At 36.8% G+C, this 140000-nt stretch overlaps 2 protein-coding genes across 2 annotated transcripts; one reads left to right on the plus strand and one right to left on the minus strand.

The window, feature by feature from the left end:
- Positions 1–15796: 15796 nt before the first annotated feature.
- Positions 15797–101412, plus strand: ATG4C (autophagy related 4C cysteine peptidase). Its single transcript, XM_007164341.2, has 11 exons — positions 15797–15902; positions 44109–44247; positions 51080–51163; positions 71659–71892; positions 74417–74747; positions 76601–76671; positions 82570–82706; positions 87244–87322; positions 87982–88058; positions 92968–93087; positions 100261–101412. The coding sequence occupies exons 2-11, from the start codon at positions 44172–44174 to the stop codon at positions 100426–100428; spliced, it is 1377 nt and encodes a 458-aa protein (XP_007164403.2). The 5' UTR covers positions 15797–15902; positions 44109–44171; the 3' UTR covers positions 100429–101412.
- Positions 101413–106369: 4957 nt separating this feature from the next.
- LOC102999109 (protein lin-9 homolog) lies at positions 106370–107499 on the minus strand. Its single transcript, XM_057547340.1, has one exon. It carries the CDS (start codon positions 107393–107395, stop codon positions 106370–106372), a length of 1026 nt encoding a protein of 341 aa, XP_057403323.1. The 5' UTR covers positions 107396–107499.
- Between the last annotated feature and the right edge of the window lie 32501 nt (positions 107500–140000).

The following is a 140000-nucleotide window of genomic DNA, read 5'->3' on the forward strand; positions in this document are numbered from 1 at the left end:
TGTAAATAGTGCTGTTATGAACATTGGGGTGCATTATCTTTTTGAATTATAGTTTTCTCCAGATATATGCCCAAGAGTGGGATTGCTGGATCATATGGTAACTCTATTTTAGTTTTTTGAGGAACCTCCATATTGTTCTCCATAGTGGTTGTACCAATTTACATTCCCATCAACAGTGTAGGAGAGGGTTCTCTTTTCTCCACACCCTCTCCAGCATTTATTATTTGTAGACTTTTGATGATGGCCATTCTGATCAATGTGAGGTGATACCTCATGGCAGTTTTGATTTGCATTTCTCTAATAATTAGTGATGTTGAGCATCTTTTCATGTACCTCTTGGTCATCTATATGTCTTCTTTGGAGAAATGTCTGTTTAGGTCTTCTGTCCATTTTTTTTGGCCACGAGGTGCGGCATGTGGGATCTTAGTTCTCTGACCAAGGATCAAACCGTGCCCTCTGCACTGGAAGCACGGAGTCTTAAACACTGGACTGCCAGGGAAGTCCCCTTCTGCCCATTTTTTGATTGGGTTGTTATTGTTGTTTTTGATATTGAGGTGTATGAGCTGTTTGTAAACACTTGCTATTGTCTGTGTTTTAGATTATAACCAAAACTAGTGGGTGTAAAATGGCATCTTTGTGGTTTTTGTTTGCATTTCTTTGATGCTAATGATGTAGAACATCTTTCTCCTTTGGAGAAATGTCTATTCAAATCCTTTGCCCATTTTTAAATTGGTTTGTCTTTTTATGGTTGAGTTGTAGTGTTCTTTATATACTCTGGAGACAAGTCTTTTATCAGCAACATGATATGCTTATTTTTTCACTTTCTTAATGAAAATGAAAACCTTTTGAAGCAAAATACATTTAATTTTGATAAAGTTAAATTTGTAATGTTTTTGTTTAATCATTTATGCTTCTGGTACTGTATCTAAGAAATCTTTGCCTAACCTACAATCATGAAGATTTACTCCTATGTTTTCTTCTAATAAATTTATTGTTTTAGCTCTTACATTTAGGTCTATGATATATTTTGGGTTGATATTTGTGTAAGGCATGAGGTACAGGTCTAAACTGATTGCTTTGCATTTGGTAATACAATTTTCCCAGTACCATTGAAAAGACTATCCTTTCCCTATTGAATTGCCTTAGCACCTTTGTTGAAAATCAATTGATCATAGATGTAAGCACTTATTTCTAGATTTTCAATTCTTCCATTGATATATAGGTCTACCTTTATGCCAATACCATGTAGTCTTGATTACTGTAGTAAATTTTGAAATTGGGAAGACAAATCCTCTAAAATTTGATACTGGGAAGGATAAATCCTCCAACTTTGTTCTGTTTTCAAGATTGTTTTGGCTATTCTGGTTTCCTTGCATTTCTATATTAATGTTAGAACAGTTTGTCATATGCCCATGCTTGAATTGATTGACTTAGGGGATGAAGAATTATGGGCCAGCCTAGGTCTATGGTCATAGAGGGGTGGGGTCTGAAGAAGGGGAGGTGTGCCTAGTGAAAAAAGCTAAGACTAGAATAGAGTTGCTGTGTCTTTCTTTAATCTTTATTCCTGGAGAGAACAAAAGGTTGTGTAATGGAGGAGGGAGGTAAAGAGGAAATTTGAACTTCCTTGCTAAAGATCAACAGGTGTGGATAAGAAATGCCTGATTTAGGATTTTTTGAGGTAGAACCAGTGGAACCTGGAGGCTGAATAGATATTGGAGGCAAGGGAGAGGGCGAAGTAGATTTCTCCAGGGATTCTCATTTATTCAATTATATAAGATCATTAATACAGGTGAACGTAATCAGTATATATGTATATCATATTCATAGAATGAACAACAAAAGCAACGTGATCATCAATCATACATTTGAAAAAAATCTAATGCCCTTTCATGATAAAAAAACACTCAACAAACTAGGAATACAAGAGAACTTCCTCAAACTGATAACAGACATCTATGGAAAATCCATAATGAACATCATACTCATTGGTGAAAGACTATGGTCACTAGTTGCCTGATACCTGGCCCTGGGATCATTTAGAGCAGGGGAAATAGTGGCTTAGTGTGTGAGAGTTAGATAAGGAGATGGTTGAGTGTATAGACTCAGTATTGGTTGGTTTACATATTAAACACATGCTCATTGGCAAATTGTTATTATCTTTAGGAATTAGCCAGCCCTTGGAGGGGTATTCTCTCTCTGGGTCTGTAAGGCCCCCAAATGCCAGAGCATCAAGAATACAGAAAATAGGGACTTCCCTGGTGGTGCAGTGGTTAAGAATCTGCCTGCCAATGCAGGGGACACAGGTTCAAGCCCTGGTCCAGGAAGATCCCACATGCTGTGGAACAACTAAGCCCACATGCCACAACTACTGAGCCTGCATGCCACAACTACTGAAGCCCATGCGCCTAGAACCCATGCTCTGCAACAAGAAAAGCCACAGCAATGCAAAGCCTGTGCACCGCAACGAACAGTAGCCCCCGCTCACTGCAACTAGAGAAAGCCGGCGTGCAGCAACGAAGACCCAATGAAGCCAAAAATAAATAAAGAAAGAAAGAAAGAAGGAAAGAAAGAATACAGATAATAAGAAAATATAAGTAATATAATATTTGCCCTGTGATGAATGGATGCCAAATAGACAAACAGAATCTAAGAAAATACAGTTAGAACAACTTCACACCTACTAAGATGCTATAATCAAAAAGTGAAAAATAGGGACTTCCCTGGTGGCGCAGTGGATAAGACTCCACGCTCCCAATGCAGGGGGCCCAGGTTCAATCCCTGGTCAAGGAACTAGATCCCACATGCATGCCACAACTAAGAGTTGCATGCCACAGCTATGGAGCCAGGGTGCCACAACTAAGGAGCCTGCCTGCTGCAACTAAGACCCAGCACAACCAAATAAATAAATATTTTTTTAAAAAATGAAAAAATGATGTGTCATAATAAGTGTTGGAAAAGATGTAGAGAAGTGGGAACCTTCACACATTTGCTGATGGGAATACAAATTGGTACAGTTGCTGTGAAAAAGAGTTTGGCAGTTCCTCAAAAAGTGAAACATAGAGTTACCATATGATCTGGAGTGGAGTTACCAATTCCACTCCCACATATACACCCAACATAATTGAAAACAGGGATGTAAACAGATACTTGTATGCCAATGTTCCCTACAGCATTATTCATGTATCCAAAAAGTGTAAATAATCCACATGCCCATCAAGAGATGAATGAATAAGCAAAATGTGGTATATCCATACAACAGAATATTTTCCAGCCATAAAAAGGGATGAAGTACTGATATATGCTACATCATGAATGAACCTTTAAAGCTATATGCTAAGTGAAAGAAGCCAGACACAGAAGACCACGTGTTGTATGATTCCATTTATATGAACTAACCAGAATAAACAAATCCATAGAAACAGAAAGTATACTAGTAGTTTCCAGGGGTCAGGGGAAGGGACAAATAGAGAATGACTGCTTAATCAGTATGAAGTTTCTTTTTAGGGTGATGAGAACATTCTGGAACTAGATAGTAGTGATGGCTCTACAACATTGTGAATTTACTAAATGGAACTGAACTATATATTTTGAAATGGTTGAAATGGTGAATTTCATGCTATCTGTATTTTACCACAACAACAAAAAAAGCAGCACCAAAAAAAAGTCCATCTTCTGCTGGGTACTTTAGGTCTGAATGTGATAGCTACAACTTTAAGAGTTACTAAAAGGACAGAATGAGATAATATATGTAAAAGCTCCAGTCACAATAACAGGCACCCAATACATAGTAGCAATTATTATTCTGAAATAAATGAATATTAATATGTAGATATTTGGGTTTATGACACAATAGAATAACTGTCTCTCTACTAGGAGCCATTGTGTTACCCGCTATCATGAACTTGAAGTAAAAATGCCACTTTAATTTATAATTGTCATTGATGAAGCAGTAGAAATGACTAATTTCATTGAATCTTAACTCTTTTTAAAATAATTAATTAATTAATTTTTGGCTGCGTTGGGTCTTCATTGTTGCGCCACAGACTTTCTCTAGTTGCGGCGAGCAGGGGCTACTCTTCGTTTTAGTGCGCGGGATCCTCATTGCGGTGGCTTCTCTTGTTGCAGAGCACAGACTCTAGGCACACGGGCTTCAGTAGTTGTGGCGCACGGGCTTAGTTGCTCTGCGACATGTGCGATCTTCCTGGACCAGGACTCAAACCCGTGTCGCCTGAATTGGCAGGCAGATTCTTAACCACTGTGCCACCACGGAAGTCCCTGAATCTTAACTCTTAAGTGCAAACCTTTTGGGTGATAAAATAGGCAGTATGACTAAAGCACTTCTGCTGCATACCAAAGTGGGATGGTTGTCTTGAGGAGAAGCATATGTGTGATTATTTGAGTTGCCAGCTAAACTAGACAATTTTTCTTGGAATGCCATTTTTTTCATGAAAGAGTAACTGACAAACCACATTTATTTAGATTTGGCATCTGACAGAAAATTTTTTAAAAATGAGTGAAACGAACTTGTTACTTCAAGGAAAACCACACTAATTTTAAGTGAAAATTAGAATGTTGGAAAACTAGTATCAGCCACAGCAAGCTTGTCAGCTTCCATATACTTAAAAGATCTTTTCTGACTAGAAAAGTGCACAGGTAAGGCACATGCCCACCTTAGGACTTTTGTACTGCCTGCCCCCTCTACCTGAATGCTCTTCCCTCATATCTGCTTGCCTCATTCCCTTATCTCCTTTAAATTTTCATTCACATGTCGCCTTCTAAATGAGATCTACCCTGACCACCATTTTAAAATTGTAATCCATCCTTCAGGACTCTTGGTCCTTCTTTTCATCCTCTATTATTTCTTCCTCTCTCCACCTCCCTATAGGACTTATCACCTTCTAACATTCTACATAATTTACTTGTTTTATTTTTTGTTTATTCTCTGTCTCAATCCACTAAAATGTAAGCTCCTTGAACAGAAATCCCTGTTTTTGTTCAGCTATAACCCCAACATCTAAAACAATGCCTAGCTCATTGTATACAGTCCAGACATACTCATTAACATTAACAAATGTTTGTAATAATAATATTTCATGTTAGCATAGTCATAAAAAGTTAAGATTATACATCAAGTTATTATGGGTCATTATTTTGGTTGTGTTATATATTCTTTAATGTCTGAATTTTTATCAAACACCTGGGTTATTTTAAAAATCAGAATATATATTTTCTGAAGTATACACATACTTCTATGCCACAATAAGACTTTGTATCTTTATTAAGTCCTGTTCACATTCTGCTTTGATTTATAATTTAATATGTACATACTTGTCTTCCTCAGTAGATTTCTAGCTCCTCAAGGGCGAGATAATATCATGTTCTCCTAGGCACCTGACCAACTGAGTGCGTGACTGGCCATGCCTCAAAGTCTAACCATTTTCAAAACTAGAGTAGATTCATTTAAAAACTGGCTTTTGGCATTCAGAGGTACAAACTTTGTGAATTATCAAGTAAATAATATCCTTTAACTAAGTACTGAGACTTAATAAACAAGATCCTTGCCAGCTTTCGTGTTTCTGTAGAGAAGTCAAAAAGAATTACAAGAGGTCGCTTCTGGCTGTCTTTTTACTTTAAAATATATAAATTGAAGCTTTTTATAATTTTATTTAAAAACTAAAGTTTTTGTGATATCAATATTTAATATTAAGTTAGTAGTTCCTTTCTGAACATTCCCCCAATTCAGTTTGAGTTCTGGTTTTTGGTTCAAGTGACAAACTGCCGGTATTAGACTCTTTCCTCTTCCTCCAAGCTCACTGAATTCCTTAGTTTCCAAACACCCAAAATAGTTTTCTATCAAAAGAAAGAGAGAGAGAGAGAGAGAGAGAGAGAGAGAGATTATTTTAGATTCAGAAGAATCTGAAATTGGGTCAGGCTGAAATTTAGATTTAACAGAAGTAATGTTTATGAGCAGTATTTAGCTTGCTGTTTTTCCCTGGCAAGCAGTGTAAGGTGGAAAAAAGAGCACAGGTTTAAAAAATTAATGTTGAAAAATAGTTCATAATAACATGGAAAAGTGCTTTATGTTTTAATGGTAAGGGAAAAGAGCTGAATAAAAAATTGTTTGTAAAGTAATCACAACTCTGTCAAACAAACACATGAAAAACTACATTTAGAAGAAAAGATACCAAGAAATACAGATCAAAATGTCAACAATGGTCACCTTCAGATAACAAAAATAATTTATTTATTTATTTTTACAGTAGGTCCTTTTGGGTTATCTATTTTAAATAAAGCAGTGTGTACATGTCAGTCCCAAACTCCCAATCTATCCTTCCCCCCCATCCATCCCCCCTGGTAACCATAAGTTCATTCTCTTAAGTCTGTGAGTCTGTTTCTATTTTGTAAATAAGGTCATTCGTAACTTTATTTTGTTTTTTTTAGATTCCACATATAAGTGATATCATATGATATTTGTCTTTGTCTGATTTACTTTACTTAGTATGATAATTTCCAGGTCCATCCATGTTGCTGAAAATGGCATTATTTCATTCTTTTTAATGGCTGAGTAATATTCCACTGTATATATATATACACACCACATCTTCTTTATCCATTCATCTGTCGATGGGCATTTAGGTTGCTTCCATGTCTTGGCTATTGTAAACAGTGCTTCAATGAACATTGGGGTGTATGTATCCTTTTGAACCATGTCTTTCTATGGATATATACCCAGGAGTGGGATTGCTGGATCATATGGTAGCTCTAGTTTTAGTTTTTTTGCGGAACCTCCATACTATTCTCCATAGAGGCTGTACCAATTTACATTCCCACCAACAGTGTAGGAGGGTTCCCTTTTCTCCACACCTTCTCCAGCATTTATTGTTTGTAGATTTTTTGATGATGGTCATTCTGTGTGGTGTGAGGTGATATCTCATGTAGTTTTGATTTGCATTTCTCTAATAATTAGCGATGTTGAGCATCTTTTCTTGTGCCTCTTGGCCACCTGTATGTCTTCTTTGGAGAAACATCTATTTAGGTCTTCTGCCCATTTTTTAATTGGGTTGTTTGTTTTTATGGTATTGAGCTGAATGAGCTGTTCATAAATTTTGGAGACTAATCCCTTGTTGGTCGCATCATTTGCAAATATTTTCTCCTACTTTGTGGGTTGTCTTTTCATTTTGTTTGTGGTTTCCTTTGCTGTGCAAAAGCTTTTGAGTTTAATTAGGTCCCATAGACAACGAAATTTTGAGTGATTCTTTTTTCTTACTGCTTTTTGGCAGTTTACAATGATTTACAATCTATATATATTTTATTTTATAATTGGAAAAAATAGTAACTTTCAAAAGAATGGAAGGAATAAAGAGAAGCAAAGAGAGAAAAATGTGAATTTTGAATTCATGCTTATCTGAGTTCAAATCATCTGAAAATTGAGACATGTTAGACAAGCCAAAGCATATGACTTTTATTACCCACTGGGTTTCAGGTGCCTTAAATACATCAGTTCTGCCACTAGTCCCAAGCAAGAGGAACCATGCCTTAGAGCAGCAGTCCCCAACTTTTTGGCACAAGGAACTGGTTTCATGGAAGACAATTTTTCCACAGATGGGGGTGGAGGATGGGGGGTGGGGTGGGGAATTGTTCAGACGGTAATGTGAGCAGTGGGGAGCGGCAGATGAAGCTTCGATTGCTCACCCACTGCTCGCCTCCTGCTCTGTGGCCCGGTTCCTAACAAGCTGCGGACCTGTACTGGTCTGCGGCCCAGGGGTTGGGGACCCCTGCCTTAGAGGGCTCTACATGTAATATGATCACAAAAATCATACTGAAAACACAAGAGTATGTTTATCATTCTCTAACTGGCTCTCAGCACTAACCTGGTGCCACCCCTCACCCTAAACAGCTGTTCCTGTGACTAACATTGTTCAGGTCCCAGGAAAATGCTTCTCCACATCTTTTGCCCTACAAAAGACAGCTATATGCAAATGCTGTAAAGTTCTGGGATTTGCTGGTAGCAACATCAAATATAAATACTGCTTCAGAGTATGGAGAGGATTTGAGTTGCAAAATACTTAGGTAAGAAAAAAGACAACTTGTCAAATCTTATGTTTCAAAAAGCATGAATGCCATAGATTCCTGTATAACAGAGACTCATTTCACAATAGAGCCAGGCATTCATTTTCTTGCTTCTGTTCCTATTCCAATGTGTGGTTCCAAGTTAATTATGAATTAGCATGGTATTTGCAACAGTTGTGTATGGTGACTGTGGTGAATATTTCTAAAATGGCCTACTGTGATCCCCACCTCCTTGCACGTATGCCTTTGTGTAATAATCTCCCCTTGCGTGTGGGCTCAGCCTAGCAGATTGTTTCTAATAAGTAGAACACAGCAAAAGTGATGGGGTGTCACTTCCATGATTGGCTTTTAAAAGCGTGTGACTTCTATCTTGCTAGCAGACTCTCTCTATTGCCTTCTTGGCTCACATGCTTTGATGAAACAAGCTGCTTTTTCAAGAGGCTCATGTGGCAAAGAACTGAGAGAGGCGATGACCAATAGCCAGTGAGAAACGAAGGCCCTCAGTCCAACAACCTGCAAAGAACTGAATCCTGTCAACAACCACTGAATGAACTTGGAAGCACATTTTTTCCCAGTCATATTTTCAGATGGGATCACAGACCTTGGCTGACCTTGATTGCAGCCTTGGCAGAGACCAGGAAGCAGAGGACCCAGCTAAGTCATGACCAGATTCCTAACCCACAAAAATTGTGATAATAAATATTGTTTTTTAAAACCACTAAGACATGGATAATTTGTTATACAAAATACATGATTAATACAGTGGCTGAGAAACATTTTGCAATTTCAAGCATTATATATTACTCTTTAAATGTATGTATATGCATGTTTAAACATAAAATACACTTTTCCATAAAAATATGATTAACAATGTTGAACACCTTTTCATGTGCTTTTTGGCCATCTGTGCATATCCTTTGGAGAATGTCTATTCAAGTCTTTTGCCCATCTTTTAATTGGATTATTGTCTTTTTGTTGTCTATCTTTAAGTTCTTTTTATATTCTGGATACCAGACCCTTATCAGATATATGATTTGCAAATATTTTTTTCCCCATTCTGTGGATTGTCTTGTCATTTTCCTCATAGTGTCCTTTGATGCATGAAAGTTTTAAATTTTGATGAAGTATGATTTCTCTATTTTTTCTTTCTTGCTTGTGATTTTGGTGTCATCTAAGAAGCTGTTGTCAAATCCCAGTCATGAAGATATACCTGTATGTTTTATTCTAGGGGTTTTAACATTTAAACGTTTATATTTAGATCTTTGATCTATTTTGAGTTAATTTTTGAACATGGTATGAAGAAAAGATCCAACTTTATTCTTTTGCATGTGGAAACCCAGTTGTTCCACCACTATTTATTTGTTGAAGAGACTATCCTTTGGCAATTGAATGGTCTTGGCATTCACTGCTTTTTTTCTCTTCAATTATTTTTATTGTGGTAAAATACACATAACATAAAATTAACTATTTTAACCATTTTAAGTGTACAGTTCAGTAACACTAAGTACATACACATTGTTGTGCAACCATCACCACATCTCTAACACCATTCATTCACAGAGTCGAAGTTCTGGTCCACAAACCCTTCCCTGTAAGAGGTTCAATGCTTGCGAAAGAATTTGTAATAAACCAGGCCTCCCAGGATGGCTAGCTCCAGAAAAAAAAAAAAAAGAATCCATTTTATTTTACAGAATCCATTTTACCTTACAAAACTGAAACTCTATATCCGTTAAATAATGACTCCATTCATCCCTCCCCCTAGCCCCTGGTAATCACATTCTACTTTCTATCTCTATGAATGTGACTACTCTAGGTACCTCAGGTAAGTGAAATCCTACAGTACAGTTGACCCCTAAACAACATGGGTCTAAACTGAATGGGTCCACTTATACTCAGGTGTTTTTCAATAGTAAATACTACAGTGCTACAGAATCCATGGCTGACTGACTCTGTGGATGCAGAACTGTGGTTATGTAGGGCTGACTATGAGTTACACGTGCAGATTTTCAAAAGCGCGGGGATGGGTGCCCTAACTCCCTCATTGTTCCAGGGTCAACTGTATTTGTCTTTTTGTGATTGGCTTATTTCACTCAGTATAATGTCCTCAAGTTTCATCCATATTGTAGCATGTGTCAGAACTTCCTACTTTTTTAAGGAGTAATAGTTCATTATGTCCATACACCACATTTTGCTTATCCATTTATCTGTTGATGGACACTTGGGCTGCATCCACCTTTTAGCAGTTGTGCATAATGATGCTATGATGTGGGTACACAGCATGTGCTGCTTTTTGTTAGAGAGAAAAACTTTTCCCAGAAGCCACCCATAGCAGATTTTCCCTCACACCTCATTGCCAAGAATTATCTCACATGTTCATGCTTAAACCAAGAGAAATGGGCCACAGTGTTTGATTTAGGGTTCCATTGTAAAAGAAGGTTGTGAGTATAAGTCAGTAAGTTACACACTCTGCTGTCAAGACTAGTGAAGTCTACCTGCACTGGGTGAGCCTCAGATTTATATAGGATTTCTGTTTTGAGACCTTGAGGCTAGTGAATACTTCCTCATATTCCTGGCATCCTTGGTCATCATCTTTCTTGTGTGTTCTCACATGTGCTTCCTTTCTTTTTTTTTTTTTTTTATTTTTTTATTTATGGCTGTGTTGGGTCTTCGTTTCTGTGCGAGGGCTTTCTCTAGTTGTGGCAAGCGGGGGCCACTCTTCATCGCGGTGCACAGGCCTCTCACTATTGCGGCCTCTCTTGTTGTGGAGCACAGGTTCCAGATGCGCAGGCTCAGTAATTGTGGCTCACGGGCCCAGCCGCTCTGCGGCATGTGGGATCTTCCCAGACCAGGGCTCGAACCCGTGTCCTCTGCATTGGCAGGCGGATTCTCAACCACTGCGCCACCAGGGAAGCCCTGTGCTTCCTTTCTTATGACCCAATCTCCCGCTACTTTCCTCCATTCAAAATCTTTCCATTGCTTCTCTAATGCTCTAATTCGCTACCTCTGGATTCTCCTCACAGAATTTTTGCCTCACCTTCTGGTCTTAACAAATGCTGACACTTCTCTGAAGATTCTGTCCCCCTGCAACTTTCTTGAAAGTATGTCCTTTTGTCTTTTTGGTCTCATTTATTCATGAACACTGGGTCCAGAGGTGAGTTCAGCTCTCTCCTTATTCTTCAATGTTACATCTAAACCAGTAACCCTCTGTTTTTATGTAAAAATCCCGTTCCTTGAAAAATTTCATGATATTTACATATATTGTTCTCCACCCTCCCTCATTTCTGTCACCTTTCGGCTTCCTGGTTACTAGCTCAGATGCCCATCCACCTGGCTAGTAATCTTATCCATGTCCATGGTTTCAACTCTCACCTAAAGCTAATGAGTCCCAAAGCTATATATTCAGCTCAAATCTTCCTCTTAAGCTCCATATCTAATTGCCTCCTGGGCATAGCCCTCTGATGATGCTTAAGCATTCCTAACTAACTCAACACGTGGAAAAGTGAAAAAACAGAAACCTGGGAGTCTCCTTTGATTTCTTCCCTCCTTCACCACTCCTCTTGGTTCTATTGTCCTAATATCTCCGACCAGTTTTTGCTCTTCCCTTATTACTATTTATTTCAGATCTTCCTTTTTTTAAAACCTGAATTATGAAAACAATCTCCTAACTGTTCTTTCCAGCCCAAGCCATTCTCCATAATCCTGCAAGCAGCAGCCTAAAATGCAATTTAATTATGTCATTCCTTAAATGGTTTCCTTTATAACCAGATTAAAGTTCAACACTCTTATCTTAGTATACAAGTACCACTCCCCAACTCTCATGTTCCAGCTATAATAAATTTCTGGGTTATCCTAAACTGGTCGAATCTCCCTCTTCTGAAGCTAGTTATTTTTGTCATTTAAGTTATCTCAGGACTTCCTCCTTCAGGATCCCTCAATTTGAGAATAACTGACACTCCTTGTTCTCTTAATACCCTGTTCATACCTCTATCATAATGTTTATCACACTGTGAGCCGTAAGTTACTTCTCTGAATTCTTTTCATATTTCCATGACTTAGCACAGTGCTGGGTGTTCAGTAAATATTAGCTGTGAATAGATTTTGTGCTGCATTTCAAGGTTAAAGTTTACTTTGTAGCACTTGCTGAAGTCTGGTTATGAAAGGAAAAGGAAGATGGAATAATATTGCATCTAGGAGGGAAACTGAGTCCACTGAAGTTGCTTTCAGAATTGTGGGGATTCAGTACATGTTTGTAGGCTGAGGCAAAGGGGGCAGTGGAGAGAGTGAGCTTGAGGATGTAGGAAAGGGGATAGAAATAAGGTCACTTGGAAAGGAGAAAACGTTTTCACCAAGTTTTCCTTAAAATAATTTTATAATTTCCACAAGGTATTCATCTCATCAAGGCTGAGTTCAATTTATCTCAAAATAACGTTCCTGATCAGTCATACATGGTACCTGTTTACTTATTAAACAGGACCTTCATCTTTCTCTGGGTCCTGGAGGGAGATGAATAAGAAGTATACTTGGTAGAAGTTAAGAATTAAAAGTTTACTAGCAAAAATCTGGAGCTGTATCACAATCAATGCTACTAGAATGGCTTCTATGTTTTCAAAGTACACACCTGGGATATGATGAATTTTGGAAAGGGCTTGACGCTTAAGATGAATGTTTTATATATATATACACACTAAGCAGTGAATTGCTGTTTTTCATGATTTTTAAATGTAGCATTCTATTAGTCAAATATTCTGGTTTTAATAGCTATTTAATTATACAATCTGATTTATTAATTAAAATAATAGGGACTTCCCTGGTGGTCCAGTGGTTAAGACTCTACGCTCCCAATGCAGGGGGCCTGGGTTCGATCCCTGGTCAGGGAACTAGATCCCGCATGCCACAGTGAAAAGATCCCGCACGTGGCAATGAAGATCCCGTGTACCGCAACTAAGACCCGGTGCAGCCAAATAAATAAATAAATATTAAAAAAATAATAAAGCACGGGTGTTAAAAACAGCTTATGTATGAATGAGAAGGGAGTTTTCAGGGCCTCAGTCATCACCATGAACTCCCACAAGCACTGATGGAGAACTAATTATTCTGTACAAAGTACGGTGCTTACAGCTGAACGGGACACAGATGTTTAAGATGTAGCTCCTGTCTTTTAGAAAGTATATTCACTACTAAAGAGTTCCAGTTAACCAAATGCATAAGTGATTATTGAAAGTTGATGTTGAAGATAGTTTCTAAATACTTAGAACGCTATCTGGTTCAAATATAGTAGCATATTTTTCACTAATTGTATGATTGATATTATTTAGGTACTTTCTGAAAATAGGGTTATAGTTTATTTTTAAAACTTTCAACACCCTGACTAAAATTTTACCTTCAAAAAATATTTTATGTCCCAAGCCCTGTTCTAAATACTTTATGGTGGCTTTTATTATCATCCTATTGTACAGTTGAGGAAACTGAAACACAGAGAGAAGAGTAATTTGCCCAAGTGTAGAGCTGTGACCCTTACACAGGTATTCCACTGCAACGGCCTTTTAATTTTTAATTAAAAATTTTTTTGACTAGGTAAGACATTCACATGGTTTAAAAATAAAAGTGTGTATAATAAAAAAAGTTGATGTTACACATATTTTACTTTCTGTTTTCCATTCAGATAAAGCTCTCTTCTTTTCACTTACTTTTAATTCTTTCTTAATTATCAAAACTGTATGTGCTTCAAAAAAAGACTATAGTGCCTAGGCAGAGTGCTTTGCCCCTAGCAGCACTTATCATGTATTTGTTGAACCGAAATGAACATCTTGTCCAGTTTTGACTCTGTGTGGTTGGCAATTGGCTGAATTGCAAAGTCAAAGACACATTTAGAGGAGAGAATATTGCTGAGCACTGCAGCTGCAAGAATCTCTTTTAAAAACCTAAAGTCTGTTACATAAATTATGTACTCTTTAGACTCTTTCCCACATTCATTTATACAATTGATCATTGAAACCACTTTAGAAATATGTGTATCAAACATTTAGCATATTTTAAAGCTTCCTTAATAACAACCCTAATAAGTGGATCCAATTACATGTTTATTTACTACAAACACCTATGAATAACAGATAACCTAATTATAGTTTATTATTACCTCTGAATCATTCCGATGAAAATGTTTTCTCTCACAGAGTTCATATTGCTTTGGTGTATGAGTATCAAAAGCAGCAGATTGTTTTCCATGATCGTAGGTTTTAAATATTTACCTGCTTGTGCTGCATAATTTAGCACACTGGAGTTGGAAAGCAGTTTGTATGGTAGCTGATGCCATGCCAGTGTTAGAGAATATAACTTCCCTGTGTGACTTCTACGTGAAGTTGTAAAAATGGAAAGTATTCTACTCTTTTACTAACCAATTAAAATTTGTTTTTGCTGTAAATCCACAGACTACCAATGTTTGTGGTATACACACAGTTTTATTTTGTATAATTACCATGTAGTTTATTTAAAGAAAGCATTGCTTCTCGCCTCCTGTTAATGTATGATATTAAAAATGAAATACATTCATTCTTGTAATCCGAGTCTTTATGAAAGTAACAAAAAAGCATCCAGACAGCTTGTTAAATGCATGTTATCTGTCCTAAGAAATCAAAACAGAGTTCCGTATTTTAAAATGTGGAACCACTGGCTATCCAATCAGGCAAGAAAACAGTTATTTTGTTTGCTCACTCTAAAAAATGTTACATCTTGCTATATCCTTTGTATGATAGGTTACTTGGTGGCCCTACTGCATAACAGAAAATAAAAAGTTGCATTACCTGTTTTTGTGAGACTAATAATAAAAATAAGATAATTCAAACCATTAAACACACAAAAAAATTGAAAACCCTTTTCAAATCTACTTTTGAACTTTTCAACTCTGCATTCTGAAAGATTTTCTTTCCCTCGTGGTTTCATAGTCTGGTAGTACAGACTGTTAATTTTTCACTTCTCGCTCTTATTGTAATTTCCTATGCAATTCGGGAGCACGTTTGGTAACCCTTGTTACAGCACAACCTTGCAGTACTGCAAAAACGACACAGGATTACACTTTGCAATAATTTAGTATTTCTCTCAACACCCCTTATGAATGAGGATAAAAATTTCCATTTCATAAAAAGCCTTTGCAGACTGTCCTGTTTCAATTCTGGAAAATAATCTGAACGTCGAAAATGAACGCACATATTCCTTGATATTTAATACCTTCACAAAAGGAAAGGAGGGAATACTGGTATTTTTACCAAAGTGGGGCTTGCTAGAAAGGTCTACATTAATCTAAAGGATTTAATGAATCCTCTGAAATCGCCTTTGAGGTCTGCAGGTGTCAGGGGCAGAGTGAAGAATAAGGGGCGCAGTGCATGCTGGATCTTGTAGTTCCCGCGCTGGAAGCGAGGGAGTGTTGCATGGCAAGCTGGGAGTTGAAGTCCAATTGTTCAGCAGGAAGTCATGGCAGGAATAATGTAGTTTGTCTATCGGAGACACCGCTTATAGATGGATACTTTCTCTTGATTCTGCGCTTGCTATATTGGTGACTTACAGTCTGAGGCGGCAAACAGGACGAAAAAAGGAAAAAAGGATGAAGTAAACGGACCGGGGGCCTGTAGGCCGCTGCTATTGCTGCTGCCAATCAATAGGCGTTAGTGCCCCGGAAGTGGCTGACCTACTGGGTTTGAAGCGGGGGGTGGGGCGTTTCTCTTACTACGGTGGCCGGGGAGCTCGAGGTGCCTGTAGCTGCGGCGCTGAGGTCGGGGTGTCTGCGTGTGTGTCGGCTGCTTTTGTGGCGGCTGCTGGTGGAGCTGGAACATTTCCCGGTTGGTGGCTCCTGCACATTGTTTACATTTCTCCAGTTCTGTTTTCGGTTTTTCGGTGAGGGGTCGACTTGAGGTTCCTCTGACTCCGCTAGCCTCAGAGAAGGTTGGGACTTAGTGTCTCCGGTCCTTCCAAATGACCGGGTTTCTTGGGGGGCCCTGCCCTCAGTGGAGACCCAGTAGCCAACCGTTTAGGCTCTCTGAGGGTTTTGGCGCCTCCCTCATCTCTGTTTCTGGGGTAATTTGTTTTCTGACTCCTTGCCCTTCCTGGGCTCCAGGGCTAACGAACCGTAAGCCTTCCTGTGGGCAGCTGTTCCCCCTCTCCTAGAGGCTTTTCTTACGTGTTTCAGGCACGATCTCTCGTCCTCTAAGCTATTGCATCCATTTAACTCCTTCCCTGTTTCTCTCCATTAAAAAAAGAACAGAAAAGAGAAAAAAAAAATCCCCCCAAATGAGATTCTCAAGATCTCAATCTTCTCATTCCTAACTCCTTTATCCCTTTTTAGGCCTTTGTGACTGCTTCAGACCTTTAACACATTTGCCTGAATATCTTAATGCTTTTCCATTCAGACATTAACGTTTAATCATTTTATTTGATTTCTTACTCATCCTCAACTCTTCGACTTCCATCCACATGTCAGGGCTTTTTAGGTTGGATGTTCAAACACATTGTTATGATGACTGGTGAATACGAGAGACGTCAACGAACAGCCAAGCCTGACTCTGCTTATGAAGTTTATACTTAAGATCTATTTGGCTTACATTTTTGTTTTGTATTGATTATTTTCCCACAAGGGGTTCACTGCTACCCTATGGTTAGAGGATAATACCTCGTCCTACAGCTCTTTGTATCTGAATTACTTAGATGGGATTTTTTTTCCCTTTCCTACTCGAAACATATGTCCCCAGTAGAATTTTTGCGATGATTTTGTGTCAATTAATAGCAGATAGACACAAGGGAATGCTCTTTCCTCCTTGGTTGTTTATGATTTGTAATTAGATTGTGAGTCATTGAAAGTACACAGAGGGATTAGAAAAGCTTTGAAAGGTAAAGTCTGTGTGTGTACCAATTTACAAGTAAATAAAGTGTCTTCCCTGAACAAGGGAGCGTTTCTAATTAGTCGAATAATCTGATGCTATATTGAATTAATTATCAGTTCTTTCACTGTAAAATTTTGGGAAGTGTTTAAAGTTAAAAAGTAGCCAATATGAGAACTTTTATAGTTTAGTAAAAAGAGTTTAAAAACCATTTAACTGATGCTCCTTTTTCTGTAAAATGGAATACAAATATATTGAAAAGTTTATTTGTTGTGATTGTTTATGAGATATTTCTATATATATATATATATTTTAAATTTATTTAATTTATTTAGTTTTGGCTGTGTTGGGTGGTCGTTTCTGTGCGCCAGTTTTCTCTAGTTGCGGTGAGCAGGGGCTACTCTGTTGCAGTGCGCGGGCTTCTCATTGTGTTGGCTTCTTGTTGCAGAGCACGGGCTCTAGGCACGCGGGCTTCCATAGTTGTGGCTTGGGGGCTCTAGAGCTCAGGCTCAGTAGTTGTGGCGCACGGGCTTATTTGCTCCGCGGCATGTGGGATCTTCCCAGACCAGGGCTCGAACCCGTGTCCCCTGCATTGGCAGGCGGATTCTTAACCACTGCGCCACCAGGGCAGGGAAGCCCCTTCTACATAATTCGATAGATCTGGTAAAACAGCATTGTTTACTATTCAGTAATGTTTTGTAGACAGGAATTTTTGTACTTCTTGTCTTTCTGGGGACCATGTAACTTAAATAACTTTGCAGCTTTCTTCTATTCTGAGTATTTTACTATTCTAATAGTAAAATTATTGTTTTTCTTTAGGAGTCAAATATAATCTCTATGTCAATAAAATATAAATATTAATACTTGTACCCAGTCTAAATGAGGTTATTCCTAATTAATCAGAAATGGTTTTAGCCATGCTTAAGAGTGGGGCTAAATGTATAATATTTCAGAATTAATTCACTCATGAAATTCTTATTGGATAAATGATATGAGGCTAGACATTACTCAAATTTGAGATTTTATTCATTTAGTAGGCATTTATTAAATGCTTCTTACTATTTAACTTTTGTCACAATATCATCAAAACATTTATTGAGAACATTCTCTTGTCCTCAGCTCTGTACCAGATGCTTTAAAGCAAGAGTCCCTAACCCCCGGGCCACGGACTGGTACTGGTCTGTGGCCTGTTAGGAACGGGGCTGCCCCGCAGGAGGTGAGTGGTGGGCGAGTGAAGCTTCATCTGCTGCTCCCCATCACTTGCATTACCACCTGAACCATATTCCCCTCCCCACGAAACTGGTTCCTGGTGCCAAAAAGTTTGGGGACCGCTGCTTTAAAGCATTATTGCATTAAATCATTATACCAACTCATTGAGCTATTGAGTATTATTTACATTTAGCAGATGAAGAAACTGAAGCTCAAAGAATTCAAGTAATTTAGTCCGGTTCCTTTTGACTCTTCCCACTTACTACAGTTGCAAAGATTTGTTCACTACTCTGGACTATATAAAGAGCATTAATTCAATAAATACTTGCTAAGCAGCTATTACGTACCAGATACTCTTCTAGGTGCTGGGAATATAACAGTGAACAAGAGACAAAAGTCCCTGCTCTTAGGGAGCTTACACTCTATCAGAATGTTTGACATGTAAACCTTGCCTTCAAGAAACAAAATATAGCCAGTATGCATTTGGTTTTATGTGTTTTAGAATGTTAAGGTTGAAAAGAGAGATTAACCAAGGAATATTTCATGAAGAAGATGAGATTTGATCTAGAACTAAAATAGTGAGTATAAATTTGATAGGTAGAAATTGGGAGGAAAGTAATTCCAGTTTGAGGCATAAAATGAGCAAAATTCTAAATTGTAGGAGAGAGAGATTAGTGGGAGGGACAGTTAACTGGACTGCTTTGTATCTTCATTTCTTTGCATATAAGTGCGCAGTGTTGGCTGAATTTGAAACAAATGTTTAAATGAATGAAGCTGTGGCAAGAGCTCAGATACCAGGCAATGAGGAATTAGATAGATCTAGTGTTATCATTGTGGGATTTAAAGAAAAGAATTAATTGGATAACTGTTGGTGAAAGAACCAGTAAGCACTGTTAATTACTGAATGTTGGGAGTGGCATGGTGGCCAAAGGAGAAGGGAGGCTAGCCTACCAGGTTTGAACTGAGTGGGTCAGGTGTATTGTAGATTTACCTGGGATGAGGGTTTTTTATTTGTTTGTTTATTTTATTCCAAGATGCACCATTATTTTATGAACTGCCGTGAAAGAAAAAAAATATTGCCCATTAAACATAAAAAGATTGTCAACTGTAAGATGTATTCAGTTTCAGAGTTTAAAATGTAAAAATGTGTGATCTAGAAATGATGAAATAAGGTACTCCTTATGATGGTTCGTGAGCCTTGTAACTACTTAATTTTTTTGGACTGTTTATAAATGTTTGTAATCTTTGACGTGCATTCAATCATTTAACACTTATTTATCTACTAGGCACGCTTCTAGGCCACAGTGATATAGTGATGAGTAAATGCAGTCTCTACCTCATAGAACTTATGAGGGGAGGCAGACATAAATCAAATATTCCATCAAAGAAATGTAAAGTTGCAACTATTGTAAGTTCTATGAAAAAGGACTTGATGTTATACAGAAGAAAAATTGTTTACAGAGGAGATAAGAGTGTGGATGAGGAGAGGCCAGATGAGAGATGGTAATATCTTAGACAAGGTGGTGGTGAAGACAGGTAAAAGTGGATGGGTTTTAGAGATGTTTAGGAGGTGGAACTGGTTGATGAATTGGATATGAGGAATGAGGGAGAGAAAGGTGCCATCGGCCACCACTAGCATGTTGGCTTTTGTAACTGGATGGATTGTGGTACAGTTCATTGAGGTTGAGAACATTGTAAGATGACTGGGTTTGGGGGGACATGCTTTGTTCGTTAATATTTTTTCACCGTGGCATCAGTGTTCAAGGTTTATGTCTTAATTATTCTTTTTTTTCCTTTTATGTCATTGTTTAAGTTAAGTATGTTTGAGGAATGCTGTACCTGAAATAAGTTTTTTCAGTATTTTTTCCCTTGAGTGGGCAGGGATAAGGTTCTAGATGAAGGCTTTTGGAAATATGTTGGTATTTGTTTTGAATTTATATGTAACATATTCAACCATATATATGAATAGGTAACTGAGTAATACAGCTCTATATCATTTTTAATTGCACTTGGGATTTGGCAATAAATTGGGCATCTGGTTAAATTCTAACTTCATTCATTGGTGTATGTGTAAATATAAATGTGTATTAGGGAAAAAAGACATGCTTATGATTTTCTTTGAAATAACTCCATTGTGTAGTTTTTGGTAGATATTGAATTAATACAGTCAGTTATTATTTAAATTTTACATTTCATAGTAAAGCAGTAGAGGGTACAGAGCAAAAAGCTTGGGCTTGGAGTCAAATTGCCTGGATTCAAGGTGTGTTTTGCTATTTAGTAGCAGTAGGATCTTGCAAAAGTTATTTAGCCTTTGTTATTTTTTAAATCTATAAAATGAGGATAATAATAGTACCTGCCTTATAGAGTTGTTGTGAGGATTAAATGAGATGTTATGTGTGCATAGGTTTACAAAATTCCTGTACAGAGTTTGTTTATTATTATTGTTATCATTATTATTATTATAGTGATGTGGTGTCTGGGATCATCTGTACTTCTGTAACAACATTTTAATTTAGAGTTCCTTTTTTTTTTTTTTAAGTTATTATTCGGGGGTGGGTTTTTTTTTGTTTGTTTTTTATTATTTATTATTTATTTATTTTTGGCTGTGTTGGGTCTTCGTTTCTGTGCGAGGGCTTTCTCTAGTTGCAGCGAGTGGGGGCCACTCTTCATCGTGGTGCGCGGGCCTCTCATTGTCGCGGCCTCTCTTGTTACGGTGCACAAGCTGCAGACGCGCAGGCTCAGTAGTTGTGGCTCACGGGCCCAGTTGCTCCACGACATGTGGGATCTTCCCAGACCAGGGCTCGAACCCGTGTCCCCTGCATTGGCAGGCAGATTCTCAACCACTGCGCCACCAGGGAAGCCCCTAGAGTTCCTTTTAACTAATAGATCTTAATTGGGGAAAAAATCGTTTGGTAGTCATATTTGGATTTGGAGAAAATATTATACAAGACAGCTTTTGTTTATTCACAGTTGTCCTAGGTGAGTCAGCACATGTCATCTTTCACAGAATTCTCATCAGAGATTATGGTTAGTCTACAGCTATAATTGGAAGTTAATGATGGATTGGCTTATAATTACTTATATTTGTTAGGATTATTACTTTTATTTTTAGTCCAACCTGTCTGAACTTTGTACTGGCTTTTAGGTCTTATGGATAGGGTGAAGACATAGTTAAACGTTATAAAGTCTGATCAGCTGCTCTAAAGTCGATTTAATTTCCATCATACTTTTTTCCCCAACTTTTTTTCTTTTGAAAGTTTCAAACCTATACAAAAAAGTTTAAAGAGTAGTACGACAAATACCTGTATATCCTTTACCTGGACCCACTAGTTGTTAACATTATGCTTCTTTTGATTTTTCGCTTTTTCTGTAACACACACACACACACACAAATGCACACCTTTTTTTTTCCTTGCTGAAGCATTTGAAAGTAAGGTGGAAACATCATGATACTTTACTTCTAAATACTTCACCATGCATCGCCTAAGAACTAGGACATCCTCCTACATAACTATAATGCCATTAGCATACCCAAATAATTTAATTTTGATATGATAAAATTATCTAAGGTGTAGGCCATATGAAAAAATTCAGATTTACCCAGATGTTCCAGTAATGTCTCTTATAGCTTTTTAGGAAAAAAACACTGAATTGAATAAGAGATTTCATTGAATTGTATTTGGTTGTCGTGTCTCTCTGTTTTCTTTTATCTAGAACAATCCTCACCTTTTCTTTTTCCTCCTATCTTCCTTCCTTTTTTTTTTTTTTTTGGTGTTTCAAGACACTGACATTTTTGGAAAGTCTAGGCCAATTGTTTTGTAGAATGCCTCACAAAATGAATTTGATTGTTTCTTCACAGTTTCAGGCTAAATAGTTTTTTTTCAAGACTGTTACATGGTAGTTATTGTAAACTTTCCATTTGATCACATCAAGAGTAATGTAATGATAATTTGTCCATTTATTGGTGATGTTAAGGTTGATCACTTAGGTTAACCAGATTCCTACATTTTAAAGGTGTCTTTTCCCTTTTATACTTAACAATTAATCTGTGGAGGTGATACTTTATCATTAGATATTCTGTTTTCCAGCAATTTTTTTTCTATATGGTGGCTTTAGTAGCCATTGATGAACCTTGCCTGAATCAATCATTGCATTGGTTGTTGCCAAATAATGGTTTTCCAGTTCTCTCAATCCTTCTACATATGTTTGCTGGCTATTTTCTTTAAAGAAGAGTTATTCCTCCTCTCTCTTTTTATTTTATTTTAAAGGAAGATACAAAAAAATATATATTTATTTATTTATTTATTTGGCTGCATTGGGTCTTAGTTGCGGTGAGTGGGCTCTTTGTTGAGGCATGTGCGCTTCTCTCTAGTTGTGGCATGTGGGCTCCAGAGCGCACGGGCTTAGCTGCCCGGCGGCCTGTGGGATCTTAGTTCCCTGACCAGGGATCGAACCCTCGTCCCCTGCACTGGAAGGCGGATTCTTAACCACTGGAACACCAAGGAAGTCCCTCTCCTTTTATTTTAGTACTTCTATGTACCCAAGTATTCCTTTTTAAAAAACGTATCCAATGTGATGATCTGTTACCATTATGCTTTTTGATGACTGAATTATCTCAGATTTGTTTAGTCCCTTCAAACTAGTTCCTGTGGCCTGTGCATATGTCCACATTGGTATTTGGGCACCTTCTTACTTCTTTGTACAATAAGGTGTTCCAGGCTCACCTTGTATATTCTACTTGGAATCAACTATTTTACAGTGGAGCCCTCGTTCATTTTAGTGGAAAATGGTACTTAGAAACCAAAATTTGGGCATTGAATATACTCACTACTATTACGGTTGTTGCTTCTGGGCCCTTTAAATGGTTACACACATACACACACATTTTTTAAAAGAAATCATGATTTTATAGGATACCTTCAATTCAAGTTCAGAACCACAGAGTTCAACTTTACCTTTCCTCAGTTCATATTTGTATCTCCCTTTTCCTACAGGGAGAATTCTGATTCTCAACCATATCAATATATTTACTCATTTAATCTGCCCTACACACACATATGATAGTTTTGGAATTGCTGTACTGATACTCTCTCCTGCAACAGATTTACCAAGTAAAGATTTCTTTGCCACTTTATGTCCTTATAATATATCCCACTAAATATATATAGTCAAAGAAAGCAGGTGTTCAAAGGTATTTGAATGATTTCTTCTGTGATTATGTTATCAATTTAAAATATAGTTAAGTTCCTACTAAACCACTTTTTAATAGACTCTTTTTGTAAAATCGGTTATCTGTAAAACTACTAAAGTAGACATAATAATTTAAAACTTTATCATAATATATAGTAATAGGGAGCTCTAGGATAGTTATATCAGATAGAGAATATGCAGTTTTTATCTTTATAAGGCTTTAAATTTGTAGCTCTTTTTTCAAATTGATGTAATTTTTTATTATTTAAAATTAGAAATGATGAGAAAAATGACATCAGGCAATTCCATTTGTAAGCCAAAACAATTACGTTTGTGAACATTTTAAACAGTGCTCTTCTTTTGACTGATGATACAATTCAAGCATTAATCTTTAACAATAGACATAATTGTTCAGGGTACTTTAACTCATTCCTAAAAAATATGGCTAGTGTTTTCCTGTATTGACACCCAGAATAGAAAGATTTATGTTATTTGTATGTCCTTGTTCTTTGTATTTGAAGAATGCCAGTTATGACTGTGTGTTACCCTGTGATTTTTTTTCATGTGTGAATGTTCTCATTGGAAATGGAAAAATATTTCTCTTAATTATTATAGCATTTTATATTTTTGTTGTGAGACATAACCACATTCAATCTTGAGTTCTGGTTAGTTATAAACATGTTGCTTATTAGAATGCAAGGTTAATGGGGACAGGAACTGGGTTTCGTGGCTTATTATATTTCCCATAGTGCCTTATAGAAGTAAGTACTCCAGTACTTGATGAATGAATAAATGTGATACTTTGTGTTTAAATGACATATAGTACTAGTCTCAATAATATGGATGCACCTTTTTCTTGACAAAAGTATCTAATGGAATGGGACTTGGAAAAGATCTTATTGGTATTTACTTGTTACAAATCTCAAAGTCACTGTGTCTCACACTGAATTCCCCATCTTCCCTTAGCCTTTTCCTCTTGGGTTCCCTTTTTCTGTTAAAGGTATCATTATTCTCTGAGACATCAGACCTGAAATTTCAGTCATTTTATTCTCTCTCCTGAATGTGGGCATATAAACATTCATATATTTATATGATGTTGCTAGTTCTACCGTCTCAGCTTGTTACTTGTATCTCCTTATTCCTTATCCCCTTACCAGCACTCTGATTGAGGCACTCATTACCACTCATAACAATCTTCTGACTAATTGAAGGAATTAAGAATATTTAATGTGGAAAAGAGATGGTGGGGTGAAGAGCAGGAAATATGTCTTTGAATATCTGATGGACTATCAAATGGAAGAGGGATTGATTTCAGAGAGCACAGCCAGGACCAGTTACTAGAAATTAGAAGGACATAGACTTTTGGTTCCGTATGTCTTTCAAGCAAGTGTAGGTGTTAAAAATTAGCTGATATCATGCAGTTGTATGGATACTCTAGAGCAGTTATGTTAGTAGAAAAAAAATAGTTTAAAATATTATCAGGCTTTTAAACTTGCAGCTGTATATTCAGCTCAATACAAAGCTCATTATATACTGAGCTCCCTGTTTTAGGAGTGTTCACTCAGAGGCTGGGTAAATGCACTTGGCAAAGATGTTGTAAAGGAAATCTTGCTGCCATATGGGTGGATGAACTGATTAGCGATTAGTGAGCCCGAACCAGAGAGCAGATCAGATTCCTAGGGATAGGAGCGATTTTTTGTTTTTTGTTTTTTGCTTTTTAAACTTACACATTTTCTTTCACTGCTCCTCCCCATCCAAGCAGTGCAAGTTAGGAGAGATTACTGGTAGATTGGAGTGTATTGTGTAGGAAAATGGTCAAGAACTATTAATAGTGCTACTTAATAGTTACTAGATGCTTTTAAGTTCCCTTTTAATCATAAGATTCTGACATCCTTCAGTTCTTAGAGAGGTTAAGTTCATTTTATTGATTAAATGATTTGACTCACTATGTTATTTCTTATATGTAGACTGTGTACTTAATACCTTGCAAAGTTGCACTTTAAAGTATGGAGGCTGCAAACATTCATATTTATCGTGGACTCATCAGAGGTTACTAAAGTACTGACAGAGTTCTAGAGTATCCATACAACTACATGATTAAAATTTATTTATCAAACTATAGTCAATATTATGTTCTTCTTAGAGATAAGATCAAGGAATGTTTAAGACAGCCCAGATAACATTAATAGTTCCTATTGTAGCCTTCAGCCATTTAGGTTGGTTATGGTGATGACTTTACAGTCTGTGAACATGTAATAGTGCTGCATAGGTGGAGATTTTTGCCTACAGGAACTTGATACAAGTCATATGTCAGGGTAAGTGTCTATTCAGTACTTAGGTTTTTCCATATAAGTTTCATTTTAGATTTAAGAGAAGAACACCTAAGTAGTACCTTTTATTTGTGTCATCATTATGAAGTAGCTGTACATTGATTTAGTGTCTTTAACTGGAGGATGCAATCCTAAAGAGTTCTAAGAATGTTTACAAGATGTATCCTTTCGGCAAAACTACCAAGCCAGTTTCTGGATGTGCATGTCTTACCCTTATTATGTTGCTTGTCCCTTTTCTCAATCTTTTTATCTTTATCTCTTACTGCCATCTACGTTGCCTAACTGTTAGCTCTGAAAGAGGGCAATCCAAGTAAATATTTCTAGTGCTCTCCCTATCTTCATATTTGCTACTTGAAAAAAAAGCATGCTGGGTTTACAAACAACATTTTTAGGCAATTTCAGGGCATGAAGATAGAAGACTGGCAAGTGTAGGAAAAGCAAAGGAATAGAAATGGATACAATAGTTGACGTTTCTGTAAACAAAGAACTGAGATGGAGAAAAGAAATGAGAGCAGAAATGACAGACCAACATATTGAGAGACATTCAAGGTCAGACAAGGGATTGATATTTGTTACTAAAAATGCAAGCAGGTAGAAAAGGTTACAGTAGATGAAAAACTTCCTCACAGTTCAATTTATTTGATGGCATAGCTAAAAGCACATCAAAAATTCTAAATCAATATCTATATTTCTTTTGCTGCAGAATACCATTTGGGGAAGATGCCCAACCATACACAAATCCTGGAATCCTGCAGTGTTTTTATTGGTTGTGCTGCGTGACTGAGATATATTCTGTAGAATTAGTCCCCTAAAGTTCTGTCAGGAGTTTTTACTGGCTTTAAATCCTCAGTGGATAAAATATTCTATTTATTGCCATATGGGGGAGGCTGATTATCCTTATCTACTCTTCAAGGACATTGATTTGAGTACCTTTTACATTTATCAGTTTATAATTTATCGACTATCTTAATGTGTGGTTGTGGTTAGAAAAGTGACTCTCTAAAAATGACATTTGGGTCTCAATCGATGATTTTCATATCACATGTTGTAGTTCTGTCTTCCAAAACAGCTCTGTTTAGTCTTCACTCTGCACTTCAAATCATTAACAATAAAGTTGAGGAATGATCCTCATCTAGTGGCTTTATCTATGTTTACTGAGGTAAAGAGTTTTCTCTTCTTTAATGCTATTATTTTTAAATTAAAAATGGAATCGTCAGAATGTAAACAGCAAACAAATATGGAAATGGTGGATGATAAAATTTGTTGTAGTATGCATTAGTGAAGAATGTCTACTTGAAAAAAGTGTTGCCAATTTCTCTAAAGTTTTAAGAAATAAACCATAAATCCCTTCTAAAAAGTATTTGGAAATTGTGGAGAATGTTATTTGGATGGTTTTTTAGACTGAGGCTCTGACAACACTACATAAAATAACCAAGAGTTTTGGCGTATCATTTTTTTTTTTCCTGGAGCAGTCAGTCAAACCATGTATTTTAGGTATCACAGGAGATTGAAATATACTGGATAATGGGTAAATCATCTCTTCACTTTATAATTGATAGACTAGTGAATTTTAATTCATTTTTAACTTTTTTTTTAAATCAGGAAAGCTTTGGGAAAGGGAATTTGTAGGTGAGGATAGTTTAGAATTGCGGTTTCTTCATTTGTATGTTTTTTTTTTCTTTTATAGTTAAACTAAAAGTACTGTTTGTCTTGCCTTTCCCTGGCTTTTCTCACACAAACAAAAGGAAAAAATTTTTTTCTTCATTGATTTTTTTAGATTATTATATACATTTTCTTCCAGCTTTATTGAGATATAATTGACATACAGCACTGTATAAGTTTAAGATGTACAGCATAAAGATTTGACTTCCATACATCATGAAGTGATTATCACAATAAGTTGAGTGATCATCTGTCATCTCATATAGATACAAAATTAAAGAAATAGAAAAAAAAAATTTTTTCTTGTGAAGAGAACTCAGGATTTACTCTCTTAAGTTTCATATATAACATACAGCAGTGCTAATTATATTTATCATGTTAATTACATCCCTAGTACTTATTTATCTTACAACTGGAAGTTTGTAACTTTTCTTTTTTTTTAAATAACTGGAAGTTTGTACCTTTTGACTACCTTCATCCAACTCCTCCTCTGTCATCCCCTCCTCTGGTAACCAGAAATCTGATGTCTTTTTCTATGAGTTTGTTTGTTTTTGAAGTATAATTAACCTAAACACTATGTTAGTTCCTATTAACATAGTGATTTGGTATTTTTATACATTTTAAAATGATCACCACAATTAGTCTAGTTACAGTATGTCACCATCCAAAGATATTATGTAATTATTAACTATATTCCCTATTCATACCTGAGACTCATTTAAAGAAAATATTTTAGTAGACTGGATGCAAGTATTAATTTATGCGTTTTCCTCTTTCCAGATCTCACCACATTTATTTTTAGGAGAAAAAAAATTATGAGTTAACAAGGGGTAGCCTCCAAGTCATTTTACTCAGCTAAAGCTGTTCTGGGGAATTACATTGAGGAAGTTAAGTTTTGTAAATGACTAAATAGCTGAATCTGATGTCTTTGAGAAACACAAGAATAATGTTGTTTATCTTAAAAAGGAAAAAAGCACTTTGTCTCAGCATTTTTATCTTTCTCATAGGCTTTTTAGGAATTTTGTAATAGAATGTCTTCTCTGTAGATTTCTTAGTTTGTCGGAGTCCAGCTCCAACAGGATCCAGGATACCCCAAAAGGATGGACAGCGTCGGCGATGAACAACAGGAAGGAGACTGAGACTCGTGGACTCAGCCAACTAAAAATAGCACCATCTCGTGCTTTCTTTATTTCATATACTCATATATAGATTACAGTAGAATTACATAAATCATTAACATACATTGTAATACTATTGTTTTGAGTCGAAAGAATGAATCATTTTGAACCCACAAAGATTTCCTTAAAAGATTATGTAAACCATACCTTTTAGTTTCTAGATTTTCTCATAAGATAAATTCCAAGGTTACCATTACATACAGTACATGTTCTAAGAATTATTCTTGGTGGTTAACCAACCTTAACACCTAAGTCTAAATATATCCTTATATTCTGTATATCCCTAGCCCCCACATAGCTTTTCCGACATGGACATTCCTTTTTTATAATGCCATTAAAATATCTAAAATATATTTTACAATTTCTATTTTGAATATTGCTACTCAAAGGCAATTTAATATAGCAACAAACAATATTAGGATCCCAATAATCTATTAAAGAATAACTTTCCAAATCATTTCTATTTGTCCCTAATCTAGAGCATATCTGTTCACCAGTTAATTGATCAAATATCATTAAACTACCATTAATATTGAACCACAAATTATTATTACCATCATAAACACCCTCATATGGCCATATCTCTAGGGAAGATGGTGTTTTCCAAAGAAACATTTCCCTATGTCCAGATTTAGTCACTGTTTCCCAATGTCCCTCTTTAGGCACCGGGCCTTGCCAAACAGTACTCAAAGGGGAAGTCAGGAAATCTAAGATTTTTCCTTGGGGCAAATCCTGCCACACTTAAATTTACATATATAGAAATTATAAGTATTGCTTTTACGAGGAATGTAGTCCACCTTCCACGTGCGGTTCCGCCTTGCAGTTCCGCACTGGAGCGCCCCATGACCTTGTCATGGCGTTGCAGCGTCTGGATGGCTTCCAACATTAGTTGAGCAGTTTAAGTTGTTTTTGTTAGAATTTAACATAACCTGTACACACTTGTAATTTCCTGTGTTAAGTTTTTCATTTGAGCGATTTATTTTTGAATAATTCTGTTATTATTTTAAAAGAGGCTCAACGTAAACACTTTAATAAAGAGAAGTACAAAAAAGAAAGTAGAAATGACATTGCATAATGTCAGCATAGAGTCTCAACATAAATCATACCTTGTTAAATAAAGCTTCTCCTAATGTTAAAAAAAATGATATTGCATCTCTTAGAGATTTCCACTTTTAACATTATGGACTTCTTTTTTTTTTTTAATATTTATTGGAGTATAATTGCTATATATTGCTGTGTTAGTTTCTGCTGTATAACAAAGTGAATCAGCTATACGTATACTTATATCCCCATATACCCTCCCTCTTGTGTCTCCCTCCCAGCCTCCCTATCCCACCCCTCTAGGTGGTCACAAAGCACTGAGCTGATCTCCCTGTGCTATGTGGCTGCTTCTCACTAGCTATCTGTTTTACATTTGGTAGTGTATATATGTCCATGCCACTCTCTCACTTTGTCCCAGCTTACCCTTCCCCCTCCCCATATCCTCAAGTCCATTCTCTACAACTGCGTCTTTATTCCTGTCCTGCCCCTAGGTTCTTCAGAACCATTTTTTTTTAGATTCCATATATATGTGTTAGCATACGGTGTTTGTTTTTCTCTTTCTGACTTACTTCACTCTGTATGACAGACTTTAGGTCCATCCACCTCACTACAAATAAGTCAATTTTGTTTCTTTTTATGGCTGAGTAATATTCCATTGTATATATGTGTCACATCTTCTTTATCCGTTCATCTGTTAATGGACACTTAGGTTGCTTCCATGTCCTGGTTATTGTAAATAGTGCTGCAGTGAACATTGTGGTGCATGACTCTTTTTGAATTATGGTTTTCTCAGGGTATATGCCCAGTAGTGGGATTGCTGGGTTATGTGATAGTTTTATTTTTAGTTTTTTAGGGAACCTCCATGCTGTTCTCCATAGTGGCTGTATCAATTTACATTCCCACCAACAGTGCAAGAGGGTTCCCTTTTCTCCACACCTCTCCAGCATTTATTGTTTGTAGATTTTTTGATGATCCCATTCTTCTGACTGGTGTGAGGTGATACCTCATTGTGGTTTTGATTTGCATTTGTCTAATGATTAGTGATGTTGAGCATCCTTACATGTGTTTGTTGGCAATCTGTATATCTTGTTTGGAGAAATGTCTATTTAGGTCTTCTGCCCATTTTTGGATTGGGTTGTTTGTTTTTTTGATATTGAGCTGCATGAGCTGCTTGTGTATTTTGGATATTAGTCCTTTGTCCATTGCTTCGCTTGCAAATATTTTCTCCCATTCTGAGGGTTGTCTTTTCGTCTTGTTTATGGTTTCCTATGCTGTGCAAAAGCTTCTAAGTTTCATTAGGTCCCATTTGTTTATTTTTGTCTTTATTGTCCTATAGATTTTGGATTGTCGTGTTTTTGTTTCCATTTGTCTCCAGGTATTTTTTGATTTTTTCAGTGACTTCAAAATCATGCTAGTAAGCATTGGTTGTTTACTAGCATATTGCTTAGCTTCCATGTGTTTGTGCCTTTTTTTTTTTTTTTTATAAGTTTGTCCTGACCACTTTAACTAGGGTCTGGCTTTTTTTTTTTTTTAACTTATTTTTGGCTGTGTTGGGTCTTCGTTGCTCTGCATGGGCTTTCTCTAGTTGCGGCAAGTGGGGGCCACTCCTCATTGCGGTGCACGGGCCTCTCACTGTTGCGGCCTCTCTTGTTGTGGAGCACAGACTCCAGATGCGCAGGCTCAGTAGTTGTGGCTCACGGGCCTAGTTGCTCTGCGGCATGTGGGATCCCCCAGACCAGGGCTTGAACCCGTGTCCCCTGCATTGGCAGGCAGATTCTCAACCACTGCGCCACCAGGGAAGCCCTGTTTGTGCTCTTTTGCAGTATTTTTCTTGTAGTTGATTTCTAGTCTCATAGCATTATGGTCAGAAAAGATTCATGATATAATTTGGATTTTATTAAATTTACTGAGAGTTGTTTTGTGGCCTAGCGTTTGATCTATCCTGGAGAAAGTTCCATGTGCATTTGTAAAGAATGTGTATTTGGCTGTTTTTGAATGGTATGTTCTCTATATATCTTTGAAATGCATTTTATCTAATGTGTCATTTAAACCCCTTTTTCCGAATTGATTTTCTATCTGGATGTTTTCAGTTCATGTAAGTAGGCTGTAAAGTTCCCTACTATTGATGTTATTGTGTTACTGTCAGTTTCTTCATGTCTGTTAATATTTGCTTTATGTATTTAGGTGCTCATATGTTGTGTGCTTATATATTTACAACAGTTATATCTACTTCTTGGACTGATTCCTTGATCATTATGCAAGCTTCTTCTTTGCCTCTTGTTATAGTCTTTGTTAAAGTCTATTTTGTTTGATATAAGTGTTGCTATCCTGGCTTTCATGTCCATTTGCATAGAATACCTTTTTCCATCCCCTCACTTTCAGTCTGTGTCTTTAGACCTGAAGTGAGTTTCATGTAGGGTGCGTATGTAGGGGTCTTGTTTTTGTATCCATTCAGCCACTCTCTGCCCTTGTTTGGAGTATTTAGTCCATTTACATTTAAAGTAATTATTGATAGCTGTGTAATTTTTGCAATTTGTTAATTGTTTTGGGTTGTTTGTGTAGTTCTTTTTGTTCCTTTCTTCTTCTTTTGCTCTTTTCCCTTGTAATTTGATGACTAGCTTTAGTGTTGTATTTGGATACCTTTTTTCTTTTTTTTTTTTTTTCTGTGTATCTATTGTAGTTTTTTGCTTGGTTATTACCATGAGGTTTATATATAGCAATCTCTATATATTTATATGATTGTTTTAAGTTGCTGATTTCTTAAGTTCAAACACATTTTAACAACCCTGCATTTTTTCTCCCCCCACCACGTTTACTGTTTTTGACATCATATTTTACATCTTTTTGTTTTGTATATCCCTAACTAGTTATTGTGGATGTAGGTGGTTTTACTACTTCTGTCTTTTTAACCTTCCTACTAACTTTGTACTTCGTTGGTTTACTACCTTTATTGTATACTTGCCTTTACCAGTGAGGTTTTCCTTTTGTAATTTTTATGTTTCTAGTTGTGGCCTTTCTTTTTCATTTAGAGAAGTCCCTTTAACAATTCCTGTAAAGCTGGTTTGGTTGAGCTGAGCTCTTTTGGCTTTTGCTCGTCTGTGAATCTTGATCTCACCATCAAATCTGAGTGAAAGCCTTGCTGAGTAGGTAGAGTCTTCTTGGTTGTAGGTTTTTCCTTTTCATTACTTTAAATGTATTATGCCACTCCCTTTTGGCCTGCTGAGTTTCTGCTGAAAAGTCAGCTGATAGCCTAATGGGAGTTCCTTTGTAGCTTGTTGCTTCTTCCTTGGCTGTTTTTAATGTTCTCTTTATCTTTAATTTTTGCCGATTTAATTACTATGTGTCTTGTTGTAGTCTTTTTTGGGTTGGTCTCATTTGGGACTCTCTATGCTTCCTGGACCTGGACGTCTGTGTCTGTTTCATTTCCCAGTTTAGGCAAGTTTTCAACTATTATGTCTTTCATACATTCTCTGCTTTTTTTCTGTCTCTTCTTCTTCTGGGACCCCTGTAATGTGAATGTGAGTCATTGTGCAGAGGTCTCTTAAACTGTCTTTGTTTCTTTTTATTACTTTTTCTTTTTCCATCCAGGTTTAGTGATTTTCACTACTTTGTCTTCCAGCTCACTGATCCATTGCTTATATCATGCAGTCTTCTGTTGATTTCTTGTGTTGTATTTTTTATTTCAGTTACTGTATTTACCTCTGTTGTTCTTCTTTGTATTTTCTAACTCTTTGTTACAAACTTCTAACTTCTCTCTCTGTTCATCCAATCTTCTTCTGAGTTCTTTGAACATCTTTATGATCATTACCTTGACCACTTTATTGGTTAGATTGCTTATCTCTGCTTCCTTTAGTTCTTCTAAATTTTATCTTGTTACTTTATTTGCAAAATATTTTTCTGTTTTCTCATTTTGCCTAATTTGCTATTTTTATTTTTATGTATTTGTTAGGTTGGTTATGTTTCCAGCCTTGGAGAAGTGACCTTGTGTAGGACACATCCTATGCGTCCCAGCAGTGCACTCCCTTGTAGTTACCGGAGCTATATGGTCTAAGGGTGCCCGCTTTGTGGGCTGCATGGGTTCTTCTGTTGTGGTGAGCTGGCTACTGTGGTTGGTCTGGTAGGCATGACTGGTCCCCAGTCTATTTCTTTGTCAGGCCCTGTCTTGTGCAGAGGCTGTTGGCTGCTGTTGGCTGCTGGTTGGTGGGGCTGGGTCATGAGGCACCTGACTGCAGAGCCCCAGAGGGTCCTGGGGCTAGTGCTGTCCCACTGGTGGGTGGGAACTGGGTTCTGGTGTGGGGCTGGGGGGTCCTGGATCTATTGTCAGCCTGCTGGTGGTCAGGTCCATTTTCTGGCATGGCTGGCTGCAGGGTCTGGGGTGTCCCAAAGCTGATTTTTTACCCACCCGTGTGTTGGGCTAGATCCTGGGGAGGCTGGCTGAGGGGCCCAGGGTATCCTAGAGCTGGTGTTGGCTTGCTGGTTGGCAGGGCCAGGACCCAGTGTGTCCTGTGGGTGGTGCTTTTCTGCTGGTTGGTGGGCTGTGTCCTGACATGACAGGCTGTGGGGCTGTGGTGGTCCTGGGTCTGGTGTCTGCCCTCTGATGGGTGGGTCCGTAGCCCATGGGATTCTGGTGCTGGTGGCCACCCACTAGTGTCTGAGGTCCTGGGGCTAGTGCCAGCCCACTGGTTGGTAGAGCTGAATCCTGGAATCTCTGGCTGTAGAGCCTGGGGATTACAGAGCTGGTAGCAGCCTATTGGTGTGGGGGGCGGGGTGAGGCCCAGGTGGTCCTGGGGCTAGTGCCTGCTCATTGGTGGGTGAAGCTGGGTCCCAGGGTCTTTGGTTGTAGGGCCCTGGGGGTCCTGGAGTTGAGGTGTTGGCACACTTGTGGGTAAGGCCTGGGCCCAGGGAGTTCTGGGGCTGGTGACTGCCCACTAGTGGGTGGGGCCAGGCCCTGGGTTCTCTGGCTGCAAGGCCTGGCGGTTCCAAGGCTAGTGCCGGTGCACTGGTATGTGGGGCCAGGTCCTGGGCCCTCTTCTGTACAGCGCGGGTCCTGCGGCAGCTGTGGGCTTGGGGGAGGGGGGCGTCTTAAGGTAGCTGGCCTGCTGGTGTGTGAGGCTGTGTCTCTGCCTGACTAGTTGCATGGCCTTAGGAACCCCATTACAGGTGGTGACATGTTGGTGGGAAGGGCTTGGTTCCAGAGATAATAAGCGAGAGAGAGGAGTCCAAAATGGTACTTGACAGCACCGGGGTCCTTGCGGTAGAACAAGCTCCCCAAAATGGCGGCCGCCAGTGTGTATGTCCCCAGGGTGAGCTCCAGTTGCCTCCTGCCTCTCTGCCAAGATCAGCAGGTAGGTCTGACCCAGACGCCTTTTAAATTACTGCTTTTGTTCTGGGTCCCAGAGAGTGTGAGGTTTTGAGTGCATCCTTTAAGAGTGGAATCTCTATTTTGCCCAGTCCTCTTCCTCTCCCGAAAGTAAGCCCCACTGGCTTTCCAAGCCAAATCTTTTGGGGGGCTTGGGACCCCAGTGTGGGGCTTGGACCCCCTTTCTCCTTGGGGAGAAACCTCTACAACTGTAATTATCATTTTGTTCCTGGGTCAGCCACCTTGGGGAATGGTTTTTTTTTTTTTTTAATTAATTAATTAATTTATTTTTGGCTGTGTTGGGTCTTCGTTTCTGTGCGAGGGCTTTTTCTAGTTGTGGCAAGCAGGGGCCACTCTTCATCGCGGTGCGCGGGCCTCTCACTATCGCGGCCTCTCTTGTTGCAGAGCACAGGCTCCAGACGCGCAGGCTCAGTAGTTGTGGCTCACGGGCCTAGTTGCTCCGCGGCATGTGGGATCTTCCCAGACCAGGGCTCGAACCCGTGTCCCCTGCATTGGCGGCAGGCAGATTCTCAACCACTGCGCCACCAGGGAAGCCCTGGGGAATGGGTCTTTACTATACTAAGTCTCTGCCCCTCCTATCCATCTTGTATGTTTACTTCTTTATACCTTTAGTTGTAGAAGATCTTTTCTGTTGGTCTTCCGGTCTATAATCAATAGTTGCTCTGTAAATATTTGTAATTTTGGTATGCCTGTGGGAGGAGGTGAGCTCAGGGTCTTCCTACTCCACTAAAGAGGCCACCCAGATGCATCTCCTATGCATTGCTGAATTTGATTTCCTAATATTTAGTTGAGGATTTTGCAGCTATGTTCATGAGAAATACTGGTCAGTAGTTTTCTTTTCTTGTAATGTCTTTGGTTTTGGTATTAGGGTAATGCTGACTTCATAGAATGAGTTTGGAAGTATTCCCTCCCTCCCTATCCTCCGATAGATGCTTCTATCTTCTGGAAGAAATTGTAGAGAATGGACATAACTTCTTTCTTAAATGTATGGTAGAACTCAGTGACGCCATCTGGGCTTGATGCTTTGTGTTTTAAAGGTTATGAATTATTGATTCACTTTTAAAAATAGATATAGCCCTATTCAGATTGTCTGTGTTTTCTTCTGTGACTTTTGGCAGACTATCTTTCAAGGATTTGGTCCATTTCATCTGGGTTATCAAATTTGTGAGCATAGAGTTGTTCATAATATTTCTTATTATTATTTTAATTTCCGTGGGAGCTGTGCTGATGCCTTCTCTTTATTTCTGGTATTAGTAATTTGTGTCTTCTCTCTTTTTTCTTAGTTAGCCTGGCTAGAGGCTTATAGGTTTTATTGATCTTTTCAAAGAAGCCCCTTTTGGTTTCATTGACTGGTTTCATTCAATCTCTATTGATTTTTTTTTCTGCCCTAATTTTTATTATTTCCTTTTTTCTGCTTACTTTAGATTTAATTTGCTCTTATTTTTCTGGTTTTCTAAGGTGGAAGCTTATGTTATTAATTTTATCTTTCTTTTCTAATATATGCATTCAGTGCTATAAATTTCCCTGTAGCCATGCATTTGTTGCATCCCACAAATTTAGATACTACTTTTTCATTTTCATTTAATTCAAAATACTTTTCAGTTTCCCTTCTTTGACCCATGAGATTTGAGATTTCTTCTTTGACCCATGAGAGATATGTTGTTTAAGCTCCAAGTATTTTGGGATTTTTAGGCTATCTTTTCATTTTTGATTTCCAGTTCAACTCCACCATGGTAAGAGCAAACACTGTATGATTTTGATCCTTTTAAATTTGTTAAGGGGTGTTTTATGGCCCAGAATGTGGTCTATTTTGGTGAATATTCTGTGTGAACCTGAGAAGAATGTGTAATCTGCTGTTGTTAGGTGAAGTAGTCTGTAGCTGTCTAGTCTGTAGCTTTTTTTTTTTCCCCCCTACAGAGGCCCCTTGGAGGGGTAGTCTGTAGCTGTTGATTGATGCTGCTTTTGAGCTCAGTTATGTCTTTACTGATTTTCTGCCTGCTTAATGTGTTCATTTCTGATAGAGAGGTGTTCAAGTCTCCAATTATAACAGTGGATTAGTCTATTTCTTCTTACAGTTTTGCCTCACATATTTTGATGCTCTCTGGATACCTTTTTTTAAAAACTTTTTATTGGATATCTCTTTATGGTGATAAATATAGGTCATAATATGTATCATCAACAGATATTTGTGTCTACTAGCACTCCTGTGTGCTAGGTGTGAGGATATAGTAGTGAACAAGACACATTCTCTGCCCTCAAGGAGTTTGTTATCTGAGAAATAATTTTGTAAAATGCTTGTTACCTCAGGCTTGCTAATATCTCTTGTGAATATGAAAAAAATATTAAATTTCTTTAATGTGCATTACTTTGATCTAGTAAGGTTGAAAATATTTTCATATGTTTATTGGTCCTTTTCTTTCAGAATGCTTGTTTTTTTTTCCATTTAGTTTTTTTTTTCTGATTGATTTTTAAGAGCTCTTTGTATATTATGGACATTAATGCTTTGTCTATACAATATGAATTGGATTTTTTTCTTAATTTATGAATTGCAAGTCAACCTTGTTAATGCTTTCTTTTTCTTCTTCCTGGCAGAAGTTTTCTTTTTTATGTGATTACATTTTCCTTTCTGATTTCTAGTATTGCATACCATGCTTAGAAAGGTCTTTTCTACAAGACTGTTAAAAACATTTAAATCAATACTTCCCTGTAGTATGTGCAAACATGCCATGTGTTTGCATTTTCATTTAATTCTGTAATTGGTCTAGAATTTATAATGTGTGAGGTAGCTTTATTTTTAAACTGGCTAGTTTATTATTCCAGTACTATTTACTAAATCAGCTATCTTTTCTCACTGATATGAAATATCTCTTGTATCAGTCACTAAATTCTCAAATATATTTGGATTTATTTCTCTACTCCCTGTTATGTTTTACTCAGTGTCATCCTTTGCTAATAAGATCAATAAATTTAAGTATTACTAAACTTAATTACTGTAGTTTTATAATGTGTTTTAATATGCAGTAAGGAAAATGCTTTCCTCATTAGGAATTTTTGGTTCCTTTTTAAAGTGTTTTAGTTTATAGTACTTTCTAATATGGTTCGAGGGATCACCTTTCAAAATCATCTCTGCTCTAAAAAGTTAGGATTTTTAGAAACAGCCATTTAAATTTTTGTTATGGAAATAAAGTGGGTTTCTGTCTTTATAGAAGATTGGAATTCAATTTTAGTTATATGGAAAGTAACTATGCTGAATTGTTAAACTAATAACAGCTTAGTTAATTTGACCTTATGATAATAATTTTATTCTTTCCATGTACTCTATATTAAACAATGGCAATAAATGCATTCTTATAAAATAGTTGAGATGTTCCAAAAACATTTCAAATGTTTCAAGTTTGGGGTAAAATTACTCTGAGTAAATAGTCTATAAGTAGCAGGAGTTTGAAGTAAAAATAACAGTAAAAGAATAATTTAACAATTTATTCCACTCTAAGTTCCTTGAGGTTAGTATATTTGTCTCATTAATTTCTGTATCTGTCACAGCATCTTACCTTGGTTATTTATTTATTTATTTATTTAGGAGTCTTTATCTAATATACAGACTTTCCTCATAGAAAATGTCTCATTTTGTCTTGATTTTCCCCCAGCACACTTGAAAGTCATGTTGACTTTCACACTGTTGCTAAGGACTGTCCAGAGTGTTCCTGGTAGCTGGTATTGGGAACTCTTTGAACCAAGGTCCTCCCTGTGGCCTACTTTCTTTCTAACTTAGAAAGAAAATACATGCATGTACATTCTCTTATTTTATTTTTATTTTTTAATTTATTCATTTTTATTGAAGTATAGTTGATTTACAATGTTGTGTTATTTCAAGTTTACAGCAAAGTGATTCAGTTATACATACATACATAGGTCTATTTTTTTCAGATTCTTTTCCCTTATAGGTTATTACAAAATATTGAGTATAGTTCTCTGTGCTACATAGTAGGTCCTTGTTGGTTATTTATTTTTAATAGAGTGGTGTGTATATGTTAATCCCAAACTCCTAATTTATCCCTCCCCCGCCCCTTTCCTCTTTGGTAACCATAAGGTTGTTTTCTTTGTCTGTGGGTCTGTTTCTGTTCTTTATGTAAGTTCATTTGTATCATTTTTGTTTAAATTGCACATATAAGCGATATCATATGATGTTTGTCTTTGGCTTGCTTTACTTCATATGATAATCTCTAGGTCCATCTATGTTGCTGCAAATGGCATTATTTCATTCTTTTTTATGGCTGAGTAATAGTCCATTGTATATATATATCACATCTTCTTTATCCATTTATCTATCGATGGACATTTAGGTTGCTTCCATGTCTTGGCTATTGTAAATAGTGCTGCAGTGAACATTAGGGTGAATGGATCTTTTGAATTAGTTTTGTCCCTATATATGCCCAGGAGTGGTATTGCAGAATCATATGGTAGTTCTATTTTTGGTTTTTTAAAGAACCTCCAGTCTCTTCAGTAAGTGGTGCTGGGAAAACTGGACAGCTACATGTAAAAGAATGAAATTAGAACACTCTCTAACACCACACACAAAAATAAACTCAAAATGGATTAAAGACCTAAATGTAAGACCGGATGCTATAAAACTCCTAGAGGAAAACATAGGCAGAGGGACTTGCCTGGTGGCGCAGCGGTTAAGAATCTGCCTGCCAATGCAGGGGACACAGGTTTGATCTTTCCAGGTTTGGGAAGATCCCACATGCCATGGAGCAGCTAAACCCGTGTGCCACAACTACTGAGCCTGCGCTCTAGAGCCCATGAGGCACAACTACTGAGCCCGCATGCCACAACTACTGAAGTCTGCGTGCTCTAGGGCCTGCGTGCTGCAACTACTGAAACCCGTGTGCCTAGAGCCCGTGTTCTGCAACAAGAGAAGCCACTACAATGAGAAGCCCGCACACCACAAGGAAGAGTAGCCCCCACTTGCCCAACTAGAGAAAGCCCATGTGCAGCAACAAAGACCCAATGCAGCCAAAAAATAAAACAAAACAAAAACCCCCCAAAAAACATTGGCAGAACACTTTTTGACATAAATCACAGCAATATCTTTTTGGCTTTGTCTCCTAGAGTAATGGAGATAAAAACAAAAAGAAACAAATGGGACCTAATTAAATCAAAGTATTTGCACGGCAAAGGAAACCATAAACAAAATGAAAAAACAACCTACAGATTGGGAGAAAATATTTGCAAATGATGTGACCGACAAGGGATTAATCTCTAAAATATACAAATAGCTCACACAACTCAATATAAAAAAAACAAATAACCCAATCAAAAAATGGGCAGAAAACCTAAATAGATATTTCTGTAAAGAAGACATACAGATAGCCAAAAGGCACATGAAAAGATGTTAGACATTGCTAATTATTAGAGAAATGCAAATCAAAACTACAATGAGGTATCACCTCGCACTGGTCAGAATGGCCATCGTCCAAAAGTCTACAAACAATAAACGCTGGAGAGGGTGTGGAGAAGAATGGACCCTCCTACACTGTTGGTGGGAATGTAAATGGGTGCAGCCACAATGGAGAACAGTATGGAAGTTCCTTACATTCTCTTATTTTAAATATTTTGTATTTAGAAGATTCATGGTTGGTGGCTTTTTAAAAATAAACTTTATATATATTTTTTAACATTTATTCATTTGGCTGTGCCGCATCTTAGTTGTGGCACATGGGATCTTCGTTGCGGCATTCGGGATCTTTTTATTTGTGGCATGTGGGATCTTTAGTTGCGTCATGTGGGCTCTTAGTTGTGGCATGCGGGATCTAGTTCCCTGACCAGGGATAGAACCAGGGCCCCCTGCATTGGGAGCTCGGAGTCTTAACTACTGGACCACCAGGGAAGTCCCTAAAAATAAACTTTTTAAATTCTAAAAATTACGTGTGTTTTTTGTATAAGATTTGGAAAAGGTGAGCGATAGTGATAAAAAAAAATAGCCATACGCAATTTGTCAGGGAAACTATTGTCAGCAATTTGGTATACTTTTTTTTACTCCTTCACCTCCCCCTCAGCCCCCAGGCAGTATTGTGTGATACATAAAGTTTTAGATTTTGCATAGTGTTTCCCCATTTTCACAGACTCTTTGTAAGCATTTTTAATGGATATATAACCCATCATGTGGATGCACTATATATAATCACGCATTTTATAAACTTTTCTCCTTCTTGCTTTTCCAAATTTTGTTAAATAATGCACTTTTGGGAGGAAATTTTTTTCTTTATTCTAGTTGTCAGTTAAAGAATTCTAATTACAGCAGGTAAGACTACTGCTTATGTTTCATAATTTTTCAGTTCACTGATTCATTTAATAAACATTTTGAGAAACAATTGTGTGCCAGGCAGAATTTAAGGACATTTGAAAAGTTTACTGTCTGGTGTAAGAGGCAGGTAAGAAGCAAGTTATTACAATACAGTGTGATGAGTGCTGTGATAGAGGAAGACATAGGCTCCTAAGGAGCTAAGAAGAGGGGCTTCTGTCTTAGTTTGAGGTTGGGAGGAGGGTAAAAATCTTACTAATCTTACCAGAGGAGGAGAAACTTAAGCTGGGTCGTAGGGACTCATGATAATAAGACAGTCAAAAAATGAGGGTGAGCAGGAAGGCATTGTAGGTGGAGGGAAGAGCACATGCAAAGGCATGGAGGTATTAGCATGTCAAGTTTAGGAAGCTTTAATATTAATATTAAAAATGGCTTTAGTATATAGTGCATGTGTGGGAGTGGCAAGAGAGAAAGGTGAGTAAGTGGGCAGATGTAATTTCATGAAGGGCTTTGAATATCATCCTCAAGGCTGGGGTACCATCATGGATGAGGCAGAATCCTTGAGAAACATGTTTATAGCTCTTAACTCTTCATTTGTACCTCAGCAATTCTCAAATTAATAGCTCTCACCCAAACCTCACCTTTGAGCTCCAGAGCTATATATCCAACTGCCTTGTTGGCCTCTCTAGAACGTCTAGAATGTAAGCGTCATGAAAGCAAGTATTTTACTCCCTTTGCCCTAAGCTATATCTGCACTACCTAGAACAGTGCCTGGCAATAATTTATCGAGTGATTAAATAAAAATGAATGATTCCCTACTATATCTCAGAGCCATCTCAAACTCCACATAAATCCAATTCATGACCTTCTCCCTCTAACCTGCCCTTCTCCTAATGTTCCCTATTTTTAAAAATAATTAACAAAAATTTTATTTAGTTTTGGCTGTGTTGGGTCTTCTTTGCCGCACGCGGGCTTTCTCTAGTTGCGGTGAGCGGGGGCTACTGTTCGTTGCAGTGTGCAGGCTTCTCATTGCCGTGGCTTCTCTTGTAGTGGAGCACAGGCTCTAGGTACGTGGGCTTCAGTAGTTGTGGCACATGGGCCCAGTAGTTGTGGCTTGTGGGCTCTAGAGTGCTGGCTCAGTAGTTGTGGCGCATGGGCTTAGTTGCTCCGCAGCATGTGGGATCTTCCTGGACCAGGGATCGAACCATATCCCCTGCTTTGGCAGGCGGATTCTTAACCACTGAGCCACCAGGGAAGTCCCCCTAATTTAATGTTCCCTATTTAAGTGATTGGCATCAACTATTTAATTTCACAAGCCAGAAACCTGGGTGTATCTTTGACATATTCCTCTTTCTCACCTTTCACATCCATTTTATCACTGAGACCTAATGAATTCTTGACGTTTCTTCATATGTCCATTTCTGTCCTTCTCCACTGCTCTAGTCCAAGCTACCATCTCTCTCATCCTATACAGTAGTAGTAAACTCTCACCCTTTACTCTTGTCCCTTTTCAATCTGTTCTCTGTGTTGGAGTCAAAAAAACCCCAAACAAACCCACAGAATCTGATTCTGATATTCCTGTTTGGAACCAGTTGCTCTTTGGATAAAGAACAAAACCCTTAACATGGTCTACAAGGCCCTGTGTGCTTCGGCCACTGTCTAACCCGATAGCCACATCTCATGCCACTTTTTTGGATTCTGTGCTTAGTCGCATTGGCTTTTTAAATTCTTCCGGTGGACCATGCTTTCTTCTGTCACAGTTATAATGTATAATTAGTAGCTTCTAATACATATTATAAAACGGAATGCCTATTGTCAGAGAAACAAATGTATCGATACCTTTGAGTTGATATTTATAACCCTGAAAGGATAATGTTCTGTGTGGCATTCTTTTCTTGAAAAGAAAACTGTCTGTGAATTATTTCAAATAAGCTCAAACATTTTCAGTTATAATTTGTTCCTCTTTCAGATTACATATCACGTATATCAATTTTCCCTCAAGTAAGTTAAATACTTATAAGCTACATTTATTCTTATTTTAAAGTAAGAAAACATTGTCTTGTAAATTTAAGCCATTCGATTTTTTTTAAAATGCTGGGCTTCCCTGGTGGTGCAGTGGTTGAGAATCTGCCTGCCAATGCAGGGAACACGGGTTCGAGCCCTGGTCTGGGAAGATCCCACGTGCCGCGGAGCAACTGAGCCCGTGAGCCACGATTACTGAGCCTGCGCGTCTGGAGCCTGTGCTCCGCAACAAGAGAGGCCGCGATAGTGAGAGGCCTGCGCACCGCGACGAAGAGTGGCCCCCACTTGCCACAACTAGAGAAAGCCCTCGCACAGAAACGAAGACCCAACACAGCCATTAAAAAAAAAAAAAAAATGCTGCAGTAGGAAGCAAGGATGTATTGGAAATATAGGAAATGCCTTAATTAAAAAAAACAACTAGGCTTTATATGAAACTAGTGACTTAATCAATAGAAGTGGAAGCCTCCATTCTGAAGATAGCCGCCATTTCTTATACGATTTCAAATCACCCTCTCTGATTACAAATGAAACAAGTCTTGAATAATCTCACGAAGACTGACTTGTGTTACTAAGTTATTGTTCTTAATTGTGAGTGTCTGGGGGATTTTGTTTGGTTTTGTGTGATAATTTTTATTGTACATAAAATATACAACAATAAAATATATTTTGTAATTAAAATATTTTTAGAGTATATTGTATTCTATTCTGTAAAATGAAAAATTGATTTGCTCATTTCCAGTTCAAGTTGTATTTAATCACTTAAGTAACTTTAGCAGATAGTGCACCATATAGATAGTGCACCATATAATATGTACTCATTACTTATTTTTCTTTAACTTCTTTTCTTTATGTCAGAACAAAAGTCTAAACTTACAGAAGAATGCAATCAAGTGATGGCTTTTTCTTTAGAATCTGAATATGGAGGCCACAGGAACAGATGAAGTTGACAAGCTAAAAACTAAATTTATATCTGCTTGGAACAATATGAAATATAGTAAGTATCAAGATTTGAAAACTGTATAAATCCAAAGAAATATTTGAAGACATGTATTATCTCCCTTATTAAATCACTGACAATTGCTGAGATTCTCTTTGAATGAAATATTTCTGTAAGGAATGTAGATAAGAATACTACCTGAAGAGAGAGCCAAATACCATCATAAACATTGCTTAGAAACTCAGGCATATCATGTGGTCCTTTAAAAAAGAAAATTCCAAAGAAGATAGAATTTATTCAGGTGATGATAATACCTCAGATTTTCAGACTCAGCATCAGGCAACCTCATGTATGAACCAGGAAGCAAGCAAAATAGACCGCTGAACACACAAAGCAGACCATTTAAAGTTCACATGCTGATACATATGACTTTCTTCTAGGAACACACTCAGATTCTTATTTTTAACTTAGTTACTCTTGGTTTGCATACAAATCCAATAAGGATCATATGGTGGTTTTGAAGCCCACTTAAGACTAGAAACAAATTGGAGATGAAAAATCCTTCAAAGATGGAGAAATACTCAGCAGAACCAGTTTCAACTGGAAGAAGTTCATATCCATAAGATAGGAATGATAAAATTTAGTAAAACCCCTTGACAGTGCAAATTCAGGTAAAACACAATTGGCTGTTGGCTCCTGGTTCACTGGAAGTCATGGCCAGCTAGCTATTTAGACAGTTAAAACTTGATAATAACTTGACATTGTATTTTGAAGATTATAGACATTAATTTTTTGAAAATTGAGATTTAAATCATATACTACTAAAATTCACCTTTTTAAAGTGTATGATTCAGTGGTTTTTAGTACACTCACAGGAATGTACAACCATCATCACTATCTAATTCCAGAACATTTTCATCACCACCAAAAGCTACCTTGTACCCATTAGCAACTACTCCCTATTCCTCCCCACCTCTCCAATCCCTGGCATCCACCAGTCTACTTTTTGCCTCTCTGGATTTGCCTATTCTGGACATTTCATATAAATGGTATCGTATAACTTGTGGCCTTTTGTTTTTGACTCCTTTCACTTGACATAACGTTTTGAAAGTTAATTCATGTTGTAGCATGTATATATCAATACTTCATTCTCTTGTACGGCTGAATAATATTTCATTGTATGGATATATCACATTTTCTTTACCCACTCATTAGTTGATAGATGTTTGGGTTGTTTCCACTTTTTGGCTATATGAATAATGCTGCTATGAATATTGTATACAAGTTTTTGTGTAAACATATGTTTTCAGTTCTCTTGGTTATATACCTAGGAGTAGAATTGCTGGATCATATGTTTACCCTAAGTTTAACTTTTTAAGGAACTACCAAACTGTTTTCCAAACTGTTTTCACCATTATACATTCCTACCAGAAATGTTTGAGGGTTTGAATTTCTCCACATCCTCAGCAATACTTGTTAATGTCTATCTTTTTAATTAGACCCATTCTAGTGAGTGTGAAGTATCTCACTGTGAGTTTGATTGTATTTCCCTGATGAACATATGAAGTTAATCCTCTTTTTATGTATTTATTGCCAATTTGTATATATTCTTTCAAGAAATGTCCATTCAAATCTTTTGCATGTTTTAAAATTGGGTTGTCTTTTTATTATTGAGTTGTAAGAGTTCTTTATATATTCTAGATAAAAATCCCTCAGCAAATATATGATTTGCAAATATTTTCTCCCATTCTTGGATTGTCTTTTCACTTTCTTCATAGTGTCCATTGAAGCATAAAACTTTTACTTTTTTTTTTTTTAATTTTTATTTATTTATTTTATTTATTTATGGCTGTGTTGGGTCTTCGTTTCTGTGCGCAGGTTTCCTCTAGTTGTGGCAAGCGGGGGCCACTCTTCATCGCGGTGCGCGGGCCTCTCACTATCGCGGCCTCTCTTGTTGCGGAGCACAGGCTCCAGACGCGCAGGCTCAGTAATTGTGGCTCATGGGCCCAGCCGCTCCGCGGCATGTGGGATCTTCCCAGACCAGGGCTCGAACCCGTGTCCCCTGCATTAGCAGGCAGACTCTCAACCACTGCGCCACCAGGGAAGCCCAAAACTTTTACTTTTTGATGAGGTCCAATTTACCTATTTTTTTCCCTTTTGTTGCTTGTGCTTTTGATGTTGTATTTAAGAAACTGTTGCTTAAATCAAGGTCATGAAGATTTGCACGTATTCTTTAAAGAGTTTTTATCTTTTTAGCTCTTGTATTTAGGTCTTTGATCCATTTCTAGTTAATTTTTGCATATGATGTGAGGTAGAGGTTCCACTTTATTCTTTGTATGTGGCTATCTGGTCCCAGCATCATTTGTTTAAAAGAATATTCTTTCTCCATTGACTGGTCTTGCCACACTTATCTAAAATCAGTTGACCATAGATGTAAAGGTTTATTTCTGGACTCTCAATTCTATTCCATTAATCTGTATGTTTGTTCTTATGCCAGTAGAACATTCTTTTGATTACTTTAGCTTTTTGTAAAATTTGAAATTGGAAAGTATGATTCCTCCAACTTTGTTCTTCTTTTCCAAGATTGTTTTGACTGTTCTGGATTCCATGCATTTTCCATATGAATTTTTGATCCTCTTATCAATTTCTGCAAGAAATCCAGCTGGGATTTTTATATAGATTTTAGTGAATCTGTAGATCAATTTTCAGAGTATTGGCATATTAACAGAATATTGCCATATTAAGTCTTCCAATCCATGGGCATGGGATGTCTTTCCATTTATTTAGGTCTTTAATTTCTTTCAATGATGTTTTGTAGTTTTCTGTGTGCAAGTCTTGGCACTTCTTTTGTTAAAGTTATTCCTAAGTATTTTATTCTTTTCAATGCTATTTTAAAATGAATTTTCTTCATTTCATTTAGACTCTTCATTGCTAGTATATAGAAATACAGTTGATTTTTATGATTTGATCTTGTATCTTGTAAACTTGATAATCTCTTTTATTCTAATAATTTTTTGTGGATTCATTCTGTGTGTAAATCATGTCATCTGCAAACAGAGGCTTATGTTCTTTTTCAACCATTTAATCTGATGGATAGGTTATATGATGAAGATTTCATTTATAAGGTCTGAACATTGTCATACAGGTACTCAACACATTTCAGCAGTGACCTAGGAATTGTTATTTAACCTATTATTTACATATGTGTAGCTTTCCCTATCTAGATATTTAAGTGGGCATCATAAGATTATGGTAATCCCTAATCTCTGAAGAACAGATTGTTCAGGGTAGCTACATGTTCTAGATAGTTTTAAGTTAGTTTTATTTTTATTGGTGAAAATTATTCTAAAATGTTGAATGTATTTTCATTGTTTAGAGTTTGTGTAGTATGGATGGTTTAAGAAGGATTAAAATCGATTGAGCACCCACTAGTATGTTGTAGTTTATGTACCTTCTCATTTAAATTTCATATCTTTCTGAGTTAGATATCTTTCTGAGATTTAAACCTAATATGTTTCTAAGGTATTCTTTTTGTGCAAATTAGAAAACTGAGATTAGGTGACATATTCAAGGTTGTATATCTAGGTAAGTCTTGAAACTTGTATTCAAACCCAGCCTCCCTTGCTCCCTATTCTTGCTGTTCTCTGAATACACTGAACATAATTTAGGATTATTTTTTATCAATGTCAATATTATATAAAGATGGAACTAGAAATGGCATAGCACTTAAAATTTAAAAGAACTGGACCTTACTTTCTTTTTTTTTATTTTTTTTTATTTTTTTTTATTTTTTTTTATTTTTGGCTGCGTTGGGTCTTCGTTTCTTTTTTTTTTTTTTTTTAATTTTATAGCTACTTTATTTATTTATTTATTTATTTTTGGCTGTGTTGGGTCTTCGGTTCGTGCGAGGGCTTTCTCTGGTTACGGCAAGTGGGGGCCACTCTTCATCGCGGTGCGGGGACCGCTCTTCATCGCGGTGCGCGGGCCTTTCACTATTGCGGCCCCTCCCGTTGCGGGGCACAGGCTCCAGACGCGCAGGCTCAGTAGTTGTGGCTCACGGGCCCAGCTGCTCCGTGGCATGTGGGATCTTCCCAGACCAGGGCTCGAACCCGTGTCCCCTGCATTAGCAGGCAGATTCTCAACCACTGCGCCACCAGGGAAGCCCTGGACCTTACTTTCTTGAAAAAGTGTTTCATTTTTGCTCCCCCCCCATATTTACATGACTTTATGAGGTATGTAAACTTGATTTCCTTTTTAAAATATTAAGAAGTAAATCATCCTTCTGGGTGTTTCTGTTCCTCCAGAAAATCATTATCATCTCTACTATTTCTGTGCTCTTTGGCTTGTTTGCATCTTTTAAAGCCTGGCTTGTGATTTTCAAATTGCTGACTTAATGGACTATCGGTTTTTTGGTAACATTTTGTTTATGGTAGCTAGTCTCCAAAGACAGTCCTCAGTGAATCACGTTTTGTGTTGTCTCTTTTCTCATATGAATCTGGGCTGGCTTGTGTCTCATATCAAGCAATAGAATGAGTTAGAAATGAAGCTATGTCAATTCCAGGCCTAGCCATTAAGAGACAACTTCTGCCTGGTGTGTGCACTATAACTCATTGCTCGTGTAAAATGTAGATCGTTGCAAAGCCTCAGGCTCTGACTTGTCAGATTCACCTTTCTTTTCTTTCGGAAGGACTGGTGACTGGTAAGAGGGTATACAGGTAGAGGGTAAAGCATAGGGAGAAAGAGAGAAGTTCCTCCGTAAAGGTTTTTTGTCTGTTAGTTTTTGAGGTTGTTTTTATGAAGTTCTTAGGATTTGCTTTGAAGTATTGCCTTTTGGGGAGAGGGGATTGTTATCATTTTGGGGATTAGAATCATTCTAGTATGGTGCTAATAATACTCCTATGAAACAATGTCTATAAAGCACCTAGCTTAGTTCCTAGTATAAAATAGATGGTCAGTAAATACTATTTTCCCATTGGAGTTCAGAGAAGAGAATGAGAGATAGGTGGGAACAGGAAAAGATGTCTTAGAAGTGCATGTTTGAGTCAGAAGAAGAAGATTTAAATGGATTTAAATGGGCTGATATTGGGGAGGATATTTTTGTTATGGAATAGTATGAACCAAATAGTAAAGCCCACTTTGAGTATAGATGAGAAGTAGTGGAAAAGATGACTGTAAAGGTGATTTGTATCATATTGTGGAAAGTCTTTAGTATCACAGAGAAGTTCATTATAAATCTGTTAGGTAATGAATCATTGAGGATGGTTTTTGAGCAGACAAGTTACCTAATCAAAGCTGAGCCACAGGGAGATTAATTTGGCAGGGATATGTGGCATATGCTAGAGTGGGGAAAAACTGATTACAGATAAGCCATTTTGGGGGAGTGTTGCAATAATCCAAAGCCTGATTACTGTATTTGACTTTCCATTCTTTCTTTCTTTTTTTTTTTTGGCTGCGTTGGGTCTTCATTGCGGTGCTTGGGCTTCTCACTTGCAGTGGCTTCTCTTGGTGCGGAGCACGGGCTCTAGGCTTCAGTAGTTGCAGCATGCAGGCTCAGTAGTTGTGGCACGCGAGCCCTAGAGCATGCAGGCTTCAGTAGTTGCGGCACGTGGGCTCAGTAGTTGCGGCACGCAGGCTCTAGGGTGCGCGGGCTTCAGTAGTTGTGGCACGCGGGCTCAGTGTTGTGGCTCGCAGGCTTTGGAGCACAGGCTCAGTAGTTGTGGTGCACGTGCTTAGTTGCTTCACAGCATGTGGAATCTTCCTGGACCAGGGATCAAACTCATGTCCCCTGCATTGGCAGGCAGATTCTTAACCACTGCAGTACCGGGGAAGTTCCTCCATTCTTTCTTTTTCACTACCAAACTCAGATACTTGCATGATTTTTATTATAAATACATATTTTAATTTACTTGTTCTTTATGCTTATTTGTATTATAGTACTTAAGGGAGCACTTTCATAAAAATCGCTCATTTAAAATTTTGTAACAACTCTGTTAAATATAAATGTTAGTCTGCTTAAGACTAGACCTAAGTCTCTTAACTCCCAATTTCAGATTCTTTTTATTTATATGTTCTTGCATTTTAGGAGCTGCTTTTAAGTCTGCCATTAGCACTCAGGAATTTCATACACTTAGGAATATTCAGGAATGTAATGGGCAAGTGCTTTTCTCAGGAAATTGAGAACTATTAATGGCAACATAAAAAACCAAAAGGAGAGTTCCTTTTAGATATAGACAGTTTAGTAGGAAGAAAATTGGAAGAATTAGAGTTTGCAACTAAGAGTTGAGGATTGGGGATTGGGAGGTGGAAAATTGAGATGAAAATGTCTGAAAGCTTTATACATCACTTTCAGAAATCCTCATTTGGCTGAAATGATGGGGTAAAAACAGATTTCCCTAGGAAACTTCAGAGATCCACTTTTATCATAAGCATTAGTGTACTGTGTGATTTTTTCCCTAAATTACTTCACTGGAATTTTCAAATACTTTAAACCTTTAAAATATCTAAAATGGAAGAAAATATAAGAAATTGGTAACATGTGTTGCCTTTGGGAAAAGAGGTTGGTGTCAGGGAAACTGGAGTAGAATTTGTACCTTTTAAGTTTTATACCATAAGAACATTGTGACCTGTTTGAAAATAAATTAAAACAGATTTTTTCTCTGCCATGTTCTTTAAGTGGGCAGAATGTGGTTAAAATACTTTGCTTTATTTGAAAGTAGCATAAGTAGTCTGTATTTTCAGTTCATTGTCAAAATACTTTTGCTACACTTGTAAAAAATGCACATCCATAATTGAGAATTGGTGATTTGAAATTAAATAAAAGAAAATGCTGCTGAACTTTTAGTCTGAAATCCTTTAATTGCAAAACTGTTTTTCTCTTTTTCTCATTTAGGTTGGGTGTTGAAAACAAAGACATATTTTAGTAGAAATTCCCCTGTATTATTGCTTGGAAAGTGTTACCATTTTAAATATGAAGGTAAGTGCTAAATTTGTGATCCATTTAAAAATCTTTGTAGAAATTCATTGTGTAATTGTTTTCATTATTTTATTTCCAGATTAACCTACTTTTGACATATTTCTTTTTGTTTTTTACTTCCAGTTATTTTTATTGTGGTAAAATACACATATCAAAATTTACCATCTTAGTCATTTTTAAGTGTACGGTTCAGTGGTATTAAATACATTCATAATGTTGTGCTACCATCATCACCATTCATCTGTAGAACTCTTCATCTTGTAACACTGAAATTCTGTACCCATTAAACAATAACTCCTCATTCCTCCCTTCCCTTCAGCCCCTGGCAACTGCCATTCTACTTTTTATGCCTATGTTTTGGCATTTATCTTTTAAAAACCTGTATTTTATGTAACACATAAAATACTGCCATATGGTTTGGGTTTCTTGTGAATTCCTTGAAAATAAAGTTCATACCGTCATACACCATTTGTTATATCCCTCATAATTTTGGACTTACCGTATGAGTGCTAAGTAAATATTATTTGAGTCAATATCTTAATATTCTTTATCAAGTTCTCTGATGATAATTTTAAAATATATGATAATAATTAAAAGTATCACGTTAGTTAACGTAAAAAATGGTAAGTTTTCCAATTCTTAAGGATGCTCCAATTTCTGAAATTATTTACTGTATTTGATGTTTCTGAATTTTCATATATCCTCATCCTTTCTGTAATTATCCTATATTTTCTTTTAATAATTTATGTCCCCTATTGAGTGCCTATTATGTGTCAAACATCATGCTAAACTCTTTGGGAAATGTCTTTAATTCTCACAACAAGCCTACAAGGTAGATTTAAGTGTCCCTATCCTATACGTTTGAAAGCCGGAGTTTAGAGAAGTTAAATAATTTGTCCAAAATCACACAGGTATTAGATGACAGAGCTGAATTTTAAACCAAGACTATGTTTCATTTTAATACTGGCATTCTTTGTACTATATGTCTTTGCTTGGTATTTTGTATGTATGAGTGTGTGTGTTTTTTGTGTGTTTGTGTGTGTGTGAGAGAGAGAGAGAGAGGAGAGGGGAAGAATGTATGTGACAGTATGTGATTATCAAGGCTTTTATTCATTTTTTTGATTGATCTTTTTTGGTCACATCAGCAGTTGTCTAAAGCCTAAATGGTTTGTAATAGTAACAGCTGACATTTATTGAGTATTTATAATACGCCAGACAGGATTTTAAAGTAATTTACATGTATTAACTCATTGAGTCCTCACAGTATTCTTGAAAGATGAGTAGGAAGTTGATGGATAAAGAAGGCATGCATTTTAGGTAAATAGAATGGCATGATGAAAGCAATAGCACTGAGATGTTAGACAGTATATTTAGGAAACAGAAGTGTCCAGTGTAACTATGGTGGGAGAGAATTATGAAAAGGATCAAATTATGGAGGAGCATCTTGAATGCTGTGCTAAAGAGTTAGGTCATTTGTTTACAGGCAGAGGAGAGTACGGGCTTTAGGGTGAGACATATGTGGGTTTGAATTTTGGCTCTTTTTGCTGATTAGTTGTTATTTTTGGCAAGTTATGTAATTTCCCTAAGTATTAATGATACCTATTTCGTAGGCGTTTAGTGATATGCCTTGTACATGTAAGCATTCTAAATGATATTATTATTCATGATAAAAGGAATGTGAGAAAAAGTTATTAGAATTGTTTTTAAGGATAGCATTATATATTTTTTGGAAGAAATACTTTGAGCAGTAAGTGGATTCTTGGGGGTCCTCAACTCGAGATGAAAAGTAAATGATATAGGAGATACAAATGAGACAAATAGAAGACTGTTTTGTTTTGGGCTAGGATTAGGGATACAGGGAAAGAAAGACAAGGGTATGGGGCTTGGGAGGGAGAAAGGAGAGCGAGCCAGAAGGGTGGTTGGATTCTGCATGTTCACTGAGAGGTTTCCTTGTTGACGTGCTCTGGTCTTCAGCAAAGTCAGGTAAGTTTATGAAATGCTTGATGCAGGAAAAGTTCTTTTGGAAAGGGAATGGATTTGGCATCTGGAATGAAAAAGACAACTCATATCATTGTAGGAGTTAGAAGCGGGAGGGGAGGAACCAAGAGAGTTTAAGCTGTGTAGAATTAACAGAAATCTGCAGGGCTAGCTTTGAACTTCTACATGTCACAGAATTTTTGGTTCAAGCAAGTTTTCTAAGTTATCAGAGAGATAGGGGGTGGTGTACCCAGCTTCTTAACTACAATGGTTATTATTATCCTAGGTTTTTGAACAACAAAATACCAGATTTCATTTAATTATTTTCGGTGATCATGTATTGAGAACATGCTAGCTAGGACATTGATCTTGCCCAGAAGGAGCATATGATAATCATAACTAAATACATGCTTTAGAAAAATAACTGATAGCAATGTAGAAGAACCATTGGAAGTCAGTTATCAGGCAAGATACGATGACTCTGATATAGGGCAGTGGAAATGGAGAGGATTGACTTGAGATATTTTAAGGTAGACTTGATAGCATCTGACAAATGATTGGATTTGAGGTCATAAGAGAGAGAAGATAAAGAATACTTAAAGCCTACTGTCTTGGATTATAGGTAGTGTTAGTAACCAAATGTGATATACTAGAGGAAGTGTGGATTTTGCGGGGACATGTAGTGTTTGAAGTAGGCCATTTAGAAGTAAACAGTCTGAATGAAGTAGGTGGTTTAGAATTGATTTGTTAGTTATTTTCAAAGAGGTAGCATTTGAGGCTAATGAATAAGGTCACATTGATGGAAAGTATAGGTGGAGAATATTCATCTCTAAGGATCTACTGATGAAGAAGAATCAGTGAATGAAATTGAGAAGGAGTAGGCAATATATAGGACAAAACCCATGACAGTATTTTATCATAGAGACTGAAGGAAAGAGATTTTCAGGAGAAAAGTTGGGACAAAGTGCCTAATGCTCAAAAGAGGTTAAGCAGGAAAAAAACCTGAGTAGAGGCTGTAGGATTTGTCAGCGAGAAATTGCTGATGACTTTTGAGAGATCAGTTTCACTGGAGTGGTAAGGATAGAAAAGTAAAAGCGGTAAAATTAACAGCAGCTAACCTGCATTTACTGAGTGTGGCTCTTTGTTATGCACGAAAGCCAAAGTGTATTCTATTTATTTATTTATTTGGCTGCATTGGGTCTTCATTGCGATGCGTGGGGTTTCTTGAGTTGCGGCGAGCGGGGGCTACTCTGTTGCGGCGTGCGGGCTTCTCATTGTGGTGGCTTCTCTTGTGGAGCACGGGCTCTAGGCACACAGGCTTCAGTAGTTGCAGCATGCGGGCTCAGTAGTTGCGGCATGCAGACCCTATCGCACACGGGCTTCAGTAGTTGCAGTGTGTGGGCTTGGTAGTTGTGGCGCGTGAGCTCTAGGGCACGCGGGTTTCAGTAGTTGTGGCACGCCATTGTGGCTTGCGGGCTCTAGAGCACAGGCTCAGTTGTTGTGGCACATGGACTTAGTTGCTCCGCGGCATGTGGGAACTTCCCAGACCAGGGATTGAACCTGTGTCCCCTACATTAGCAGGCAGATTCTTAACCACTGCGCCACCAGGGAATTCCCCAAAGCGTATTCTTTTAAAGATTTATTGGTTATGATATCGGGGTAGAGAACTGCTTTTATAAAACATAAAAACACAGCCTGTATAGGAAAATATTGATGTATTTGACCAAATAAAAATTTAAAAATCTGCATCACAAAAGACACCATAAACAAAGTTTAGAAGCAAGACAGAGAGAGAAGATATTTGTATACGCACTCTCATTCTCTTTTTCTCTCTCTCTGTATTGGTATATGTGTGTGTGTGTGTGTGTGTGTGTGTGTGTGTGTGTACATTGAAGATCTATCTGTCCATCTGTTATCTCTTCATCTATATCTTAGACAAAGGATTAGTCTACAAAATAATATGAAAAACATGGACAATTCAAAAAAAATGAGCCAAGGAAATGAACAGGTGCTTTTAAAGTAGAAACTTAAGTGGCCAAACATAAGAAAATGTTCACCACAGTAATAAAGGGAGTGCAAATTAAAATGAGATACTGTTTCTTAGTTATCAAATTTGCAAAAATTTGAAAGCTTCATGATATCAAATTTTAGCAAGGTTGTGAAGAAATAGGAACTCAAACACTGCTGATGGGAGGCAACTTGGTACAACCTCTTCATGAATTTGAAAGTACTTAGAAAAATTGATAATACATACAACTTAGGATCTAACAATTCTACCTTTAAGTATTTACCCCAGAGAAGTTCTCTGTATATGTGTAGAACACTTGTACAAGGATGTTTATTGTAGCTTTGTTGAAATAACAAAAAATATTGAAAACAAGTATGCGCTACTAGTGGATTAGATGAATAAGGTTATTCATTCATTCCAAAAGTATTTATTAAGAGCCTGTTATGTGCCAGGCACTGGGGTTACTGCTGAAAGTATTGCAGGCACAGTACTTACACTCAAGGAGCTTACAGTCCAGTAGATGAGAGACATTAAACAAATAATTACAAAATTATTAATTTCATTATGATAGTCATGATAAAACAGAAGTACAGGTTCTTATAAACAGAGACCAAATTAGAAAGGATGTGATTGGATCAAATAAGCAGAAAGTCCATTTCAAAATAGCTTAAAAGCAGTAAGGGTATTTATTATCATTCACAAGCGGAAGTCCTGACGTAGGGATGGCTCTAGGTTGGTTAATCAGTGCCTCTGTGACATCATCAAGGACCCATGTTCTGTCCATCTTCCTACTCTGCTAATCTCAGCGTATTGGTCTTATCTTCATCTACCTCTCCCATAGTAACAAGTGCCTATCTTAGTACCATTATAAGACATATGGCAGATATGACAGAATCCAGTGGAAGTAGGACTTTTTCTTCTTTGTTTTCTTTATTATAAATATGAATTTTTATTATTTTAATAATTTTATATTATTTAAAATCTTTACATTTAAAAAATTATGAATTACTCATACACAGAGAAGACAAAAGCCTTGTGTATACACTTTCAAGAATAGTAATGAAATTTTATTAGACAAGAGAAGTACAACATTATGAATAAGTTTTAATCTCCTTGTGCTTCTACCCAACTGTAGTCCTTCCCATGCCAAAAAACTCTACTATCCTAAAGTGGTGGAATTTAGTGTTTCCTATTTTTGACCTTTTTGAAAATGAAATCGAACTATGTTTTGCTTCTGTGACTTGCTTATGGCTTTTAAGGTTGTGTTTTTAAGATTTGTCCATGTTATGTGTAGGTTCTAGTTTATTTTTACTGCTGTATAATATTCCATTGTATGAATTACCACAAATTATTCATTCTACTATTGTTAGACATTTAGTTTGCTTTGGTTTTGCCATTTTAAATAGCGTATAATAGTACATTCTTGTATTTTTGTAGAAATAAGACTGTAGTCTCAGAAGTTTTTGAAATACGACATTTGCTGTTTAAAAATGTCTACATGCAGAATGAAGGGAATGAATCATTAGCCAGAAGAATATCATATTTCTGTTCTTATCATCCACTTTATAGATTCTCTTTTCTAATGAGTTAACCCCAAACCACCTTCTTACACCTTTCTAGGAATTTTTTGGTATCCTCAGAGAGGAGGAGGCCCTTGTACTTAAAAGCATACAAATTTAAGTGAGTCAAGTATAATTCTGAAAACAGGAGGAATAACACTGAATAAGATCAAATACACATTTGAAAAGAGATTTCAATATACATTTTGAAAATAAGAGGGGTCACAATAATCAAGGTAAGGTAAAAGGGAATTAGAATATTTGTTCAGAAAAACAAAGGGATTATGACATGGTGGAAGTAACATATTAAGGATTTTTTTTGTTGTTAATGAAGTTTTAAAACTTTTGAAATATGTGACATAAAGGTCTGTTGATTATGGGGGACTAATTTTCTTTATTATTTCTCCTGTTGTGGGTATACAAACCCATATTATGTAAAGGTTTATTAATCCTATAATTATGGTATTACTTTGGTGAATTTCTAGTTCATAACAGTTGTCCTAAGGTTATTGTTCTGTTTTGTCATGACTTTCTTTATAGCTTCAACAGAAATATAATATTCTGTTTATCGCATTCGAAATATTTTAATGCTAACCTTTTCTCTCTGTGTGTCATTATGTACTCATAGCTTTTTAGATTTACTGTGCATTGGTCAATCTCCACCAGATTTTCTCTTAGATGGTTCAGGACATGATGGGCCCAGAGACCATTAAGGAAAAACTGTATCTGTGGTTATCTCTAGTATACCAGTTCTATCTTAGGGACCCAAATGATTTAACATGAATAACAGAGATAAGGCTCTCTCCTTCCTAATTTTGGGGCTGAGGAGCATCTATAGACAATGATTCTAACCTACGGACAAAAAAAACCCAAAATAGTGCATGGAAAAAAGGAAAAAAAAATAAGTAGAGAGGGTAGCACAGAGGCTAGAAAATAATAAAAGTTTTTTCTGCACTGAAACCAGCCCAGGGTGGAGCTTTGCCTAGGGATCTCTTTATAGGACATAAAGGGCATGAAAGTAAGGTATCAAGGGGTCTTCCTTTGTGTGCTCTTGGTTCTTGTACTATCTCTACTATTTTCAGGGATCTGTGTTATTCCACATGTTGCCAAGATTATGCCCAAATGTTGTGGAAATAAGATCCCACAATTTGGAATTTTTTGAAACATGACTTTTGCCATTTAGTAAGAAAGGGTGTGCAGGATGAAATCAATTGTTTATAGGTATATTACTTGATTTGGAAAATTTCCAGATCTTGTTCTGTTATTGATTTTTAATTTAATTCCATCATGGTCATAGAAAATATTTTTATGACTCTAATCTCTTTGAAGTTATTGAGACTTGCTTTATGGTCTAAATATGGTATAACTTGGTAAATGTTCTTTGTGTGCTTGAGAAGAATATGTATTCTGTTACTGGAATGTTCTATAAGGACAGTTAGGTCAAGTTGGTTAAGTTCAAGTCTTCTCTCTTCTTGCTCTGTCCTACTTGTTCTACCAATTTTTATGAGAGGGATATTGAAATCTCTGACTATAATTGTGGATTTGTTTGTTTCTCCTTGCAATTCTATCAGTTTTTGCTTCTTCAATTTTGAAGCTTTGTTATTGGGTACATTAACATTTAGAGTTGTTATGGTCAGTTAATGAATTGACCCCTTTATAATTATAAAACCCTTCTTTATTCCTGGTGATATTTTTTTGGTCTGAAATCTACTTTGTCTGATATTAAGCTTTCTTTTGCTTAGGGTTATATGGTATATCTTTTTATGTTCTTTTACACTTAATCTATTTTTCTTTATATTTAAAGTTCGTTTCCTGTAGGAAGTAAATTGTTGGGTCTTGCTTTTTTATCCAATCTGATAATCTCTGCCTTTTAATTAAGTTGTTTAGACTACAGGCATACCTCGGAGATATTGTGGGTTTGGTTCCAGACCACTGCAATAAAGCAAATATTTCAATAAAGTAAGTTGCACAAATTTTTTGGTTTCCCAGTGCATATGAAAGTTATGTTTATACTGTATTATAGTCTATTAAGTATACAATAGCATTATGTCTAAAAAAATAATATATGTACCTTAATTAAAAAATACTTTATGGCTAAAAAATGCTAATCATCATCTGACAACACAGGGTTACCACAAACCTTCAATTTGTAAAAAACGCAGTATTTGCAAAGCACAATAAAGTGAAGAACAAAAACAAGGTATGCCTGTATTCACATTCTATATGATTATTGATATAGTTAGGTTTGTCTGTTATCTCACTATTTGGTTTCTATTTGTTAAATCTGCTCTTTGTTCCCTTTTCCTCTTTTTCTACCTTCTTTCAGATTGAATATTTTTTGATTTCTATTTTATCTCTTTATTGGCTGGTTAGCTGTAACTTTTTATTGTGTTATTTTACTGGGTTACTTTAAGGTTTTAGGGTATATCTTTAACTTATCACAGTCTACCTTCTAATGATATTATACCAACTCACATATAGTATAAGAACCTTAGAGTAGTGTACTTCACTTCCCTCCTCCTGGTCTTTATGCTACTGGTGTCATACATTTTATTTATTTGTATCTTATACATGCCATAATACATTGTTATTATTTTTGTTTAAACAGTCAATATCTTTAAAGAGATATAAGTAATAAGAAAAATAATATATTTGCTCATATAGTTATCATTTTTGGTGTTCATTCCTTTGTGTGAATCCATATTTCCTTCTGCTAAAATCCATTATTTTCCTGCTTGAAAGACTTATTTTAACATTTCTTATAGTGCAGGGTGTGCTGGTGATACATTCCTTCAGCTTTTGTGTCTCTGAAAAAGGGTTTTGCTTTCATTTTTGAAAGATACTTTTGCTGGGTATAGAATTTTGGGTTGATGATTTTTTTTTCTTTCAGTAGCTTTAAAGATGTTGCCCTGCTATCTTCTTGTTTATTTTGTTTCCAGGGAGAAATCTGATGTCATCCTTATCTTTCTGTGTACATAATGTGTCTTTTTTTTCTTGACTACTTTAAAGATTTTTTTTTTATCACTAGTTTGGAACAATTTGATTATGATGTGAAGTATAGTTTTCTTCATGTTTCTTGTGCTTGGGTTTTGTTGAATTTCTTGAACCTGTTGTTTCATAGTTTTCACCAATTTTGAATTTTTTCAGCCATTTTGTCTTCAAATATTTTTTCTGTCTTCCCCTCTCTTCCCTCTCCTGGGTCTCCAGTTGAACATATATTAGCATGAATGAAATTGTGCCACATCTCACAGATGTGCTTTTATTTTTTAAAAAATTCTTTTTCCTCTCTGTGTTTTAATTTGGATAGTTCCTATTGCTGTGTCTTCAAGTTCACTAATCTTTTGATCTTTTCCTCAGCAATGTCTAATCTGCCATAAATCCTAGTCAGTATATTTTTCATCTTGGTCATTGTAGTTTATATATCTAAAAGTTCCATTAAAAAAAATCTTCCTTCCTTATCTTCCTTCCTTACTTAATCTTCTTCTACTTATCTTTTTGAACATATGTAATACTGTAATAACTGTTTCAATGTACTTGTTTGCTAATTCTAGCATTTGTGTTAGGTTGGGTTCAGTTTTGATTGGTTGAGTATTCTCATTTTGGCTTGTGTTTTCCTGCCTATTTGCATGCTTGATTGATTGCCAGACGTTGTGTTATTTACCTTGTTGGGAGCTGGATATTTTTGTATTCTGAGTATTGCATTGTGTGAATGTGCCACACTTCATCCATTTTACTCTTGGTGGGCATTTGGATAGTTTTCAATTTTTGGCATTCGTTAAGAGCCCTGCTGTGAATATTCTAGTACATGTGCTTTGGTGAATGAACATGTGTATGGATTTTCATTCAGTATGTATACCTGGGAATGTAATTGCTGGGTCATAGGGTATTCATATGTTCAGCCTCAGTATATACTACCAAATAGTTTTATAAAACAGTTGTGCCAGTTTGTATTTCTACCAGGTGTGTATGCAAATTCTGCTTGCTCTCAGCTCACCAATACTTGGTATTTTTCCATGTTTATTAGAGCCACATTTTATTTTAATTTGCATTTGTCTAACTTATGAAATTGAGCATATTTTCATGAATATTTTTCCATTTAAATATGTCTTCTATTAGATTATCTCTCTAGGTTTTCTTAATATATAATGGATATGAATCCTTTTTTGGATATGTCTATAGGAAATGTTGTCTCCTACTCCGTTACTTTTTCACTCAGTTTATCTTTTGAAGAGCACAGTTCTTAATTTTAATATAGTCTGGTTAACTTTTTTATCTTCTTAAATGGTTAGTACTTTTTGTGTTCTGTTTAGTAAATCTTTGCTCACTTTAGGACAAGATAGTCTGTCTAGTGTTTTGAAGCTGTCATTTCTATGTTTTTTCTCTCTGGTTGCTTTTAAGATCAACTCTGTCTTTCATGTGGATTTCACTGTATTCTACTCAGAATCATATATTTCTTAAAATCTGAAGAAATTTCAGCCACTTTTAATTATAGTTTTTCTCCATTCTTCTTGTTCTGTCCTTTTGCATCTCTGATAAGTCTTTCTGTTAGACTGTTTTTCATGTCTCTGAAATTCTTGTTTTTTGTATTTTCTGTTATTTTTTCTCTCTGTGCTGTGTTCTGAGTAATTTCTTTAGTTTTTCTGGTTCCTTGATTATCTTCTGAGCTTTGTATAATTTTCTATTTAACCTATACCAAATTTCTATTTTCATTTATTATATTTTTCATTTCTAGTAGTTTTATTTGGTTTTCTTTTACATGTACCTGGTCAACTTTAATTGTTTTCTGTTATTTGTCCACCTTTCAGTACCCTTCTACTTTTTAAACATATGCATACTTATTTTATCCCATACCTGATAATTACAATAGTTGTACTCTTTCGGAGTTTATTTCTGCAGTTTGTTGTACTTCTGATTATTTCTCATATTAGCTTGTTTAATTGTGATTTTTTAAAAAAATTATTTATTTATTTTTGGCTGCGTTGGGTCTTTGTTGCTGTGCACGGGCTTTCTCTAGTTGCGGTGTAATTGTGATTTTTGATTGCGATAAGCACCCTTGACTGAGCCCTCAATATTACTAGCAGGTCTCTTCTATTTCCTTTATCAGCTTTCTTTCTCATCCTTTGTAGTGGTTCTTTCAGGCATTCTCACTCTTCATAAACCTCTGCTCAGAAGTCTTTTCCATCATAGAAAACAAAAGCAAAGCAAAACAAATATTTATTGTGTACCTACTATGGACTGAACTCTGTTAGGTGCTGAACATTCAGAGGTCTAGAAGATAAACATATTTCTTCTCCTCTAGAATAGTTGAAATCTGGAGGGGGAGCAGATGTAGATAAAAAGCATTCTAGATATAATTAGTTAATACTGTGAAAAGGAAAGTCAGTCAAAAAGTGGAATAGCAGGAGTAGTAGTATAGTGGAAAGTCAACAAGACAACAAAGTTCATTTAGCATGAACAGTTTCACAATAATACTTAGAGTAAATATTAAGAGGAGACTAGATCTTAAAAGGATAAGGAATTAATCACTTTGTCAAGATAGGAGATTAGAACTATGTGTTTGGCAAGCCTCAGGATGAGCTGTGAGAGTTATGTGTTATTATATCCAATTTCAAACAAATTTAAATGTCTCCAAAGTGGAAATTTTGGCCTTATTTGTAGTGCCATATTCAGTTTTCAGGTATTTTTATTTTTATTTGGAATTAAATTCAAACTCTAATCTTGAGAGAAATTCATTGATAATAGAGATTTGCCATGTATTCGGGTTTTTTTCCCTTAACATCTTTATTGGAGCATAATTGCTTTACAATGTTGTGTTAGTTTCTGCTGTATAACAAAGTGAATCAGCTATATGTATACATATATCCCCATATCCCCTCCCTCTGCGCCTCCCTCCCACCTTCCCTATCCCACCCCTCTAGGTGGTCACAAAGTACCAAGTTGATCTCCCTGTGCTATGCAGCTGCTTCCCACTAGCTATCTGTTTTACATTTGGTAGTGTATATATGTCCATGCCACTCTCTCACTTCGTCCCAGCTTACCCTCCTCACCCGCCATTTCCTCAAGTACATTCTCTTAGTCTGCGTCTTTATTCCTGTCCTGCCACTAGGTTCATCCGAACCATTTCTTTAGATTCCATACATATGTGTTAGCATATGGTATTTGTTTTTCTCTTTCTGACTTACTTCACTCTGTATGACACACTTTAGGCCCATCCACCTCACTACAGATAACTCAATTTCATTTCTTTTTATGGCTGAGTAATATTCCACTGTATATATGTGCCACATCTTTTTTTATTTAATTAAAAAAATTTTTTTTCACATCTATATCGGAGTATAATTGCTTTACATTGTGTTAGTTTCTGCTATATAGCAAAGTGAATCAGCTATACATATACATATATCCCCATATCTCCTCCCTCTTACGTCTGCCTCCCACCTTCCCTATCCCACCCCTCTAGGTGGTCACAGAGCACCAAGCTGATCTCCTTGTGCTATGTGGTTGCTTCCCACTAGATATCTGTTTTACATTTGGTAGTATATATAAGTCCATGCCACTCTCTCACTTCGTCCCAGCTTACCCTTCCCCCTCCCTGTGTCCTCAAGTCCATTCTCTACATCTGCGTCTTTATTCCTGTCTACCCCAGGTTCTTCATAACCTTTTTTTTTTTTTTTTTAGATTCCATATATATGTGTTAGCATATGGTATTTGTTTTTCTCTTTCTGACTTACTTCACTCTGTATGACAGACTCTAGGTCCATCGACCTCACTACAAATAACTCAATTTCTTTTCTTTTTATGGCTGAGTAATATTCCATCGTATATATGTGCCGCATCTTCTTTATCCATTCATCTGTTGATGGACACTTAGGTTGCTTCCATGTCCTGGCTATCGTAAATAGAGCTGCAATGAACATTGTGGTACATGACTCTTTTTGAGTTATGGTTTTCTCAGGGTATATTCCCAGTAGTGGGATTGCTGGGTCATAAGGAAGTTCTATTCTTAGTTTTTTAAGGAACCTCCAGGGCTTCCCTGGTGGCGCAGTGGTTGAGAATCTGCCTGCCAATGCAGGGGACACGGGTTCGAGCCCTGGTCTGGGAAGATCCCACATGCCACGGAGCAACTAAGCCCGTGAGCCACAACTACTGAGCCTGCGCGTCTGAAGCCTGTGCTCCTCAACGAGAGGCCGTGACAGTGAGAGGCCCGCGCACCGCGATGAAGAGTGGCCCCCGCTTGCCACAACTAGAGAAAGCCCTTGCACAGAAACGAAGACCCAACACAGCCAAAAATAAATAAATAAATTTATTAAAAAAAAAAAAAAAGGAACCTCCATACTGTTCTCCATAGTGGCTGTATCAATTTACATTCCCACCAACAGTGTAGGAGGGTTCCCTTTTCTCCACACCCTCTCCAGCATTTGTTGTTTGTAGATTTTTTTGATGATGGCCATTCTGACCGGTGTGAAGTGATACCACATAGTCGTTTTGATTTGCATTTCTCTAATGATTAGTGATGTTGAGCATCCTTACATGTGTTTGTTGGCAATCTGTATATCTTCTTTGGAGAAATGTCTATTTAGGTCTTCTGCCCATTTTTGGATTGGGTTGTTTGTTGTTTTGATATTGAGCTGCATGAACTGCTTGTGAATTTTGGATATTAATCCTTTGTCTGTTGCTTCGTTTGTAAATATTTTCTCCCATTCTGAGGGTGGTCTTTTCGTCTTGTTTATGATTTCCTTTGCTGTGCAAAAGCTTTTAAGTTTCATTAGGTCCCATTTGTTTATTTTTGTTTTTATTTCCGTTTCTCTAGGAGGTGGATCAAAAAGGCTCTTACTGTGATTTATGTCATAGAGTGTTCTGCCTATGTATTCTTCTAAGAGTTTGATGGTGTCTGGCCTTACATTTAGGTCTTTAATCCATTTTGAGTTTATTTTTGTGTATGGTGTTAGGGAGTGTTCTAATTTCATTCTTTTACATGTAGCTGTCCAGTTTTCCCAGCACCACTTATTGAAGAGGCTGTCTTTTCTCCATTGTGTACTCTTGCCTCCTTTATCAAAGATAAGGTGACCATATGTGCGTGTGTTTATCTATGGGCTTTCTATCCTGTTCCATTGATGTATATATCTGTTTTTGTGCCAGTACCATATTAATTTGATTACTGTAGCTTAGTAGTATAGTCTGAAGTCCGGGAGCCTGATTCCTCCAGCTCCGTTTTTCTTTCTCAAGATTGCTTTGACTATTCGGAGTCTTTGTGTTTCCATACAAATTGTAAAATTTTTTGTTCTAATCCTGTGAAAAATGCCATTGGCAGTTTGATAGGGATTGCAATGAATCTGTAGATTGCTTTGGGTAGTATAGCCTTTTTCACAATGTTGATTCTTCCAATCCAAGAACAAGGTATATCTCTCCATCTGTTTGTATCATCTTTAATTTCTTTCATCAGTGTCTTATAGTTTTCTGCATACAGGTCTTTTGTCTTCTTAGGTTTATTCCCAGGTATTTTATTCTTTTTGCTGCAATGGTAAATGGGAGTGTTTCCTTAATTTCTGTTTCAGATTTTTCATCATTACTGTATAGGAATGCAAGCGATTTCTGTGCATTAATTTTGTATCCTACAACTTTACCAAATTCATTGATTAGCTCTAGTAGTTTTCTGGTAGCATCTTTAGGATTCTCTATGTATAGTATCATGTCATCTGCAAACAATGACAGCTTTACTTCTTCTTTTCCGATTTGGATTCCATTTATTTCTTTTTCTTCTCTGATTGCCATGGCTAAGACTTCCAAAACTATGTTGAATAATAGCAATGAGAATGGGCAACCTTGTCTTCTTCCTGATCTAAGAGGAAATGCTTTCAGTTTTTCACCACTGAGAATGATGTTGGCTGTGGGCTTGTCACATATGGCCTTTATTATGTTGAGGTAGGTTCCCTCTATGCCCACTTTCTGGAGAGTTTTTATCTTAAATGGGTGTTGAATTTTGTCAGAAGCTTTTTCTGTATCTATTGAGATGATCATATGGTTTTTATCCTTCAATTTGTTAATATGGTGTATCACATTGATTGGTTTGCGTATATTGAAGAATCCTTGCATTCCTGGGATAAACCCCACTTGATCATGGTGTATGATCCTTTTAATGTGCTGTTGGATTCTGTTTGCTAGAATTTTGTTGAAGATTTTTGCATCTATGTTCATTAGTGATATTGGTCTGTAGTTTTCTTTTTTTGTGACATCTTTGTCTGGTTTTGGTATCAGGGTGATGGTGGCATAGTAGAATGAATTTGGAGTGTTCCTCCCTCTGCTATATTTTGGAAGAGTTTGAGAGGGATAGGTGTTAGCTCTTCTCTAAGTGTTTGATAGATTTCACCTGTGAAGCCATCTGGTCCTGGGCTTTTGTTTGTTGGAACATTTTTAATCACAGTTTCAATTTCAGTGCTTGTGGTTGGTCTGTTTATATTTTCTATTTCTTCCTGGTTCAGGAAGTGCTTTTCTAAGAATTTGTCCATTTCTTCCAGCTTGTCCATTTTATTGGCATGTAGTTGCTTGTAGTAATCTCTCATGATCGTTTGTGTTTCTGCAGTGTCAATTGTTACTTCTCCTTTTTCATTTCTAATTCAATTGATTTGGGTCTTCTCCCTTTTTTTCTTGATGAGTCTGGCTGATGGTTTATCAATTTCGTTTATCTTCTCAAAGAACCAGCTTTTAGTTTTATTGATCTTTGCTATTGTTTCCTTCATTTCTTTTTCATTTATTTCTGATCTGATCTTTATGATTCCTTTCCTTCTGGTAACTTTGGGGTTTTTTTGTTCTTCTTTCTCTAATTGCTTTAGGTGTAAGGTTAGGTTGTTTATTTGAGATGTTTCTTGTTTCTTAAGGTAAGATTGTATTGCTATAAACTTCACTCTTACAACTGCTTTTGCTGCATCCCATAGGTTTTGGGTCATCATGTTTTCATTGTCATTTGTTTCTAGGTATTTTTTGATTTCCCCTTTGATTTCTTCAGTGATCACTTCGTTATTAAGTAGTGTATTGTGTAGCCTCCATGTATTTGTATATTTTACAGATTTTTTTTCTGTAATTGATATCTAGTCTCATAGCGTTGTGGTTGGAAAAGATACTTGATACGATTTCAATTTTCTTAAATTTACCAAGGCTTGATTTGTGACCCAAGATATGATCTATCCTGGAGAATGTTCCATGAGACCTTGAGAAGAAAGTGTATTCTGTTGTTTTTGGATGGACTGTTCTATAAATATCAATTAAGTCCATCTTGTTTAATGTATCATTTAAAGCTTGTGTTTCCATATTTATTTTCATTTTGGATGATCTGTCCATTGGTGAAAGTGGGGTGTTAAAGTCCCCTACTATGACTGTGTTACTGTCGATTTCCCCTTTTATGGCTGTTAGTATTTGCCTTATGTATTGAGGTGCTCCTATGTTGGTTGCATAAATATTTACAATTGTTATACCTTCTTCTTGGATCGATCCCTTGATCGTTATATAGTGTCCTTCTTTGTCTCTTGTAACAGTCTTTATTTTAAAGTCTATTTCGTCTGATATGAGAATGCTACTCCAGCTTTCTTTTGATTTCCATTTGCATGGAATATCTTTTTACATCTCCTTACTTTCTGTCTGCATGTGTCCCTAGGTCTGAAGTGGGTCTCTTGTAGACAACATATATATGGGTCTTGTTTTTGTATCCTTTCAGCCAGTCTGTGCCTTTTGGTTGGAGCATTTAGCCCATTTACATTTAAGGTACATTTACATTTACATTTATCAATATGTATGTTCCTGTTACCATTTTCTTAATTGTTTTCAGGTTGTTTTTGTAAGTCTTTTCCTTCTCTTGTGCTTCCTGCCTAGAGAAGTTCCTTTACCGTTTGTTGTCCAGCTGGTTTGGTGGTGCTGAATTCTCTTAGCTTTTGCTTGTCTGTAAAGGTTGTAATTTCTCCATCAAATCTGAATGAGATCCTTGTGGGGTAGAGTAATCTTGGTTGTAAGTTTTTCCCTTTCATCACTTTAAATATGTCCTGCCACTCCCTTCTGCTTGCAGAGTTTCTGGTGAAAGATCAGCTGTTAACCTTATGTGGATTCCCTTGTATGTTATTTGTTGCTTTCCCTTGCTGCTTTTAATAGTTTTTCTTTGTATTTAGTTTTTGATAGTTTGATTAATATATGTCTTGCTGTGTTTTTCCTTGTATTTATCCTGTGTGGGACTCTCTGCGCTTCCTGGACTTGGGTGGCTATTTCCATTCCCATGTTAGGGAAGCTTTCAACTGTAATCTCTTCAAATATTTTCTCAGACCCTTTCTTTTTCTCTTCGTCTTCTGGGAGCTCTATAATTCGAATGTTGGTGTGTTTATTGTTGTCCCAGGGGTCTCTGAGACTGTCCTCAATTCTTTTCATTTGTTTTTCTTTATTCTGCTCTGTGGCAGTCATTTCCATTATTTTATCTTCCAGGTCACTTATCTGTTCTTCTGCCTCAGTTATTCTGCTATTGATTCCTTCTAGAGAATTTTTAATTTCATTTACTGTGTTGTTCATCACTGTTTGCTTGCTCTTTAGGTCTTCTAGGTCCTTGTTAAACGTTTCTTATATTTTCTCCATTCTATTTCCAAGGTTTTGGATCATCTTTACTATCATTATTCTGAATTCTTTTTCAGTTAGACTGCCTGTTTCCTCTTCATTTGTTTGGTCTGGTGGGTTTTTACCTTGCTCCTTCATCTGCTGTGTATTTCTGTCTTCTCATTTTGTTTAACTTACTGTGTTTGGGGTCTCCTCTTCACAGGCTGTAGGTTCTTTGTTCCTGTTGGTTTTGGTGTCTGCCCCCAATGGGTGAGGTTGGTTCAGTGTGTTGTGTAGGCTTCCTGGTGGAGGGGACTGGTGCCTGTGTTCTGGTAGGTGGGCCTGGATCTTCTGGTGGGCAGGGCTGTGTCTGGTGGTGTGTTTTGGCATGTCTGTGAGCTTAGTATGAGTTTAGGCAGCCCTTATGCTAATGCGTGTGGTTGTTTTTTTGTCTTGCTAGTTGTTTGGCATGGGGAGTCCAGCACTGGAGCTTGCTGGCCATTGGGTGGATCTGGGTCTTAGCGTTGAGGTGGAGATCTCTGGGAGAGCTCTCACCAATTGATATTACGTGGGGCTGGGAGGTCTCTGGTGGTCCAATGTCCTGGACTTGGCTCTCCCACCTTGGAGGCTCAGGCCTGACATCCGGCTGTAGCACCAAGACCCTGCCAGCCCCACGGCTTGAAAGAAAAGGAAGAAAAAAAAGGGGAAAAGAAAAAAAAAAAACCAGTTAGAACCCCAAACCGAATGGTAAAAGCAAAACTGACAAAATCACACAAAGTAACGTACACACACACACTCATAAAAAGAAATAATAATAAAAAAAAGAACAGTCAGAACCCTAGGACAAATGGTAAAAGCAAACCTAAACAGACAAAACCACACAAAGAAACATATGCATACACAGTCACAAAAAGAGAAACAAGGGGGAAAAAATAAATAAAAAAGAAATTAAAAAAAGAAGAGAACAACCAAACCAATAAACAAATTCACCAGTGATAACAAGCACTAAAAACTAAACTGAGAGAAACATAAAAACCAGAAACAAATCAGATGCAGAAAGCAAACCCCAAGTCTACAGTTGCTCCCAAAGTCCACTGCCTCAATTTTGGGAACATTCGTTGTCTATTCAGGTATTTCACAGATGCAGGGTTCATCAGCTTGATTGTGGGGATTTAATCTGCTGTTCCTGAGGCTGCACAGAGAAATTTCCCTTTCTCTTCTTTGTTCGCACAGCTCCTGGGGTTCAGCTGTGGTTTTGGCCCCGCCTCTGCATGTAGGTCACCCTCAGGCATCTGTTCCCTGCCCAGACAGGAGGGAGTTGAAGCAGCGACTGATTAGGGGTCTCTTGCTCACTCAGGCCAGGGAGAAAGAGGGTACAATAGTCATAATTGGAATGCGGGGCAAGCCTGTGGCGGCACAGGCTGGCATGACATTGCAACAGCCTGAGGCGCACCGTGTGTTCTCCCGGGGAGGTTGTCCTTAGATCTTGGGACCCAGGCAGTGGCCGGCTGCACAGGCTCCCGGGGGGGTGTGGGTAGTAACCTGTGCTTGCACACAGGATTTTTGGTGGCAGCGGTGGCAGCATAGCATTCCGTGCCCATCTCTGGGGTCCAAGCTGATAGCCGCAGCTTGTGCCCGTCTCTGGAGCTTGCTTAGGTGGTACTCTGCCTTCTGTGGGCACATGGGGAAGGAGTCCTCTCTCCTCATGCACCCTGAAACAATGGTCTCTTGTCTCTTCAGCAGGTCCAAAGTTTTTCCTGGACTCCCTCCTGGCTAGCTGTGGCACAATGGCCTCCTTCTGGCTGTCTTCTCGCAGCCAACCCCAGTCCTCTCCCTGGGGTCTGTGCTCTGAGCCCGAGCCTCAGCTCCCAGCCCCCACCTGCCCTGGCGGGTGAGCAGACAAGCCTCTTGGGCTGGTGAGTGCTGGTCGGCAGTGATCCTCTGTGAGGGAATCTCTCCACTTTGCCCTCTGCACCCCTATTGCTGCGCTCTCCTCCGTGGCTCTGAAGCTTCCCCCAGCGTAACTCCCCCGTCTCCGCCAGTGAAGGGGCTTCCTAGTGTGTGGAGACTTTTCCTCCTTCACAGCTCCCTCCCAGAGGGGCAGGTCCTGTCCCTATTCTTTTGTCTCTGTGTTTTCTTTCTTCTTTTGCCCTTCCCAGGTACGTGGGGATATTCTTGCCTTTTGGGAAATCTGAGGTCTTCTGCCAGCGTTCAGTAGGTGTTCTGTAGGAGTTGTTCCACATGTAGATGTATTTTTGATGTATTTGTGGGGAGGAAGGTGATCTCCACGTCTTACTCCTCTGCCATCTTGAAGGTCTCCCCGGCATGTATTCTTTTCATTACCACTGACACTATATGCTACAACTTAGCTCCATTAAGCTGAATATTATGAAGTTTGGGTGATTGTAATTTTTTTCAGAATGAGCTTGAAAAGGGATAGGTGCAGGAAAGATGAGGAATAAAAGCATGATAACACTGCTTTAACATCCTTTAGAAGGGCATTGGAAATTAAACTCCTTGGAATTGAGAGTTACGGGCAGATTTATCTACCTATGCATCCACCCACCCAAGCCAGCCAACATTTATTAGGATCTATTTGTGCTAGGCACTGTGCTTCATTCTGAGGTTGAAAAGATGACTAAGACTTTCTGTCTGGAAGAATCAAGAAATGTTAGTTCATTTTGAGCACTAGTGTTTTGTAAATTATTGGGCAAATAGTGACCATAGTTTTCACATAGAAATTGCATAAGAGATAATCAATTTGGAAAAGCCTTTAAAAATGATATATGTGGGTCACAACAATTTAAAAATATATATACTTCAACATGAAAGGATACAAATATATTTAAGAATTTTATATTCTTACTGTTTAGCTTGTTAGTTTTGATTTTATAATTTGAGTATAAATATTCATGACAATAAATACAATGTGCACATTTTATTTGATTTTAAGAACTAGTTATGTGATTACATACATTTTTACATATTGATAAATCATGATATTTTATTTGCAAATCTCATTTTAGAGAGCACTAATATCTATATCCTGAGCCAAATGAGGCAATAAGAAAATATATTTTTATATTATGTCCTCATAAGAGAGTTGATTATATTCAGAATATAGGATATTATTATTAATAACAGTAGTACTGATAATACCTTATATTAGTTAGCACCAGAGTGTACAGAACATTTCAGCATTCATTCTCATTTGATTTTCATAACAGCCTGAATAGGAGGAATATGAGACTTATCTTCATTTAAATTGAAAAAAAAGAATTAGAAAGATTGTGCTGTGCTCTATATGGAGAGTAATGGGATTATAGTACCATTATTGACATTTCTTTGCATTTATTTAGAGTATAGTTTATATTTTTATTTTGTAGATGAAAACGAACTGTTACCTGTAAGCTCAGGATGTACAGTAGAAGATCATGTGATTGCGGGAAGTGTAGAAGAATTTCGTAAAGACTTCATTTCAAGAATATGGCTTACCTACAGGGAAGAGTTTCCTCCAATAGAAGGCTCAGCTTTGACAACAGACTGTGGTTGGGGCTGTACACTAAGAACTGGCCAGATGCTGTTGGCTCAAGGACTCGTACTACACTTCCTTGGTAGAGGTAAATCAAATCTCTGGTTTTGGGGGGTTTTGTTATTGTTACTGTTTTTTAAATTTGAACTCTAGCTTGCAAACTGAATAAAATTCCCTGATGTTAATTTCCTGAGTCCCATATGTCTTCTAAAGTTGTAACTAATCTAGCATGTAACATCTTTGTTGGGCTGGGCCATTCACCTTTCAAACATACAGGTTAAACGTAAGTATTATTCATGACTACGACTATGAGTTAATTAAGTTCAAATTTTAGTAGTCTTTGGATTTTTTGTTGCTGTTATCATTTAGTTCTTTTTGATTGAACTCTGGATTATCTCCAGTTCAGTAAATTCTGGGCAGGTCAACAGCAGTGACTTTGAGCAGAAAATTATTGAGCAGTTAATGTTTTTACATTATTTAAATCTTAAGAAATTTTACAGTTTTATGCTTTAAAATTATTTTTATCTTTATAAATGTGATTATAATCAGTTAAATTGATTAGGGCATTTTCTTAATAAGGTCATCATGCTTAGACTTTTAGACTCTCAGAAATGTCATTGATACTAACTTACATATATCTATTTTTTCCAATGTGCCACCTTTCTTACCATTTCTATTAGTTCATTTTTATATAATGTGTACATTTGTTGGAGGATTTTAGTTTACCATTATAGGCTATCATATCTGGTTATTAGTAAGTGTTGCTTTATTTTTTTAAGTGTCAGACAATTTTCTGCAGTGCATGGCAAATATTTAATAACCTTTCTGTAGAGATTATTATTTTTTTTAATATTTATTTATTTATTTATTTATTTATGGCTGTGTTGGGTTTTTGTTTCTGTGCGAGGGCTTTCTCTAGCTGCGGCGAGCGGGGGCCACTCTTCATTGTGGTGCACGGGCCTCTCACTGTCGCAGCCTCTCCCGTTGCGGAGCACAGGCTCCAGACGTGCAGGCTCAGTAGTTGTGGCTCACAGGCCTAGTTGCTCCGCGGCATGTGGGATCTTCCCGGACTGGGGCACGAACCCGTGTCTCCTGCATTGGCAGGCGGATTCTTAACCACTGCGCCACCAGGGAAGCCCTGTAGGGATTATTGATGAGATCATTTGGAGAGAATGTTTATTCAAGAGCAGTGTGGATATTGCAAGGAAAAGGAATTTTTCAGCTTTTTCTGGGATGATTTATTTATAGTCTCATGCAATCATGGACAAGAATTGGAATACTTTTCACACTCCTGACTAGGTCTCTGAATCTGTGACTCATTTTGTTAGCTTGAAATTACATGAATGTTTGGGGACTGTTGCGTTATTGAAAACAGTGAGGTAGTGATATAATTGATTTGGGGGGGAATCTTTGATCTCTAATGACTTCATTTATTAACTTCATTTACTAGAGAATTGATGTTATTCCCTAAATAATAAAGTTATTTTGAAAGGACTGTATGAGAAAAAAAAACACCTTGCAAAGAACTATTAAACTTCCATGGTCAAACTTCTATTTTAACATATAACCAAAACAAAATCCACTTTCTGAAGTTAAACTCTCATAAATACTATGATTGTTAGTGAATATGTTTATTGTGCCTTTGGGTAGTCAAGACTGGATGTCTGGTGAGCGGTACTGGTAATGGAATACAAAAGTCTTTATGCCACCTTAGCACTGTCAAAAAAAAAGAAAAGAAAGAAAAACATATTCCAGAATTGTCCATTTGTACCTAAGTTTACTATTTTTTCTCTTTCATTTCGGTAATTTTTTCCTGATTATATGTAATATATCCCCATTTAAAAAACCTTAGAGGGGGCTTCCCTGGTGGCACAGTGGTTGAGAGTCTGCCTCTCAATGCAGGGGACACGGGTTTGAGCCCTGGTCTGGGAAGATCCCACATGCCGCGGAGCAGCTGGGCCCGTGAGCCACAACTACTGAGCCTGCGCGTCTGGAGCCTGTGCCCTGCAACAAGAGAGGCCGCGATAGTGAGAGGCCCACGCACCGCAATGAAGAGTGGCCCCCACTTGCCGCAACTAGAGAAAGCCCTCGCACAGAAACGAAGACCCAACACAGCCATAAATAAATAAAATTAAAAAAAAAAAAAAACCTTAGAAACTACAGAAAAGTCCGGAGAATAATATTTCAACTCAAAAGTAAACATCATTGGTATATTGGCATGTTTCCTCTGCTTGTACCTTTATTTGTTTTTTTACACAGCTTTATTTAGATATAATCAACATACCATAATTTCACTCATTTAAAGTGAACAACAATTCAGTGGTGTTTAGTATATTTACAGAGTTCTACAATTATCCCCATAATCTAATTTTAGGACATTTTCATCTTCCCCCAAAGAAACCTCATACCCATTAGCAGTCATTCCCAATACCCCTCCTTCCCTATAGGCAGCCATTAATCTACTTTCTGTCACTATAAATTTGCCTATTTCTGACTTTGCTATTTTAGTTTAGTAACCCATATGACTTTAAATGCTACATACTTATTTTAGTAGAATTGTTAAAGTCTAACTATTTAAAAGATCTGAATACCTTGCTTTGGAACTGCTATAGCTTGGACCTGGCCTGATGCTTTGAACATTGAAAATTCAGACTCTGAATCATGGACTTCCAACACTGTAAAAAAATTTACTGCATCATTCGAAGCATCGCTTTCAGTGGAAAGAGAACTCAAAACCCCAACAATTTCTCTGAAGGAAACAATCGGGAGATATTCTGATGATCGTGAAATGCAAAATGAAATTTATCACAGGAAAATCATCTCTTGGTTTGGTGATTCCCGCTTGGCTCTCTTTGGTTTACATCAACTAATAGAATATGGAAAGAAGTCTGGGAAAAAAGCTGGAGATTGGTATGGACCAGCTGTGGTTGCTCACATTTTAAGGTAAAATTGTTTTAAAATCTTTCATCTTGTGACAGAGGTCCTCAGGCTCAGAGGTAGTGATTTTTGCAGTGCATATGTATTATTGGAACTTTTAAAGTCTAACTGTATGAGAATATTCATAAAGTAGCTTTCATTTACTGTTAGGGAAAAAACAAGACATGTTGTGACTCTAGTTACATTTAATTTATCTACTGACAAATTTTTCTTCTTTTGCTCATAGGTATAGATACCCAAGGTCTCCTTCTAACCAGGTTTTCATTAGACTACCTTATTGAAATGTTCTAAAAACTAACAACTCTTTCAACCTTGGAACATGCATAACATTATAGTTTTTTTTTTTAATAGTGTAACCTGCGGGCTGTAATGTACTGATAGTGTAATGAAATGTCAAGAGCTAAAATTGATGTTTTCAGCATTTCTTTGCACACATCAAATTCTTGTGAATTGTAAATGTATGGGACTATTAATATTATAATTATATCATAGTAAAATAAAGTGTCTGTGACATTCAGAGTAGTTAGAAAAAAGTCGAAAGTCAAATTTCACTATACCTCAGCTTTTTATGTGCCAATTATTTGGATGCTACTTAAGTTTTAAAAAAAATTGTCTTATTTATTGTGTCCCACTATTATTATTAACTGAATCATTAATATTGTCATCCAAGTACAGCATGTTATAGTAAATCTAGTCTATTTAGAATAATATACAAAATCCAAATTAGTACAAAGGTTTTTTTTGCTTATTAACAGGCTTTTATATTTTATAGGTCAGATGCTTATAGTTGAAAAAGTAGTTGCCTAATATTATTAAATGGATTGTTAATAATGTCAAGTCCAGCTTGGTATGACATGTATAAAAACATAATCATAAAAGCATGGTTTCTACTCTTCAAAATGTTATGTTCTGTACCCCAGGGATCAGAACACTTTTTCTATAAAAGGCCTAATGGTAAATAGTTTAGGCTTTGCAGGCTATATAAGGGCTCTATTGCTCATTTTGCTCTTTTTTTTCTTTTTTTGTTTTACAGTCGTTGAAAACTGTAAAAACCATTCTTAGCTTGCAGGCTGTACAAAAACAGGCCACAGGTCATGCTTGGACTATGGGCCATGGTTTTCCCATCCCTCTTTTATATTAACACATACAAACATGCATAATAAGGCATGTTAAGTTAAAAAATTATAAAGATACAGTTAAATAAAAGTATTTTTCCACAATTTGTGTAATTTCCTTTTACATATATTATTGTGATTTTTTTTCTCACTTCATGTGCACCATTGAGAATATTGTACTCACTTGGAAATATTTTTCAATTTGTAGTTTTACTTATAGAATTCTAAGACTTGAAAGTAGAAAATTCATTTGTTCAGGTCATATAGGTTTTTGAATGAAGGAAAAAGGTCATGCTATTGTTTAAAGAAAAGAAAAAATCTTTCATAAATGTACCAGAGGACAATCATACTTTGCTAGTCAGTAATGTCAGTTAATACGAAGCAAACCTTGAAGCATATTGTAATACCACTGGGTAGAAAACATTAAATATAGCCAGGTGAGTTTGAGAGAAATTCTTTTTTGGGGGGCAGGGTGGGGTTCACACCTTTGTACCCAAGAATTTTAAAATATGTTTTTTAAACTTATGTTTTAATGTTTTTTGAGTAATTTTATGTAATATTCTACTTTGAAAAAATTGACTTGATTTTTGATACCATTCAGATGATAGTTTTGGAAGCAGATGCTATAGGGTAAATAGGAAAGTCAAGAAAATGATGGCTTTCTTTTCCCTTAAATTTAATCTTTGGTTATTAACTGGAAATGTTAGTTAGGATTTTAAAGGATAATGCTTGTTATTTTCTCAGAAAAGCAGTTGAAGAAGCAAGACACCCAGATTTACAAGGAATAACTATTTATGTTGCTCAAGATTGTACAGGTGAGGAATGTATTATATAATTCTACTTTTTATCCATTTATTTGGTCAAACCTTTTTAAAAATTTAGGTATAATTGATATATAACATTATATTAGTTTCAGATGTATAACATAATGATTCAATATTTGTATATATTGTGAATGATCACCATAATTAGTCTACTTAGCATCCGTCACCATACATAGTTAGAAAATTTTTTTTCTTGTGATGAGAACTTTCAAATATACAATACAGTATTATTAACTATAGTGCCCATCCCCATGCTGTACATTATATCCTTATGACTTATTTATCTTATAGCTGGCAGTTGTACCTTTTAGCGCCCTTCACCCATTGTGTCCCCCCATCCCACTTCTGCCAGCCATCAGTCTGTTCTGTGTATCTGTGAGCTTGGTGTTTTGTTTATTCATTTTGTTTTGCTTTTTAGAGTCCACGTATAAGTGAGATCATACAGTATGTGTCTTTCTCTGTCTGACTTATTTCACTTAGCATAACACCCTCAAGGTCTGTGCATGTTGTCACAAATGGCAAGGCTTCATTCTTTTTTATGGCTAAATAATATTCTACTGTATATACGTACCACATTTTCTTTATCCATTATCCATTGATGGACACTTAGGTTGTTTCCATATTTTGGCTATTGTAAATAATGCTGCAGTGATTAAAGGGGGTGCATTTATCTTTTTGAGATAGTGGTTTCGTTTCTTCAGGTAAATACCCAGAAGTTGAATTGCTGGATCACATTGTAGTTCTATTTTTAATTTTTTTGAGGAACCACTGTACTGTTTTCCATAGTGGCTGCACCAACTTACATTCTCAGCAACAGTGCACAAGGGTTCCCTTTGCTCCACATCTTCAACAACATTTGTTGTTTCTTGTCTTTTTGATAATAACCATTCTAACAGGTGTGAGATGATATCTTGTGGTTTGATTTGCATTTCTCTGATTAGTGATGTTGAGCACCTTTTCATGTACCTGTTGGCCATTTGTATGGCTTCTTCGGAAAAATGTCTCTTCAGATCTTCTGCCCATTTTTTTAATTGGATTATTTATTTTTTTGATGTTGAATTATGTGAGTTCTTTGTATATTTTGAATATTAACCCCTTATCAGATTTATGATTGCAAATATTTTCTTCTGTTTGGTAAGTTACCTTTCCATTTTGTTGATGGTTTCCTTTGCTGTACAGAAGCTTTTTAGTCTGATGTATTCTCATTTGTTTATTTTTGCTTTTGTTGTGGTGTCAAATTAAAAAAATTATCACCAAGACCAATGTCAAGGAGCTTTCTACCTGTTTTCTTCTAGGAGTTTGTGGTTTCAGGTCTTGTGTTCAAATCTTTGATGGTCGATTTTGATTTAATTATTGTGTATGGTATAAGATAGTGGTCCAATTTTATTCTTTTGCATGTGGCTGTCCAGTTTTCCCAATACCATTTATAATTAGATTTTTCATAAGTATTTAGCTTATCCCAATTATACTGTAAATGATGAAAGTAGGGACCATGTTTTACACATTTTTGTTCCTACATTGCACTCTGTATAGGCACTGATTAAATATTTCTTGATTGAATATATACTATGAATTATTAGTTGCAATATTAAAATAAGTTCTTAAGGAAAATTTCAATATTTAAAATGACTACTTAAAAAAGATAGTTGGGAAAATTTAACATAGGTATATACTTGGGGTGCATGTCTGCCAAGTCTCATCTCATTGGGGATGTGTTTCAAGGAAGGAAAATTCTCTGTTTGATTTGTTTCTCACTCGTCCTTCAGTAAATCATCTGATCATGATGCAGCTATTGTCCAGAATGTTGCTTTGTTTTATTGTTATGGGTATTCTGTTTAATGACCAGTATCTATAGTAATTTTGAAACTCTATTGGGGATAAAATAGAGACCTTAATTTCCTAATAAAATAAAAGTGCCTTCAAAATAAAACACCTCATGTTGTTTATTTTTTACCGAAATGCTGTTAAGAGGATAAAATATGTTAATGTTTGGGGAAAGTTAAATATACTTCAATTATGTTTAATATAAGGGTATTTACAAAATGCTTGCGATTACCCTGGTAACTGACTAGTGTTTATAGTGTGGATATGATCGTTACCAAATACACATGCATTTTGTTCGGCCTTTTGTTAAGGTTAATTGGATTTTTAAGAAAGACTGATAAGCCATGATTATAGCCATATGCACATGAAAGTTTTAAGTTTTCAGATGAGTGTGTGAATTTTGCAGGTACTGTATTTGCTTTTCAGGTAGGAAATCTTGCAAGTAAAATGTACTGTGTTAAGAGTTCTAATTAAGCCAGAGGATGTGCTTAAACAATTAGTCATTAAATAATTTATGAATTTGCCTTTTGTGCTTTTATTGATATCAGTCAGCCTTGGTCTTATGCGTTACATATTGTTAGTTAATTAAAGAACACAAAGCTACTCAATATCTAAGTGGTTTGTGTAATTTGAAGTAGATCTTAAAATTTTGAACACTGGTGTTTAAAATTCTAAAGGGAGAGTTTATATTACTGTAGTGCATTTTGATAGATTGTGAGGTTAGGAACTAGGTGAAGCCAGAGTCTATTAATAATTCCCCTCCACACCCCCATCTTCATTAGTGTTTTTAAAAGCTCCACTTTCTATTCATTTTCTCTTCCTCTCATTCTGTATTCTCTTCCTTTGTAATTGCATATTTTTCCATGCCTTTAAGTAGTTAGGACTGTGCTCTATATACTAGGACTTCTAAAACTGTATTTCTAGTGCTACTTGTGTTAATATGAGGTAACTCGTATTTTCTGCTGTCCTTCAAATATTTCCATCTGGATGTTCTACAAACACTTAAAATTCAGCGTGTTTAAGATTAAACCTGTCATTCCCCTCTACACCACTCCTTTCTTGCTTTCTATTTTCTCTTCACTAATAGTATCATGTCCACATGCGTGCGTACTTATTCTTGACTCTTTTCGTTGCTTATATCTAGTTAGTCAACCAAAGCTTAACAAATTATACTTAAAAAAATGCATCTGAAATCTGTTCTCTCTTCTTCACTCTCATTGATTTAGATAAGACCCTTATCTCTAACTTGGACTTTAACTTGATTTCCCTATCTTTCTTTTCTTTTTCTCATTCATCTGATCAAAAGAAATTGATCATGTCCCTTAATTTAAAACCAATGACTGTCTATTTAGTCTCAAGTTATTGTAGCATGTAAAGCACATGAAGTTCTTTACCATTTGTCTTGACCTACATTTCCAGCATCACCTCTCAACACTATCTTCCATGCTGATACACCAAAGTACCATCAACCTGCAAGCCATTCCTTGGGCATACTATCATTATCTTTTTTCCGTGTCTTTGCTGGTATTATTGCCTCTGCTTAGAATGCCCCTTATTATTAAAATGCCTTTTGTTAACTCTTACTCATTCTTTATGAACATGCTCTAAGGTACACCTTTGGTGAAGGCTTTACCAGCTCCCATCAGGTAGAATTAGTTTATTATTCTTTGTTCTGTAACATTTTGGAAATACCTCTATTAAATATTGTGCTTGTAATTCACTTTTGATATCACTTTGTGCTTATCTGTATCTCCTTGTAGATCAATGATTATCAAGGTAGCAGGGGTAGGGGAAAGGTACCAGAACCATTTGGTTGACAATCACTGCTGTAGTGAGCCTGTGTTATGGAATTGGATTATTTCATAGCCCTTACATATGTTGAAAGTGAAGGAAAAATACCAAAACAATTGAGCCAGACACTATGAAGTAAGGATCTTATTTACTTTTATATTTCTCTGGCATAGAAAACTTCAAGGAATAGTTGGCCATCAATCAATGTGTGTTGAATTAGACTGAAGGGTAAGAAGCATTTGATAAGGAAGAACTTGTATATGCTAGTGGAAATACTATTACTAGTGGAAAGTGGAAGATAGGGATGGTCATGTGTGCACTGCCTCAGAAAAGTGAGAGAATTTAAAGGTTTATAATTAGAAGGCTTTACTGAGTAGTTTAGCAAAAATAAAATGACAGAATTGAAACATGGAAAGAACTGTTTTTCCATTTTTGTGGCTTCGGTTTAGACTGACTATGGGGGATAGGGAAGCAGGTGAACAGGAGACTATGATAGCTCATAATCTAAATTTGGAATTTAGGGAAGAACTGGAACAGCAGTGGCAGAATTTGTTAATCAGCTAACTGTGGAAGAGTAAAAGAGTTTGCTGACAGGGAGTATGGGTGTAAAGTAAGTTTTGAATAAAACTATTTTTTTTGTTGAACAAAACAAAATAAAGTTTTGTCTGTATTTGCTTCCACCAAATCCACCCATTTTCTCTTGAACTATCCACTTAGGCTCTCATACCCATCACTCTACCAAAACTACTCTTGTCAATAATTTAATCTCACTAAATCCAGTTGTCACTTCTCAGTCTTTACCTCACAATCTGTCAGCAGCATTTGACACTGTTGACTTCTCCCCCACTCCTTGTAATGTTTTATTTACTTAGTTTCCAGAACACTACTCTTCAGGTTTTCCTTTTACCATTGTGTCTGCTCCTTCACGGGCTCCTGTGCGGATTCTTCCTTATCCCCCTATCTCTAAAGTACTTGGTGTGTTGTGCTACGTCTTTAGATCTCAACTTTTTTTTCTGTGTATACAGATTTGGATTTACCCAGTCTCATAGCTTTACAGTACCGTCTGGGTCCTGTCAATTCCCAAATTTATAGCTCCATCCCAGACCTGTCCCCAAACGCAGGCCTTTATGTCCTTACCTGCCTACTCATCCTCCCTGCTTGCATGTCTAATAGATATCTCAAACTTAGCATGTCTGAAACTGAATTCCCACTCCTCCTTTCTATATTTTCCCTTCCTACAGTCTTCTATGTCTTTGTAAATGGCAGCCCGCCTACTCTGTTTGCTTATATGAAAACCACTCAAATCATCTATGACTCCTTTTTTCCTCTCACATCTTATGTTTAATGTATTAGGGAGTTCTTCATTTTCAACTGATCAGTTTTCACCACCTCCACATGATCATCCCATGACCGTTCCATATCTTGACAATTACTGCCTTTGTTCAAGCCGCCATCATCTCTTGCTGGGTTCCTGCTGTGGCTTTCTAACTTCTCTATGCTTCAGCCATTGCCCTCTGCAGTCTGTTAACACAGGAACCAGACTGGTAAAGTATAAATCAGAGCAGGACATTCCTTTCCTAAAAATCTCTTCAGCGGCTTCCCATCTCACTCAAAGTAAAGACTGAAGTCTTTATTAATGGCTTTTAAGATTTCCCACAATCTGTCTTCGTTCTCTCCCCATCTGTAACTTTATCTCCTAACCTCATTTTGTACTATTGTACCCCTTGCTCACTTCCCTGCAGAGGCACTGCTCTCTTGTTCCTGGAACAAGCTGGCAATGCTTCTGCTTTAAGACATTTGCACTTGCTGATCTTTCTATGTGGAATCTCTTCCCCCCAGGTATCTGCATTTCTTGATTTCTTTCTTTCTTTAAGTCTTGACTTCCCTACCACCTTATTTTAAATTGCATCCCTTCTCTACATTTCTTATCCATCTTTTTCTCCCTTGTTTTTCTTGAAAGCACCTATCATCATCTGACATATCTTATATTTTACTTATTTATTGTCTACTTCCCTATGTGTTAGATGGTATGCCTTATGAGGGAGGGGTTTTTCTCCATTTTGCTCACTGCTGAGGACCCAGTGCCATATAGTAGTTATTTGATAAATATCTATTGAATGCATAAATGAGGTAGGTATTTTTTAACTCATTGAGACCTTGTTAGTGATGTCAGAGATCATATGACTGGCCATTGTGGGGGGGAAAATTAGGGTACAAATGTTTCTGAAAATCATTTTTATAAAATTTAATACATATTAATTGTGTTTTTCTCAGTTTACAGTTCTGATGTAATTGATAAACAGTGCACTTCCATGGCCTCTGATAATACAGATGACAAAGCTGTTATTATTCTAGTTCCTGTTAGACTTGGTGGAGAAAGAACCAATGCCGACTATTTAGATTTTGTAAAGGTATGAAATAAGAGCTAAAAGTTTTTGAAGACAATGCTGGCTGATATGAAAAATAGAGAAGGTTTGCAATCTTTTTTCTATGAAATGGGTAGTGATGATTTTATAGTTGTAGATTGTAAAGTTTGACATTAGAGACCTTAAATTTCAGTATTACAAGATCAGATGTGATTTGAAGAGTAAGGTGTTCTATGACAAAATAAAAAGGCTTTTAATCTTTGCAGCTAATTAAGGGGATTCAGTGCAGCAATAATCATAGTCTGAAATATGTCTACAGTTCCCATCATCCTTATTTGTGATTTTTAAAAGTATGTACCTTTGTTTATTCATAAAACCCACATTAAACTATATCTAGGTAATTATTGAAACAAAATGAGTTTTTTTTTATTGCTGCTGCATTATCTCTTAGTTTGTTTCCTGTGCTACCATAAGGTCCATCAATAGGTAGAATACTTATTTATATAGACCGAAATGATGAAGATAGTATGGGGAGCTTCCAACTTTGTTTTCTTCATATTAACCAGTTAAAAATCTGTTCTATTTCAGAACACATAATTCTTTTTTCCAGAAGAACCTGTCTAATTAGGTTATCTTGTCACAAAACTTTAACTTTTGAATTACTTAGTTTCTAGTTGAGAGTATAGTATTTATGTTATTTTCATAGTTTTAATAAAATCAAGACCAGAGATAGAATTCCTCTTTGAATGGAGTGTTATGGCATATAGTAATCTTGAAATAAAATTTAGATTTGTTCCCCACATGAAGCATTAACCCCATATTGTGGTCCCTATGTATATAGGTAGAACATATATCCTCACTCTAGATTGTACCAATTCTAAAAACCTAGAGCATTTATTTTCCATATGTGGTATATGGAAGTCTTCTAGCTGGTATATTGGCTTTTCCTAATCGTTACTAAACTGTTGCAGGCATACTTGTTACTAATAATACCAGTACGATAACCAATAACATATACATACCCTAGATAAAAGTGGGGTTTTGATTTCTAACATGTGGACTCTTTAGTAGAATTATTGGTGGAATGTGGGAAGATATGAACCATTTCATCTAGTGGATCCACTGAGGGTTTCGAGACTTCTCACATGTTGTCATGTCTCTGTTTGTTGTAACCAAATCTGAAATGAATTCCCCTGCCTTCTCTACTACCATGAGAAGATCAGAAATTGAGGCAGTCTCAGAACTGACTCTTTTGCCACCCCCACTCCTGGTGAAATGGACTGCAGATAGCTTTGAGGCATACTTCATCTGGCTGAGGGCTTTGCTGTTTGGTGGTGTTGATAACAGTTATCAGATGGCAGGACTGCTTAACGCTGTTGAGTGATTCATTGGAGTGCATTGTAGTGAAACAAACCATGGTTAGCTGTTAAAGTGATCCTTAGTGCCTAGCGTATAGGAGCTGCTCAGCAAATATTTGTTAACTCTCATATTTGTATAACACTTTTAATACAGATTTATCTCATTTTACCCTCATACTAGCTAGGAACTGGATTGTCTTTATAAAACAGAAATGACAGAAGTTAAGTGATATGTTCAAATTCGGATAACAAACTGGTGACAGAGACCAGAACTTTTATTGTTTTTTCATATTTTCCCCTAAAATATGGACTCTCTAAAATGTAACATTTCTTTGAGCTTCTACTAATTTAATTTATGTTACAGTCCCCTTTTAGAGTAGTGACTATTAATACATTAAAAATTTTCGGGCTTCCCTGGTGGCGCAGTGGTTGAGAGTCTGCCTGCCAATGCAGGGGGCACAGGTTCGAGCCCTGGTCTGGGAAGATCCCACATGCCACGGAGCAACTGGGCCCGTGAGCCACAACTACTGAGCCTGCGCGTCTGGAGCCTGTGCCCCGCAACGGGAGGGGCCGCGATAGTGAAAGGCCCGCACACCGCGATGAAGAGCGGTCCCCGCACCGCGATGAAGAGTGGCCCCCACTTGCCGCAACTAGAGAAAGCCCTCGCACGAACCGAAGACCCGACACAGCCAAAAAAAAAAAAAAAAAAAAAAAAGTAAAAGTTTAAAAGCACTAAAATCCATCAGTACCTTCCATTTAAAAAAAAAAAAAATTTTTCAACTCTCAGGTAAAAATGGCTGAAACGGCTGAGTGAAGTAGTGTTATGTTTTGCTTGGTCAGGGCGTGGTTGGGTCAGAAGCCAAAAGGAGAGCATGTAAAGAGTCATTCAGTTAGCAGTGAAAACATAGTGTGTCTAATAGCCCTAAAAGAAAAGTAATCTTTCTCTTCCATTTCCGCTCCCTTTTCTTCTCCTCCTTCTCCACCTCCTCCTGTACCTCCATCACTGCCCCACCCACTGCCCACCACTACACTTCTTCCTCCTCCTCCTTTGTCAGCAGCTGTATTTTTTCCTGCCAAACTATTGTGCATTATACTCTCTAAAATTCACCGTTCAATTCTAGTTTTAAAATTTATTGATTGAGGTAATTCCACAGTATTTCAGAGATGGTTACCATCTCCTGCTGCATTCTGTGAGGAGAAAGAAATTTGGTGTGGTGCTTTATCAGCTCTTAACCACAGGAAGTTTACTTATTTATTTATTTTTAAAAGGACCTGGAATGAGGAAAATCCAATATGTTCTCTTTCTTCAGCAAGACAAATTAGGACTTTCCTTTTTGACTGATTACTTCAGTCTTATTTATTGCTTCATGGATACAGCTCAATCAATTCTCACCACTAGATAACTGTGAAAAAGCTTCTTTAGAAACTGAAAAGTGTTTCAAGTTTCCAAAGATACATCTTCTTATATGTAATGGCATTTTAGCTCTTAATCTACTTATAAATGTTTATTGCTAAATCTGCTCTATTCTGTTGAAAAGGAAATACAGGTGTCAAGAACCAAAGTCTTTCTTCCATTACCTGAAATCATTCTTTTTCTAAAGAGAGTCTGTGATGATTCTTGCTACATATATATGTATTTTTTCTTTTTTTTCTTGGCTGTGAGGGACTTGGAACTTTCACTTCCTCATGGGTTCCTATATCAGAAACATTGTATTTCAGCTGATCAGATTGCTTCAGATTAAAGTAAGGCACTCTCTAATTGAGTTAAGGATTTTTATTTAGGGGGAAAGCAATAGAATAATAGAACTGTTAATAGAATGATAATAACAATAGAATAATAATAACTATTATTATCAAGTTTTTTGGTATAATTTCATCTTAATTTATTTTTTAGTTAGCTCTAAAATTTTAACTTTATATGCCTTCTCTGTTTCTGTAATTTCTTCAGTGCAGTTCTCCTTTCCAAAAAAACCTCTATGATATTTTCACAAGACTGAAAATATACAAAATTTACAGCCATTAAATATTATAATATAGATCTATATTTACTGATAGGAAAAGATGTTTATGAGATAATGAGTGACAAAAGTTACAATGGCATATGTTGTATGATGCCATATACATAAAATTGTATTTATAAACTGTATGTGAATATATGTAATACAGACAGATGTCAAGAAGGTATTCTCCTAAATGTTAATAATGATGAGTGTTGGGGTTTTGGGAAATTTCTGTGTGTGGTTTTTCAATAACCACCACATATTATTTTTAAGAAAATAATTAAGTTTAAACAAAACTGTGGTTTGTTTACTTGTTAAAGGGAAAAGGCATTTGTTCATACAGTCTTTATTTTTGTATCTTCTAGATTTTGAAACATTCTCTCATTTAAGAGAAGGAAAGTTTATTGTTTAATATTTTGGGGTTTTATAACATATACTTTATCATTATTAGTGTTTTCTAACATAATATATGCTAAAATTAATGCAGAAGCTATTGATAGGATATTAATTGATTCCACTGGACATGTTTTTAATTGACTCCACTCCATGGACATGTTTTTTAAAAAAGTATAGAATTATTTGGCCCAGCTTAAATAGAGTTCTGCTTAGAATAGATGCTGAGGGAAATATTAAACAATTTATTGAGGTATCACTGATATTTTATGATTAGTAAAATAAACTGAGTTTAAATACGGTAATAATTATTATTTTCCTTGGATTAAATTGTTTTCATTAGTCTTTATATTTATTCCAAATGAAGTAGTGTAAACATTTTGTCATGAATGCCATTGATTGAAAGTGGTTTTTAGTTTGTGATTCTAAGACTCAAGTTTCAGTGAAAACAGTAACAATGTCTAATAATTATTTCTAGCATTTCAAAAAGCCTGATGAAAATACTACATTGATCACAGCAAGGCTGCACCAGCTAACTGAAAGGCCAAATATTTTGACTTTGGCAGGCATTTTTATTGCCTTTCCATGGTTATGTTGTTTATCTCTATAACTGGCACATAGTAATTGTTTAATGTTGTTGAATGGTTTAAAGAAAATGGAAGATAGTTTGGTGGACAAAAGGATTTCAGAACATGGGGAAAATGTAATAAAAATAAAACTGGTGGTGAAAAATTTGGGAACTACTACTACTATTAGTAATACAAATTTGGTTGTTTTGAATAATTATCATTTGTCTCTTGACTCTAAATCTGAATTAATTTATTTTGGCAGGGTATTTTAAGCCTTGAATATTGTGTGGGTATTGTTGGTGGCAAACCTAAACAGTCATATTACTTTGCTGGATTTCAAGGTTAGTGATTTAGTAAAATATATTTCTTCTCTGTTTTCTTTTAAAAGTTGGAAAGTTAATATAGGATCATCTAGAAACAGGATGATTAACGGAGCAAAATGAGTACCTTATAAATTCATCAGTCCTACCATAGCCACTCATTTGTCATTTGGTCCACAACATAATTAGATTCTGTAAAATGTATATTTAATTTCTGTTATTGCATAAACAAGGCATAATTTATTGGTTTTACTAAACTTTAGAAGATATTGCTGCCACATTCTGGCAGTTGCTATTTACATATTTACCTTTTACCAGTTTTAGTGGTGCTAGTTGATGATAAAATGACAAGCAATATGTTCTTCCTGTCAGGATAAAGTAGTGCAATACATTTTTCATATGCAAACTGTAGAATATAATTGTGTGTTTGTGAAAGTAATTTTATCACCAAAAATTAAATGACAGTCTCATCACTTTATAAAAATTCTGCTTATACAAGCATATTTGATTATGCAAAAGTTAATCTGTCCTGTGCAAACCTGTGTTTCAGTCAATGAATATCAGTCTGGCAAGCTGTTACTCCCAGATTTTTTTCAGCTATTCTACATAGAAATTGGATTGTAAGCAGTGTAATAATAAGGTGTTTTTTGAATTACTTGTCTTCTGTTTTGTCCTTGTAGATGACAGTTTGATTTACATGGATCCTCATTACTGCCAATCTTTTGTAGATGTCAGCATAAAGGATTTCCCTCTTGAGGTACTGTGGATAAAGAGCTGGTACTGTTTTCTTACCATATGAAGCAAATTCTAATTATTTAGAGATGTGCTAGGCAGCTACGCTTTTATGGTATCACAGTTACAAGTTAATAATAAATATTTTACTAATTTATAAAACCATAATACATACAGTGGTCAAAGGTTAAATAATTCATTGCTGAACTTTAATTTACAATACACTTTCTTCTTCATTTATCTTTGTCTCTAACTTGTTAGATACCCTAGCCCTACCAAAATAAATGATCAAGCCTCCAAGTAATTTTGTACATATACAGCTGAATAGTACTGAAGCATTTAAAATGTTAGGTATGTTTAAAAAAAAAAGAAAGGGGGAAAAAAAGAAAAATAAAGAAGATGATGGAGTTGGGTTAGAGTGACAAAGTGATTGAAGGAGCCTGCAAAATTATTTTGCTTTAAGTATAGTAATTAAGTCTTAGCCTCTAGTTACGTTTTCACAAGTTTTAATTGGGTTTCTAATATTTGTTTTAGCTTTGATTTCTTAAAGTCTTCTTTTCCTTTATGTTAATCATTTTCTGATCCAGCATTTAAAAAAAATTTTTATTGTATTATAGTTGGTTTACAGTGTTGTGTTAGTTTCAGGTATACAGCAAAGTGAATCAATTATACATGTGCAGCATTTTAATTCAGAAAATTTTGAGAGTGCGTAAGTGAGACGTTATTATTACATGGTTTTGGTTCTTGTTTTCCCAGGTGATGCTTTTACAGACTTAAAATAATCGCTTGAGTGGCATGGATCACTAATTCTCAAGGGCTTGACAAGTTGGAAATGTGGTTTAGTACTTTGTTTTAGTAATAGCTTGCTAGCTAATATTAATACCTAATAAGTATTTAGGGGGTAGATTATGAAAATGGATAAACCACAAGATTAAAAACTGGTTTTAAAAGATACATTATAAAACAGCCTAGCATTTTTTGTAGACTATTACCTCAACTAAAGTACAAGCGTCTTGAGGCCAGAATCAGCTTTGCTTTCTATTTCCTTCCTTCATAATATTTTGCATGTAAACTTTAATAAATATTTCTAGTTGGCTGATTGATACTGTGGGAGGAGGCACATAGAATTGTGCTACGTGAACCACACTGTAATTCTCTTGCTGCTGCATTGTGGTCTTGTGGCCCTGATTCCTATGTCTGAGTTACATTTCCAGTGTGTCTGTGTCAAACTGACTCCTTAAAAAAGTAAATACTTGAGATTCAGATGGAAACTTGTTCACAGTATTCTAACATCTAAAATAGGCAAATTAAAAGATTATTAGTGTTGGTTATTTTGGCCAGTAGAAAGAGACTATTCTTCTGATATTTTGAGAGACTCTACAAAGATGCCAGGTCAGTGAATATTCTGGTTATGTCTATACAGTCAATATTAGGAAGGTCGCAGCTCATTATTGGGAGACTGTTGCAACACTTAAGCACTTCAGTAAAAGCTTGAAGTGGGGTGAAAGTGAGAATGGAAAAGAAGAATTGATTTTAAGAGACTTGGTAAAGTAAAATTTGGTGAAATTAGGTAACTTCTTGAATGCACAGAAGTATTTATTTTTTATATATTGGGACACCAAGAAAGTGGGTTTAAGATGAGCTTTAGCAGCGAGGGTCTGTTGAACTGTGGGTTCACATTGCTAGTGGCTAGGGCAGGGCAGAGTTTCACTTGTTGGGATGAGAGGACTAGTGGATATACATTTTCTTATACATATTTATGAAGTGTGTGTGTGTGTATACATGCATGTATATATTTAATAAGTTAAGATTTCTTAAACCAGAGACTATTGCTTCATGCTATTTATGATATACTTTCAGAATGACTGATTCTCTCTCTTTACAAATACTGAATCTATTCTATTATTAAGGTAATATTGTATTACCTTAATATTAATATTCTATTAATAATGTAAGAAAAACCTTATTATAGATATGTTAGTCTCTTCTGATTCCTGGGCCCCCAATTCCAAGTTTCAGGTTTTAGGAGGTTTATACAGTGGTGACTATTTTAATATATCCTAGTAAGTTCAGAGAATAGTGGCATTAAAGCTATTAGAATGATGTGATGTGGTTATGTAGATAGATGAGTGAATTTATCGGTGAAAGATGTACGCTTTATGAATTACACATGTGAACTGCAGTTCCTAGGAGGTGCTTTTTAGTAAGGATGTATTCTCTAATTAGTTATCTTAGGAAGCTTTATCTAAATCACCAGAATAACACAGCTACACCTAAAAGTATTTGTTTCAGTATTATTTGTATGTTTAGGTAATAGAATCCACTATTCCATATAATAAGCCTAGAACAGGCCTAGCATTTAGTAGGTGCCTAATATCTAACTGTTTGTTGAGGCAATGAATAAACAGTGTGTTGAAAAATGAAATAAATGGGAATTGACTCACTCTGGCCAGTTTTTTCAGAAACATATTTTATTGTCACAGAAGTGTATCTAGTGATACTTGCTAAAATGTGTTTGTGAAGTAGAAGCTGCTACTCTTAGCAGTCATCAGAATTTTAAAAATTAAAAAAGAAATCTAAGTGCATAGCTCAGAGAATTATCACAAAGTGAACGTAGCTGTGTAATGCCACTTGGGAAAATATTTTAAAGTCTAACTTGTTTTACAATAAACAGAAATGATTCTGAATTATAAATTAATGTTGGTTTGCTTCAGAATCTTCTTGGGTGAACAAAAGATTATAATTTAAATGGTATAAAATGCCTCTCTGTAATATGAGTCCTAGTACTCATGTAGGAACACCCAATAACAATTTCACTTTTCAGTCATCAGAGATTTATATCTGTGTTTTGGTGAATAATTTGCAAGTTCTTTGTAGGTATCAAAACAACTATGATTAACTAGTGTTTGTCATTATTATCTATGATGATTGAGGCAATACAGTGAAATAGCACTAAGCTTATTCCGGTTTAGTCCCAATGGTTCTTACATGACAACTTTAATCAATGCTTTAATATAATTTAGGGCACCCATGTAGACAGGTTAAAAAAATACTTGTTGGACCGTACAAACTTTTGGCTCTTCTTTCTTATCCCCAAGTAGCAAAAACTGAATAAACATTCCTTATTATTGGCTTTGGAAGGAGTTGGGCAAATGACTATTGTTAGATACCTTGTATGTAGAATAATTTTATTGTAACTATGACCTAGAACTGTCTGAGCCTTAAACAGTAATACTCCTGTATATTGTTAACAAGTTTACCTAGCTTTTCTGTGCCTTTCCAGATCTGTTTTTAATATCTCTTTATAAATAAAACAGGTAAAATAATGTTAGAAAAAAGTCCAACTAAGACAATACTTGTGTTGACTAGAACACTGGATGTTCCAGTTTAGCTAGGTTGGATCTCACTATGAAGTAAGTGTTAGCTAAGCATTTCATAGAAGTCATAGTTTTGAAAACACATTTGTTTGGTCTATGCTTACTAGCATGATGTTGGATTTGAATCTAGTATGTGACTGAACTATCTGTAAGGGAAAAAAAAGCAGCTTGGAATGTATTCGTTTTGCATATCGTCTGATGATAATATGGGATATTAATTGGATCACTAGGATGTATGTAGGGGGAGAGAAAAGAGTGATTTTGACTGATTCACCATGAACATAAATATGAAAGCCTATATTTTTCTGTGTTTTAATAGATAGTTTCTAGTTGAAATCCCTTAGTTTCAGGCATTAAATGTAGGGAAATTTTAAGTTTATGGGTTCATATCCAGCCTAGATTATTTCTTGAGCTTCTTCTTTAATTCAAAAATATAAAATATGCAATGAAGAATTTCCCATACCTGTCTCCCATCTGCCCAGTTTTCTTCCTCTCCTTAAACTTGTTAATTTTTGATATCTTTATGCAAATATAAGCAAATATGAATATATATATATTTTTTATGGCCCTCCTTTTTAACATAAACTTTTTTTTATACATACAAAAAAGATTTGGTAGCATCAATAATTTTTAAGGACAAGTGTCTGAGCATTCACGCAGTTAAAAAACAAATCTTTTGAACAAAGTACCAGAGTGTAGTGGTGAAGAAAAAAAACATTGGAATGATTAGCTTTATATTCTGCCCTTTTCCTCCTTTTGCATTCTCTAAAGATACCAGACTCTACTGGTAGCCACAGCCTATTGACAAGAGTAGAGAGTCTAGAGCAGTCTCCTTAGCTCATTTATATCTTTAGCACTGTGACCACTTGAGAAAAGTGAACTAAGGGACGGGAGGACTGGTGAGGAGAAGGGCAAGGACCATAAGAGAACAGTTTTCACCTGTATCCTGTGTGGGCCTGAACAAGAACTTGAGGTAAAGCTCAGTAGAAGAGTGGGTTGGGAGAATGTGTAATTATGTGCTAATTGTGTCAATCGCTAAAACTCTCACGTTGATCTCTTTTCATATCATTATGGAACATTTTCATGAACCCGCATATTTGTTTAGAAAGTCTTCGTATTCTTATTCAAAGGTTTATAAACATTTAAAAAATCTCTAACCAAACAGACTTAATTACACTTTCTTAGAAATAGCTAACTTGATTCTAAACCTTGTACTAGCTTATTCATGTCTTTTTCAGAGACACATTTTTCTTCCCTTCTGCAAGTGTTAGAAATGCACACCACTTTTGACACACTTCCTTTCTTTTGCAGAATGGCACTAATGTTGCATAAGGTAGAGATTTGGTGAATTGAATATACACAATGTTGACGCTTACGTTTTACAGCTTTGGAGATTGGGAGGGATCATCTGCATAGGATAGACTAAAACACCGTTTGAAAGCATGTCTGTAGTTTGGAGAAAAGCTAGATAGCAAATTTTAAATTAAGTAATATTTGTGTATACTTAAGTCCATCAAATAAAACTAAATTAATGCTAAAGAACTTTTAAAATTACAGACATTCCACTGCCCTTCTCCCAAAAAGATGTCATTTCGAAAAATGGATCCTAGCTGTACAATAGGATTTTACTGTCGAAATGTTCAGGACTTCAAACGAGCTTCTGAAGAAATCACTAAGGTACTTTTATTTTAAATATTATAATAATATTTGTAAATGACCTAATTTTTATTAGAGGTAGCCTATCAGAAGATAAAAATCTATAGATTATGATTCGTTTATAAAATTCCCCCTTGAATGTTAATATTATTAAGAATATTTTGAACCAGAAAATACAACTATTTGGGGATTCCTAGCTTTTGAGGATGATGAAATCACTTAGTGACCAATTGAAAGTATTGATTGCTCCACTAGGTGGCACTGTTGAAATAAAAATCTCTGCAAACTAGTCATGTGCAAGCAATTAGGTTATATTTTATTTGAAGAGGATTTTAAAAGGGCAATACCTTAGGGGGTAGAAAAAAATTAATGAAGTATTTGATCAAGCCAAATTGTGCATTATTTCTTGTTAGTCCAAGTGTTTTGATTTTTTTAAAGAGAAATGGTGTTTTTGGATTTCTCAGAACTGTTTTATCAAATGAGCTGTATTGTTACCTTCCAATAAACTTGTTTAATCTGATCTATTCTACTTATAGGATCTTGGAAATAGGTTTATTTAATTCCTCTTATTACCTTTAAACTTCTGCATTTTTCTGGCCCTTGAGTACTGCTAAAACATGTATAGGGCCATAAACTCTGTCTATATTTAGTACTTTAGAAAGTAAAAAAATTACTTATTTAGGAAGTAAGCCTAATTGATGGCTCTCTTTATTCGTATCAATATTATAGGTTATCATTTTTTATGGTAAGTAAAACTAAAACTAGAATCATTTTTGGGAATTCTTAACTTGAGCTCAGTTGTAATATGTATACCTTATTACTGCTTCACTTCCAATTAATTTTATTCAGGAAAATGGACATAGTGGGTTGAAATTTTACTTTTATAACATAAAAATAGAATGGAAAAGTTAAATAAAAAGTTTCATTTAAGTTAGGTTTAGTTTACTTGACCTGCCATGTAAAAGAGGAAATTTAACAGGAACATGACAGAAAAATGAATGAGGAGAGGAGAAAATGAGATATGTGAGAACCTTTTCTTATTCCTCATTTCTCACAGTTGTCGTCTTTTCATTCTTCTTTTCAACCTGAAAGGCCAAGTGAACATAAGAAAATATGTTTTCTCCATTTTCCCCTCTTTTATTACTTGAAATTAGTATATACATTTGTATATTTTAGTTTGACAATTCTCTGGCTTTATAAAGTATCATGTGTGTGCTAAAATATACAAATACAGATGATATGGTAATATAGATTGACATTGATGAACATTTTCCATTAAAAAGTCCCATTTATGTTTCTGTTAGTTTATTTTTTATCTAGGTTGAAATAAGTATATTTAGAACAGTGATGTAGTCTACCTCTGGAATAGAAAAAAGCCCAAATTACTGTTACCAAATTAAGAAAAACAATATTCATAAATGAGTTGCATGTTGATATTTTCTGATTAAAAACAGATAGTTTTGTGGTTTTATACTAATAGTCTTTACACTGGAAAACTCCTTACAAGTTATTGCTCTTGATGCATCCAAGTAATATGCAGTATTAAAGCAATGAGAAACCATGTTGAAATATAATATGGAAGTACTGAGAATTTTGCCAGAGTCAATTAACTTTGCTTTAATTATACTGTTGTTCTTAAGTTAATAGCTTTTTGGTAGCAGTATCAAAACCTCACTTTGTCAGTTAATAACTTGATCATTTACTTTTGCTTGGAAGATTGTAAGTTAAGCAATTTTCCTTCTTAAAACCTGAATTCAGCATTTTTAGTTAAACTGTTATTTTTTTCTTTGAAAATTAAAACATCTTAAATTATTTGTTTCTATATAGGATATATTTTCAGTTTTCTCATTTTGAAATTGAGGCCAGGTAGTCTAGATTCTCATGTTTAATTTGTAATGCTATGTGAATGAATATTCTAATGCTTATGCCACATGAGTTTTAAAATGTTAATAAAAATTGTTAAATTAATTCAGTGTTTAGCAGAGCTCAGTCCAGCAAGTATCTGAGTAACTGTCATGTTGAAAACAAAATGACCAAGGCTTTGCCCTCAAGTAGCATTTATAGTTCAGGAGGCGGAATAAGGCAAGTAGACATGTATTACATTGAATATGATAAGCATTCATACAGAAATAGAAATAAATTGGTAGGGTAAGGAAGAGTGTTAAAATGAGAGAGATGTCACATCCAAGTCAAAGTTCTTTATTGTGATGGTGATATTTAATATGAGCCTTAAAGTGTACGCTTAATTTCTTTTGGCTAAGGGAGAAGGGGGAGGGTATGTCAAGCAGAGGAGATAACAAGAGGAAAAGTATTGGAAAAGAAAAATGTAGAGCTTCTCTAGAGAATGGCAAATAGTCCAATTTGTTAGGTGCCATGGGTACATATAGGGCACGATTTTTTGTCTTCTGATTGCACGAATCAGAATCCCTAGAGGTATGGCCTGGGAGCCTCCATTTCTAACAAACTTCACAAGTAATCTTGTACACCAAATTTGAGAAACACTAGTGTAAGACAGTACAACCCAAAGTGTGATACTTGATATTTTTAGGTGACCCTGGGACAAATATTCTGATACTTATATATGTATATTCATATTAAAAAAGAATAGCTGGCTTATTAAACATGTGATTTCCTACTTATCATTGACCTGCACAAGGCTATTGGGGTTAAAATTATGAAAAGAAAAATATTCATTAATTGTAATAGAGATGGCATATATAGTGAAAATAAGGAAGGAGGTATATAAATGTCCAAGGCTTGGGAAACACTGCTATAGGAAATAGTGAAGGATGAGGCTAGAAAAGGAGGTTGGAATAATATTGTGGAGAGTATTGAATGCCAGGCTGAAGAAGTTTGTACTTTGCAATATGTTTATTTTATTAAATTAGTTTTTAAAAATTTCAAGCATATAGAAATATAGAGGATAGAATAATAAATACCCATGTGCTACCTCTAAGCTTAAGGGAAAAAAAAAACCCCACGGATATAATCGAAGTGTATTACCCTTCCCCAATCTTATTCCCTTATTTCCTTCCCAGTGGTAGCCACTATCCTAAATTAGTGTAAATTAGTATACTTGATGTATCTGTAAACAACATACACTGTTTTTTTTGTATGTTCTTAAACTTGTCATTAATTATATATTCATAGAAAAATGTATGTATCCTTTTGCAACTTGCTTTTTCATTTGATAGTGACTTGGAGATTATATCTATTCATGTTGGTCTAGCTTATTCATTTAAACTGCTAAATAGTAGTACAATGTATATTCTCAATTGTACATATATATATTCCTTTTTGATTTCTTTTCCATTATGGTTTTTTCACAGGATATTGAATATAGTTCCCTGTGCTATACAGTAGGACCTTGTTGTTTGTCGGTTTATTTATTTATTGAGGTACAGATGTTGAACATCTTTTCATGTACCTGTTGACCAATCGGTATGTCTTCTTTAAAGAAACAACTATTTAGGTTTTCTCCCCTTTTTTTGATTGGGTTGTTTGTTTTTTTTGCTATTGAGTTGTATGAGCTGTTTGTATATTTTAGATATTAACCCCTTGTCAGCTGCATCGTTTGCAAATATTTTCTTCCATTCTGTAGGTTGTCTTTTAATTTTGTTGATGGTTTCCTTTGCTGTGCAAAAGCTTATAAGTTTGTTTAGGTCCCATTTGTTTATTTTTGCTTTTATTTCTTTTGCCTTGGGAGACTGATCTAAGAAAATATTGCTATGATTTATATCAAAGAATGTTTTGTCTATGTTCTCTTCTAGGAGTTTTATGGTGTCATGTCTTGTATTTAGGTCTGTAAGACATTTTGATTTTGTTTTGTATATGGTTTGAGAGAGTGTTCTAATTTTATTGATTTATGTGAGGCTGTCCAGCTTTCCCAGCACCACTTGCTGAAGAGATTGTCTTTTCTCCATTGTATATTCTTGCTTCCTTTGTCATAGATTAATTGACAGTAGGTGTGTGGGTTTACTTCTGGGCTCTCTGTTCTGTTCCATCGATCTATGTGTCTGTTTCTGTGCCAATACCATGCTGTTTTGATTACTGTAGCTTTGTAGTATTGTCTGAAGTCTGGGAGGGTTTTGCCTCCAGCTTTGTTCTTTTTCCTCAGGATTGCTTTGGCAACTCCGGGTCTTTTGTGGTTCCATATAAATTTTAAGATTATTTGTTCTAGTTCTGTGAAAAATCTCTTGGATAATTTGATAGGGATTGCATTAAATCTATAGATTGCTTTGAGTAGTACTGCCATTTTAACAATATTAATTCTTCCAATCCAAGAGCATGAGATATCTTTCCATTTCTTTAAATCATCTTCAATTTCCTTTATCAGTGTTTTATAGTTTTTAGTGTATAGGTCTTTCACCTAGGATGCTGCCGTTTTAGATTAGCACTACTATTCATTTCCTTCTAATCTTTTTTCTTTCTTTTTTTAATAATTGTGTTTTTTCTTTTTCCTTTTTTAAGTTGAATTATAATTGACATACAATATTAGACTAGTTTCAAGTGTACAACATAGTGATTCAGTATTTTTACACATTATGAAGTGATCACCATGATAAGTCTAGTTACCATCTGTCACCATACAGAGTAATTACAATATTATAGACTATATTCCCCATGCTGTACAATACGTCCCTGTGACTTATTTTATTTTATTTTTATTTATTGATTTATTTATTTAAACATCTTCATTGGAGTATAATTGCTTTACAAGGGTGTGTTAGTTTCTGCTTTATAACAAAGTGAATCAGTTATACATATACATATATCCCCATATCTCTTCCCTCTTGCGTCTCCCTCCCTCCCACCCTCCCTATCCCACCCCTCTAGGTGGTCACAAAGCACCGAGCTGATCTCCCTGTACTATGTGGCTGCTTCCCACTAGCTATCTGTTTTACATTTGGTAGTGTATATATGTCCATGCCACTCACTCACTTTGTCCCAGCTTACCCTTACCCCTCCCCGTATCCTCAAGGCCATTCTCTAGTAGGTCTGCATCTTTATTCCTGTCTTGCCCCTAAGTTCTTTTTTTAATTAATTAATTTATTTATTTTTGGCTGTGTTGGGTCTTCGTTTCTGTGCGAGGGCTTTTCTCTAGTTGTGGCGAGCGGGGGCCACTCTTCATCGTGGTGCGCGGGCCTTTCACTGTCATGGCCTCTCTTGTTGCGGAGCACAGGCTCCAGACGCGCAGGCTCAGTAGTCGTGGCTCATGGGCCCAGCTGCCCCGCGGCATATGGGATCCTCCCAGACCAGGGCTCGAACCCGTGTCCCCTGCATGGGCAGGCAGATTCTCAACCACTGCGCCACCAGGGAAGCCCCCTTCATGACATTTTTTTTTTAGATTCCATATATATGTGTTAGTATATATGGCTGAGTAATATTCCATTGTATATATATATGCCACATCTTCTTTATCCATTCATCTGTTGATGGACACTTAGGTTGCTTCCATGTCCTGGCTATTGTAAATAGAGCTGCAATGAACATTGTGGTACATGACTCTTTTTGAATTATGGTTTTCTCAGGGTATATGCCCAGTAGTGGGATTGCTGGGTCATATGGTAGTTCTATTTTTAGTTTTTTAAGCTCTGCATGTTGAGTTGAAAATGATACAATGATACCTGCTTGTTAGATACTGGACTTTTATAAGTGACGTTAAATGAATATAAAATGGTAACAATTTTGAACTGTATTCCAGCCATTGGCTCGAGGTGAAAGATGATTGATCAGATGCTGGCCCCCTCTGTCTCTTACTTTTCATTTCCACATTTGTGCCCTTCTCTCTACCTTTTTTTTTTTTTAGAATGTAAGTTAAATAAATTTGAGACGTGTAAAAAGTAGGAGCACAATATGAATTATAGGATCGATCATATTTCATCACGTCTGGTTTTTTAAGTACTTGATTGTTTTTAAATGGTTCATTTCCACTCAATTAGAAAATGGATTTCATATAAAGTGTCTCATTGAAATATTTTAAATTTAACATTGTATCTGTATCCTAGGGCTACATATTTATTTTAGCCAAGAGAATCTATAAATGTAATATATAAGAATTTGATGAGCCTTCAGTTGAATATCAACATTTGGGAGAATTTAGTTTTTACTGCTAAAATTATCCTTAAGTTATATTTAATTGATCATGATTAATGATGTATAAGTACTATTGATATTTTTTCAGCATTCTTTGTAACTCACATAAACTTTTCAGAATCCTTCTTATAAGTCCTGGTTACCTATAGAAATGTTTATTTCTATAAAAACATCCTTCACTCAAAAATTTTTATGCACCTTAAAATGAAAATTGTTTTAATTTTTTAATAGACTTTGTTTAACAGAAATATTTAAATGGTTTAGAATGGGTTGTTGGCTTGTCAACGAATCCCATATTGACAGAGGTTATATAAAGGTTGTCAGTGTTCTCACAAAATTCCAGGTATTACTTCTTTTACTTCTAAATTGTGTAATGTAACTTTAGAAGGTAATATGTAAAGTGTGGATTGTTACTGTGTATAAGAATACTGTTTTTCATCTTAACTAGATTATTGCAGAAATATATTTTTTTAATATAGAAATCTTTGAAGAGACCAAACTTGATTTTAAAAAATAACTTTTTATTGCTTTTTGTCATCCTAACATTTCTCTGAGATAAGGATATTGGATAACTTTTGCCCAGTTTTATAGGTGATACTCAGGTAGAGTAATTTGTCAAATATCACATCAAAGTTAAGTTGTAGAAGTGAGATTAGAATGGACCTTTTGACTTAGTTTAATTTTTTTTCTGTGTTACGGTACTAAGCAGTCACTCACAGTATTTTACCATAATCAGTGATACCATTTTGTTTTATTGTCTGTTACCAGCAATAGCAGGTAAATCTTAACTCACTAGTAAGCCTTCAAATGAATGTGACCAGAAGACTTTACTTTTGGGGGTTTTGGGTAGGAATGATAATATAGTTAATTTCTGATGGTCTAATCCTAATGGGGAAGTAGGTATTTAGCAATAAATAAACTATACAATGCTGATCAACTTTTGTCTTTTAGCCAGAACAGTAAAGCAGTAGCACTGGATAAATGTAAATGAGAGACGCTAACAAGAGAGATTCAGGGCTAAAACATTAGATTTCATCATGTGGTCCTACTGTGCACTATTGCATCCAATAAGGGATTCTTCTGTTCTTTCTGTTACAGATGCTGAAAATTTCTTCTAAGGAGAAATATCCCTTATTTACTTTCGTAAATGGTCATTCCAGAGACTATGATTTTACATCTACTACAACCAATGAAGAAGACCTTTTCTCAGAGGATGAAAAGAAAAGATTAAAAAGATTTAGCACAGAAGAGTTTGTCTTGCTGTAAAGATTAGCACATTTGTGCTTGATGAGAAGAAATCCTTTGAAGGAAGCAAAATGAAGAGAAACAAGTATACTTGAAACTGGTTTATTTTCACAAATACCTTAATTTTGTACGTTCTTTAAAAAAAAACATTTAAAAATATACAAGTTTTAAAGATATTTTTTTGAAAGAGAAATGATTCAGTGAATCTTGATTTCTAATAAATATCAAGTGATTCTGGCTGCATTCCTGTTTCCCTAAGATCTGCTAATGATAACTCTACCTTAACTGCAAGTCTTCCAGTCTTCAAATTCTTCCACCTGGGTCCAGTATTCTCCTGAAGGTTTTGTGATATTGGGCCCCAAAATAGGATCACCAAATAGTTTCAAAAGCTTCAGTTTATACTAATGACCAGAAGAGCAGAGAATGAATCTTCAATGCTGCCTAAGCCTCCTGATATTAATGCAACCAAAGGATGCTTTTGGATGTATCTTGATATATATTAAATAGTAATTTTTAGCTGTGATATGATACAATTACATAAGCAGAATTTTGAGTTAAGGTAATACTTAGCAATATGATTTTATAATGGCTCCTCATTTTGCTTGCTGTTGAGCCTTGTCTGAGGAGTGAAGGTAAGGTATTGGTTTTCCCCACTGATTTAAAGGTTATGTTATTAATAATAACTACATCCAGTCTAACAGATAAAGGCAAAATTGTTTGTTTCCTATCTCAAGAATGAAATTTTATGCAAACTCTACTTATTATGCAGTTTTAAAATCTAAAGATAAGTACCAGGAAAGATATCAGTAGATGCTCCTCCATGTGATTTTTGCTATTTGTATAAATCAGTACAGTGGTGTTTAGAAGCTGAGGCCATCTGTAAGGTAAATCTGCCTTAAGTGTATTATGTATTACTTAAAGGCAAATTTGTGATATAAAAGTATGAGTTATTATTGAGCCAGGTTTATAAAATAAGTACTTTAATAAAGATGTAAGAACATAAAATGCCTTTGTTTTGGTTTTAATGGGATTATTTTAATCCTTTCATTTGAAAAATCATTGTCTCAAATGAATTCTGTTTATTTATAATGAAGGCAAATAATATTGTTGCTTTGGAAGCAAGTATTAACTTATTTTATGAAGCTTCCATGTTTCAGTGTGAAAAGGTGACTTATAAAGACAAAAAATTGTGTATCATTTAAAGTCATTGATTTTTTTCCTTCAGGAAGCCTATTTGTTAAGTGTACAGTTACACGCAAAACTGAAAGAGGGTGGGCAGATAGACTGCTTTGGTATGCCTGATGAGAGAAATCAGGTTTGGCATTTCCTGGTGAAGATAGTTTATTGAATTCAAAAAATAGTCAGTAATCTAAAATTTTCCTTTACCCTAGATGAAATCTGGACAAGTTAAGTATGGTACTGATTTTCCTAGAATGCGAAAGCAGTACAGGTACAACAAGAAGCCAGTGGTATGCCTGATTTTATACACTGCAGCTCCCTCGTCTAAAGTACTGCAATTTGTTGTTCCTATACACCTGCAGTAGTCACAGGATTCTACAACAAACACATCAAATGAGAGCACCATATCTTCAAACAAATCAGAACTGACTGTAAGTGTTCTCTTACAGGGACTATATACAAGCTTAGAATTACAGGATAGCATTCTGTTATTTTCACAGCATATTTGGGGATGAGACAAAATTACACCTGGACAAAGTTGAGGTGAGAGGAGGGAGAAACTTCCTTTACATTGCATTATATTGAAAATACTCAGAATATTGCACAGACAAGACAGATCTTACAATACAATCATCCCCATGACTGAGAATAAATGGTTAGGATCAGAAATTATTAGAATAATATGCATATAAAAAGTATTCAACAATATGTATGAATGAATGCATGCATTCATGAAAATTGAGAGATAGGCTGATGGATTTATCTTGCCTATTAATAATAAAAAAATCAGCTTCAGCCAAGGACCAGCCAAAACTTGTGCTAATCTTTTATTGGAAAGACAGCAACAAAACTACATCATTAGATTTAGAATAGAGGTTTCAGACTTTGTTTTGAACACAGATTTCATTTAAAGTTCTGACAGCCAGTAGACTCAGTCAATAAAGCTATTGGATGATCTCTTTCAGCCTGGAATAAAAGAAAGTAATAAAGGACAAGATTCTAAGATGGGTGTTCTGTTAGAATTATGATAGGAGGATCCTCCATTTGGACATCAATATTAAGATACTAGATTTTACCATTAACATTTCAGAAATGAATTAAAAAAAATTTTGATGTGACTTTTTGGTGGCAAAGGTTTCTTTTCTCTCTTCATAAAATTTGACACTTTGAATCCCCTTTTGTCAATGTATTAACTACCAGCAGGCAATCTTGAGAGTCATCATTTGGTGAATAACTGAATGAAAAGATCCTTTATAGTGTAAGTCTATGCAAAAGAATTTCCCAGAGATATCCATTTTTCTGTTTTTACGTTAAACCAACCCCACTGAATTTGTGTTAGTGAGAAGACAACTTTAGAGGATTAAAAATTCTGTTAACCTTAGGATTTAGCATTGTCCAAGGGCAAACATATCTAAAAATATATATGTTAATTTCATCTTATTTTTAGGAGAATGGAAACAAAATAGCAAAAATAACATCTGTATAGTCTATCCAATTTTAGGTCAGAAATCTCTATTTTTTAGAGATCTCTTGTTACTTTCTCTTATTCCATGCCAGAAAGCACTGTGTTTCTGGTCAAATCGTACTAATCCAGTCTTTTTTTCCTTTTCTCTGCTAATTTCTTTGCTACTAGGAGAAAGATTTATTTTCATGGTTTATCACAGGTCACTTTCAGTAGCTTGCATTGTACATCTAAGTCTTGACTATATTTTCATACACAATCATAAAAACACTATAAAGGATTTTCTAAAAACAGAACACAATAGGAAGAACAGATAATGAAAAAACACTTGAAAATATTAAATCACTATATGAATTTCTATTGAAACAGACATAAGATAAGGAGGAGATTGAGAATTTAAAATAATAGTGAAATAGAAGCAATATATCCAGAATATATTGATAGAGGCAATTTCTTAGAAAGGATAATGGATTATTATTTTCTATAAAAAGAAGAGCAAATATCTTTCAAAAAATTTTAGGAGAATAAACACTTAACCAGTAATATTTATTATAGCCTCAGTATTGTCAATCAACCACAATTTAATAGTACTATATTTGGTTAAGCATTTAGACTGAATATCTTCAGGTACCGAATTGAAAAGGTGAAACGTCAGACCAGGAAAAATTGGAAACATCCTATTGATTCTAAAATATAAATTTTCTATCATTTTATAGTTTGAATCTTAAGTCAGTTTAGAAATCTGAAGCATTTTTGTGTGGTTTTCATGGTTATATAAAGACTTTCTCTTTGCCTATAAACTTTGGAAAATATTATATTTAGAGTCATTATTGCAGAAGTCCTCAGCATTATTGGTGGCAAGCAATGGCCCAAAACATTCACAACTACTATAAAGTTTCACTTACTTTCTCACAATAAGAAAAATATGCTAGGGACTTCCCTGGTGAACCAGTGGTTGAGACTTCGCCTTCCAATGCAGGGGGTGTGGGTTTGATCCGTGGTCGGGGAACTAAGATCCCACATGCCTCAGGGCCAAAAAACTAAAACATAAAAAAGGAAGCAATACTGGAACAAATTCAATAAAGACTTTCAAAAAAAAGGAAAAGAAAAATATGCTAAAAGTGGAGAATACATGTTTGTATTAGGTAGAAAAATTATTGTGCTACCCTCTAACCAATTCCTCCAGAAATTTAGAAACTCAATTTTCCCCTATTTTAAGTCAATAGTCCAGATACTGCTGTCATTCAAGAATGAATCACAAAAAAATTCTACAGAGAATTATCTTTCATTTATAATGTTATTGAAAATTAAATTAATAAGTATAAATATAATACTTATATTTTATACTAAGACAATATAATAAGAATTGGGAATTCATGGGTTTTAAAAGAAGTTATTTTATAAGCAGGAAAGGTAAAGAAAGGAAAGTTAGAAGTCCAGTAGAAGTCTGATAACAAAAGGATGAGAGAATTATTGACAGCAAGTTTTGAGTGTGTCTAGGCAAATACACCATATCAGACTGACACAGGTAAAAAGTATGAATTTAAAAGGCTTGAAGGCTGGGATGATTTAAAATTTTTTTAAAAAATATTTAATTTATTCCTTTCTTTTTTTTGGCTGTGTTGGGTCTTAGTTGTGGCACGTGGGATCTTTTGTTGTGGTGCATGGGCCTCTCTCTAGTTGTGGTGTGCGGGCTCCAGGGTGTGTGAGCTCCGGAGCATGTGGGCTCTGTAGTTTGTGGCACACGGGCTCTCTTGTTGAGGCATGCAAGCCCAGTAGTTGTGGTGCACGGGCTTATTTGCCCTGCGGCATGTGGGATCTTAGTTCCCCGACCAGGGATGGAACTCGTGTCCCGTGCATTGGAAGGCGGATTCTTTACCACTGGACCACCATGGAAGTCCCTGGGATGATTTAAAATTTGATGTAGGCGTTGGTAGAAAGTAAATACTGACTGATACCAAAAGGTATGTGGCTGCTGTTTTGCATAACTCCAGGGGGGCACTGTTTTCAGTGTAATGTGAATGGCACTCCTGGAGTTGTACAATGTGGCATCCTTGTAGCTACTTGCTATTTATACAGCACTGTTCTGATCAATTCAGTTGTATCAAATTATAGCTAATGAATCTAAGATGGGGAATTAGATCTGGGATTAAGGAGACTATTAAGGAGTCCTGAGACTTGGATGATCCTATAATGGAGCAGGTCAGGAGAGTCCATAGTTAGGACTCTAGTAATTTATCAGGGAGTTTTAATGGAGAGATACACATACATATTTAAGTTATTTCCAAGTTACTTTAACTAGATATCATAGAAAAAAAATCCACCCTACACTTCTGCTACCTCAACATAGTATTTTCACTTGTCTATATTGTCTTCTATTTTGTGTTTAATAGGTTGAATTTTGATTCTTATTTTTAAAATTTAACTGCATTCTATTTGATGGAGAGAGCCACCACTTATCAGTCTTTCAACTTTTGATTTGTGTAATGACATTGTCTCTCTGACTTGCATGGTAGTCTTTCCTGTGTCTTGTGTCTGGTTGCTAAACCTGATTCACTGTGCTTGGCCAGTTTTGTGGCTACCAGCCCATGTCTAGAGAGAGAGACCTAGAGAGAGACTCTTATTTTCGTACATAATATGTTCCTGTAAACACTTAAAACTGCTGAATGTGAAGGAACTGAGCCATAGATGCTTTCAAACAATATTTTAAGGAAGGTTCTGTCCCAGAGAGTATAAAATATTATGGAAATATTGAAACCATTATAAAATTATTTTAATCATATAGTCTTGACATAATCTTATAGTTCTAGCATTTCATAGATGTTCTTTATTTTTGGTCTTTTATAGTCAAACATACAGTTGATTGACTTAAAGTCCAGTGAGCATGTCATTGAGGCTGATGATTATTTCTATCTTTATATTAATTATATGAAATTTGAGACCTACATTTCTTTTTTTTTTTAATTTTCATAGATCAATTTATTTAGAATTATAAATATTAAGAATAAAAGATTTATGCATTTCTTAATTAACATAACAGTTTAGCTAAATATAAACTCTGCACTAAAGTTCTGCAGTGGCACAATAGCAACAAAGAATATGGAAGCATTTTTAAACTATACAAAAATTTCAAATGGAAAATAATCTTGTTTCAATTTTATTATACATTAACATATAAAAAGTCTCATTTTATGAGACATCTAAAAGAATCAAAGCCACTTCTACAGCTATATCTTAAACTCCAAATCTGAAAACAATTTATTTTATTTTGACTTTATAATATTCTACATTAAAACAGAGAAAATTCCAAATACACACTTTTTACAAGATTAACACCTTAGGCAGGGTTTTCCTTAAAAAACCAAAAACCAAAAAATGGAGAGGAGGAGCATAATGTAACCGTGGTGGAGTCATAAAAAATCGAGAAGGTCGCTGTTCTTGTCCAAAGGCAGCAATAGGCATCGTCTCATGAGGCTCATTACTAAGAACTTCATAGTCAGGGATAGTATGAGTTCCAAGCCCTGCCCTATCAAAAGTTACTCTATAAGTAGCATTAAGAGTATCCACAGCATCTATCTGTTCAGTGAACAGACCATCATGAACACCACGTAATCGTGCTGTAACTTTGGTTCCAATAACCAGGGGCAAAGGAATTTCGTCTGGGAGATCTTTGAACTGTGAAACATCCGCAACTTTCCTTTGTTGTAAGAGCCTTATTTTCTGCCGTTTCTGTTTTAATGCTGATCTCTCTTCCTCAAAAAATGCAGAAGAACATCTCCGTGGTTTCCCCATAAGCCGCCTGATTTTTCCGCAATCTACTCTTGTTAACTTTCTTGTTTTCAAATTAGGAAAAGATTCCTTTAGACACACACAGAAGTCATTGTCGCCTTCAAAAAGTGGTTTATCTATATTTGAGTAGAACAACTCATATATGCACCACTTATGTGCTTTGGGAAGCTTGAGTAAGTTACGTAATCGAAAACCAGTCTTATGTGAGGCCTTCTTATCTGGTGTTGACATTGTTGCTGTAAATTTATGTGGAACCATTGCCACCCTCTGATTTCTTTTAGGTGACCTTGTATTTATTTGTCTGTCATCTTCATCAGAAAAGAGCCGACTTCGTTTTGAATTTCTGAAAGGCATTTCCACAGCAGAGCCTGTATTCCTGCCTTTCCAAACAGGTGTTTTTTGTAAAGAGCTGTACTTTTCATTCCATGTGTTAGATAATCTTCCGTTTTTTAAACTGACAAGGGCTTTCGCTGAAGAGCTCTCGTCAGGCAACTGGTCGAGCTCCGCCATCTTGAACGAGCCGCGCCGCTTTTTCAAAGGCTGCCCGCCGCGGTGCATTGTGGGGCGGAGACTGTCTTTGCGAGGGAGGTTCGAATGCGGAGCTCGCTGCCCGCGGTGCGGCGCAGCGCGGCGCTACTCCCGCCGCTGCCGGCTGAGGCGGGTCCGGCTCCGCCCGCGCCTGCCCGGGGAGGGGGTGTCGCCGCCGAGACCTACATTTCTTACCGTGAGTTTTAGCACTTTCTGTTTTCTATTTTCCTGTCATGTTTACAAAATAAAGGGAAATGAAATATAAAATCCAATATTGTATAAGCTGCTACACAAAGATTGTGGTATTAGCTGGCACACAGCATCAGCTCAGAGCTCATAGTGCTTCTTTGTCAGCTGATGTTCAAAAGTCCAAGTTTTATAATATTAAAGGTCATTTAGGAGTATCAGATTATATGAAAGTCTAATGTCTTTTTGATTTATAGCCATCCTAGTGGGCATGAAGTGGTATCATGTTTTTTTAAAAAAATAACTTTATTGAGATGTAATTCACCCTTTTCAAGTGTACAGTTCATTGGTTTTAGATGTATTTGCAGAGTTATACAGTGATCACTACTCTCAAATTCCAGAATATTCTCATTACTCCAAAAAGAAACCCTGTACCTATTAACTAATTTACTTTGTTTGTGTGGATTTGCCTATTCCAGACATTTCATATGCATGGAATCATATAATATGTGGCCTTTGGTGGCTGACTCCTTTCACTTAACATAATGTTTGCAGATTTATCCACATTGTAGCATGTATCAGCACGTCATTCTTTTTTGTGACTGAATAATATTTCATTAGATGGATATACTATATTTTGTTTATTTATCAGTTGATGGACATTTTGGTTGTTCCTACTTTTTGGCTATTACGAATAACACTTCTATGAACACTTGTGTATATGATTTTATGTGGACATTTGTTTTCCTTTCTTCTGGGAATATGCCTAGGAATGGAATTGCTGGTCATATGGTAGCTCTATGTTTAGCTATTTAAGGAACTGCCAAATTGTTTTCCAAAGTGGCTGCACCATTTTGCAATTCCATTAAGAATGTATGAAGGCTCCAATTTTTCTACTTCCTCACCAACCCTTGTTATTGTCTTTAATTTTAACCATCCAATGTGTGTAAAATGGTACATTATTCTGGTTTTGATTTGCATTTTCTTAGTGACTAAGGATGTTTAGCATCTTTTCATATGTTTGTGGCCACTTGTATATCTTCTTTGGAGAAGTGTGTATTCAAGTTCTTTGCTCGTTTTAAAATTGCTTATTTGTCTTTATATGTATTGAGTTATAAGAGTTCTTTGCACATTCTGGATACAAGTCCTTTATCAGATATACATGATTTAAGAACATTTTCTCCCATTCTGTGGATTTTTTTACTTTCTTGATGGTATCCTTTGAAACACCAATAAATTCCAATTTATCTGTTTTCTATTTTTTATTTGGTTGCTTGTGCTTTTGGCGTCATATTTAAGAAACCATTGCTTAATCCACAATCACAAAGATTTATGTACTTCTTTCTAAGAGTTTTATAGTTTTAGCTCTTACATTTAGGTTTTTAAATCCATTTTGAATTGATTTTTGTATATGGTGTGAGATAGGTGTCCAAATTCCTTCTTTTGCCTGTGGACGTCCAGTTGTCCCAGCACTATTTCTTGAAAAGACTATTCTTTCCCCATTGAATGGTCTTGGCATTCTTATTGAAAATTAATTGACCATAAATGTAAGAGTTTATTTCTGGACTCTCAATTCTATTCCATTTATCTATATGTCTATCCTCATGCCATACGTATATGATGTATAGTTGATTTACAGTGTTGTGTTAGTTTCTGCTGTACAGCAAAGTGATTCAGTTATACATCTCTATATATTCTTTTTCATATGCTTTTCCATTATGGTTTATCACAGGATATTGAATATAGTTCTCTGTGCTGTCCTTGTTGTTTATCCAGTACCACGCTATCTTGATTACTATAGCTTTGTAGTAAATTTTGAAATTGAGAAGTGTGAGTCCTCTAACTTTGTTCTTTTTCAAGATAATTTTGGCAATTCTGAATACCTTGTATTTTCATATCAACTTCAGCTTGTCAATTTCTGCAAAATTTTTCTTTTTTTTTTTTCAGTCTTTATTTTTAAAACATAAAGTGTTATTGAATTTCCACATAGTATGAAGTCGGCCCCAAACACCAAAGATACTTGTTTGAAAAGGAATAAAACATGCAAAAGATAGGTCGTATAAGTATGGTCATATTGTAAAAGAACATATCAAATTACACTAGATTACAGCCAGAACAAGTGTTTCAAAACTAAGACTTTACATATTCACTTAATACTACTAGTTTGGAAAAAATTATGAATCCTTATATTTAGGGAAAAACAGATACTTAATTTCTCTGTCAAGCTCCAGTGTTCCACTGTGGAGATGGCATAAATGAACTGGTTAAACTATAGAGTCAGACTGGCTCTGCTCAAATTGTGACTTTAGCACTTACTAGCTATGTACATGGCCTTGAGCAAGTAACTTAATCTCATCTATAAAATATAGATAATAGTAACTATCACATTGGGCTACTGTGAGGATTAAGTGAGGAAACATGCAAAAACACTTAGAAAAATGCCTGGCACATAGTGAGTACTCAATAAGTGTTAGTCTTTAAAACTGTTGTCAAGATTTCATTCATCTCTGTCTTAATATTTGAAAAGGCTTTAAGAGTAAGTTTTTTGTTTTTGGAACTGGCATTGAAGAACAAGAGTTAGAAAAGAAAAGAAAAAAAATCAAAACCCCTAAAACTTCTTAATTCCACTCCAATATTGAGTGTCTGTCGGGCTCTATAGAGTACCTTGAGGTAAAAAAGTGACACTTCTGTCAGGAAGCTTAGAAATTTACTTAAGGGTGGGGAAAATACACCAAAAGATGGTCACACTTTGTAGGGGAAGAGAAGACTTATAATAGAAATTCTATAAAATAAAATTGTATTTGGTTTCAAAAGAGAGCTCATATCTGGTTATGGAGATTAGGAATGTCTTCATGGAGGAGGTGTCATTTGAGGTGAACCTTAAAAGTCTGGTATATAGGCAGTGGTGAAGTAAGTAGTGGGGCTAATAAGGAAACAGCACAAAGACTCAGAGACAGGGTCCGTGGACATGTTTTCTAAATGAAAATGGGGTTGGGGTGGAGGGTTATCCCCATAGGGCATGTTTGAGGTGCATGTGTCTGCTTTTGGTGGTTCTACTGACCAGGGAGCACTGGTGGCATTTAGTAAGGGAATGATGATAATAAACATCCTGCAACGATGTGGATAGAAGAATGTGTATTAAGAATGAAACATATGTCAAAGCTATATTACTGAGGATCTTGAGGGTCAGGCTGAAATGTACACTTAAGTAGGTAGATGCCTGGGAGGAGGGCCACAGGAGCAAGGATGTATGAAGGAAGAAACAAAGGGTGTAGAAGCCAGAAGAACTGGGGTTTAGTTCTAACACTTTAAAACATGAAGATTTAAAATTGGAAGATGATTTCTCAAACCCTATCCTTAGAGCCTGTTTTACTTTGATATAATTCTGTAGAGTCTATGGATGAACTTAGTGAATTTAGGTGGGGCTGAGGAACAGTAAGTCATTTAATGTAGAGGTTTTTTTTTTTTTTTAATTTTTATTTATTTATTTATTTATTTTCGGCTGTGTTGGGTCTTCGTTTCTGTGCGAGGGCTTTCTCTAGTTGCGGCAAATGAGGGCCACTCTTCATCGCGGTGCGCGGGCCTCTCATTATCATGGCCTCTCTTGTTGCGGAGCACAGGCTCCAGACGCGCAGGCTCAGTAATTGTGGCTCACGGGCCCAGGTGCTCCACGGCATGTGGGATCCTCCCAGACCAGGGCTCGAACCCGTGCCCCCTGCATTGGCAGGCAGATTCTCAACCTCTGTGCCACCAGGGAAGCCCAATGTAGAGGTTCTTAACCTGATGAATCCATGAGTAGAATTCAAGGGTCTATGAACTTGGATGTGAAAAAAAATTACATCTTTATTTTCACTAACATCTAACTAAAACATAGCATTTCCTTCCACTAGGAATGTAGGCAAAAAAGTATAGTAATATTAGCAGTACCTAGGACTTTGCAACTCATTGAAATCATAAATTCTTTCGTACCATGGTTAATGCGGTTATCTTGAAATATTTACACTGCCTTAAAATTACGGTAGGACTTGCTGCTAGGACTTATTAATGAGTTGATAAAGAAGCCAATATATTACTATATATCAAATTTTAAAATATTTTCATAACTATTCCCTTTGTAACCATGTGCATTTCATTTACATTTTAAAATATTTTATTGAGAATGGGTCCATAGACTTTACCAGGCTCGCAAAGGCTTTAAAGTGAGGAAGTGGGAGAAACGGAATGACAGAAGGTTGTGAGGATGATAGGCAAGGCAGAAGAAGTTCAGGCTGAAATCAGGAGTTGGAGCATTTTTAGTGTTGAAGTAGATGGATGCACGTCAGGAGGAGAGGGTGTGAGATGATGATAGAGCAGCACCTGGAAGCGGGAATGCAGAGTCACCCTCACCACCACCCCCAATGGGAGGGATTCAGATAGAAGGAGGAGTCTCTGCTGGTTGAATTTAGATGGGAATTAGTATCGTCAGGGAAAGAAAAGTTTGAGTCAGTGTGAAGAGAAAGGATTACTGATTGCAATGATGATAACAATTGCAACAGCTGCCATTTATTGGGTACTTACCAAGTATTTTATAAAAAACATTGTTTCATTTCATCTACACAAAAATCCTGGGATATTAGTTATTTTTATCATCTTTTACAGGTGAAGAAACTGACATTTCAGATACAGTAACTTGCCAGATTAGCACAGTTGATAATTTGCAGACCTGGGATTTAAACCTCTCCTGATTCCAAAGGCTGTTCTAGTTTTCCCTGGAGGGTAGTGAGTTAGAGGCTCCAAAGGACTGAGAAGCAGGCGCTAGTGAAAATGGCACATAGAGTGGAGGAAGGCTGGGCTGGATGGGGATGAAAATGGGGCCAACTGTCGAAGGGTAGCCTTTTACCTAATGTAGCCAGAATTTTGGAAAACTAGGAATAAAGACACAGGCAGTTTGAAGAGGTTGAAGAAGAGATGAGAGACACTTGACAGATTTGCTTATGTTTTACTGGCGTTGAGAATCAGATTCCCGTTGTTTGAGAAACTGCTAAATAGATGGGAAGTTTTCGTAAGATGCTCCTTTTCTCTCTTCCCTTCAAGTAGTACATCTTACTTACCCTGAGGTGAAGAGTCTGATCTTAGTAGCCTTATGAGGCGACAGTTCGAGCCCTCTCTTCTTTGCCTGGCCTTCAGACCCCAATTTTCCAGAGACCACAATTGAGAAAGACCTTTTGTTACTGTACAATAGGGGGAAAACTCCCAGTGGTAGAAAACAGACTGAGGACTTTGCAAAATATAGCAAGTTCATGTCTGCTAATATGTTAAGTTATTTGGCCTCCCTAGTTTAAGTAGTGATTTGTTGTTTTCATGCTAATACAAATTCTTGTATTAATAGGAGCATGGCCTGGGTTTCTTCATCCGCCTGGGAAAAAATTACTTGTTTGATGGTAAACAAAGAACAGAAGAATTGATTCACTGTCCTCATTTTAAAAAAAGATGGTATGAAGCAATAGTGGAATAATTTTAATTGTAACCCTCTAACACTTGCCATCAGTAAGATCATTTGTGTTCTGTTTTTAGGAAATGGAGTATTAAAGAGTACATAGTGCATTAGAAATGCAAAACATGACCGCATGTTCTCAGGATTTTGTCAGTGTTACATGAAAGAGCACTTGTATTGGGATACTCAGCTCTGAGGGTATTCTCTGTTCAGTGTGTATTTACAGAGATGTATGAATATTTGATTAATGAGTCATGGTCTCTGGAGAAATTTAATAACTGTATTGCTGTACAAAGCCAGGCCCTTAACTGTTAACACAGCTGCCAATAGTGTCATTGACACTGCAACTCTTTCTGAATCTAATATATTCTGTGGAGTAAATTCCTTGGTCAAAAAAAGATCTGTGAGAGACATTATTCAGCTATCTGTTTTGAACTTTACTCAATTTAGAGGCTCTGATTTGTAAAGATTTTTCCAGTGAAAACAAGCAGTGATATGGAAACTTAAAAATGACCTATTTTAAATGATTACTTTTCCCAGAAATTAGTTGAAAAATCATTGATAAATAAAAAGTAGTTGATAATTCTCTTCAAGATTATCTGTTAGGGATTCAGCAATAATGTTGTCTTGCTTATCATATTAAGAAATATCCATAAGAAGTAGAAACATGAGGTATACCTGTGATTTAGATATAGATCTCACATCTATTTGAATGCCATAATCTAAATTCATTATTAAACATAATTTAATGCTTCTTCAGGAATTATGGAAGGCTAATTTATCCCTTCATCTATTTTTTTTGTTTGTTTTTAATATCTATGGAGAAATCAATTGTAACTTTCAAAGGTAGGTATTTTAGTATTGTTACCTCATTTAACTGCTTGGGTAACAGGGAGAAATGTCAAAAAAAGATAAATTTAGTGCAGAAGCTTTTGCTGGAAGCTGTAACTGCATGGTATTATTATCCATGCTATGCAGAATTTCCTGCAACACTTCTCCTTAGGGCCACAATGCATTACAGCAGACGTATAATGAAGCTGCTATAAAATCTCTGGTAATTAAGGGGGATTTGACAGTAATTGCAACAGTGAATCAACTTAATTATTACCTGCTTCAGAGAGAGCTAACCTGATGTTATAATCTAACCTTTTCTACTTTTAAAATGGGAGATTAAACAAGTATATGTAGCATTTAAGAATTAAATCTGTTGAGATAGAATTGCATTAATATACTTCTAATATACATTTTATGCACACGTACACATCAGCTTCTCAGGAAGAACTAGCGTTAGGCTCCCTGTGATCCTCTGAAGTTATCTGGTATACTCTGGAAGTTGAAGCAAACCCACAATCTCTGAATGGAGTCCGCTTCTCCTCAAGCCCAGACAGACCTTGATTATGGTTTGCCTGACTTCCGCAACATAAAAAGGATGCTTTCTTAATATTAACACATAAAGAAAAGAAACACCATTATTATTATTGTTGTTTGCATGTAGATAGACTAGCTCTTAGAATCTTAAAATCTCAAGAGCTACAAGCAAGCTGATATGAAAGTGAAGATTTAGAATCAAATGAAAGCTCTTCTATAACTTGGTATATTCAACCCTGAGTGCAAAGAACAAGAAACCCAAATTTCAGCCCGAGTTCTGTCTGTGGTAATGCTTCTTATAAACTATATGCTCCTATTTCCTGTAGCCCGCTGTCTTCCTTCTCACAGGAGTGGGAATGGAGAAAGATGAAAGTAGTCACTGTGATTTGGATGAGTTCATGTCATATACCATGTGCTATCAAGGACTTAGAACAATTAATACCAGGTTCGATATTTATGATTTGACACGCCCCACTCCCCCACTCTGACAGATACCCCTCTCTTTTCTGCTCTTAAGTCTTATATCTTCATTGGCTTTAGCTTTACCTATAGCCATATTAATTCTCTGTAATTATAGGAAGATTGGACTTCAGTAGTTTTGTTTTGGAGTGTGAATCTTTTTGTATTTTGTGGCTGCCATATGTAGAGACCCAGTAAACTGACTCATTTCATAAGAGATGATCGATTAGGCATAGATTTGGTACAGTTTGGGATGGAATAATCTTATCCTCAATTACTGTTTGCCACACTAGAAGTAGGTTCATATGAAAATGAACCAGAATTGATTCTCCATCTGGGGCAGCAGGACCCCTGGGCAGGCTTTGATCATCGATCTTTGTAAGATTTCTTCTGGTATGTTGCAAATTCAGCCTGAAGGAAGGATTCCTTGAAGGAAGATTGAGAACATGTGTTATATACCTTGTTTTCTAATGTTGCTTCATACCACTAAGCAGATTGTTTCTCAATACAGGAAGCAAATAAGTATGGTCAATAATGAATAACGATTGGAAAATTAAGCAATGTGAGTTATAATTTCAATTTGGTCACTGATTGACTTGGGGAAAATTGTCTAGAACCTCTTTTCGTTTTATTCCTCTACTAGACTGAATTTCAGCTACTCCACAGGAATCCCCTAAAACCCAATCCGCTTGTTTGTTAGAAAACTTTTACCAAAGCAGAAACTCACCTAAGGCGTGGCCTTTGTAGAGGTAGTTAGTACAACTTCCAGAGGTACCTATTTTGTGATCAGGGATCCTCCTATTCCACATGAGCCATGGTTGTCTTCAGTTCATGCTCATAACTTTTAATTTACCAGGGATCAGTGATCTATGCAGGGTTTATCCCTCTGATTTTTATCTTTTAGATGGTTCATTCCTTGTTTTAATGAGCAGAGGAGGTTACAGGGCATGAAACTCAAACGAAATGATTTCTACTTGATAAACAATGTAACAAGGCCATGGAAAGAAGTTGGAACTGTTGGCCAGAGAAATAATCCTTTACTTATACAGCTTATCTATGTACTTGAGATAGAAAGGTGAACGAAACAGGCAAGGTTTCTGCTCTCATGGAATTCACATTTAGTTGTAACTTCTATTTACTAAGTGCTTACTATTCTAGGCACTTTATATGCATTATCTCATTTTTATGCCATAGACAGAAATCTGTGCTTTATACGGAAGAAACTTGAGACTCAGAGAGATTAATCAAATTGCCCAAGGCTACCCAGCTGGTAAATGATTCATTCAGGATTCCACCCCAGATCTATTTGACTCCATAAATGGTTGAAACTGCTAAATTTTGGGATTGTATATAGAATTAATGAACCATGTTGTTCTTTTCCTAGATATTATAAGTTAAAACTAACTTTACCATATCCACCATGCCAAATATTTACTATAGTAATGCAATGAGGTAGAGAGCCCTAAGTTTTTATTTTTGCTTGTTTTTTTAATTAGATGTATATGACACATTAATATCCTGTTTCTGACAAAACCCAGAAGTTAGCAAGGTTTCATGAAGACCCCTTGAAATGCAACGGAATTTTCAGTGTCAGCATTTTCAGTGTCAGATATGACATAAGAATCAGTAAGTTTTGAAGCTGTTACCTTCCATGCAAAAGCTATTACCCTCTCTCAGTTCCTCTCAGATCTTTTCCACAAACAAAACACGTACTGACTTTTTATAAACTTTATGAAGTATGGGTATCCATTTAGAGAACTGCATTGTAAGACAAATTGTCATACTTCTTTGTTCTTATAGAATGATGGAGTAAAAAAAAAAAATAGGATTATGCTTTCTGAGAGAAAGTTAATTATACAATCACCTCAATTATTCAGGGGTAGAATATTAGATTAGGGATATATTCACTCCTGCCTTGGGCGACAGAGAAGGACTTTTTAGTTGACACTAACATGATTGCAATAAGGGATTACAAGTGAGTTGGCATCACCTGAAAAATGACATATATCTTTGAAAGGTGGCCAAGTTTTGGGGACCTTAAAGATTATCTAGTCCATTGTCTTCTTTTTACAGATGAGGAAACCAAGGCCACCAAAGATAAAATTACTTGCCCGAGTTACACAGCTATGTAGGACAGAGCTCTAATTAGAATTCAGTTTGTTCTTTTAGCAGAGAGAAAATTCATTTTAAAGAGTTAATATTTGGTAGCTTTAATATAGATAGCAGAACATCTACTGATGTCTTTTTAAAAGTCTACTCTCATTTAAGTAAATTGGGTCGTTCAGTTGACTTTCAAGACTAGAGTCCTGAAAAGGGATAGAGTTCTTGTTACAGGAGTTGCCTTTCCTTTGGTGTCCAATTTGAGCATTGTTGTAGACTTGGGATAGTGAGTGAAACCATCAAGAGAGAAAATAGAAAACTAAGAGCAGAGGGAATCAGTCTGCGGTTTTTTTTTTTTTAATTATATTTATTTATTTATTTTTGGCTGCATTGGGTCTTTGTTGCTGTGCATGGGCTTTCTCTAGTTGCGGCGAGCGGGGGCTACTCTTTGTTGCGGTGCGTGGGCTTCTCATTGCGGTGGCTCCTCTTGTTGTGGAGCACGGGCTCTAGGCGCGCGGGCTTCAGTAGTTGTGGCACGCAGGCTCAGTAGTTGTGGCGCACAGGCTTAGTTACTCTGCAGCATGTGGGATCTTCCCAGACCAGGAATCGAACCTGTGTCCCCTGTACTGGCAGGCAGATTCTTAACCACTGTGCCACCAGGGAAGTCCCAGTCTGAGTTCCTTTTTAAAAAAAAATTCTACCCCTCCCTCCCAATTCATATCTTGGCTTTTTGTGTTATTGTTATTGAGTCACTTCTGCAAGAGGAATAGGAAAACAGGTGACGACTGCCAGTTGGCAGAACTTCAAAAGGAAGGTCAGATGTGAGAAGAAAACGAATGGAGATTTCTAGTATAAAATCTGTTTCACTTATCTATTGCCATGTAACATATCACCTGAAAATGTCACGGCTTAACCTAAGAAGGATTTGTTTTTCCTCGTGGTTCTGTGGGTAGATTGAGTTCAGCTGTAAGGTTCTTCTGCTCCTCATGATGAAGCTGTAGTCAGTCATGTCTTGGGCTGGAACAGCCAAGATGGTGTCATCTTCCAAGACCAGTCTCCAAGTAACCTCTCATCATTTGCTAGTCTAACCTGAACTTTTTAGTGCATGGCAACTCCTAAGACAGCACAAATGCAGTAGCTTCCAGGCCTTCAAAAGGCTTGTGCCGGGATCTTGCACAGTGTCACTTCTGCTAAATTCTATTGAGCAAAAGCAACTCAAAAGGCCAGCCCAGATTCACAGGTAGAGGAAATACACTCCATTTACTGATGAGAGAAACGGCAAAGAATTTTGTGGTCATCTTTAAGCCATTATCATCTCAATTTTTTAGAATCTCAACTTTTGTTTCTCAACCAATCTTATATCTTAACTTTCTTACCTTTTTAATGTCCATATCAAACATCCAACAAATGCCAGTATTTCCTTAGCCCAGGCAATAACCTATATCTTTCCTCAATTTCCCCTAAAGACAAAGAAATTCACAGACATACACAACTCAGGAAAATGCTAGGATTATGACGTTGTGAAATTCTAGATTTCAGAGATTACAAAAATATCCCTGATTATCTGCATGAGATCTGAGGTGAATTTTCCAGCCCCTTTTATTCTCTAGGGGTATAAAAAGAAGACTTCAAGTCCCAGGAAATTTAAGTTTTGGAATAAAAAGAAATATGAACGTGTGAGAGTGAGTCAGAGGGAGAATTTTGACTGGGAATTTAGATGTGTAATTTGGTTCAGCAAGAAGACCAAATCCATTTTCCCTTTGGCTGCTGCATTCTAATTTCTCTAATAGAGTCTGAATTTAGAGAATCGTCTTCTCTGACCAGGTACTCCTCTGCCAGAACAACAGAAAGTGCCAAACTGACGTGGCAGTGATGGCCAACTTGACATGGAGACATTGGAAAAATAGGAATGAGGGATCAGCTTTGATTTCCCTAAACTTTATTTTTAAAAATACTTACAAAGGCGCTACACACAAGCACTCAGGTCTGCTTTTCTGCTGAAAAGGCAGTGATTGCACTGCCAGCAGGGCCCTCTTACTGAAGCATGTAGACAATGGTGGGAATGGGTGTTATGGAGTGGATTACACTGTAAAGACAGCCATGTGATTTTAAATCCCCTTTTCCCTGAAGGCACCAGCGGAATCACCAAGAGGTAGCCTCTTCCCCCTCAAATGAGATACAGCAGTTTATCATGTCAGACTACGCCACGGAGGGTTAAGGCTATCGGGCTTCTGGCTGTCAGGAACGGGATTTCATATTGGGACCCCTCAGGCCATATGGAGGAAGCCTAAAAAGTTCATTCTCCTTTTCCCATTGTCTAGCATCTTGCCTCCTTTTCCCATCCCAGTGTCCTCTTGACCAACCTTAGAGTCCAAATCCAAATCATGTCTGTGAAATAAGCATTGTAAGATTTTCCTCTTATTAAGAGAGGGTTCCCAATTGTATCTGAATAAATTTAGTAAAAAGAAGTAATGGGTTTTTATCTCAATTTATGAATTTTCATAAGCTTCCACAAACTTAGAAAACTATCTTTTAACATTTGGAACAATTCTGTGAAAAGAATCTGAAGTTATTTCTGCCTAATAGAGAGTAATCTATGGAGGCAGGATCATGAGACCAAAATATACATATGGAATTCTTCTGCAGAGCTACTATATTAAGATTCTGTTCACAGCTCCTATTAGAGTTCATCACCACCTATTTCAGATTTTGCTCATAGTAATTGTTTCATTGTAAAAATCTTTTGTGTCTGTTTTCTGAATTGCTATGTTGTCTATAAATATTTAGTGATAATTCATGATTGGGTTGTATTTACCCCTGTAGTTATGTATTACAAATGAAACGGCAGCATCTGCTGAAATTAAAAGTGGCCACATTTTCACTGGAGCTTAATTAAATGCCAAAATTTATCTACATTAACAACAAAGTACTGAAATTTATTGATCAATTCACATGATATAAGTTGACAAATGGCTTAAGCAATTTCCATAATTTTCTACACGTGTTAAAATTTGTAATGAAAAAGAACACTATATTAACATTAAATGAGAAATGAAAGGGAGGTTTTGTACTGGGACCAGTGCCTTGGAGCAGTGTACTTTGTTTTCCAGGCCCTGTCCAGGCTTGCTGTTTGAGCTGTGTACAGATGGGTCTCTGACAGTCCTACAGCTGTTCTCCTAATTGTCCATTAAGTGTTCTATTGATTCTCTGATTCAAAGTACATGTCTTTCAGCTCAAGCTATCCTGTGAAGTGGCAGACACATTACTTGTAGAATGACAGAGCTCCTTGAAACCTAAAAATGTGGTCTGCCAGTTTTAATTGAGGATCCTGCTTTCAAAGGAAAAGGCTTGGTTAAAGGCACTTTGTAATAGCTGGTTAGGTTTTATTTTCTAAACTTTTAGCATCAATCAATTAAAGCAGAAGCAGCATGAAGAGTTTTAATTCCTGGTTAAGCATGTACAGATTGCACCTGGCTGATTCAAGGTAGGGCGAGGGGATCAGTATTGGTAATAGAAGATCAGCCTTCTTTAGCTGTATGCAGATTTTTATCCCCCTGTGCACCTGACACGCGCAGTCATTTTCATTTGACTTGCAAGTTCACTTTTAGCATTTTTTTAAAAATTGAGATCATCTGCAATTCCAGATTATGCCAGTCAGAAGCCTGTTTAAAATCATCTTTCTTTAATCTGGAAAGTGAAAGATAAGATGCATATCTGTTCTGAGGACCATAAATCTTCAGAGAAACAAATAACCATAGATAAAACTGTAAAAGTTATTTAGTTCTCCACTGGAAGAGGTTTATTAATGTAAAATTTCCAGTCCACGGTGTCATGATTTGGTTAGCACTCTGTATCTCATTTGCGCAATGGTACCTCAAGCAAAGAGCTGATGGCTTCAGAGTTTGAACTTTATCAGTTGTGTAGTTCAGTTGTAATCTAAGTGCAAGGAATAAAACAAAAGCCGCTCTCCAAAAAAAGTCCAAAACTATGGTCTAGGTCACCCCCAATACTATTTGCTTTCTTTTCTTAATGAGATGATACATCCTAATGTTTTTACCACTTCAGTTTAGCTGTTAATTGCTTTGTCATATATTATTTCAATAGAAAGCAGTCTTATTATCTAGTAATCTTTCAGCTATAAATGAACTGAACAAATAATGTTTGTGGCCTCCGGTGTATCAGTTTAATTAGGAACTACCCCAATGGCCCTAATCACCGTTGAGGTTCTCTAGTGTGATTTTAGCTATTAAGTTTTGAGATTCAGCTAGATTTTCAAAGGGAAAAAAGACTGTCAAACACACATTTAAACGTGTTTAATGTGTTAAATGCACATATTTAAATGTGTAAAAATGAAAAATATAGATTATATTAAGGAAAATCACTTTAAGGGAGTGATTAATTAAAAACTGCTCTGTTTCTCACCATTAGCTGCTTGTTCTTTTTTTATGTCTCCTTTGTATCTTCTCACAAGAGCCCCTTTTGAAGAATACTCCCTTTTCTTTTCCTCTCATTATTGTTGGGTAAAGGAGCATGGCCACTAAACTAGTGTTCTCTTTGTCAAAAGCAAGTGATTTGTATCCTGATGCTCTGTCTGAAGTATGACTCTCTTTACTCTGACCCTCCCAGTCTATAAACCTCTACGTTGTAGCATCCTAAGTAGGAAGTGAGTGACCTGCAGTAAGAGTTGCTGAAACAGGGAGACAGAATTTAGATACTTAAAATTTTTTTCTAGTGTAATGTGTTTGGGATTTGGAAACATTAGGAGTTGTATAGTCGATTTGCTTTTAAAAATATTTGTTTTGAAATTACATAAAATACATAAATGAATGAACTATATGGTACATACTCCAGAATCAAATCTGAATTTAGGGATTTGTATTTTTTCAGAATATGGAAACTTCAAGCAAAATGTCCTTTTACCAAAGGATGATAAATCTTCCCTATCTGCTTTTTCTTGGGAAATAAGTGAAAAATCTATTTCTAACATAGTAATATAGTATATATTGATACCTGCAAAACATTATGTGAATCTAGTTAGATGCCAGCACTTTCAATTACACTGTTAGCCAGTTTTTAAAAAAGATTTTTAGAAGCTTTCAACTGTAGACTTTTGTCTTGTTGAATGAACTTCAGCTACACTAAATTTTAAGTAAATTTGTGATGACTGAGCAATATACATTGGCTGAGCTAGAATCCAATAACCCACAGGACAAATTAATTTTCAACAAAAAGGGCAGAAACCTCAAGTGCCATGAGTATATGGAGTCTCATTCTATCTCTCTGGAGCCATTTTTGCAAATCACTACAGCTATTCATAATCTAAATCAGTCTCCTTTAGCAGCAGAAAGATCTTTTTTCATGACAAAACAGAAGATGACATTCATTAGTGCCTAACTTGCATAAGCTACCTTAAATTTATTGGTGCTCTTCTACTTATCTGAGTAAGAATTCCTTTGTCTATAGCTATAGGAAAATTCCAGTTGTACTACTTAAAAATATAAATTGTCACTTTTATCAGAACTTTTGGCAGTTTACTTTATTTTGGAAGTAAAACTGGTTGTTAAGGTTTTAAGACTTCCAATGGGCATTGTTTCAATCATATTTAATAGGTGCCTAGGACTGTAATAGGATCATGTATCAGCTTCTCAGCTGCCAAAAAAAAAAAAAATCCACATTTTCATCCGTGTACTGCTGGGGTGGCATGTGGGGGGAACCAACCTTTGTGGGGGCGGATATGGCTAAATGCATCATCTTGCCTGCAGCTGCGGACAGACCTAAAGCCACCCAGCCTGTTTGCTCATTGTATTCAAGGGCTATGTGTGATTTTAAAAGGGTCAAAATGCTTATAAGGTATTATTTTGAGCTGTTCTAAGCCTTTTTACCTAGGAAAGAGCCCAGTCAGTGGGAAACTTAGTCTTATGTTCACATTCTTCTGATTAGAACCCTTCTTTTGTTGCTCAGATTTTCTTTCCAGTCTATAAGAACCAGGCTTGGATCTGTCTGGAAAAATTAAGTTGTAGCTACATCATTAGGACCATGTTTTTTTTTGCTTTTTGTCCCCTCCCACCCCCATCCATGCTGGTTAAAAAGAAATAAGGAAAAGCTGACTATACTTCAATTTTGCAATGATAGTTTTTGTTTTCTCCTGACAATCAGGTGCTTGGCCTGGTGAGACAGTGAGGAGAATTATCCAGCAAGATTTATTTTGGCAGGGCAAAATGGCACCTTGGTGCATCTGTGTAGAGCAGGAGAATGTGGGTATGGCCTTGATTGAACCTGACTTGGCTGTGGGTTTACAGTAAGGTAAGATAACCAGATCCTACCAACACTTCTTTTTCTGTGTCTACACAGCATCTCTAATGCCTGAATTCACATCTCTATCTGCTGCTAGTCATCATTTATCACAGATGGTAACATTGAGGCAAGACTTGGACATGACCTGGAATGAAGGGAGAACCGAATAGGACCACAGGTGGTGTAGCCCACAAATTGGAAGACACCTTACACTTTAATTACAACAAAAATAAAGTTTTTTAACGGTGGGAATTGTGGGTAATTTGGGATTTAAGGGAGATGAGAAAAGGGAGCTTAGGGATAGTTTCTAGCCACATACCTGCATGAGGATTTCAGAGGCTGATCTTTGCTGTCCTGGGTTTTTTCCTCCTTCACTGCTCCTTCTAAAGTTCCCCCTCATCCCTTTAATCTGTAAATGTTGGGGTGCCCTAGAGCTTAGTCCGCAGTCTTTTTTCTTCTCTTCTATGTTTATACTCCTTGATGATTTCCTCCAGTTTCATGACCTTAAATACCGTCTATATGGTGCCTACTTCCAAATGTATAACTCCAGCTTGACTATCTCCCTTAACTAGCTGCTTTACGTCTCCAGTTGGATATCTAGTAGGCATCTCAAATGCAATGCAATCAAAGTTAAACCCCTGATCTCTCCTCCCCATCCCGCCCGCCCCCCCCCAAGAAAAAGCTGCATTCTTCACAGTCTTCTGTCTCAGTAAAGGGCAGTTCTAGCTACTCAGTTGCTCAGGCCAAAACCCATGAAGTCATCCCTGATTCCTCTTTCTCTCTTTCTCATGCCTTGTATCAATTCCATCAACAAATCCTGCCATCTCTACTTAAATATACATCTGGAAACCAGCCTCTCCTCAGCACTCCACTGCTACCATCCTGTTCCAAGCCTCTGTCATTTCTCACCTGGATTATTGCAATAGCTTCTGTACTTAAGTTCTTGTCCCCCTATAGTCTATTCTCAACATAGCCAACAGAGCGATCTTTTAAAAGCCATGTCACGGACTTCCCTGGTGGTCCAGTGGCTAAGGCTCCATGCTCCCAATGCAGGGGGCACAGATTGGATCCCTGGTCAGGGAACTAGATCCCACATGCCACAACTAAGAGTTTGCATGCCACAACTCAAGATTCTGCATGCCGCAACTAAAAAAACAAACAAAAAGCATGTCAGAACCTTCAAATGGGGCCCCAGTCACTCAATATGGAAACCAGAGTCCTCATAATGACTAACAAGGTCCTTCATGTTCTGGTCCCCAGTTACCCCGCTGACCTTGTCTCCTCCAGCTCTGTCCATCACTCACTCTTCCTCAGCCACATGGCCTCCTTGTCCCTCAAAAATGCCGGGTAGGCTCCTGCCTTAGGTCTCTGTACTTGCTTTGCCCTCTGCCTAGAACTCCCTTCCCCAAGATATTCTCATGGCTTGTTTCCTTACCACTTTTAGGTATTTGCATGCATATCACCTTGTCACCAGTATCTTCTTTGACCACCTCATTGATGACTGCACCCCCCTCACCGCCTCATCCACATCAGGCTCTTCCTATTTCTGTTCTGTTTTACCTTTCTCCATAGGACTTGTCACCACCTGGCATTCTATGTGTTTTATTTGTTTGTTTATTGTGTCTTCCCCTGTAGAATGTAAATTCCTAGGGACCAGGGGGTTTTGTTTTTGTATGTTTTGTTTACTTTTGGATTCCTAGCACCTGGTATAGTGCCTATAATATATTAGACCTCAATAAATATTTGTTGAATGCATAAAAGAAGGGCTTAGGGTAGTTCATAGCACATAATGAGCACTCAGTAGATGTTAACTATTATTTTAAAAGTTGTCATTGTGCATAGTATAGGATAACTATAAGCCAAGAGTCTACTTACACATATTAATGGCCCTATAACTCTGTACGGTAAAGCTCTTCTATTATTTCACTTTAGCCTCAAAATATCTCTTCTGGAATATACCAGTGCTTACCACCATGGTTTGTACACTCTCAGTAAATGTTTGATAAAATGAGTGGTTCAGTTTCTGACTTGAGAATATCGTCTTTAGGAGGTCAAGACTAGAAACCCAATGTTCTTTGGGATCAGCTTCCTGATTAAATCTTTTCAAGACAAAAGCAATAAGGGTAGCAGAAACTTACAGGTTAGAATTTCCCCTTCTTCCATTCTAAGACTAAGTTCTTAGCCCTGGGTCCTTTTTATTTAACTTAAAATTACTGGGCAATTTCAATAGTTTCACTTTGTTTTTCATTGTAGAGCTTGGTGTCCATGTGTATTACAATACAAAGTCCAATATCATAGCAAATGATAGACATGTTCATGAAGATCCCTCTGTCAGGTCAGTTCAACAAATATAGAGATATACTTACACTGAACTAAGTGCAAGGAATTTGTAGATGAATATTACTTGGTTCTGCCTTTGAGGAGCCTAAGAACAGTGGAGAAGACAGACACATAAGTAATTGTATTTCAATACAGCGTAATAAATGCTGTAAGAGGACCATGTGCAGAGGTGTAGAGGTAGCAAATAGGAAGGAATGATTAACTTTGGGAGATGGGGTGAGTTGGGGAGGAGATTAAAAGAAGGCTTCTTAAAGGTTATACCCAAGCAAAGCTTTTATGTACGAAAAAGTGTAAACATGAGTTATGGTGAGTAAGGTGGGGGCTGGAGAGGAGGAAGGCATCTCAGAAAGGGGGAACAGCGTGCACAGGCGCAAAGATGCATAACAGTATAGTATGCTCAGAAAAGTCACAAATAGTTTGGTATTGTTGAAGCAGAAGGTGTGAGTGTGTGTGTGTGTGTGTGTGTGTGTGGTGTGTAGGGGGTGGTGGCATGCGTGGGAAGTCACAGAATATGAGGCTGCAGGGCTTTCCATGCAACATTAAGAGCTCCCATGTGGTCAGTGGGGAGCTATTCAAAACAGAAGCCAATTCCCTGGTGGCGCAGTGGTTGAGAATCTGCCTGCCAATGCAGGGGACACGGGTTCGAGACCTGGTCTGGGAAGATCCCACATGCCGTGGAGCAACTGGGCCTGTGAGCCACAATTGCTGAGCCTGCGCATCTGGAGCCTGTGCTCCACAACAAGAGAGACCGCGATAATGAGAGGCCCGCGCGCCGTGATGAAGAGTGGCCCCCACTTGCTGCAACTGGAGAAAGCCCTCGCACAGAAACGAAGACCCAACACAGCCATAAATAAATAAATAAATAAATAAAATAAATAAATAAATAATTAAAATAACCTTCTTTCCCAGGGGTACTTCTCACTTTAAAAAAAAAAAAAAACAAAAACAGAAGCCAAGTTCTCAAAACTACTCTTCTTGCACTACAGAGGGTGTATTGAAGGAGATAAGAGGGGAGGTAAGGAGGCTATTGAAAAAGTCCCAGGGTAAGCTGATGACGGCCTGAACTAAGGCAGTATTACTGGGGATGGAGAAGAAGAAAGGACTTTTGAGACATTCTTCAGCGACTCAGGCAAAATACATTTGGTTGATTGCATTTAGGGGGCACGAGGAAGACAAGCACCTACTTGCTTCATAAAAATACATTTCTTATTTCCAGATTCTAAATAAGTTGGAGCGTTATCATTTGCTGAGAAGGGGAGTTCTGAGACAGAAGCTATGGCAGGCCTCTGCACCCCACAGGTCCACGGAAGACCTGGGTTCCTCTGGGGTTTCGTCTCCAGAACGGAATTGCTGGTTTCCAAGGCAAAGAACCCTAACCTGGTCTCTAAGAGCTGGAGGGAGTCTCAGAGGTCACTTAGTCCAAGCTTCTACCTAATGCAGGAACCCTTTCTGTAGTATCTCAGACATAAGATCATCCAGCCTCAGCTTGAAATCCACTTCCAGAGACGGGAATTTTGCCACTTCTTAAGGCAGCGCCTTCTACCTTTGAACAGTTCTATTAGAAAGTTCTGCTTTACACTGAGCCAAAATTGGCCTTCTAATCTTTGGTTCTGGTTATATCCCATAATGCCACACAAGTGTGATTCTTTTTCAAGAAGAAGTCTTACTCAGAAATTAAAGATGATTTTTGGATCCCCGCGAGGTTTCCTTAGTTCCAGTTGCTCCTTGTGGGACATGGTTTCTGGACTCCTTACCTCTTGTTTGTGCTTCTGGAGACAAGCATGAAATGTCAGTGATCCTCTTCAGAAACAGCACCAACAAACCATCATAATACAGTGGGCCCACGCCTGCGATGTGGAGCCCGCAGATGTGGAGCGCCAGCTGTACTACACCATTTTATATGAGATATTTGAGCATCCGCAGATTTTAGTAGCTGTGTAGGGTCCTGCAGTTAATCCCCCGCAGATACCAAGGGATGACTGTACTACCCACAAGAGCCCAGTGGTCCGGACGTGCGTTTTCATCAATGTAGCCTGAGGTTCGTAGGGGTTTTTTTTAGCAGCCAAATCATTAGCACCTGCTGAGTTTCTGGTCACCAAAACCCCTGAGCTAAGTCTTTTCTACCCTGTCAGTCCTATTCAGTTCAACTGATTTTTCGAATCTACGTGCAGGACTTAACATATGTTCCTGTGAAATTTCACCTTCTTGGGTTTGTAGACCCAGCGTTTGTCTGTGATGAAAGTTGACTGATTCAAGACTCAAAACAATCATATTAACCACACTTTTAGCTTGATAAGGGTTCCTGGAGGTTAAGCTCTAATTGCGTCTCCCTTTCACCTCCGTCTGAGGCTTATATTCCTTTCTTGTCTCGACATTTTCCTGATCCCAGAGCAGCTCAGGAACTTTCGCTGACAGTTCGTTCTACTGCGGCAGCTGATGTGGCCCACACGTGTTGCCCCTTCGCCTCTGCTGTTGCCGCCACTGCCCTGCTGTCCCTCCTGGCGAGAGCCGCCGGCTTGGGTGTATCTTTGGGGTGTGTCACTCCGCTGTGCACTGCTCGTTCCCACGTTGTTGGTGACGTCATTAGCGTCCATCTTGCTTCTGGCCGCCCTAGTCCTTCCTCTGCCCCAGCAGGCCCTGCACTCAGACGGGGAGGACCTCCACCCCCAAGCATCGCACTTCTTTAATTATATGCCGCAGAGGAAGGCATACTTTCTAGGTGTGTGTGCGTGTGTGTACGTGTTTTAATACCCCCCATCAGCGTTACACACCCTATTTATTTCACCCTACCTTTAGGTTGTTGACAGGCTCCCTACCTCATCCCAGGATTCCTTCAGGGCTGAGACAGAAGACAATTCAAGCCGTAAGCAACAGTCATAAGCTCTGCTGAGGGCTTGGCATAGAGTCGGTGCTCAGTGCCCGGAGTACATCACCCCAAATCGTCACTTCCCACCAGCCCTCCACCAGTGCCCCTGGTTTGAACTGGTGCCCTTCCTCTAGCTATGGAAGATGAATTCCGCAACCCCCTCCTTTGTTCACCCTTTCAGGGCCCTGCACGGGGAGTTGAAGAACAACCTTTGTCCCCTACAGTCAGGCCAAGAGTCTTTGTCTTGGAAGTGAAAAGCAGTTCCAACCTCTGTACTCTCTTTTTGGATTTTCGCCTCTTCACACAAACACAGTTTGCGCTGGAGGCTCTAATTGGCTGAATTTTTTTTTTTTTAAACATCTTTATTGGAGTATAATTGCTTTACAATGGTGTGTTAGTGTCTGCTTTATAACAAAGTGAATCAGCTATAGATATACATGTATCCCCATATCCCCTCCCTCTTGTGTCTCCCTCCCACCCTCCCTACCCCACCCCTCTAGGTGGTCACAGAGCACCGAGCTGATCTCCCTGTGCTGTGCGGCTGCTTCCCACTAGCTAACTGTTTTACATTTGGTGGTGTATATAAGTCCATGCCACTCTCTCATCTAATTGGCTGAATTCTGAGGCAGATTCCCAGAAGGTTCACTGCTCCCGTCTGTGAGACTCATCACGTGTCTGTTATTGAATGTGTGTGCTTTATCCAGCCTAAGAAACTTGCGTTTGGAGGTTTGGCCCTAACTGTAGCACCCTCTTCGCCTTGGCAGTTGTGACTTAACCTCCCTTAGCATAACTTCCCCTCTCTACAAAATGAGGAGGATGATACCCTTTCTTTCCTCAAAGGGTTTCTTAAGGACCGAAAGAAATACTCTATGTATTTTACAAGTTCTAAGGAACAATGCAGGTATTATTATTTACTAGAATTGTCCATGGTCCAAATCAGCTCTAAGGGTCTAACTCAGGCTGCCGGAAAATATGTGACCAATGGGAGGAAGGAAGCTAGTCCCTTGGGGGCTACAAAACTGTCATAGGGTCAGAATCTCCAAATTTTAGAGTAGATGGGGCCTAACAGATCACTTGGTCCAATGCCCTCACTTTGCTGAAAAATCAGACGAGAGAGGAGCAGGGGACTTGCCTTGAGATTTGCTTGGGTCAGAGGATCCGCAGAGAAGTAACAATCCTCAAAGCTGGAGAAGGCGAGAGGCCAGCCAGCAATCGGGAAATGTGTCCAGCCTCTCCCAAGGTCAGGGAAACTATCAATCTTTCTACCAGGTGGATGGTTTTTTAACCGCTTTCCTTACCTTGAGAGCTTCCTCTGGCTCACAGGCTCCTCGAAGACCCACCTGTGTCCTTTTAGAGATTGGCTTTCCCAAGCAAGCATAACCGTGTTGTCTCTCAGCTGCGCTGCTGCACAGTGGGTGAGGGCTCCACTCTGGATCAGCCAGGGACTCCAGTGCCAAGCCTCTGATGCATACTGTGGGGACTGCAGGGCATCCAAGTTGCAACAGGAACAAGATGAGCTTGTGGACTCGGGCTTCTAAGCTGCTCCCCAACCCACGCTTCAAAAAAAGTTATTACACAAGAGTTAGACTAAATCAAACCAAACTGCAATGTTTGCGTACTGTGGCCCATTTTCAGATCTCACTGTGTCTCACCACTCGTCCCTCAGAAACCTAGTTGGGAGTAGAACAAAAGGACCCAATGATAATTTAGTTGCAGGTCTTTAAAAATGAGCCCAACTGATTTATTTTGAAATTTCAGTTAAGCATGATGTCAAGAAAATCTCTCTGGCTATTTATCATCTTTTTTTCCTCTTGCATAGTCTGAATAGGCAGGATAAAATTAGAAACTGGCTATTCACATGCTTCCAGCTTTTGTTGTAGGCAGATGTTGTTACTAGAATATCAGAACGTTAAGATGTTTTGATGATCATTCTCTGCCAAAAGAATACTCATTGTAGCAAGAAAGGTCTTTACTATGCCATTTACTTTCTTTATCAGCAATGTTATACAGGTGCTGTAGGAAGAGGTACAATAAATGATCTAAAGATATATATTTCACTTTGGTGAGAACTGCTACTCCCATTTTTCCAGATCACCACAACCTGAAAGCATGAAAAATTGCATTTTTCTTTTGTAGCTTTGAACAGTGGATATAAGATCTGTAAGTTTTTTGAATCATCAAAGAGAAAAAGCTTATATTCATTGTTGTCTAGTGTTGAGCATATTTTGTAGGATGGTTTAGAAAACTTTGTATGGTACATATGGTACACCTTTCATTTAACCTAGTAATTGAACCATTAAAACCCATACCTCCTAGCCATTCTCCATACATTCGTTATGCGCAACAGGGACGCTTTTAGACACTCCTTTAGTTCCAACCATGAATCACTGCAGTGTCTCAGAATCGTGGAGGGTTGGAGCTGGGAGAGATCTCCAAGTTGCATGAAGAAGGAAACTGAGACCACAAAGACAGGTAATTTACCCAAGGCTGCACAGACTGTTACTCAGAGCCATGGCTAGGATTCAGGTTGGGTGCTTTCTGCTTCCATCCCATACGTGGCACCTCTCTTATTAGATCAAGGATGACAGACTGGAAAACCAAAATCAAAGAATTTTATGTGAGCAGAGACAAAAGTGAACTTTTAAATCGCAAACCCAAAGGCCAATACGTTAAAAAAAAAAAAAACCAGTCAAACCAAGCATCCAGCCCAAAAGGGGGAATGTGAGGCTGCAAAGCCCAGGGAAAAATTATGACCTGGGTCCGAAGAGAAGTGGAGATGGGGACTCTTTTGGCTTCCGTTGACTAGACACATCTGTGGTGCAAGAACGGAATATTTTCATGGTTCCTTTTCCATATTTCTTTTTATTGTTCCAATATTTGTGTACCCTCCTTAGATTTTGACTTGCTTTGTTTTGGAAAAGTTAAAGACTGAGATGCCGCTAAAAAGATTCTCATCCTGCGCCCTGGTCAGCAACCTGCGCCTTTCCGTAGGTGCTGCCACACTTATCTTCTGAACCAGAACATTAATCGGTCCATCACCCAGTCTTTACTCAAACTTAGCCCCAGATACAAAGAGTATCACATAGTCACTGCTCTCAGGGAGATCGTAATCTGTTTCGGAGGTTTCAGGGGATATTATTAGCACCTTGGAATTATTTGCAAATTTCCATGTATATGTGAATATCTTTGAGGGAAGAGTCAAAGAAATATCTGATTATCAGAGGGTTCCATGACTCAGAGAGGTTGATTAATCGGTCCAGTTGGAGAGACGAGACTAATTTACAGAATCAGCAAAATAAGAACAGTATATGATATTCAATCCATTTGTGAGATCAAGGTGGGTCAGCTTCCCAGACAGCTTCCAGAATGAGGTGGGGTTTTTAGGTGTGTCTTGAAGGGGAGAAGATGTCTGGATAGGTAGAAAGGAAAGGGCAAGTGTGCCTGACTGGGAGAATACAGTGGATTGGAAACTAAAATTTATTAAGCAGAATGCATATACATTAGGCACCTTATTACATATGATCTCATTTAATCTTCACAACAAGACAGTGAAGTGAGGATTATCATCTCCATGTTACAGGTGAAAACAGATCCAGGAAGGTTAGGTGCCTTGTATACAATTGGGAGATTGGCAAAGCCATATTAAGAACCCCAATCATTTAGTCACGGATATGAAATGTATAGTATGGGGAATATAGCCAATAATTATGTTATATCTTTGTATGGTGACAGATGGTAACTAGACTTGTCATGGTGATCATTTAGAAATGTATAGAAATATTGAATCACTGTGTTGTGTAACATGAACTAACATAGTTTGTAGGTCAATTATATTTCAAAAACAAACAAACTCACAGAAAAAGAGATCAGATTTATGGTTACCAGAGGCGGGGTATGGGGGTAGGAGAGTTGGATGCAGGCAGTCAAAAAGTACAAAGTTCCGGTTGTAAGATAAATAAGTACTAGGGATGTAGTGTACAGCATGATAAAGATAATTAGCACTGCTGTATGGTATATAGGAAAGATGTTAAGAGAGCAAATCCTAAGAGTTCTCATCACAAGGAACAAAATTATTTTTCTGTTTCTTTAATTTTGCATCTTTATGAGATTACTGATGTTCACTAAACTTCTGGGAGTCATTTCATGATGTATGTAAAGTCAAATTATGCTGTACATCTTAAACTTTCACAGTGCTGTATGTTCATTATATCTCCATACAACTGGAAGCAGAAAAGTAGAACCCAGGCCATTTGACCTCAAAAGCTTCTTGCTGAGAAACGACACTCATATGGTGACAGTAGAGCTAAATCCTATCAAGCTAGGATCATAACGAACCTTTATTGAGCACTTACTATGTGCCAGTCAGGATGTAAGCTCTTTATCTCATTTAATACTCAAAATAACCCTCTGAGAGGGTATTGTTGCTACACTCACTTTACAGTTGAGGAACCTAAGGTTATAAGTAGTTTGTCAAGGGAAGTCCCTGGTGGTCCAGTGGTTAGGACTCCGTGCTCTCACTGCCAAAGGCCGGAGTTCAATCCCTGGTTGGGGAACTAAGATCCCACAAGCCACACGGTGAGGCCAAAAAAACAAAAGTAGTTTATCAAGGTTCACACAGATAATGGGTGGCTGAATTGGAAAGATTTGAAATTCAGATCTGATCTGTTTGACTCCAGAGTCCCACTCTTGAAACATGCTAGAAAATTAGCATTTTGTGAGTGTTCACAGCGTGCCAGGCACCGTGCTGAGCACTTTATGTGCATCACCCCATTCAATTCCACAGAAACCCTGGGAAGGACATCTAATATTATTTTCTGTATTTTACAATGAGGAGAGAAGTCACAGGTGAACTGAAGCTCAGGAAGGTTTAGTAACTAGTCCAAGGTCACAGTTTGGCAGGGCTGAAATCTAACCCAAGTCTTCTGGCTCTGGAACCTGGACTCAGAACTCCTGTGGTACAGTTTACCCAAACCAGGGATTCTGGGAGTGAAGGACTAAAGTCACTTCTCTTAACTATTCCCTCTCCTCCCACTGTATTTCTTATCTTCTCCTCAGTCATTATTTTTTCATGCCTTTTAGTGGCTCCCTTATTACTTCAGATTCTCATATACATTGGACCCAAATCACTATTTAAAGAAAGCCTGGGATAAATGTTTTTTGTAATGTTATAAATGGAGGTAATGTGAGTAAGACCTCATTTATTCATCAAACTTTTATTGAGCCCCTACTGAGGGCTGCTCAGGGCGCTGGGAATATAAAGACACAAAGAAAAAGTCCTTCTCGGTAAGCTGGGACAAAGTGAGAGAGTAGCATTGACATATATACACTACCAAATGTAAAATAGGTAGCTAGTGGGTAGCAGCTGCATAGCACAGGGAGATCAGCTCGGTGCTTTGTGACCACCTAGAGGGGTGGGATAGGGAGGGTGGGAGGGAGGTTCAAGAGGGAGGGGATATGGGGATATATGTATATGTATAGCTGATTCACTTTGTTATACAGCAGAAACTAACACAACATTGTAAAGCAATTATACTCCAATAGAGATGTTAAAAGAAAAAAAGAAAAATTGCTTCTCTTCAGGGACTGCACAGTCTTGTGACGAGGATAGACACTAGGCCCATAGACAAGTAATTGAAATACAATGTGATAAATCGTGTGATAGAGGTAGGGACAGAGTAACGTCAGAACACAGAGAAGGGGCATCTGACTCAGAATGGGGTATTGGTGGGAGTTGGGGAAGGTGTCCCAAAGCAAGTAATGCTTCAAAAAACTGTTCTGTATCCAACAGGCTGTTTATGGCATTTTGAAGCCGTTAGTTCAAGATGGTCAATACAATGTCACTTAACTGCATTTTCTCTCTTTTACACACACACACACACATGCACACGTGTGAGTCTCTCGCACAACTTTTACTAGCTCGTTGCACAATTGCTTTCTTTCTTTCTTTCTGTTGTATTGAAGTATAATTGATTTACGTGTTAGTTTCTGGTGTACAGCAAAGTGATTCAGTTTTATATATATATATATATATATATATATATATATATATATATATATATATAGTTTTTCATATTCTTTTCCATTATGGTTTATTACAGGATATTGAATATAGTTCCCTGTGCTATACAGTAGGACCTTTTTGTTTATCGATTTTATATATAGTAGTTTGTTAATCTCAAACTCCTAATTTATCCCTCCCCCACCCTCTTTCCCCTTTGGTAACCGTAAGTCTGTTTTCTATGTCTGTGAGTCTGTTTTTGACAATTGCTTTATTAAACTTTTAAAGTCAACACAAAGACAGTGGTTTATGAAAACAACACGTAGGGCTTTTGCTGGTGATATCAGATGTGGTGTTCTTGAATAATTCCCTTATTTGAACAAAGCAGCAAGCTCGGTTGATGAAGCACTGAGTTGAGGGTATCTCTTATCACCTGTGAATTTTAGACTGAGAGATACTTCCAAGTTCTTTCTGTATTTCTTCATTATTTAAAAATTTTTAAAAGTCAACTTTATTATAATTTACAGATAATAAAATTCAGTTTTAAGGGTATAACTTGATGAGTTTTGACAAATGTATGCAATTGTGTAATTATCATTACAATCAAGGTATAGAATATTTCCAAAACCTGAAAAAGTACCCTTGTGTCTGAATCCAGTCACTGTATTCAGTCGTAGCAAGAGCTGTAGCGGGTAACCATTAAAGAAATTAAATGGCTGGAGAGAGCATGACCAATCTAAGGAACTAACATTTATTGAGCACTTTCTGGATGCTTAACCTAAGTACATACACAGATTTATTTACACCCCCTATAAACCACGTGGGGGTTTTATCTCCATTCTACAGAAGAGGAAATTAAGGCTCAGAGAATTTAAATCACTTGCTCAAGGTCATTGAGCTAGAAGTGGTGGAACCAGAATTCCACCCAGTTTATGTTTCCCACATTACCTTCTCACTGCTAATATATAGAGGAAAAGGTATAAAGAAATATGGGACTACTCAATGCTCTGTGGTGACCTAAATGCGAAGGAAAGCCAAAAAAGAGGGGATATATGTATATGTATAGCTTATTCACTTTGCTGTACAGTAGAAACTAACACACCATTGTAAAGCAACTATACTCCAATAAAAATTTTTTAAAAAAAAGAAAAAGAAATATGGGAAGCCAAACACAAAAGACTAGATACCATCTGATTCTATTCATATGAAATTCTAGAAAAGGTAAAAGTAGTGATCGAAAGCAGATCATTGGTTATCAGGGGTGTGGGAAGAGGATTAACTGCAAAGGGGCACGAGGAAACTTTTTCGGTTTATGGAAATATTCTACATCTTGATTGTAGTTGTAGTTACACAATTATATACATTTACCAAAACTCATCAAAATGTACGCTTAAGGTTAAATTTTATTATATGCAAATTATACCTCAATAAAGTGATTTTAAAAATCTAAAAAGAAAAAATACAGAAAGACCTTGGAAATATCTTTTGGTTTAAAAGTCACAACAAAATTGTCACCTTTAAAAATGTAACTTTTTCCATATTGAATAATGAAAGTATAGAAATATTTTTTATGAAATGATGCTAAAATTTTAAAAGGCTGGCAAAATAAATCAGTGCTCATTATGACTTTGAAATTAAATCAGCAAACTGTTTTCTTGCATGAAATGAACAATTCAATATATACATTTCTGAATCTGTTGCAGATGTCTGGTGTACAAGGGTCTGATTAAGCATGATCCAAAAAGAGCTTGCAAGTAGGACTGTTTACTAACATTTCAATTTCTGTGCCTCATTTATTAGACTTAGAATAAAAAGGCTGTTTGGGATTGTCTTTAACCTTGATGATATTTCCACTGAAGCAGCATAATGGCTCTTAATTGCTTAAGTGAAGAGAGCATGTTGATGTGTCCTTCTTTGGGCTAAGAGCTCAGAGCCTAAACCATTATGCTAATTCAAGCATTATATACACCAAAGTATTTATGGGACTGACACAAGTGATGTTGTAGGTAAAGGGCTGTGAAATGGTCTGTAAACAGAGAGAATTGATTTGAGGCCCAAAAGCAGTGTTGTTAAAAGTCACAGCCATTGAACAGCCAACCCTACAATTTCTATCCAGATTGTCAAACTGGGTCAGACAGTGTCAGCAGGGCTGCCATTAGAGATCAGATGGGTGATTTAATAATATGTAAACCAACCACATAAACAGGTAATTCTCATGGTAGAGGTCCATACCCACCTGGGGGGTGTGTGTGTGTGTGTGTGTGTGTGTGTGTGTGTGTGTGAATTCTCATTATGGAAACTTCAGAGTGCCATATTCAGTCAAATATCAATGCATTGGTTTTTGATAAAAGAAAAACTTCCAGCCAGTATAAGTTAGACAAGAGAGCAGCAATGCAACATAAAGACATCCAGGGAGAATGAATCTGTAATCATACGGGGAAGGAAGGACAATCAGATTCATGCATTTGACCATCTAGACTTTGACATCATTTGTTTTTTATGCATCTCTTTCTACAATAGGACTGTACATTTTTTGAGCCAACCTCAAAATAATTATGTAAGGCTCCTCATCATCCACATTACCAGCATGCCTCACTTAGGACGTCAAAAAAAATGGAATCAATTGTTCTAAAAACTAGGTGGACTTTGAGTTCAGATCCCTACTCTGCCACTTACTGACTTGGGGCAAGTTGTACAACCTCCCTGCACCTCAGTTTCTTCCTCTGTAAAATGGGGCATTGACCTCACAGGATTATTGTGGGGCTGAATACATATAAGAATACCTGGCACAAAGTAAGCATTCAAAAAATGGTGAATATTACTGATACATATTTGGCCTCATAAACTTTTGATTTATGCCTGATATAATTTCTGTGTCAGTTCAATTTTCTTCTTTCTTGGGATTCACAGAGATTATTAACATTCTAGGGAGTTTATTGGATATATATGGTATTTTAAAAAACAGCTCAAAGTATTCTCTCTTAAACTAGAAAATTCATTAAAGTGTATATTTTCTAATAGTGACAACAACAGACAGCTCACAGTTAACTCCTTTTAACTTTTCCTTTTTTCCCCAATGAAGGTCCTCTGTCATAGGGTTAGGTTCTACACCAGGAGTACGTCGTTCTCATTTGGTTTCAATGTTAGTGCAGCTTACAGTGGAGTTCTCCATGAGTGGAATAACAGTGACGTCCTGTGCTGATTGATGTGGATCAATTAAATTCTTCAGGCCCCTCTTTTGGACAAGAACCTCTACAATGCTTTTCCTCTTATTAGATTGACATCTTATGTTAATTTGCTGCCATTCCAAGCCAAGCTTTTAGTGTATAGCTCTGCTTATATTGGTTAACAGTTTTAATTTAAATATCATTTTCTAGGTATACACCTGCTCAGGAAATTTTGATAAATTTCAGATTTATGAGTCATTGTATTTAAAATGGCACAGTGTGAAATCAACACATGGTTTAACCATCCTATGACTTAGCTGTTCTTGTAACTGTCTTCCTTGAGAATGTGCATTAATGAGAAGATAAGATTTTGATTCAATTTTAATCTGTTAGCTCATCAGTTCTAGGGGTAAATTGTATTATGGTATTTTCTGAGGGCTTAACGTGTGGGATCCTATCAAGGGTAATACAGGGTGTGGTTCCAAAAAAGGTTCTGTTTTAGAGTTTCTAACATGCTACAAATGCATATTTTAGGAAATATTTTTAAATGCACACAAGACATCCCTTAATCATAGATGAAAGAATTTTCCCAATTTCTTTCTCAACATTTTTGAGCTAGAGATTTCTTTGAAACTTTGAACATACACAGATTGTTTCAGAGACGCTGTTATTAACAGCTGGGGGGAAAATCCAATAATAGGACCAGAGATGATTTCTAGAGGTTATTTTCTTTCAATCCTTTCCATAGGCAGGGCTATGTCCAATAATTTTGGACCAATAGGGATCTAGCTTATTTATAAAGGTATTTTAGAGATTTCACAGCCACACATAGTAACCCATTCAGAGATTCTATAATCCAGACCAATAACTCTTCAATAAAGTTTAAACCAAATCAGAATGATCCCAAAGTACAGCTTTATAGATTGGGCCCCTCCTGTCCTCTAGGCAGTCAAAGAGATGTACAAACAGCTTGAACTGGTTCTCTGGTCCCCTTAGGTCACAGAGAAAAAGCCTTTAAGTCTACGAGGGATGACAAATAGATTTCAGTATGAGTGTCAGTTCTGATGGATCAGTGGTAGTTGCCTGGAGCAAGGTGTTAGAGGACTTGAGGCTCTGTCCAGGATCAGCAGGAAATTGTGCCGTGATCTATTAGCAATGCCTGCCATGGTGAAGGGGTGGAAGGTGGGAGCAGCTTTTTTGCTAGGACATGCCATTCTGAATTTGTATGTTGTATGTTCTTCCCTGTTGCCCATCTTTCTCAGTTGAAGTTACTTTAAGCTAGCAAACCAGTACCAGTCTAGGTTCCTACAAAGCGGATGCGTTCTTCCACCTGTATCACATTTTAAAATTTTTGTGGGGCTTCCCTGGTGGCGCAGTGGTTGAGAGTCTGCCTGCCAATGCGGGGGACGCGGGTTCGGGCCCTGGTCTGGGGGGATCCCACGTGCCGCGGAGCGGCTGGGCCCGTGGGCCACAATTGCTGGGCCTGTGCGACTGGAGCCTGTGCTCCGCAACGAGAGAGGCCGCGGCAGTGAGAGGCCCGCGCACCGCGATGAGGAGTGGCCCCCGCTTGCCGCAACTGGAGAAGGCCCTAGCACAGAAGCGAGGACCCAACACAGCCATAAATAAATTAATTAATTAATTAATTTAAAAAAAACAGAAACAAAAAAAATTTTTGTGTAGATTTGGAAAACATCCTGGGAGCTTTTTTTTTTTCCCAGAAAGATAAAGAATAAGAGTTTCTTCCGAAAGCCTGAAACTTTTACTTCACTGAACAAATATATTGAGTACCTACTATGTGCCAAGCATGTGCCAGGCATGTGCCAGGCATGTATGGGTTAGCATGAATGGACTATTTTATTTGTTCAAAACATCTTTACTAAATAAGTTAAAACATAGGAACCCTCCCTAAAATGCCTAGAAATGTTTCGTGCTCAATAAATCTGAATTATCCTTTTAAAATATCTTTTACATGTCGGATTCGGCCAAACATGTTTGGGCTCTCAGCATCCCTTTACCCCTCCCCCAAAAGGAAACATGGTAACAGCCTGACTTGGAAGTTAAGAGATCTGGTCTATGGTCCTGGTTCCATACTAGCAAGCAGTGGGACCTTGAGCAAGTCCCTCCACTGGCCTGTGCCCCCATTCCCCATCTGTAAAGGGGAACACCACTGACCCCCTGGAATGTTGTGTGGCTGGTCACATGGCAAAGGAAAGCACTTGGAGCAAAAAAATGTCTAATGCCAATGCTTTCTGTAACATCAGCATGGATTATTGTTTAAAACTAAACAAAGGAGAAGCACAGGCGACAAGAGAGGTCACACCAAATATGATCTAAAAGCATATAAACATTACCTTTTAAAGTCTTGCAAATATTGGGAGGTAGGG

The sequence above is a fragment of the Balaenoptera acutorostrata genome, chromosome 1 (assembly GCF_949987535.1).
Source record: "Balaenoptera acutorostrata chromosome 1, mBalAcu1.1, whole genome shotgun sequence".
Classification (NCBI taxonomy): domain Eukaryota; kingdom Metazoa; phylum Chordata; class Mammalia; order Artiodactyla; family Balaenopteridae; genus Balaenoptera; species Balaenoptera acutorostrata.

What these genes read in the sequence shown, in the direction of transcription:
- ATG4C (XM_007164341.2), top strand. Translation starts at nt 44,172, where the DNA reads ATGGAGGCCACAGGAACAGATGAAGTTGACAAGCTAAAAACTAAATTT. An exon ending in TTGGAACAATATGAAATATA is followed by an intron (nt 44,248 to 51,079) that starts GTAAGTATCAAG and finishes TTTCTCATTTAG; the next exon opens with GTTGGGTGTTGAAAACAAAG. An exon ending in TTACTTTGCTGGATTTCAAG is followed by an intron (nt 87,323 to 87,981) that starts GTTAGTGATTTA and finishes TTGTCCTTGTAG; the next exon opens with ATGACAGTTTGATTTACATG.
- LOC102999109 (XM_057547340.1), bottom strand. Translation starts at nt 107,395, where the DNA reads ATGCACCGCGGCGGGCAGCCTTTGAAAAAGCGGCGCGGCTCGTTCAAG.